Source organism: Phaseolus vulgaris, chromosome 5 (genome assembly GCF_000499845.2).
Source record: "Phaseolus vulgaris cultivar G19833 chromosome 5, P. vulgaris v2.0, whole genome shotgun sequence".
Classification (NCBI taxonomy): Eukaryota; Viridiplantae; Streptophyta; class Magnoliopsida; order Fabales; family Fabaceae; genus Phaseolus; species Phaseolus vulgaris.
This window is the reverse complement of record NC_023755.2, coordinates 4433550-4575889: the sequence shown is the minus strand read 5'-3', so window position 1 is coordinate 4575889 and position 142340 is coordinate 4433550. Positions and strand designations below refer to the sequence as shown.

General features: G+C 31.7%; 15 protein-coding genes across 25 annotated transcripts; 4 read left to right on the top strand and 11 right to left on the bottom strand.

The window, feature by feature from the left end:
* The first annotated feature begins 13403 nt into the window (after nt 1-13403).
* LOC137834946 (uncharacterized) lies at nt 13404-20145 on the top strand. 3 transcript variants are annotated; one of them, XM_068643203.1, is made up of 22 exons: nt 13404-14075; nt 14441-14633; nt 15072-15151; nt 15449-15535; nt 15624-15674; nt 15769-15886; nt 16191-16247; nt 16360-16424; nt 16630-16713; nt 16798-16848; nt 16931-16993; nt 17195-17241; nt 17398-17467; nt 17590-17652; nt 17818-17907; nt 18004-18042; nt 18160-18387; nt 18477-18562; nt 18730-18778; nt 18863-18943; nt 19023-19116; nt 19528-20145. In XM_068643203.1, the coding sequence occupies exons 2-22, from the start codon at nt 14516-14518 to the stop codon at nt 19713-19715; spliced, it is 1809 nt and encodes a 602-aa protein (XP_068499304.1). In that variant the 5' UTR covers nt 13404-14075; nt 14441-14515; the 3' UTR covers nt 19716-20145. The 3 variants fall into 3 exon arrangements, with proteins under 3 accessions (XP_068499304.1, XP_068499305.1, XP_068499306.1); XM_068643204.1 differs by having other exon boundaries at nt 13603-13816; XM_068643205.1 differs by lacking the exon at nt 13404-14075 and adding an exon at nt 14098-14303.
* A 4071-nt stretch (nt 20146-24216) lies between these two features.
* LOC137834945 (ABC transporter D family member 2, chloroplastic-like) lies at nt 24217-35323 on the bottom strand. Its single transcript, XM_068643202.1, has 10 exons — nt 34774-35323; nt 34285-34519; nt 33732-33799; nt 32820-33146; nt 32527-32691; nt 31875-32103; nt 31155-31393; nt 30749-31064; nt 29514-29782; nt 24217-24526 (listed from the first exon to the last, which is right to left on the bottom strand). The coding sequence occupies exons 1-10, from the start codon at nt 35002-35004 to the stop codon at nt 24341-24343; spliced, it is 2265 nt and encodes a 754-aa protein (XP_068499303.1). The 5' UTR covers nt 35005-35323; the 3' UTR covers nt 24217-24340.
* A 5004-nt stretch (nt 35324-40327) lies between these two features.
* On the bottom strand, nt 40328-46219 carry LOC137834944 (ABC transporter D family member 2, chloroplastic-like). Of its 7 annotated transcripts, none has more exons than XM_068643196.1 (10): nt 46042-46219; nt 45317-45553; nt 45085-45147; nt 44354-44680; nt 44081-44245; nt 43445-43673; nt 42766-43004; nt 42342-42645; nt 41169-41437; nt 40328-40699 (listed from the first exon to the last, which is right to left on the bottom strand). In XM_068643196.1, the coding sequence occupies exons 1-10, from the start codon at nt 46144-46146 to the stop codon at nt 40514-40516; spliced, it is 2124 nt and encodes a 707-aa protein (XP_068499297.1). In that variant the 5' UTR covers nt 46147-46219; the 3' UTR covers nt 40328-40513. The 7 variants fall into 7 exon arrangements, with proteins under 7 accessions (XP_068499297.1, XP_068499296.1, XP_068499301.1 ...); XM_068643195.1 differs by having other exon boundaries at nt 45085-45152; nt 45322-45553; nt 46042-46218; XM_068643200.1 differs by having other exon boundaries at nt 44318-44680; nt 45085-45166; nt 45322-45553; nt 46042-46195.
* A 4601-nt stretch (nt 46220-50820) lies between these two features.
* Nucleotides 50821-51536, bottom strand: LOC137836157 (uncharacterized). The gene is made up of 2 exons (XM_068645013.1): nt 51126-51536; nt 50821-51036 (listed from the first exon to the last, which is right to left on the bottom strand). The coding sequence occupies exons 1-2, from the start codon at nt 51534-51536 to the stop codon at nt 50821-50823; spliced, it is 627 nt and encodes a 208-aa protein (XP_068501114.1).
* Nucleotides 51537-61558: 10022 nt separating this feature from the next.
* Nucleotides 61559-62031, bottom strand: LOC137834943 (uncharacterized). The gene has a single exon (XM_068643194.1). It carries the CDS (start codon nt 61966-61968, stop codon nt 61732-61734), a length of 237 nt encoding a protein of 78 aa, XP_068499295.1. The 5' UTR covers nt 61969-62031; the 3' UTR covers nt 61559-61731.
* Nucleotides 62032-63410: 1379 nt separating this feature from the next.
* LOC137834942 (uncharacterized) lies at nt 63411-69546 on the bottom strand. Its single transcript, XM_068643193.1, has 5 exons — nt 69241-69546; nt 68947-69081; nt 68778-68815; nt 68427-68493; nt 63411-63986 (listed from the first exon to the last, which is right to left on the bottom strand). Exons 1-5 carry the CDS (start codon nt 69433-69435, stop codon nt 63600-63602), a joined length of 822 nt encoding a protein of 273 aa, XP_068499294.1. The 5' UTR covers nt 69436-69546; the 3' UTR covers nt 63411-63599.
* Nucleotides 69547-73078: 3532 nt separating this feature from the next.
* Nucleotides 73079-78577, bottom strand: LOC137834941 (uncharacterized). Its single transcript, XM_068643191.1, has 8 exons — nt 78232-78577; nt 78050-78145; nt 76479-76589; nt 76091-76400; nt 75590-75680; nt 74928-75261; nt 74281-74429; nt 73079-74087 (listed from the first exon to the last, which is right to left on the bottom strand). Exons 1-8 carry the CDS (start codon nt 78475-78477, stop codon nt 73574-73576), a joined length of 1851 nt encoding a protein of 616 aa, XP_068499292.1. The 5' UTR covers nt 78478-78577; the 3' UTR covers nt 73079-73573.
* A 5468-nt stretch (nt 78578-84045) lies between these two features.
* LOC137834940 (isocitrate dehydrogenase [NADP]-like) lies at nt 84046-89058 on the top strand. The gene is made up of 15 exons (XM_068643190.1): nt 84046-84272; nt 84867-84910; nt 84981-85090; nt 86037-86074; nt 86196-86273; nt 86366-86419; nt 86519-86620; nt 86807-86898; nt 87021-87124; nt 87252-87320; nt 87394-87509; nt 87631-87665; nt 87792-87934; nt 88522-88644; nt 88745-89058. The coding sequence occupies exons 1-15, from the start codon at nt 84224-84226 to the stop codon at nt 88836-88838; spliced, it is 1251 nt and encodes a 416-aa protein (XP_068499291.1). The 5' UTR covers nt 84046-84223; the 3' UTR covers nt 88839-89058.
* A 195-nt stretch (nt 89059-89253) lies between these two features.
* LOC137834939 (serine/threonine-protein kinase RHS3-like) lies at nt 89254-93045 on the bottom strand. Its single transcript, XM_068643189.1, has 4 exons — nt 92712-93045; nt 92134-92212; nt 90827-91623; nt 89254-90420 (listed from the first exon to the last, which is right to left on the bottom strand). The coding sequence occupies exons 2-4, from the start codon at nt 92152-92154 to the stop codon at nt 89544-89546; spliced, it is 1695 nt and encodes a 564-aa protein (XP_068499290.1). The 5' UTR covers nt 92155-92212; nt 92712-93045; the 3' UTR covers nt 89254-89543.
* A 2374-nt stretch (nt 93046-95419) lies between these two features.
* LOC137834937 (mediator of RNA polymerase II transcription subunit 22b-like) lies at nt 95420-98151 on the bottom strand. Its single transcript, XM_068643186.1, has 3 exons — nt 97869-98151; nt 96282-96347; nt 95420-95920 (listed from the first exon to the last, which is right to left on the bottom strand). Exons 1-3 carry the CDS (start codon nt 98037-98039, stop codon nt 95681-95683), a joined length of 477 nt encoding a protein of 158 aa, XP_068499287.1. The 5' UTR covers nt 98040-98151; the 3' UTR covers nt 95420-95680.
* Nucleotides 98152-100423: 2272 nt separating this feature from the next.
* LOC137834936 (peroxynitrite isomerase Rv2717c) lies at nt 100424-103277 on the top strand. 2 transcript variants are annotated; one of them, XM_068643184.1, is made up of 4 exons: nt 100424-100739; nt 101269-101409; nt 102073-102141; nt 102894-103277. In XM_068643184.1, the coding sequence occupies exons 1-4, from the start codon at nt 100563-100565 to the stop codon at nt 103011-103013; spliced, it is 507 nt and encodes a 168-aa protein (XP_068499285.1). In that variant the 5' UTR covers nt 100424-100562; the 3' UTR covers nt 103014-103277. The 2 variants fall into 2 exon arrangements, with proteins under 2 accessions (XP_068499285.1, XP_068499286.1); XM_068643185.1 differs by having other exon boundaries at nt 100440-100739; nt 102954-103277.
* Nucleotides 103278-104382: 1105 nt separating this feature from the next.
* On the bottom strand, nt 104383-108712 carry LOC137834938 (ATP-citrate synthase alpha chain protein 2-like). Of its 2 annotated transcripts, none has more exons than XM_068643187.1 (13): nt 108421-108712; nt 108157-108292; nt 107078-107254; nt 106798-106959; nt 106611-106691; nt 106376-106427; nt 106139-106253; nt 105916-105997; nt 105557-105652; nt 105353-105454; nt 105066-105182; nt 104859-104975; nt 104383-104746 (listed from the first exon to the last, which is right to left on the bottom strand). In XM_068643187.1, exons 2-13 carry the CDS (start codon nt 108253-108255, stop codon nt 104675-104677), a joined length of 1272 nt encoding a protein of 423 aa, XP_068499288.1. In that variant the 5' UTR covers nt 108256-108292; nt 108421-108712; the 3' UTR covers nt 104383-104674. The 2 variants fall into 2 exon arrangements, with proteins under 2 accessions (XP_068499288.1, XP_068499289.1); XM_068643188.1 differs by having other exon boundaries at nt 108387-108546.
* Nucleotides 108713-112853: 4141 nt separating this feature from the next.
* LOC137834935 (small ribosomal subunit protein uS2-like) lies at nt 112854-115615 on the bottom strand. Its single transcript, XM_068643183.1, has 5 exons — nt 115300-115615; nt 114250-114512; nt 113903-114100; nt 113528-113744; nt 112854-113167 (listed from the first exon to the last, which is right to left on the bottom strand). The coding sequence occupies exons 1-5, from the start codon at nt 115451-115453 to the stop codon at nt 113058-113060; spliced, it is 942 nt and encodes a 313-aa protein (XP_068499284.1). The 5' UTR covers nt 115454-115615; the 3' UTR covers nt 112854-113057.
* Nucleotides 115616-124044: 8429 nt separating this feature from the next.
* Nucleotides 124045-130424, top strand: LOC137834934 (GPI mannosyltransferase 1). Its single transcript, XM_068643182.1, has 7 exons — nt 124045-124219; nt 124676-124948; nt 125788-125970; nt 127013-127545; nt 127717-128027; nt 128832-129555; nt 130232-130424. Exons 2-6 carry the CDS (start codon nt 124678-124680, stop codon nt 128986-128988), a joined length of 1455 nt encoding a protein of 484 aa, XP_068499283.1. The 5' UTR covers nt 124045-124219; nt 124676-124677; the 3' UTR covers nt 128989-129555; nt 130232-130424.
* A 2086-nt stretch (nt 130425-132510) lies between these two features.
* LOC137834933 (beta-hexosaminidase 2-like) lies at nt 132511-136076 on the bottom strand. The gene is made up of 2 exons (XM_068643181.1): nt 135219-136076; nt 132511-133652 (listed from the first exon to the last, which is right to left on the bottom strand). Exons 1-2 carry the CDS (start codon nt 136027-136029, stop codon nt 132706-132708), a joined length of 1758 nt encoding a protein of 585 aa, XP_068499282.1. The 5' UTR covers nt 136030-136076; the 3' UTR covers nt 132511-132705.
* Between the last annotated feature and the right edge of the window lie 6264 nt (nt 136077-142340).

Sequence of the window (142340 nt, the reverse complement as noted above, 5' to 3'; positions counted from 1 at the left end):
TGCATAAGCATAAAAAAAAATAATAAAAAAGACAACAAAGCTTCATTGTTTCTCTCACTCATATCTCATCCTACATTTCCACCAAGTTTATAAGACATCAAAGCATTGACTAAGCATACTCATATATAAGTTTGGATTACATTACACAAGTTCACTCCCAACTTATAAGTAGAAACTAACCTATCTAGCTATGAAAGTACAAATGAAGTTTATTGCAATAGACAATATTGCATAGCACCAACATAACTCAAAAAGCCACACTTTTCTATAGTATTTATCATGTTCATAATTATTATTGTGATAATAACACTAAAAAAAATCATTAAATATCAACTAATTTAGAGAAAAAATAATTAATTATTAATAATAGAAATTATTTTAGATACCAATAATTTTTTAGTTTATAAAATAGTATTTAACTTAGTCAAAATATAATGAGTAATTATTGTTTGTCTCTAAATTAGTTGATATTTAATAAATTTCTGGTAGTGTAACAACAACAACATAAAATTGCAGAATTCATACACAACAGAGGGAAAGAAAAGAAATAAGAATGGTTTGGTGTGCTTAGGCAATGCACTTAGCGCAAAGGCTGAACGGATAGATTTATTAATGAGGAATAATGCACAATAACTCAATTTGCACTATTGTTTGCTACAATTTGGATCAGTCTTTTGATTGTTTTTATTTTGTTTTGTCCTGAGGATTTAGGCTTCATACAGTTAGTGCATATGATAATATATATTGAGTAGTTTACTTTTCTGTTTCTTGTGCTTATTTTGTTGAAAGACTTAGACGAAAAAGCCTAAAGTTCAACAGGTGAAATGTTTCTACAAAAACGTTGCCTGAATTTTATGTAAGGGTTGAAATATCCATAAAACGTTCCATTTTATTTATTTAATTCTTTGCTTATAGAACAACGATGACATAAAATGATAGTACTAAATGGTGGTGATAGCGACACTAGCAATAATAAAAGTATTCATCATTCTTGTAATAATACATTAATGATGATAATGACCATGAAAAAAATATTTAGTAAAATAATGGTGACTATTATAACAAAAATGACGAGATAATAAATGATAATAACAATCTTAGTAACGATAATGTAATTTCAATAATAGAAATGATGATTATTATTATAACAAACATGGTAGTGATGGTAATATTAGTAAGGAGAATGTGATGAAGATTTTTATAACAAAGGTCTAATGATAATGTAAAAATATATGTGAGAATAACAAAAGATGATGATAATAATAAATGTTGTAATTTATATGAGGCGACCAAAGAGGAGGAGGAGAGTTCAAAGTCTTATAATGTTATCTTTTGTATTACAAAGTGAACTTTAAGCCTAACTCAACCTCATAAAATTGGCTTATAGGGTTGAGGTTTGCACCCACTTAAATACAATGAAATGTCTTCATCTCTAGTCGATGTGGGATCTCCAACACACCTCCCTCAACGTCGAGAGTGACAGCTCGTGCGTGGGATAACATATTATGGGTGGTCCGATAACGACCCTATAGCGGATGGCCTGATAAGCCTAACAAACACTCGCTAGGATAGGCTCGAAATTACTCTAAGACCATATTACAAAGTGGACTTTAAGTCTAACTCAACCCCATAAAACCGGCTCATAGGGTTGAGGTTTGCACCCACTTAAATACAATGAAATGTCATCATCTTTAGTCGACGTGAGATCTCCAACATTCTACTCTTAAAGAATAAAAATAATACTCTACACTAGCAAAATAATACTACAATGGCTACCCATTCCCTTAATCTTTATAACTTAAGATAATAGAGAGTACATTATATTAAAAATAATACGTATAATGACAAAAAGGGTTAAATTAATATTAATAACAAGTGAAATAGATAATTTATCAGCAGTAATTAAAGTTAAAATAAAACTTTTACAAGTAAAACAAGAAGCATGATAATAATTTATGGAACCCAAAAGTGATTAAAAGTTGATGTTAGAAGAATGGAGTATTGATGAGAGATGATGATAAGCCTTCACCTCAAAGACTTGTTTCACCAAGTCATTATTGTGAAGAAACATGTATTGTTGTGAGGGTCGTAGACAAAGACTACATATTGCAACTACTTAAGTCACATTCAACCATGTTCTTCATTTTACTTACACAAAGATTAAGACATTGTATTCAGACATATATATGGATTCAACTAGAATGTGTTTCTTCAAATCTGATTCACACTTTTTAAATCATTATATTTGACTCCAATGTAACATAGCTTTATCTGTATCCATCCATCCATAAAATCACAATTTTATTATTTAAAAAAAGATAAGAATATTTAAAGGATATTCCAATTCTATTATAAAATAGTTACTTTCAATACAAAAAAAAATCACCTTCATCATAAACTTACAATATTCAACTCAGTCCATAAATAAACTTTATCAAAATATATAGAGTGCATAAATCCAAAACAATTACCCAGAGATAAAAGCCTATATAAAATAACATTATATTTATCAATTGGTATTTTCATATATTTATCTGCACCTCTATACCTTGCAATACCTTTCAAAAACTTTTTTTGTATTATTTGATCAAATTGAAATCCCTATTATTATTTATGCTGCTGTGTTCCTTATTGGAATATTATACTGTATAGTTCTACAAATATTATACTGTATATCAAAGTCACAATAAATTATTGTAATATTAAAAAAGTAGTAACCATTTTTTTAAATAATGACTCATTACATGTAGTGTTATTGTTAGAGTGATATTAAACTGCCCTAATTTTATTCTTAAGATTCCAATATTTATATATTACATTAAATATTTTATTGATTCAATTTAACTCAGTTAAATTATTACAGATATCAACATAAAAAATTACCAAATTTTAATAATATTTCAAATTCAAAACTATTTTATTCTAAAACAATTTCCTACCTACCAATTCATTTAACAGTTTCCTAATTGATTTCACAGATGTGGCGGCAGAAAATTGATTTGACTTAGAGTGTTAGTTTTACGCAGAAAAATTTCATCATGTCATGAAAGTTACAAAATTTGGCGTGCATTTAAATTAATTGTGGAAATAGATTCAATAGTTAATTATAAATATAAAGTATTGATCTGATTAAGCTTTATTATGTCAAATAAAAATTAATTTTAGAATACATTGTATTTTAGATAATATAAGAGAATCGTTCTTGACATAAAATTACGAAAATGGATACGAAATTATCTATTATAATGTATTTCATATTTAAATTGATTAATGGTTAAGATTAAAGTTAAAAACAAAAGTCAGCTAATATGCTAACTTTTAATTATAAATTTGATTTGTTTATCACGCAAGGTCATTTCTTTATGAAAACTATTGTTTTGGTGGTGACCTTTATCCACATCACAATAAACACTTTTTTTATATATGAATTAGAATAACTATAAAATGCTCTAAATCATTTTATGTTTTTACTATTTACAGAATTTTTAACTATAATTCAAAATATTAACTACAATAAATAATAACATGATATATTTTTTTTTATCAAATCTTAATCTTAATCTATAATATCAATTCAAAAGTATGTTTGTGGGGAGGTGAAGAACAAAAGTTGATTTAATAATAACATAGTATGGTGTAGAGGCAAAGGAAACAAAATTGACTTATGGGGTGATAGGTGGTTAAAGAGATATTTTTAAGGTTACATAATATGAAAAAAAATATCCAATTAATGGGTAGGAGATTAGTGGTAGTGGAGGTTGTATTGGAGAAGAGGGAGATTTAAGCGGGAGAAAGGTATGGAGACACAACTTATGATCGATATAAATAGGTTAACCTTACTCAAAAATAAGAAAGATGAGTGATTATGGAGGGATGACCATTCACAATCATACATTGTCAAATTTGCACACACAAAACTATGCATACAATGCAATGACTAGGCTGATTTATGTTTTGATGAGTTTTGAAAAACTAAAACTTTACCTTAGATCCAATTTTTTTCTTGGCGGGTAATGGTAGGAAGAGTAACCACTTATGATAATTTACAAAAAAAGGTGAGAATTGGAAAATGGTCTATGTGTTTTGTGTGGAACAAAGGAAGAAAATATTAACCACTTATATTTTGCTTGTAGTGTGACTACCAAGGTGTGGCAGATGTGTGATTTATGGTTAGGAAGGTCCTCTGCCAATCATAACAGATCTGATATAAACTTTAATCAATTTGACCTCTTTGGGTTGACCAGTAAGTGTAACAAAGTCTAGAAATTTATGTAGATTGCTATTGTTTAGGGGATTTGGACACATAAAAACAAGGTTATTTTCAAGAGTGCAAGGGTTGATGTGTATGAAGTATTTATGTTACATAGGTTAAAATATGGGTTTAGATTCATAATAAGTATTTTAAATTTTTTTGTCCTATTCTGATTGGTGTATCCACCCAATTGGATGTTTGTAGTCATTAAAATGAAACCAATACAGAGAAGGGAACGAAATGCAAGCATGTTATGCAATTTTAATGGATTACTTACTAGTATTAACTATCATTATACTATAATGGTATACTTTGCTCTTGACTTTAAGCAGGATAATAAGTTTCTCCTAGAGTCCTTTCTTTTGGTCTCTATTGCGGTTGTGTTTTGGTGACACAACTTTGGTCTTTAATATGCCTTACAAATTAAAATTATAGAAATTTAAAAAAAAAATGTTGAAAAGTGTGTAAAATAGAGACATATCTTGACTTTGATATTAAATGGATTTCAAAAATATGTTTTGATAAATTGAATTTCATTTATGAGTATGGTTTACTTCAACGAAAATAATTTGCACATACTTATAAAATATTTGAAAATATGTTTATAGTGAAACTTTGGAATATAAGGTTTAGATAATTATGAAAATTAAAAGATTATGTTTTAGTGATACCCATGATGATTATTGTTGATTATGATATTCAAAATATTTCAAGAAGAACTTACAACACTTAAATATGCGTAAGAAGATCAAATAAAAAATTTCTTCTTCAAGTGTCTAATGACAAAATGATTAAGTGCAAAACAAGATTTGTGCAGTCCCAAAGAGTTGTTTTGTACAAGCTTCAATGTTCAATTATCTCTGAATATGGAAAGAGTTCAAACCTTGTGATATTATTTGGTTAAGACGCACAAAGTTCAATGTTTTGTGGATCTTTGTTCTTTTAAAGTTATTTTGTTTTGTTTTGCATTTTTTTCTTTAAGTTTTTTTAACTTCTTTGATGTGCTTGCTTGATTATTTATTACACAAACACATGAACATAATACATTGCTTCCCGATGATGTGCATAAACCTTGATATTCTTCTTAATGTTTATATAACTTATAATTTTTGTCATCATCAAAAAGCGAAGATTTTTAAAACACTAGATGGTGGTCTAGTCACCTCTAGACGGTCTAAGACCCCACTAGACGACTTTATGTATCTAAGTAGTTTATGAGATTTTGATGATAACACACATTATATGATATGAAGTCACTACTAACGAAGTATTTCATGTGCAAAAGTAAGGAAGCATAGTAATAGTTATTACTATGTTGGTGTTCAACATATTAAATTGTCTTATTGTCTTTAACGTGTTAGACGATCTATCATGCTAAACCTATCGACAGCTACTAATTTCAAATTATTGTGATTTCCATGACTTTAATGATTATTAAGTTATAATTAACTACATATTAATCTTATTAAATGATTTTGGAATCAAATATTTACTTCAAAAATTAAAATATATAAGTTTGAAAAGAATTTGAATATTAATGTTCAAAAAAAGTTCTCATAAATAAGTTTTTCAATTATGTGATTATGATTAATGTGCTTTTATTACAATATATTTCGAATATATTTTATCTATTTTAATAAAAAAAATTAAAGCTCAAGACGTAGAAAATCAATAAAATCATAAGTTTTTTTTAAGTGTCTACTATAATAAAGATGAAGATATGATTTTACGAAGATGCTGAAATAAATTTGAAGATCAACGATCATCTTTAAAAGCCTATATAAAAGAATAAAGAAAAATGTTAAAGATATAATAGAAATACAAGCCACATACAACATTTGTTCATAAAAGATTCATTGTTTCTATCTATAAGTAAAGCATCTAGTATATTGGATAGTGAGAAAAACTTTGTAATTCTTCACTATGTGAAGTCTTACTCTTGTAAGCTTTAATGTGCTCTCTTTAAGAGTGTTTCTTTGTTATCTTGAGTGGTCTTTATCTCAATGGGAGATTGAGACGGATAAAACCAGAAGTGGTTGGTGTACTCGTTTGTAACCTAGAGAGTTGGCGTACTTGTGTTAACCTAGAGAGGTTAGTGTACTCGTGGTAAATAATTGTTTTATTTAGTGAAACCTTTTAAGTTGTCTGCTTAAGGAAGAACTAGATGTAGTTTTGGGAATGAACCAATATAAATATTTATTCTGCTATTTGTTTTATTTGAGGTACACAGTCTAGTCAAGCTTTAGAGAATGTTGTTGAACATAGTGATCCAACATGAGTGAGATTGTTTATAGTAAAAAATATATGTACTTTTGAAAAATATGTAAAAGAAATAAAAATAGATATATAAGATTTTCATAATTGTTTATAGGAGAAAAAATAAAAACAAATAGAAATTATTTCATAAACTAAAATTAGTTTATTCATAAACTAAAAAACACCTATATGAAAGTATTTCTACAAGTTAACTTATGTATGAAATTATTTTTTAACTCAGGAAGGAATTTATTTAATTTTTTCTTCTCATTTTTTCACAAAAATATTTATAGAGAAATTATTCAAACAAACTCAGTCAATTTTAAAAGTTCTTAGTAATGACATCGCTTCTTAAAAAAGGTCACATACATTTATTTTATATATAAACCATTTTCTCTTGTTGAATTTTATTGGATAAGGCACTTGAAGCAAAAATTTGAATTCAAATTTTGTGGATGGAAAGAAAGTGATTGGGAGGAGAAATTAATAATCATTGAACCATGTGATACTCCAATTCAATGCCATGATATCAAAATATTATATACACATATATATATATATAATATTATATATACTATTATATATAGAATATTATATATTATATTATATATATAATAGTATATATTATATTATATATATATACACACACAATGTTATCTTTCCTTGTCACTCTCACATGAAGGAAATGCAATTTCTTATGGAAATTTGGTATAGCTCGAGCACATTAAGTCAATAATGAGTGTTGACATGTTTATTATTTTTTTTTTATCAAACAAATACTGCATTTACTATTATATATGTTTCTGATGTACCAATATAATATTTATTTATTTCAAAATCTTAAAAGCATCCCTCGAAATAGTTGGTACCATTTAGAGATCATATTTATATTTTTGCACATGTTAAGAGAACATATATGAATTATGAATGCACATGTTGAGAGAGATCACAACATTTTTTCTTTCTTTTTTTTTATATAATTTAACATTATACAACAGATATAAATAAAGGAAGAAAAGATAATGTAAAGTACACATTTTATATCGTTCAAAGTTTTTATCTTGGTTGTAATTTTATGTCAATGTTAACTTATCTATTTCGTATTTTCTTAAAAAAAATTTAATACTTAAAGATCATTTTCATGGCAAAAGTTATTATATATTATATATTAAAGTCACATCGTTCTTAATTTTTTACTTTTATTTTATTACAAGAGGCTTTATAGTACTTACATTTTAATAATTTTTTTATTTAATCATTGATAGAAATATATGTTTTTAAGATAAATTGATAGAAAAAGATGTTCTTAAGACAATTTTTTTATAATCCAGTGTGTTAATTAAATTCATAATCTTATATTTTATATCATGTCATCACACTTTAATACTAATTATAATATAAGATTTTATGACACTCACCATTTGCAATGGAAATGGTCTATCTAGAAGTCTATTGATGATAAGACTATATGATATTTTTTAAAATATATTATTTATAAATATTAAATGGGTGAGGTTGTATGAAACTTTATGATGCTCAAACAGTCATATTAAAATTTTGTCTCTTCATAGGCATATAGATAGAATCCAATTAAACTATGTGAATGACATACGTTGAATAGCAGCGTAAAGTTTTTACACAATCTTCTTACGTAAGATCACATGAGAAGATTTAGTCTACAAAATAATTAAAAAAAACATAAGGTGTGTTTTTACCATTTTCCTTAAGTTTTTAAGGAGAGTGAATAGCACAAATATACTTTAACTAAAAAACTTAGAAAAATTTAGGTTAGTAATATCAAAATTCATCAACCCCATTTATTAAAAATTCTTAATTAGTAATAATTTCTGTAATTCCTAGCGAGTATTTGTTGGACTTATCGTGTCACCCGCTATCGGACCACCCATAATATATAGTCTCACGCACGAGTTGACAGTCTCGGCGTGAGGGGTGTGTTGGAGATCTCACATCGACTAGATATTAGAGCATTTTATTGTATATAAGTGGGTGCAAACCTCAACCTCATGAGCCGATTTTATAGGGTTGAGTTAGACTTAAAGTCCACTTTGTAATATTTTAAGGTTAAATATATTTTTTCGTCCATAGACTATAGTGCGAAATTGATTTTCGTCCTTAGTCCAAATTTTATACTTTCTGGGTACTTATATTAAGGAAACTACATTGGAATGAGTTTACTGTTATTCTTTTTTTACGTAACAAACAAATTTTCAGCACTCTTTTAATATTATATAACATTCATATTCATATCAACGATGAGTCAACATTAAATATTTTAATATTTGTTTGTCACGTAAAAGAATTTGACAATTACTCATCCTAATAGTTTTTTTTCCATACAAATACTAGAAAGTCTAAAGTTTGTATTAGGAAAAAAATCAATTTCGTGTGAAACTACATTAATTAAAAACATACTTAACCCTAATTTTTATTATTTAGAAAATTTGAATGTGAAATGAAGCATGAGAGGGTTAGGGTTAGTGGAAAGTATTTAAGTATAAAATGTAGATTTTGGTGAGAGTAATATAAGAATGAATTAAATTTGATTTGGGTGAGTTTTGGGTGCAACGATGAGTTGATATAAAATAGTAAAAAAGAAGGGAAATGGCATGCAGAGTCACATGTGAGTGAGAAGCAGAACACAAGAAAATGCAGCAGGTGCATGTGGATTGTGTTTGTTGTTTTGTTGTGTGTTATGTTATTATAAGAAAAACAAACAAAAGAACATAGAGGTGTGCAGGTCCAATGAAGACAAAAATGGTCCTTGGGATTCACCAACTTGCTTCCATTTTTTACTACATTTCTTTATGTTTATGCCTTTTACCCTTAACTTCCTTTCTTGGACCATTTCATTTCATAACTTCCAATTTTCCAACTGAAACTATGCTGCATGTGAGTGACATCAAACCTATCTTAACAAGGACACATTTCATTTCACTTCATTCAAATAAATACTCATCTGCTTCTTGCACTATTCATCTATTCCAAACTATGTTAATATATTCTATTTAGTTCATTTTGATTTTTGATTTTTAATTATTTGTAACTTTCTTTACTTTTCAGTTTTATTATTCCTACTTTTTTTCTGCTTTAAACATGAATGATATTATCTAGAAAAAGAGAAAAAGAGAAAATTGGAAATTTGTTTCTATAAATTAATGTTTCTCACTCTAGTATTTCTTCAACTAATACAAAGAAAATGTTTTGTTATATATAAGTTTCTTTTCTTTAATATGTAAAAAGATTTTACTTTTTTATTTTATTTTAATGACTTTCAAAATCAAATTGTTGATATAGTATTTAGCTTGGTAAGCCTTAAGTTAGAGTTTAGTGGAATTAACACAATCGATCAGAAAGAAAGATTTCACACAAAAATGATAATTTAAAATTTCAACAATTTTATGGATAAAGTTTGTTAGATATTTTGTGCCAATAATTTTTTTTTTCTCACCAAGTGAAAGAAAAAGAAAAATCTAATTCAGAAGACTCTCTAACGAATGCATATGCATATAACTTTATTTTTGCAAACAGAAAGTCTTGTGACCTTCAATTCACTATACAATTTTTTTTATTGTTTCAAGGTTTATTGTCCAGAGTAAAAAGATATTTAAAAAAAATTAAAAAAGAAAGTTAATATTATATACTATAGTTTCATCTTATATCTACTTAAATGAAAATTTTCAATAAATTCTCTCACGTAAATATTTTATACATTTTTTTCAACAAAGAGTAAACAAATTAAATTAAAAAAAAACACTTTAGGAGTGTTTCAACCCTTATACAAGTATCTACAACCTCTCCATCATGTTTTTAAATTTATAAACATTACAAACTATAACAAAAAAACATAATATTTTATACATGAGACTAAATATTTTTGTAAGTGATTTCGAACTTAAATAGGTTGAAATAACATCGTTAGGGTTAATTACTGTATTTGAAGTATTGTTCGTTTTGAAACTTAAAATTCCGTTACAATTTTATTTTTAAAAGACGTCTCAAGAAGTTGAGAAGGAAAGAAAATGTGTGTAAAATGTCACTAACCTCGATCATACTCTGTTATTAGACGTACCGAAACACTAACCATAAAAAATAAAAAATATGAAATGAGTTAATGTAAAAGTTAGTAAATAATTGTATATAGCTTTGGGTTGAAGAAAAGATATGTGTGAGAGATTGTAAGTAAGATATGGATTTGTTAATAAGGAGAAGGGAAAGTGATAAAGATTTGTTTAACTTAATGTATGAAAGATAAAGAAAGGGGAGGTGATAGATGTAACCTAAGTTGGGGATAATGTAAAATAAGCAAAGGAGATGAAGGTAATATAAGGAAAGTAGGGTCTACAATGTAACCAACCACAGGGGATGATGGTCTTTCGTTTTCAAGGTTGGCATTAACATCAAATACCCTCATGCTCCTGTGCCCCCAACTTCTTTCTCTTTCTATACCCTATCATTTAGAAACTAGTATCTTTCACACCCTAACACAACATCTCTCATACTTAAAAAATAATTAATTATTATATTAAATAAATTAAATACTATTTTATAGACTAATAAAATTATTAATAATAATTTATAAACTGGTTTTTAAATTGATATTTAATTAATCATCAAGATTTTAACTACCAACTACTTTGGATTCTATAATGGATTTTAGCTATCAACTACTCTACTCTAGGGTAGTTAAAACCTTGGTAACTAACTAGATACCAATTTAGAAACTACCCTAGAACCTTGGTAACTAACTAGATACCAATTTAGAAACTAGTTTGTAATTTTTTTTTTAATAATAAAAGCTATTTTATAAATTAATATTTTTTAGTCTATACCATAATTTGATAGCTAACTAGTTAGATATCAATTTAAAAACTAATTTAAATTTTTTTACTAATAATAGAAACTACTTTATATACCAATAATTTTGTAATGAATAAAATAATATTTAATCTAATTAATGTAATTACTAATTATTGTTTGTATATATAAAGTGAGTTTTTATTTTACAATCATCTAATAAAAATGAAAAAATATATATTTGAATCTTTGATCGATTTGAAGGGAATGAAGAACTCTCCCCTCTAAAAGCTACCAACAATTAACCAAGAAAAATCACTCTTACCATGGTGAATTTTTTTTGTGATAGACATAGCTAAGAACAAAAAAAAATATGAATAAAAAAAGGTTGTGAGGGTTGATTATTTAGGGTGGCAAGTGTTGGTCTATGATAGGTCCATGGTTGAAAACTGTGATTTTGTCTGGTGTGAATGAATGAATGAGCATGGAATGGAGGAACAACACCTTTTTATCTTTGATTCTACGGTTTGAGATTGGTTTTGTGGAAGAAACCAATGAAAAGTTTCTCCGTGAAAAGAGGTGGAAGAAGAATCTGATTATGCAAATCCCAACGTTGTTTCAAAAACTTTATTCACAATTTAACGGTGCTCTTTGCATTCTCCCATTACTCAAACTTTCCTTAGAATATACCCTTTTATCAATGGAATAATCATGCAAACTATTTTTTCTTTTCAATGCTTTCAATTTTATTCATAATTCATTTCAACCAAACCATGATAATAATTATAGTAAAAATTAATAAATTTCTTTTTAAATTCCATATATGGAATGGAACATGCCAAATGATACTTTGTTTTGTTCATGAGCACAATCACACACACGTGGCACTAAGATTTATTCTCTTTTTGCCATGCGAATGGTCAAAAATGCAATGCGGAATGTAAGAAGGATCAACATCGAGAATGAATAAATGAGTGTGAAAATGATTTTCATTCTTCAGAAAATCACCACTCATGCTCCCTCACTGTGCCATTAAGGATTCTAAAAACCATAAATTAATCATTCAAATAGTTTTTTGAGTGTGTTTCAGAGAAACATCGTATCTCACATTATTTTTAGAAATTTTGTCTTCATCATTTTTCATTAAATCTCCTTTTGAATTCAGAAATTTTACTTGAATTGAGGTACATTAATTATTTAGGTAAAATTACCCATTTAAGAAATTAGTTTCATTTTTCATTTCACTCCTTACATATACTACTTTAAAAAAAATTATTTATTTTTCATTGCCTTAGAATGATAATGATAAGTATAGACTAAAAGAAGTTAAATGGTATTTGCAAGAAGTAAAATATATGGGTCAAAACAAATAATAAATGAATAATTAAATGTAATTAAGAAAATAATAAAAATTACATCAAATTCTTTAACTGTTATAAATTAGTTAAAATATCCTATACATGACACTAATCACGGTATAATAAGATATAAAACTCTTTAGTTCATTACTTAAGAATATATAAATAATTAAAACAATTTTATAACTTAATTTTCAATAATTTTTTATAAATTTGTTAGTGGGATATTTTAAATATATGTACCCTTTTTTGTATTAACTTGTGTCTTCAAATATGTATGATAATTAAAATACAATTATAACTTAATAACAAATATTTTAAAAATATATGTAACTAAAACAATTCTTTTAAAGACAATCATTTAGAATTTTCCCAACTTTAATGAATTAGATTTTATTTTTTCATCTCATATTTAACCGAATAAACGGAAATAGTCAAAACCCATTACTAAGCTGTCTAATTGCCACCTCCATGTTTAAAAAATATATTTATTACTGCACTAATGGGAGTTAGGTTAGGGATAAAGAATAGGAGTTAGGTTAAAAGAAAGTAATTAATTCTGAAAAGGGTATTTAGTATTTTTTTGTAAAATACTCAAAAGTTAAAAAATTTCTGAATAATATGGGTATTTTAATTTTAATTATAATTAACAATTTGTATCTCTTTTGGTGAAGTGCAGTGACCAAGTCCAAGAAATAATAGGTACGGTCTCCCTGACACAAATTTTTCTCCGAATCATCGCAACTAACTACCACCCTGTTCCTAATTCATGGTTGATTATTGATTGCGTCAAAAACAAAATGAAAGATCCCTCATTTTTTATATATTTTATTTTATTTACCTAATCCATTTACCAACCAATAAAGGAGGAGTAAATTTTCAATTTTTATATTTATATTTTTGTTTTTGTTTTTTTCCTTCGGGGCATGGATTTTGCTTCTTTTTAAAGTTGGAAGGTGAAGCCATCTTCCATGTTCACCCGCCGCCTGTAACAAGAGCAGCAAGAACAGGAGACATAGAGAGAGAGAAAGATAGAGGGAGAGAGAGAGTGAGAGAGAGAGAGAGAAGAGGGTACATTTTGATGCTTGTTAACCGTAGAGGCAGCCCAAAAAGCATCTTCTTCATCTTGATCAAAGTGCACACCTTATACCCTTTGTTTTTCCTCCCATTTTGTGTCACACACATAATTAGACACATAACTATCCTAACAACACAATCCCTCCAACTATTGTCCCATTTGTGGGTTGATTGAGCCGTTTTTAGAGGCAGCAAGAGGGTGTTTCCCTCTCTTTGTTGGGGGGCTATAAAGAGAAAGGCTTTGGGGCCAAAAGGGGGTTGGTTCCCAGAAAAGCAGTGAAAGGAAGAACCTTGTAAACCCCGTCATTGTGAACAAGGTTCCTCATTATTCTCTCCCTTGTGGGGTTCTTCAAAGTTCCCACCTTTTTCTATTTTTTCCCATTTTCCTTTGCTTATGATATCTATGTATCTAGTAGTAATGTCATATTGCCTATCTAGCTATCTTATCCGAACCACCCCACTTACTAGAAACCGCCACCCTTGCATTGTTTCTTTCTTGTACTGTTGTTGTCATCATTCTTAGTTTTATCAGAGGGCTAAAAGGGGTTAGTGGTTCTCAGTATAAGTAGTGGTGGTTGTACTTGAGTAGTGATATTATTGGAACTACAGTTGTATGTGTCTGTGTTTATGGTCCTAGGTTGTGTTTTGGTGGTTGTTGTCTTCTCATAGTGCTCATTTTCAGGGGTTTGTTCTGGCTTTGTGCATTGGACAAGCAGCAGAGAACTAGTTTCACTGACCAACTTAAAGGGTGGGAAAAATGAAGTATGTGTTGGTGACTGGTGGTGTTGTGAGTGGACTTGGGAAAGGAGTCACTGCCAGCAGTATTGGCCTGATCCTCAAAGCATGTGGTCTTAGAGTTACCTCTATCAAGATTGGTATTTTTCTTGTTCTTATTCTCCTTTGGATTGAAGGCTCTCTACCCTTCTTCCTAATTCAGGAAGAGAATGCAGTTTGTGTTTTTTGCTATCAATAGATTTGATTGGCTTGCTGAATGACCAACTTGTCTGGTTCCTTGGACTACTTGAGGTTCTATTTGAATGAAAACGGTTTTGTTGAAGAAAAAGGGGTTTATGGTTTTTGGTTTACAAAGTGACTGGTTTGACGTTTTTCTTCTCTTGTTTTGGAGGACAAGTGATTCTCCTGCATTGTGTTTCTTTCTCCTCAGTGTTTTCTTTTGTATTTGTAAATAAAGTAAATTCAATTTTGTGCAGTGTTTCTCTTCCCTCCTGTAAATAATTAAAACCATGTTATCATGTTATATAAGGTAATGAACATTTTTTTTAATTTTGTTTTGATTTTTCCATCATTTGCAGATCCCTACTTGAACACTGATGCGGGAACAATGTCTCCTTTCGAGCATGGGGAGGTTTTTGTCTTAGATGACGGTGGAGAGGTAAATAAATGAAAAGTTTCTATCACGAGATGACACTCATTAGATTTTTTTTTCCCTTCGAAATTCATTCGAAGGTTGAGATTGTATGTTACTCTTTTGCTTGTCACATGGCACAAGCTATTGTTTGAATCTACTCATCCTGTTTTCCCCTGCTATTTTCTTTTTCTCATTTTACTTCATAAGTGCAGCTACAACTTTCTGAGTCGTAGTTCGTACTAAAAAGAGGCTAGCTGGAATTTGTTTTCCTCTGAAGTTTTAGATTGCCATTTTTATTCTTTCCTTTTTTGTTTGTGGAAGGTTGACCTTGATCTTGGAAACTATGAGCGATTTTTAGACATCAAATTAACTCGAGACAATAATATCACTACTGGGAAAATTTATCAGGTGAGTTCAGTGCCTTTAAATGGTTTCTTCTTCACTTTTTAACAGATGTGCCTGATGTTTCTTATTGTTTTGTTTTGGATGTTTATAGTCTGTTATTGAGAAGGAGAGAAGAGGAGATTATCTTGGAAAGACAGTACAGGTATGTTTAATATCTGATGCTTCCTCTTTGAAGCTATTTGTAATTGTTGTTGGTGCCTTGGTTTTTCATTTTTCTTTTTTTGCTTTATTTTTAGGTAGTTCCACACATAACAGATGCTATCCAAGAATGGATAGAACGTGTGGCAAAGATACCAGTTGACGGCAAAGAAGGGCCAGCTGATGTTTGTGTCATTGAATTGGGTGGAACTATAGGTAAATAATAGTCAGAGAAAACTTTTAATCAATATCAAGATAGAACTTTTTCAATATTATATTTCTATATCCATTTCAATTTTTTCCATATTTAATTCTAAAGATCATGGGTTAGGTAGAAGTTGACAACTAAAAATTGAAAATGACTTTTAGCAAACGGTGAGAGAAAATAATATTCATATTATCCGTACTGTGAAAACACTAGAGCTATATTCTAAAACAACCACCAAGCTTCTTTTCACTTGGTGGTGGGATCAGCTATATTTTAAAGCAATTAATTTAAAATGACTTTTCTTTCATGCAGGGGATATTGAGTCCATGCCTTTTATTGAAGCACTTGGCCAGTTTTCATACCGTGTAGGTAATGCTTTGTCATGCTTCAAACCTCATATTCTATTGATTCATATGTCTCAATTTGATTATTGGCATGCTTCAGGAATCAGTCTTGCTAATTTTTATCTCTTTTTTTGTAGGCCCTGGCAACTTCTGTTTGGTTCATGTCAGCTTGGTTCCTATTCTCCATGTTGTTGGTGAACCGGTATGGTGTTTAACATGTTGGCAGTGGAACATTTTTAATGCCTTTTTTATTAGAAATAAATGTAAAATAAAACATATTCAAGTAATGAGTGTAAAATTGAAATTGAGTTTCAATTTGTTGGTGCTAAATAAGTTGAATGAAATTTTGTTGTTGAAACATTCAAGTGATATGATCAACACTTATTTTGATTTTTTCTAACCTGTAGAAAACAAAGCCAACTCAGCACAGTGTTCGTCAACTTAGAGGATTAGGTTTGACCCCTAATCTTCTTGCTTGTCGAAGTTCGAAGGTGTGTTTCTCTTCTCGTTATTTTTTATTCTTTGGTCCATGTAATAATGATTAAAAAATTCTGTTTGTATTGTCCTCTTTCCAGGAACTTGATGATAATGTCAAGGCAAAACTTGCTCAATTTTGTCATGTGCCGGTAATAAGATAACCATGACAACTTGAACTTTTCTTTCACAATATCCTTGCATATATTCTTAAACAAACTTTTGCACTTGCAGCTGTCAAACATACTTACTCTCCATGATGTTCCAAACATTTGGCATATTCCTCTGCTATTGAAAGTAAGTAATTCTAGTCTTCTTGAAACTCTTCTCTGTGACTGTTTTCCAGGACTGCTGGAAACTTTTTTATGAAGTTTAATTTGTTAATTTCATGGTTTTGATGGTTTTTTGTTAAATTTGAATTTTATACTTTTGCATTTAAGTGGTTTAAGTTCATACAAGATCCTAAACTTTTTCCTTTGAATTTATCTTCACAAATAGGACCAGAAGGCACATGAGGCGATCCTGAAAGCATTAAACCTGCTAGGGTTGGTTTTACAAACTCATTCTTTTTTGGTGTTAACCCCCTCCAATTCCCCCCCATAAATATTCCTAGTCCATTATGGTTTTCTGAAAATGTCGTTATGTAGTAGCTGTTAGTTAAAGTGTTTGTGTCTTGCAACTAATTCCTTTATCATTTGCAGTGTTGCTGCAGAGCCTAATTTGAAGGAGTGGACTGCAAGGACAAAAATTTATGACAGATGTGATGAAACTGTGAGTGTCGGACTTCTCAAATATGTATCATCTAAAGAAATAAAAATAACATATGCTTAGATATTGATTTATCTGAATAGTGGCCAATGTTGAGCTTACAACCATTATTACGCTCCTCACAGGTTAGAATTGCAATGGTGGGAAAATACACTGGCCTTTCAGATGCATATCTTTCTGTTCTGAAGGTAACATACTCCTAAATTAGTAACTGAACCCTCGTATTTAATACATAATAGTTTCCTCCTTTTGATTCTCTGCAACTTCTTTTTTTATTCAATATGCATACTGAAAAATCTTGTTAAACTGAACCCTGGTATACCATAAGCCAATGTACTTGTTATTTTGTGAAGGCACTTTTACATGCTTCTGTTGCTCGAAACCGAAAACTTAGCGTGGACTGGGTTCCGGCTGGGGATCTTGAAGAAGTCACTTATAAAGAGGTGATTACTGATCTTTCTGCTGCACTATGCATGTTAGTTGACCTTTTGGTTTTGCCTTATGCCACCCTCTGATGATTAATTAATATACTACTGCAGGATCCTGAGGCATACAAAGCTGCTTGGAATCTCTTAAAGGTATTCCTACTATTTAGACTGAACATATTTCTTCCATTTTCAGATCTTAATAATGATATATATGTTTAAATCGCTTATAATGACATTATTTTTTCTGTAAATGGACTTCTTTTGCAGGGCGCTGATGGTGTTCTAGTTCCTGGAGGTTTTGGTGATAGAGGAGTGCAAGGGAAAATTCTTGCTGCTAAGTATGCTCGAGAACATAATGTTCCATTTCTGGGCATTTGCTTGGGGATGCAAATTGCTGTCATTGAGTATGCACGATCTGTTCTTGGTCTGCATGATGCCACTAGCACAGAATTTAATCCTGAAACCAAGACCCCTTGTGTCATATTTATGCCAGAAGTATGTTCTCTTATATCTATTTTCTGCATATGTTGATAATATCGTTCCTTTTGAAAACCCATTTAATATGGTTTGTATTTTATGGATAGGGCTCAAAGACTCATATGGGGGCAACTATGCGACTTGGTTCAAGAAGAACCTACTTTGAAGTTGCTGACAGCAAATCTGCAAAATTGTGAGAATTTAGAATCAAACTGAATGTGCTTTTTGTACTTGGGCATTTATTTTATTGAAAATTTTAGCACACATGTTGTAAAAATATCATTTCAAAATGCTAACTTCTGGATCTCAATTATATAGCTATTGCATGCATGTGATTCTGTAATTTGGAATTCTTTATAGGTATGGCAATGTAAGCTTTATTGATGAGCGACATCGACATAGATACGAGGTAAATTGTGTTTGTAAGGGGAAACTTTCTTTATGGCTAAAGAGGCAATCATAGGCACTTAAAAATGATTATTATGCTGTACAGGTTAATCCTGACATGGTATCACAGCTAGAGACTGCTGGTCTATCTTTTGTTGGCAAAGATGAAACTGGGAGGCGCATGGAAGTGAGTCTTTATAGTTGAAATTGTGTGGATATTAAAATTTCTGCAAAATTAGTAATTGTAATTATCTGCATGAGTACAGATAGTTGAATTGCCTAGCCATCCTTTTTATATTGGCGTTCAGTTTCACCCTGAGTTCAAGTCCAGACCAGGAAAACCTTCTGCACTCTTCTCAGGTACTTTGCTTTCTTTAGTCATTTCCCATCTTTTTTCAGTTCAAATTTACAAATTGATGTAATGAGCTATTGATTTTGCCTTTTCAAATCTGTCATTGGGATGAGAATCCTGTTGGTTTTTTTAACATGTCTGTTATTGATGTACGCTTATGAGGGTTGAACTGTACTTGGATTTTACTACATTGGTTGAGATTTTTTCCATCATCAGAATGAATCAAATTTTTGTTTGTATGTTTAACTTGGATAGTTGAAAACTTGTAATTTTTCACGCCAAGTATCATATTTGGAATCTATGTGGAAGTGTAAATACCCTTGTTCCCATCATATATTACTTAACTCTAGTTGGCTTAGAGCAACAGTTACATTCTTTATATAAGACTAAACGATGTTGCTGTCTCATTGACAAAACAGGATTAATAGCAGCAGCAAGTGAACCAAGGTGGAAGGTGTCAAATGGTTATTCCAAGTTAACTGCGTGGAATAGACACTCACCAAAACTGAAAGCACACCAAAATGTAAAGGGCTTCAAAGCATCCAATGGTTCCTTGAATGGTGTATATACCAATGGCAATGGTGTGTATGTGGATGGTAGTTGTTAGTCCTCATATAAGTGTTTGGTGCATGCTAATAATCGTGGTATAACTAAAATATCCAAGGGCATTCTTTCTTGTCCTCGGTGGCTTGTACAGTTAGTGAGTGGATAGGTCTTTTAGTTAGGGACTTGTCTTAAGCATGAAGCAATTTTTGAGTCTAACAGCTTTTGTATTTCCTAGTGCGGTTGTGCTATTATGTTGTGGCAGTTGCAGCCACCATTGCTTTCACCCATTGGTCAGATATTGGCCCAAACTTCAGTTACTCAAGCCAAATATTTGGGCTTTGGTGGCTTTTAAGTGCTGTTAGGATTTTTCATCTTAGTATACAGGCTGAAGGTGTAAGATTATTTTCGACTGAGTGTTTTCTTTTCTGAGTGGCCATTAATGTAAACCCTATGTTATGATAAACATTGAAGTTGAATTTTGTTTGGTGTAATTTATTTGATCCTTTTTATTTTGAGAAATGTTATTTATGCAACAATTCACAACATATTATATAATTAAGAGAGACAGTCACAGAGAAATGAGATGAACTAAATGATGCGATAAGACAGAAAGTATTGTATAAAGTTCTGTATGTATGAGTAAAGCAACTTCAGTTTCTTGAATATAAATCAATAGATGAAGAAGTTCTAGACGATTGATGAAGTTGAGTAGTGCAAGCTTAATGTTTCCCTGCAAGACCACTAAAAATAAAAGAAAATGAAGAACTGTTTAGTTAAAGTTTTTCATGAAAATAAATATACAATGCCTCCAATTTATTTCATAAGCTAAAGTCATGTTACATATTTTAACTTTTGAAGAAGTTTCTGTAGAAATAAAACTCTGCAAGTTTATTTTAATATATAAGAGAAATTATATGTTTTAATGTTGGAGATTCCACGTCGACTAGAGATAAGGACATTTCATTGTATTTAAGTGGGTGCAAACCTCAATCTCATGAGCCGGTTTTATGGGGTTGAGTTAGGCTTAAAGTTCACTTCGTAATATGGTATCAGAGTCATTTCAAGCTTATCCTAACGAGTGTTTGTTAGGCTTAACGTGTCACTCACTATCGGATCGTTATCGGACCACCCATAATATGTTATTCCACGCACTTTTGACGTGAGAGATGTGTTGGAGATCCCACATCGACTAGAGATAAGAACATTTCATTGTATTTAAGTGGGTGCAAACCTCAACCTCATGAGCTGATTTTATGGGGTTGAGTTAGGCTTAAAATCGACTTTGTAATATTTACTTTCTCTCAGAAGTAATGAGAATAAAAGATTATCTAGTTTATGTTATACAATCATTTCCATTGTATCACTATATCTGCATTTTTGGAATTCAAACATGATAAATGAAAAAAAAATAGCAACTTTTATGAGGTAATGTGTAATTTAAGGTTACAGTGGGCTTATAAATGGAGGATTGAAGGTGCTGCACAGTTTTATGTGCAAAAAATGATAAAATAAAATGACCCTTTTTGGAATCACACTGCAAAACATATGAATTATAACATCTTTTTGTCTGCATAATTGGCAAATCAGGATGATACTATCTAGGAAACCAGGTCCATTCATGCTGCTGATAGATTGCACAATTTCCAAAAACTGTTTTCTTCTGAAGGCATTGGACCCATCCGGGTACCTACATCACTAGGTTTCTAACATCAGCCACTAGTACTACTGTTCTGAACGTCAAAAAGTGCTGTGCTGAGAGATTCTGAACAAATAAAGAAAGTATCACCATGACCATCATGAATAATGTAAAATTGTCATACGTTGAACATAGACTGATGCAGATCCTTGTTGGATCATTTGACTGTCATGTGATAATTGGCAGAAAGCAGAATGCCATGTTATTAGTTTTCTTATTTGAAAAACAATTCTCTGATCATATTTCATCATGTGAATGTGTAAGTGAGTAGGACAAAAATTAAAATTATTTTGAGAATCTGGTATCAGACTTTACAATTACAATCCTTCATTCACATGATTTTGTAGAAGCAAAGCAACAAATTTGAACATATGGGTGTCATACTTTTGAATAAAATATTTATTCTTTGGAGTAATTTTTTTATTGTTTAGAGAAAAAGTTCTACTGAACATTGATCAAATAGATTTAGTTTGCCACTGTACGATGGATTCTTAAAAGTGGGATAACTTATTTTATTGCAGTAATTATTGTTTCTCTTATTTTGTACTCCATGTCTTTTGACCTTTATGTAAAACTAAATCAATGGATTTTCCTTTCTAATTAATTATTCAAAAAGAAACTTTACCTTTCTTAACTTTTTTAGTTCATGATTATATATCTTCAACCAACATTATACATATTTTTTTAATAAAACAAAATTATACGTGTAGAAAGATATGCAAGAAATTGTTTCTATCCATTAATTTTCAATTCTTAATGGTAGATTCAAACCCTTTAATTTGCTGAAAGATGGAGAAGAAAAATACACTGAAAATTAAGACTACTCTTTTTCAAAAATTAGACCCAATTGCTTAATAATACCAGTTAAACACACATTTATTAACAAAAGATCAAAAACTATTTTTTTTCACCCTAGTTCACCATAAAATTGTAAAACTCTATTACATAAACTACACTAAACACACTATTCATTAAAAATACAATATTCAGTAAAAATACAAATAATTTACCTGAAATCAAAATACATGAAGAATGTCAAGTCATCTAAATGATTACACCTAAATCAAATTTAACACAAATGATTAATTCTTGATCAACCCAAAATATTCTTCAAGATGGCTAAAGAAAGCTTTAAGAACTCAGGTTTCCAAACTCATAATTATAACTCTCGAAAAAGTTCTTGTTTACAAAATTTCACAAAATTTTGTTTAGTTACAAATTGTTTTCAAATAGAGAGTTATATAGAAATATGTGTCAGGTTTAGCAGACTATAATTTCAAAATAATGTTAAATTCACTTATTATTGAAATACACATATTGAATCATAGTTTCAACTCGTTAAAGCAAAAGCCTTATTAGAATATAAGTAATTTTAATCTTTTTGAAAAATAATTAAACATATTGAAAACACTCAAACAGAGTTGTAACAGGTTTCAAGTTATTTTAACAAATCAACTTGAAAATTCAACTCGTTGAAGTACTTGGTGCAATTCAAAAGTACCTAAATCTAGAACATTTTAATAGATTTAATTACCATTTTAACTAATTAAAACAAACTTTTTTTATCAGGTTAGGGTCAAATACTTCTCTTCAATAACTCAAAAGATTACTTTAATTATCAAGAAGAAACAATACAAATAACTTGACACACAAAACACAAAATCTTCATTTCTTTTGGAGGGTTGAATTCATTAAATTTACTCTATACTGCCTTTTTCTTATTTGACTACATATATGCTAGTTAAAAAATTTATAGTGCTTACTACTCCTTCTAATTGGTTGCATTATTGCTTTCACAGGTCTTACTTGATCCATTAATTCAAGCCATGTCTGATTGTTTAATTACAAACTTTTTATTTCCTTTTTAAGTACCTTATCAGTTTTCAATTAGGTGCTCACATGTTGAAATTATATCGTTTTTACTGTTTGGATTTTACTAATGTTTATTAGATGGATTTGTCTTCAACAAAAGGGTTCCATATGATGACATGATCAGTGAAGCTTGATCTGTCGTGTGAGAGACAGATAATCGTTGATGCAATGATTGAAGTGAGTGTGGAAGCCAAATTCACAGTAAACACTGAAAACAAACATTAAACCTTTCTGAAAAATCTATTCAATAATAATAAATATTGTGGAGTGTATAAGGGAGCTATTAGCTAAACTAGTGTAAAACTAAGAAAACTTACCAACAACTAGATAAGAATTCTAAAAGTATCATCATCTTACATTAAGCAATGCAAATATAAGTTAAATAATATTACAAACATTACTTTTAATATGCTAAGGTCGTGCTATAAAATTCTTAAGTCACTTGATTCTCTTTCTTGAGTTTTCTTAGGAGTAACTTAGTTTTGGAACATATTTGTCTAAAATGTTTCTGGAAACTACAATTCAGAAACTTTTCAATACATTCTGAATAATATATCTAAGAAAGTTTAAGAATTTTAAAACATAAATTTTTTTCCAATGTAAAATAAACAATTGTGGAAGTGCCAAAATTAGTTGGCTTACATTGCCCTTGTTTTCCTCTTTAAGCATATCTTCTATAACACCCTATGGAAAGTAGTGCCCAACTTGCAACATTCCTTGCATCTTCAACCTCATAAGTTCATCATTTGAACCTACCATTAATAACTGCTTCTTCAACCTCTTAGAATGTGATAGCTTCTTCAACCTTTTAGAATGTGATATTTAGCTTCTTTTAAGGTTATTTCCACTCATGGCTATTGCAGACGTCTAGGTCTTACCATACACTCTTTAGAGTGATGCAGTACTTGGTCATAGTTTCTCTTCCTTGCTTGATTTCTCCAATTTACAAGTTCACCATATGGAGTTTTTGGTATATGTAACTAATCAGAATATCTACAGTAGTGAAACTAAATCAATTATATAATAGAATAGAATCTACATCTTAACATCATATACATCAAAATTATTGTCCAATGCAATTGAACCATGTATTTCTTGAGATGGTAAGCACTGCAAGCTCATAGATTTGTAAATTTTAAAGAGGACTCGGGTCTAGTAGGTTCAATACACCAATTTAGCTGTTCATTGTCAGAATCAAATGTGGATATGCGTAAGATCATGTCGTGGTAATCATACAAGGATGACCGGTGGCCAATGCTGACATATGTTATGTTTGCTGCTTTAATCTTTTGGTACAAATGAACCTGCAAGCCAAAGCATAGCAAAATGAACTTCAGCACAACATCAACATGGTAAAAGTGGTTATACATGAACACTATTATTTTACAAACACTTTAGCAACATCGATTATTTCTCCCAGTCTTTCTAGCACATGATATCATATATCATGATTCATACCTACACTTCTGTCCCTGTAGAATAGCAGAGTTGTCAATGCAACATTTTCCACATAATAATGAAAATGATGAAAACAATATATTCTTCTGGATCCCTTGACAATGTAACTCTAGTATGTTTATTGAATTTTATATAAAAACAACTTTTCAGCCAAAAGTTTCTCTCGGCAGCATTTTGACCATGCTTTTCTTCTAAATATGGCATAACCTAATCCAGACATGTATAGAGCCAGTTATATTAGTGTCGCAAATTATATCTAAAAAGCTGAATAACAATGTTTCGAAGGGGTTAGTTCATACAGCAGTACTTTCCAAAAAATTTGATGAATCACCATTTGACAATAGCTGCAATTTTTTTCCTGAGTAATTTCTTATGTGTTTTAGCTCAATTTCAATTAAGAGCTAGTAACAAGTAATTTCTTATGCGTTTTAGGCCAGTTTTTATTAAGAGCTACTAACTAGTAATTATATAGTATGATGTCTAGATCTTAAAATCATAATCGTCTTATGAAGAATGCAGCAGACCATTTACTGGATGTATCTAGTAGAGTTAAGACTAGAAGGCTGTCTGTCGTCTAGTTGGTTAATGCGTGTATGCCGTTATCATCTAGCATGTCTTAACTACTAGACGATAATTGTCTTAACTGTTTTTTAATGGTTTTGTTCTCCCTAATTCTATGTATAGAAAGAAACTCTTTTAAACTCGTTGTATGATATGTGTTTTCTGAGTATAGAATATTCTATAATTCAATTCATTTTGAACTTGTGTTGTAAGAATATCTTTGGATTATGGAGATCAAGATTTTAAGTTATCTTGATACAACAAGGGGAGGCGAACATGTCAAAATCTTTGTCTCTAAACGAGAAGAATGACATGATCAACAAATCCAAAAGTACCATAATTTTGTTTCTTGGAGATAAGGCAATTAGGGAAGTCCAACAAAGCTAGAAGTTTCATAATTCTATGTCTTGGAGATAGAGCACATAGTGAAGTCGCAAAGGAGTGGATTGTGGTACCAACGTGGATGAAACTTGAGTCATTGTATATGATGAAATCTTTGACACACAAAATTTGTTTGAAGCAACGATTGTATTCCTTTGATGACAGAATCAAGAATGATGGTAGAGCAACTAAAAAAATTTAACTAAACTCTAGATGATCTTGAAAACATTAAAGTGAAACTCGAAGAGGAAGATAAGTAGACTGCTTCTTAATGCTTTGCCCAAGATGTTTGAGCATTACAAGGACGCTTTGTTGTTCGTGAAAAAACAGACCATTACTCTTGAGGAGGTTTAGATCTCAATTCAGACTAAGGAGCTTCAGAAGCTTTAAGAGTGTAAGGCAGATGATGGTGGATTGGGTTTGAGTGTCTCAAATTTAAAGGACAAGAAAAGAAGGGAAGCGAGACGAAAGAAATCAAAATATTCATCAAATGATACAGTCAGATTGAAGATTTTTGACAACCAGGATATGTCGTTGCAAGATGCGAGATATGTTCCAGAACTTGAGAATCTTTTGTCAATTAGTATGTTTGATGTAGTGGGTTTAACAATCAAGATTGAACATGATACTATAAAGATTTTAAAGGGAGTTTTTATAGTTGTTAGTCTTTACATTCTAGATGCCTTAATAGTGATTGCACATGCGTCTCTGGCTAGTCAAACGAAATTGTGACATCTAAGAATGGGGCATGTAAATGAAAGAGGTTTGATGGAGTTATGTAAGCAAAATCTACTAGGAGGTGATAATATGAGGAGTTGGAGTTTTGTGATCAGTGCATTCTGGGAATGTCTCAGGCTGAAGTTTTAGATTGATAGGCATGTGTATGGTAGACTATTTGAGTATGCTCATGCACACCTTTGAGGTCGAACACAAGGTCAAACTCGTGGTGAATGGTCTTACTTCCCCATTATCATAGATGATTACTAAATGAGGGTGTGAATTTAAGGAGTGACACATCATGATCGAGAATCAGCAGATGACCAAACTTAAAGTGTTGAGTAATGACAATGGATTGAAGTTTGTACTAGACCAGCTTAATGAGTTTTGCATGAAAGAAGGAATAAGGAGGCATAAGATAGTTGTTGGTACACTTCAACAAAATGGTCTTCCTAAAAGGATGAATAGAACCATTTTGGAGTGGGTAAAGTGTATGCTATTGGGAGATAGATTGGCTAATTCCTTCTGAGGTGAAGCTACAAATACTGTTGTATATTTGAGAAACAGTTGTCCATTATCTGCTCTAAATTTAAGACTCCTATGGAGGTGTGGATTGGAAAGCCAACAAATTAGGTGTTTGCTGCATTGACATTTGCACATGTCAAGAGGAATAAATTGGAAGTACAAACAAAGAAGTATATTTTCATTGGATATGTTGAAGGAGTGAAGGGATATAAGTTTGTGGAGGTTGAAACCTGGGAAGCTAAATGCTTCATAAAATGACTATTATGTGTAAATATTTGGATAAAAACAAGGAGAAAACTCAAGTTGAGGTGAAGTCTCCAAGTTTTGGATTGAATTGTCTGGTGGGTTTGACAATGAAGCATCAGACGATGAGGATTAACCTTCTACTTCTCACTCGGAAAGGCCAAGACATGCAAACTTGATAGAGAGAAGAAGATGGTCAAACCCACACAACGGTTTGGGTCGCTAATCTCATTTGCTATGCATTTAGTGCAGTTGAAGAGATAGAAGGTTTAGAACATAGAAACATCAAAGAGGCACAAGAGAGCGTAAAAGGTTAGCAGTGGCAGTGTGCCATGGAAGAGGAGCTTAAATCTTTGAAGAGTACATGGATGCTTATAGGCCTACCTAGAAATTAGAAGGTGGTTGGATGCAAGTAGATATTCAAGAAAAAGGAAGGAAGACCAAGTGTGGAGGAATAAGAATCGAAGGCGAGACTAGTAAGAGAAGGCTTTACACAAGTGTAGGGAATACACTATAATGATTTTTTCTCAGCGGTGGTAAAACATTGTTCTATAAGGATTTTGATGTCAATTATTAACCAGTACAATCTGGTGTTAGGACAATTGGATGTTAAAACAATTTATTTTAATGGAAACTTGGAGGACACCATCAATATACAACAACACTAAGGGGTTCGCTGAAGATCGAGGAAAGGTGTTTCCCTTGTAGAAATCACTATATGACTTGAAACAAAGTCCAAGACAGGGTTTGAGAGGTGAAATTATGTTAGATGCATCTACATCTTGAAAAGAGAAGGAAAGAGTATGTTGTTTTTGCTCTTGTATGTATCCTTATAGCCTGCCACTATAAAATGAGAGAAAATGACTCAAAGAAAGATTAAGTTTAGAGTTTGAGATGGAAGATATTGATCCTGCAATGTGAATACTTGGGATGGACATACAAAGGGATCATACAATTGGGGTGTTATGTCTATCTTAATGCAATTATTTGAGAAAGGTTGTTGAGAGGTTTAAGGTGCATAAATCTAAACATGTAACCTTTAGGTCATCACACAAAGCTCTTGATTACCTAAGCTCCCAACTCTTAAGAAGATAAGAGGGAGATGAAGATTATTCCATACTATAATGGAGTAAGAAGCATCATGTACAAGATGATGCATAACAGACCAGATCTAGCGCATGTTGTTAGTGTGGTTAATAATTTCATGACAGATCTTGAATGTGCTTATTGGGAGGTTGTGAAATGGGTGCTGAAATACTTGAATGGAAGGTATCTCTGGTATGGTGTATTAATGGTCTACTAATCATAGAGAAGCTATTGAAGGGTTTGCAAATGTAAACTATGCAGGGAATGTGGATACTAAAAAGTCTATTTCTGGGTATGTTTTCACACTATTTGGGATTGGAATATGTTGGAAACAAGTTTATAGTCAATGGTGGCTTTACTTACTTCCTAGGCAGAATGTATCGTGTTGGCAAATGGGGTAAAGGAGGCTTTATCGTTGAAGGAGATGATAGAGGAGTTAGAAATTGTGTAGGAATGTATGACTATCCATTACGATAGTCGAAGTGTCCTACATCTAGTTGATCATCAAATATACCATGAAAGAACCAAATACATTGATGTTAAATTGTACTTTGTTAGAGACATCGTTAAGTCAAGGGAGGTCAAAATTATGAAGTTAGCTTCAATGAAAATCTTGCCCGTGTTGGAGTTGCTCGAACCTAAATTCAAACGTTGCTTTGAGCTAACTTATTTTTTGTTAGAGGATAAAGATAATGAAGTAGGAGCTCGTCCATGATTTGGAGTCAAGGAGGAAAATTGTATTGTCTCGACTCTAAAATCATGATTGTCTTATGAGAAACCCAAAAGACTGTCTATTTGATGCTTTTAGTAGAGTTAAGACTAAATGGTTTTTTGTTGCCTAGTTGGTTAATGGGTGTTTATCGTCTAGCATGTCTAATAGCTAGATTGTCTACCTCTTGTAAATTCCTAGACAATAGTTGTCTTAACTATTTTTCAATAGTTCTTCTACTGTCCCTAGTTCTATATATAGAGTCATGTTAAACTCTTTTAAGCACGTTGTATGATATGATATGTGTTCTTTGTATATATAATCTTCTATAATTTAGTTTCTTTTCTGTATTATTTGAACCCAACACATAGGAACAATCATGTCTATGCATGAGTGAGAATGCTGACTATGGTGCATAGGGGTATGAAAATGAAAAGTTTTACATTTTTCTTCTTGAGGGGGAAGAGCATCATTTGTATGTATGTATATGAAGTCAAATGTCCATATTATATGAAATATAATAAACATGTAATACAGGGAAGTATGCTCAATTTATTGAATAAGAAAACCTTCCATATCATACTTCAAGTAAACTTGGAATCCAACATTACCTCATTGGCTTCATCAAGTGCACTCGTAGATTCATCGAGTAAAGCCAATTGAGGCTTTGAAAGCAAAAGACGAGCAAATGCAAGGCGTTGCTGCTCTCCCAACGAAAGAACACTAGACCATTCATGTGTTGAATCCAAACTGAAACGAGCCAATAAATATCCAAGGCGGACATCCTCCAAGACCTTTATCAGCTCCTCTGTTGTAGGCTTCGTAGGCCTATCATTTGCATCCTTTGAGTTTGGCAAGTTTGTCAAGAAAGGAAGTGCATCTGTAGACCAATATTTAACATTCAATGAACAAAGCTTACACAATTTCCAGCAAGACTACTAATAAAATAACATCAGTATAAATTAGGAAGGACTTTTCTATTTAATCAGATTAGATAATAGTATTATTATCTGATTAACTCAGCTCTTCAATGCAGTTAGTTTGGAAAAAAATACTCCTGAGAAAAAAAGATGAACTATAATTTCACAAATGGAACTTGTTGCAACCTATAAGTTCATGCTCAGAATTGATCATTTTTATTGTGTTTTTTTACTTGATTATAAAGTCTGGATTCTATTCAAAAGGGTAAACACATACATAACATAAGTAGATGGACCTGGGTTGATCCTAATGAAAAAAGGGATTAATTTTCTGGAGAACAACCAAGATCAACTGTCTTACTAACAGCTAACATGGAATTAAAAGGGATGATGTTTGCAAGATTCTGGACAGCTACAGCTCCCTTTAGTGAGGCTAATGAAAGTTCAGTTTCAAGAGATGTTTCTTTGATAGGCTTGCTTAACTGTTAGATCAACTTTTGGGCATGCAGACTTTACAAAAGATATATCAATAACTATCTTGTCTAAAAGTCAATCGGTTACATATTCAAAAGAACATAGTTAATAATACCTCATGCTAAAAATCATATAATTTCCATATTGCCTATATGTAAATTATCTTTTAAATTAAGCCTTCCTTTTATAAAGCTTACACCAATAAACTACAAGAGTAATTCTGGCATTCCTGCAGGAAAAATATTTCTTCATCATTTCAAAACCACATATGTTAGGCCCACAACAACTACGGTAGTATTGTTTGTCTGAAGTATCCTGAATTGCAATAGAGTAAATGAGATGTAGACACTAAGAGCACGAAAAAGGACATTTGTCCTTAATACTAAGAAATACTTGAGTTTGAATAAGAACCAAAAACAATACATTTAGGTGTGGGAGGAAGAAAGTCATACCTGTTGCTTTTGTACTATCTGACATAGGAACTGCATCATTGGCCCAAGTTGGATAAAGTAATTGTTGACGAAGAGTACCCAAAACCATATACGGTCTTTGAGGAAGGAAAAAGATTCCAGACTTTCTGCTTATGGATTTTCCATGTGCTACATACGTGTCATGAGCATTGTTTGGAGTATTCACATCTGAAAAAAGGGATTGCTCTGGATATTCTTCACCTTTTACATAGTATGTGATCTTTCCAGTTCCAGTTTTCCAGAGACCAGCCATAGCTCTTAATAAAGAAGTCTTGCCACTTCCACTTGGTCCCATTACCTGTTAAATTGATTATATTAAAAGTGCATTTGTATATCCCTACAACCGTTTGGCCAGAATTGCAATCAGCGGGCTCAGCGGATGTCTTACCAGTAAATTATCCTTTTCCTTGATCGTCAATGACAAGTCTCTAATAAGTGTAGATTCACTTGGTGTCTTCAGAATCAAATCTTCTACCTCCAGTAATGTGCCACATTTTTCTGGTGGAGTGGAGCCATTAGATTCCAAAACAGATGAACTCCTAAAATCTTTGTATGTAATTTGTATGTCTTCCAACGTATCAGTAAGAGAGTTGGAGCTGCTTCTGTCCAAAACATCATCGAATTCACCTGCATAAGCAATACAATATATACTAGTTGGTAGTGTTCATTACATACAAAGGAACAGAGCTAGCCTGTCAGGCATACACATAAATGAGTAAAAGAGAGCTTCAGATGCATAAATAAAACAACAGATGGAACAGATAAATCCCAAAAAGAAAGTAAAGTATATCTACTTGCAAAATGAGCTGCAGCACAAAAAAGGATGAGAGGGAGAGAGAAAGTAAAAATGAAGGGTGCAAAGTAACAGAGACAAGGGCATTGGTTGATTCACAAATAAAATCTTTAATACATTGTAATACTCTCTTTTTTCTTTTCTGGGATTTTTTATTTGTGTTTATTCAAACATAACCATAAATTCTATCAAAATGGCTCTCCCTTTTTTCTGAAGAGTAAAATTTCATAGCTCATTCACTTATGCTCATATCCTTCATGATATTTGCATATTCTAAAATGTAACAGGAAAGACAAGGGGAAAAAGATGCTGTACCTAACCGATTAATAACCGCAGAAAAAGCACTTATAGCTTGAAACTGATACACAATGAGAGAAAAGTCACCAAGGATGTGATTAAAAGCAGAAACTGACTGATTGATGACACCAAACTCAATTTTTCCTGAGAAATACATGGGGGCAACAACAGCTGCAGGAAGGACTTGAATAACATAGCGGTAGCCATTGGTGAAGAACTCCAGATTTCTAGAAGCAATCAACAATTTCTGTACAGAAATAAAAGTAACGTCATTCATCACTAAGGTATGACAAGTTAGAGGATAAAACTGCATTCAAAACTTAATAAAGAAAAATAAGTGATGCTGCAACAAGGTTAAGTTGGTATTTAATAGAGTTTCCTAATTCCCAAAATCTGGTCTGCTCATATGGTTATAGCTTTCAAATGATTCTGTCAGCTACCTATATACTGAAGCCAAGATAATTATAGGGATCTAGTTTTTCAAATCAAGAAAAATAACACATACAGAGAAGCATTCTTTACATTAAATGCTGATTATGTTATGTTGAGAGTGAGAAATATATGCAACATAACTTAGAAATTCATTGGCCCGAACATAGACATTGATAGCATAATGTACAAAAATAGTTTTAAAAGTAAAAATGGTAAATATAAAGAATAAATATCTCACAGTCAGATTTTCGAAAGCGCTTTTAAAGCGCTGCAGAAGAAGTTGCATTTCACTTTCTTCACCACTATAGAATGCAATTGATTCAGCATTTTCCCGGACTCGGACAAGTCCATACCGAAAGTCTGCTTCCTTTTTCTCTTGCAAGAAATTTAAATTCACCAGTCCCTGACATTAACACAACTCCTAGTTAATAAAAGGGGAACCATCTTAAAGGCCATTCACTTATTAGGGGGATAGATGGTAATTTCCCTGAAAATTTAATCTATCACTAAAAATATACAAAACTTCATTACCCTTCCAAGGAAAACACTGATAGCTGTCCCACCAATTGAGTATACGAGAAGAACAACAAAAAGTGGAGGATAGATTCCAAACAAGATGTTACTAAATGAGATTAAGTCTACAGCAGCATTAAAGAGTGTCAGGGAGAAAGCAAGGGATGTCCCAGTGAAAGAACTTAGATCATCGACAATTCGCTGGTCTGGATTATCAATGATTGACTGTGATTGAATTTTATAGAAAGTCTGATTATTCAGATAGCGATCCATGTAATAGCTCGTCATCCAAGATCTCCATCTCAAAGAAAGAGTTTCTCTTGCATAATCTCTCAATACAAAAAACTGCAATGTGATGACAATCATGGTTAGAAATATGTACAGAATATTGGAAAAATGGGATGACAAACAAAATACAATACAGAAGACATGCATAAATCTTGTTCCCATTCACAAGAGAAACAGAAGGACATGGAATGTCAAGGTAACTGTGGATTTAGTAAAACCTTATCAAAATTGTTATAAAATAATAGTGTCATTTATTTCCCTTAATTTTCCTCTTTATTTGAGCTAAAATATTCATGTACGCTTTACTATATCCAGAAACACATTCATTTCAATAACAAATACAGACTCGGAAGAAATGACACAGATTAAGAAAGGAAACTACTTCTAAAAGAATCAAAGAAGGAAAACTACTTATGTGTATTGTCCAAGTTGTCATATGACAAATAAAAACATGAAAGGTGCAACTTTCAAAACCACGTCTAGGCAATCCATATTCCATGCAATGCGTGAGTTGGTTTTCTTATTCATTCTAGTTTCTTTCCATTTAAGATGGATCAGACAGACGACAATGTATACATCAGTCTAAGAATTAAAGCAAAGTATAGCAGAGCTATACCTAAGAAAGTGCAGCATTGTGCTCACCGGGATTCCTCCAGCAAAGGCACCCAAGTAGTAAAGTAATTGCTTCGAGAATTGCTCTTGATCCTTGTCTTACATTAATAAACATAAAAACGTTCAGTTCCTTGTTGACACTTCATACAGCAGTAAACAGATAACTAAACAAAAAACAGCAGAAAATCTCACACACAAGCAAATACCACATGCCCAAATAGATGGTAAATGGAAGATAAACAAAGGTAGCTGAGTCCATATATAGACATTGTTAAATATTTGCTTAATGTACTTCACTTAATTGCATGTGACTCCATATTTCTGTTTAAGTTTCCTATATGTTTTCCAATAGTCCGTTATTGACACTTCTACTTTTACTTGAGGAGCGCGTATCTTAGTCACTAATAATTATATCACTAAATTTGTTAGTTTGTTTTGGTCTTTCAATTATTATAAATGTAAATGTTATTGATTAATAAAATATCATATTCATTGCTTTCAGTTCAAAATATTCCAATGTATTATGTTTCTCCTTCTTCTCTGTCTTATTTTTCTGCCATACTTCCAGCACACATGAACTTACTAGCAAGTGCATTGAAGAAGTCTCTCCCCAAGAAACTGAAGCCAACACTGATTCCAGTAGTAGCCAAAGTGAGAGCAAAAACACCAGCAAGCTGCAACCTAGCTGGCACTTTGTCATCTGAAGTCCAGTAAGGAGCTGCCACCTTCCAGAACCTCCTGAAAAGTGTCTGCAGATCAGGACTCTCACCCTGTGCAGCAACGACAACATCATTCTCTTTTTCCTCTTGCTTGTATTCCTGCACTTCCAACACAATTTTCAAACTTTTCAACACTATTCGTCGACCAAAACCCTTTACAAAATCCAAAGATGAGATAACGGTAACACATTCTTTCTACCTACTAATGGTTAAAATATATAGAAATTACAATATCACCATTTAGACCCATTTAATATTTTCTAACTTCCAATAAATTTCAACCTATGATACAGAAATAATCAAAACAGTGTACTGTTTATCCAAAGAAAAAAGTAACAACAAAACAAGTATACCTTATCAGGATCAGGTGGCAATGGAGCCTGTGCTGCAGAAGAAGAAGAGGAACACTTGCCCCAATTCCTCCTCATGTAAGGCACCCCCCTGCAAATGGGCAATTGAGAAAATGGGGTAAACACACCAAAACCAACATGGAGTTGAACATTATGATTTGATAATGGAGGCTTGGACTTATAGGTAGAGGAAAAGGTGAAAAGGGGGCATGCTTGTTGAGCCAGCAAGATCATTTTTTTCCTTTCTGGGTATTCTTAATTTGGCCCAAAACAATTATATGTGCATAATCAATGCTTGGTCTCCATGTTTATTCTTGAAATCCAATAGTTACACGACATTCTGGGATTCCATGGCTTCTTAAAATGAAGTAGCTTACTAATTTGTCGTGTTGGTATGTCACAGTATATAGGATTTTGTTCTCTTTGTTACGATGATTGAAGAGAAAAATTTGGAGCCGCATAGATTATTACTATTATGGGGAATTATCCGTACGGTAGGATTTCTTGTGATGCACATGTTGCCACGCACAGAACGAGGAATGGGGGCAGCAATAAAGCCATAGAGAAAAATTTGCAGACAAATTAAGGTTTTTACTTCCTCCACCCCATTATCATTAACCACATCTCTTATTATCGAAAAATACTAAATTACCCTTCTTTACTGCACTATGTCACCTCGGATTTATCATTTACATTCTATAAAATTTGTTCTAAAATTTTATTTCAAAAATCCGTTCTCAAACTCATTTAGGCAAATGTTTCCTACACCCAATATTTTTAACCTGCACCCAACATATTTTTTTAATTTCCAAAAATGCCCTTAATTTTGGAAATAAAAATCCGAAATTGAAAATAATATATTCTGAAAAAATAAATCTGGAAGTGATTATTGAGTTTCAGAAATAAAAATCCAGAAACAAAAATTAAAATTCTATTTCGAACAAAAAAATCCAGAATTGAAAAATAATACATTTCGGAAAAAAATCCAGAAAAGAAATTATTGTGTTTTGAAAATGAAAATCCAGAAACAAAAATGAAAAATCCATTCTGGATAAAAAAATTCGTAATATAAAATTTCGTTCTGGAAAAAAAAATCCAGAACACATATTTCGGAAAAAAAATTTAAGGACAGTTTCGTCTTTTCTGCTGAAATCGGGTGCAGTGATATGGTGCAGGAAGCAATTGTCACTCATTTAGTGTATTCTGAAAAACTTGTTTAAGAAAATTTATTTTAAAAGGTCTTGTATATATTTTAGAAAGTTTGTTCCCAAAATTATGTTCTAGAAAGCTCGTTCAAAATAGAAAAAGTAGTATGAAAAGCAAAAAGACATAAACAACTTATCCATGTATATATGCACATTCTAACTTGCAGGAAAAACAACCACATGAAGAAAATGACTTTAATTACTAAGATTTCTTTAAGGATTTCCTCACCCATCACCACATCTCTTTTTCTAGCTATACACATTTTTTCTAGAAAATAATACCACCCTATGTTTCTTTATAATCCTTCCACGCTACAACCGGTCTAGTTAACTTATTTTCAATCAAACATCGAAATTGTGAAAATAGAAAAAAAAAACATAAGAAAAGATGATTGAATAGTGTTTTAATTATTTTTAAATATTTTGTGAATATTGTCTGATTATGAGTATTTATATTATGATTTTGTTTGCTCAATATGTCACTTAATGACGTTTGCGTCTCATGAACTACAACAAACGCAGATTTATGATTTGACTTATTGTCCTGAACAAAATGTTTTCAAAGCACATTCTCACAATAGTTATCCTTCCCAAGTTAGTATGTATAGTAATTAAAGTACAATATACAAAGATAATAGAAAGATAAAATGCAAAAGGTATTTTTTATACTAGTTTGTCTGACCACATAGACTACGTCCAGTTCTCAAACAAATCATGAAGTTTTACTGGACGAACTATTGTTACGAAGTACATAGTGAGTATTTTTTATACTCGTAGTCGCTCTTAACCAGCCAACTCCTAGCTTAATTGAGTATTCCTTATGCTCATGGTCACTTATAAGTATTCTTTGAACAACAATCACTCCTGACTAATAAAACAAGTATTTTTTTCTCAAACAACTACTTTTGGCTAAGATGTATAAGTTGTGTAAAGTTGATCATGTTGAAGCTTGCTAAAAAAAGTTAATCATTTAAAGATCTATATAAAATTTAATCACTCTCTCTCTTTCTCTTAGTTCTCTGATTGAACACAAACAGTGTTCTATTATGAAGCTTTCTTTGGATGGGCACAAAAAATTAACCAGTGTTTCAACATGTTAGTGCCAAACTGTCCTTGTTGCTTTTTTAGTCATTCTTCTCGTCCTCCGTAACAGTGATGTTTTTGGTTCGAAGGTGTTTTGTTGTTTCTATTTTTGAAGTTTTCTTGTCTTTGAATAATTTTTCTTTAAGTTTTTCTTGTTGTTTTGAAAACATTAATTGTAATAATTTTTTTAAAATAAATAAAGGATTTATTTACAATAAATACTTGATTCCACTTGTGCATATATTGATAAATACTCTGATAATGTTGTATGATTGTTTATTTGACTTATAGTTTTAGTTTTAGTTAGACAAACTAATACCCATCAGACGATCTCATATGATCATTTATATGTTTTGATGATAACAAATACTAAAAGGTGTATTATGATATGACAAAGTTTACTCATGTGTAGAACAAGTTAGACAAAAAACAATAAGAGTAAAAGAGCAAGAATCTATAGATGATACAACAAGATAAAAGTTATTAGATGAAATAATGATACACATTCATCTAGTCTTCAAGTTCATTCTTTAAATGAATAAGATATTCAAATAGAAGATTAAAAGAAAATAGTGTTGTGCATGTAAAAACATCACATAAGACGAAGCTCTCGTATAACAAAGGATGTATCAGACGAAGCTCGTAGAAACAACACATCAGATGAAGGATCAAATGATGTAGTTAAGAATAATTAAATAAGACAATATTAGTGTTGATAACTCTTTAAAATAAAATATCAAATGAAACCCCTTGGACAACACAAATTAGATGCACAAGTTCACAAGCATAAGATTGGAACTTACTTATCAGACAATATAAGCATTGTCCAAGTGTTAGACGAAACACGACAACAGAGAAGTTTCCATATTTGATCTTTATATTCTTAGAATATTTTATAACACCGTGTGTACGTTTTCCAAATCTTATTTGACATTTCTAAATTATAGAAAACATTATTTTCAAATAAGATTATTGGATTAAATGTTTTAGAAAGGATTTAAATAAATAGTACGTGACTATGAAGCTTTCGAAAAATAGAATTAAATTATTTGTATATAAAATATTTTTCGATATATAATTAATGGGCTAATATCCATATTAAAAGTAATTATGCTTCAAACTTTCTAAAGCTTTTGAACGAAGAATTAACTGTGAAATATCTGAAAACAAATATTGAAAGATATTTTTCAGTGACATCCATGATTTAAATTGTAAATTATATTGTTCATTGATACTTGATTTGTTCCTATGAACTATCAAAGGGAGTTCAAGACGTGCATAAAGTCGAAAGTAAAGTTTCTCGGTGTCTGATAGGAGAATAATGAAGCTGACAAATGAGATTTGCATCAATCAAGAGTCAAGCAACATCGAGAGAATTTGAACAAAGGAATACACAAAGTGAAGTTCTTTGAAGAAGATTCAAGAGAAGAAATCACATACCTGAAGTTTCCCAATTCAGCGTCTAACACATAAGAGAAGATGAATAAGCATCTAACACACAAGAGAAGATGAATAGTGCATAATTGGATATATCCAAGTTCAGAGACAATCAAGAACAGAGTTCATATAAATGAAGAAAGTATTTGAAATTCAAATACAACTTAAAGACATGAAGATCATACAGAAGCAAACATTTCCATATTGAGCATCTAACACGTAGAAATGATGAATAGAACCAAAAATAAAATATCCAAAGAAAAAAGTAATTCAAGCCTCAATGTTCACATTAAATACGATTAAAGAAATATTTTGAAATGTTTTATAAGATTTGAAAAGCACAAATTACACAAGAACAAAAGTTTCCATATACAACGTCTAACACATTAAAGATGAAGGACAACATGGCAGATTGAGCAAATATTGAAGTTATGAAGATTCAAGTGCCAACATTCATATTTGAGGAAGATAAAAAAATGTTTTTGAAAAGCCTTAATGCAAAGATCATTTATAGCAACAATTTCTATATTGAGCGTCCAACTACTACATGAAGATTTGAAGAAATCCTAAAGTTGCAACGTGTGAAAAACACAACAATGTGTAAAGAAAAACAGTGTAAAGTTGTGTTTAGAATTGTGCTTAAAAAATTTTATTTACTAATAGAGAGCAACATGTTAGAATTGGATCATTGTAAATCATTCACTGAAGTATACATAGTGAGCCTTGTTTTCTCATTATATTGAGAAGTCTTTGATCTCGGGGGGATTATAACTGTGTACTTAGGGAGATTAGAATAGTTGGTGAACCTGTAGAGATTGAAAGTATTGTGTGTACTTCATTGTATTTATAAGATGTTTAGAACATTTAATACTATATTTTTTGTACGTTTTACAGAAGACAATCTTAAATAATAGTGAAATTATTCTTATGTAATAAAGAAATAGTATATGATATTTTTATTAACCAAGTTTGTAGGTTTAGTTATGAAGGTTTAATCCTTATCATTATCCTTCAAGACAAATTTTTTTATTATGTACTTTCAACACATCTATATATAATATTATTATGGACTCTCAATTATATTTATTTTGGTCTATGTACAAAATATTTTCCTCACTTGGAGATATGTAACATTAATTATGTAATGTTGGGTTTAAAGACATAAATAAGAATATTTATTCTTTGTCAATACTTTAAACAACTCTTTTAAAATTATTACATTTTTAAAAACAGTTGTCTATTACAAACGGCATTCACCTAGACCACGACTCATAAACAAGTTGCCTAAACTTTTAAGTCCCGATTTTTATGTCCAATTTTATGTGGTTGCCTAATGCACTATTTGTTGTAGTGGTGTTTTTAAAATCAAACAAATAAAAATTAAAACTACAAAATCACATGATATAAAAAATTGTCTCTCTCTAAAATACCTTTTGTGTTTCATCAATAAGTTAAATATTTTGGAACAAGTTAATTCTTGAAAACAGTTACATTCACGTTATATCTTTCTAACTCATGGCATCATTCATTGTTTAATTTTCACACTTAGAACTGGTGTCTTGGTGTAATAGATCTCCACTCTTACTACTTTTGTGATAGATTTTAAACAAAATTATATTCTTGAATGTGCTACATATTACTTGGTGTGTATGTAACTATGTTGAATTTTCAAGAACAGTGAAACAATCCATTTTAGACTAATTGTATTGAACTGTGTAAATCAAGAAGAATCCAACCAGTTTAAAAATTGTGTTCTTGTTTCTATCTTTAATCTTACCCTGCGCAAGTGCAACCGAAATGGCACGACCAAGCTTGAACTTGTTCTAAAGTAATGAAATTAAATCAATAACATTTTTAATAGATCATATTAGAAAATGGAGTGATTCTAACATGCTGTAGCAGGGGAAAATCTATAGATTAGCATCATATATGTCAAAATTATTGCTCAAAGAAATTGAACCATGTGTCTCTTCAGATGGTAAGTAGCACATTGCAAGAAATTCTGAAGCCCCATGCAATCAGAGATTTGTAAATTTTAGATAGGAATTAGGCCTAGTAGCTCCAATGCACCAATTTAGTTGTTCATCGTTAGAATCATATGTAGATATGCGTAAGATCCTGTTGTGGTAATCATACAAGGATGACCGGTGGCCAACACTGACATATGTTATGTTTGCTGCTGCAATCTTTTGATACAAATGAACCTGTAAGCAAAAGCCAGCACTTGCACATCTTAACCAATAATTTTGGAGGAGTCAAAACAATACACTCAAAATTTGTATATATTATCATTGTCACTGATACAACAAAATGGATGCCTAAATTAACATAAATCACACATTTATACTAGAAAGAATTTCCGTACAAAAATATAAGAACACTTAAATTAGTTAAGAGTATAAGAACTTAAAAGAAGACAAGATATAACTATTCAAATTCTTATACTGCAAACATTGTCTGCATATGCACAAATTTTTCTTTTTGCAGGGAAAAGAGTAAAAGCTCATGTATCAGAAATAATATGTCACTGTCAAGTGAGGCAAGAGTGAGAATGTGGTAAAAGCTCCTGCTTTTTTCTTTTTTTACTTGAGGGGTATGTATTTTTCTATTTAGGCATATGTTTCGAATCAAATATCCATAGATTATTATATGTACTTAGGAATTCAACAGTACCTCATTGGCCTCATCAAGTGCACTTGTAGCTTCATCTAGTAAAGCCAATTGAGGCTTTGAAAGCAAAAGACGGGCAAATGCAAGACGTTGCTGTTCTCCCAAAGAAAGGACACTAGACCATTCAAGTGTGGAATCTAAACTGAAACGAGCCAATAAATCTCCAAGGCGCACATCCTCTAATACCTTTATCAGTTCATCTGTTGTTGGCTTCATAGGCTTATCAATTGTGTTATCAGAGTTTGTCAAGTTTGACAAGAAAGGAAGCACATCTGCATAACAATTTTTAACACTCAATCAGCAAAGCTTAAACAATTTCAGCCAAACTACTAAACAATAACAGGGATTTTTCTATTTAATCACATTAAATAAAAGTGTCTATTTTCAGCATCATCTGATCAAATCAGCTCATTCATAACAACGTGGTAACAATTGTTATGCAGATAGAACCTGTTGCACCTTACAAATCAATGCTCAAAATTGATAATTTTGATTGTATTTGTTCACTTGATTATAAAGTCAGGACTCTACATGAAAGGAAAACACATACATAAGAACTCTGTAACCTGGGTTGATGATCCTAAAAAAAAGGGATTAATTTTTCAGATCACAACCAAGATCAAACTGTCTGACTAACAGCTAACATTCAACTAAAAACGTTTTCAAGATTCTAGACTGCTACAGATTCATTTCACTGAGGGCAATGAAAATTCATTTTTCAAGAGTTGTTTCTTTAATAGGATGAAGATTCAAAAGCTGTTGGTTAGGCTTGCTTATTATATTATCTTCTGAAGGCAGAGTCTGCAAAAAAATATATCAATTATTCTAAAAGTCTCTTTAGAGTTGCAAGCTTAAAGAACTTTAGTAATAATACTTATGTGTAACAATCAAATAATATCATATTTCCTATTAAATTAATCATTTCTTTTATAAATCATGTCAGGCTGCTACAAAAAACTACAAGGGCGTTTTTAGTATTCCTGCTGAAGAAATAAATCAACATTTGAGCATTATCTCTGTTAGACTCACAACTCCAAAAATTACAATTGAGCCCATGACACGAGACAGATAGAGAACAATAAAAGACTTCCATTTTTAATTAAAAAAATGAGTTTGCATAAGAAATAAAAGTAAAATATTTAAGCATGGGGGGAAAAGAAACTAGAAATCACATACTTGTTTGTTTATCTGACATAGGAACTACATCATCGACCCAAGTTGGATAAAGTAATTGTTGACGAAGAGTACCCAAAACCATATATGGTCTTTGTGGAAGGAAAAAAATTCTGCTTACGGATTTTCCATCTGCTTCATATGTGTCAGGAGCATTATTTACTGGAGCATTCACATCTAAACAAATGAGTTGTTCAGGATATTCTCCACCTTTTACATAGTATGTAATCTTTCCAGTTCCAGTTTTCCACAGACCAGCCAAAGCCCTTAAGAGAGAAGTCTTACCACTTCCACTTGGTCCAATAACCTGTTCATTTGGCTATATTAAGAAGAGCATTTGTATAATCCTATGGTCTTGTGAACATAAAATTACAAACCTAACTTCTTAATATGTTGTCGGTAAGTGAGGGGCCAATGGATGTCTTACCAGTAAATTATCTTTTTCCTTGATCATCAGTGACAAGTCTCTAACAAGTGTAGATGCATTTGGTGTATTCAGAGTCAAATCTTCTATCTCTAGTAATGTTGCGTATTTTTCTAGTGGAGTGGATCCATTAGATTCCAATGCAGATGAACTTCTAAAATATTTGTATATAATTTGTATGTCTTCCAAAGTATCAGAGGGAGAGTTAGAGCTGCTTCTGTCCAAAACATCATCAAACTCACCTGCGCATGCAATGCAATGCATATTAGTCAGTAGCTCATTACATTAAAAGCAACAAAGCTAGCCTGCCAAGCATATATAAGACAACAGGTGGGACAGATAAATATCACAGACTGGAGAGTATAACTACTTGCAATATGAACTGCAGTGCAGAAAATGTTGAAAGAGAGAAAAAAGAAAGGAAAGAGGGAAGGCGGAAAGTAACATGAATAAGTTAAGGTTGGTTAACTTACAAAATAACATCTTTAAAACATTGTAATACCTTCTTTTTTTCTTTGGGACCTATTATTTGTGTTTATGCCAACATAAGCACAGATTATCAAAATGGATCCCCTTTTTTTGTACAGAGTATAATTCATAACTCAGTCACTCATGCTCATTATCTTTCACAGATTAGCACATATTAAAAACTGATAGGAATGATAAGGGAAAAATATTGTACCTAACCGATTAATAACAGCAGAAAAAGCACTTATAGATTGAAACTGGTATACAACAAGAGAAAAGTCGGCAAGGATATGATTAAAAGCAGAACGTGACTGATTGATGACACCAAAGCCGATTTTTCCTGAGAAATACATGGGGGCAACAACAGCAGCAGGAAGAACTTGAATTATATAGCGGTAGCCACTGGTGAAGAACTCCAGATTTCTAGAAGCCATCAACAATTGCTGTAAAAAATAATAAGTAACACCATGCATCATTATGTTATGACAAGGTAGAGGATAAAACTGCATTACATAACTCAATAAAGAAAACCAAAGTGATGCTGCAACAAGGTTAGATTGGTATTTGATGAAGTTTCTTAATTCACAAATCTAGTCAGTGAACATGGCTATATAGCTTTCAAATATGTTCAAGTTAATAAATATATAAATCTAGTTTTTCAATCAAGAAAAAGAAAACAGACAGAGCAGCATTTAAAGGCTGCTCACTTTATGTTGATTATACAAATCTAGCAGTATATGCAGTAAAACTCAAGAAATCAATTAACTTGAACATAGATACTGGCAATATAATGTACAAAATTAGTTTTCAAAGTGAAAAAAAAGGTAAGCACAAAGAAGAAATATCTCACAGTCAGATTTTCATAAGCGCTTTTGAAGCGCTGCAGAAGAAGTTGCATTTCGCTTTCTTCACCACTATAGAAAGCAATTGATTCAGCATTTTCCCGTACACGTACAAGCCCATAACGAAAGTCTGCTTCCTTTTTCTCTTGCAGGAAATTTAAATTCACCAGTCCCTAATATTTTCACAACTTCCCAGTTAGTAAAAAGGGAACTTTTTGTTATTAGGGAGACAGGTGGTAGTTTACCATCACAATTTGAACTATCAAAGAAATAGTCATTACCCTTCCAAGTAAAACACTGATAGTTGTCCCACCTATCGAGTATACAAGAAGAAGAACAAAAAGTGGAGGATAGATTCCATACAAGATATTACTGAATGAGATTAAGTCTACAGCAGCATTAAAGAGTGTTAGAGAGAAAGCAAGGGATGTTCTAGTGAAAGAACTTATATCATCAACAATTCGCTGGTCTGGATTATCAATAATTGACTGTGACTGAATTTTATAGAAAGTTTGATTCTTCAGATAGCGATCCATGTAATAGCTTGTCATCCAAGACCTCCATCTCAAGGAAAGAGTTTCTTTTGCATAATCTCTCAATACAAAAAACTGCAATGTAGTGATGAGCAAGGTTAGAAACATGTTCAGAAGATTTGAAAATGGTTATGACAAAGCAACAAGAATCGGGCATGTGATTTTATTAAATTCAAAAGTTCATTCATTTCAATATCAATTAATGATTAAGAAGAAAAGCTGCAACACAATTAAGAAAGGAAACTACTTCCAAAAGGATCAAAAGAGGAATACAATTCTGATGTCTATTGTCTAAGTCCTCATATGACAGATAAAGCCCAAAACATGAAAAGGTGTAACTTCCAAATTCACATCTAGTCCTCATTTTCACTCTTTTCTTTCCAACTAAGACACTAGATCAGATGACATTACACATTGCTCTAAGAACTAAAGCAAAGTATAGCAGAGATATACCTAAGAAAGTGCAGCAATGTGCTCACCGGGATTCCTCCAGCAAAGCCAACCAAGTAGTACAGTAGTTGCTTCGTGAATTGCTCTTGATCCTTGTCTTGCATTAATAAACTTAAAACAGTTCAGTTTCTTGTTGCCACTACATACTAAAGTAAAAAGTAAAACAAAATCTCAAATTCAAATACAAGCAAACATTATATGACCAGATAGATGGTAAATGGAAGATAAACAAAATCAGCTACGTCCACATATAGACATGACCTTACTGGCAAGTGCATTGAAGAAGTCTCTCCCCAAGAAATTGAAGCCAACACTGATTCCAGTAGTAACCAAAGTGAGAGCAAAAACGCCAGCAAGCTGCAACCTTGCTTGCACCTTGTCATCTGAATTCCAGTAAGGAGCTGCCACCTTCCAGAACCTCCTAAAAAGTGTCTGCAGATCAGGACTCCGACCCTGTGCAGCAACTACACTACTCTCTTCCCCCACTTCCCTATTTCCCTGCACTTTCAACACAATTTTCAAACTATTCATCAACCAAACCCTTCACAAAATTTATGTGTATCACGTCACCATGTAGTATATATTGATTCTCTTGGATACAACACCCATGCTTTTAGAAAGATTACTAAAATCCAATTAAGCTTCAAGACATATAATGTATGCATGTAAAAAATATAGAAGCAGGGAAGCATTGTCTATTGATGAAACAAAATGAAAATTGTCCCGATGATTTCAACAAAGAATGAGATTCATAGTACAATTCTTATTTATAAATAATAAAAAGTAATTTATCATAACAATGGTTTATAATTTTGCTTGTTTTCTGAAATCTCCAGGAAACATGTTCTTAATTTAGATTTACAAAAAAAAAGGACTGAGTCCAGAAAAAAAAATTGCAGAATTACAATTATAGTGCCGGACATGTATCAAATAAAAAAAAAACACATTTTGTGCATCGTAGGTAACAACGAACAACACGAGCAAACCTTATCTGGGTCGGGTGGCAATGGAGTCTGTGTTGCAGCAGATGAAGAGGGACACCTGCTCAAGTTCCTCCTCCTCCTGTAAGGCCTTCCTTTGGACATGGGCATTGTGGTCAAGTGGCAAAATTGGAGTGAGCACACTAAAACCAACTTTAAGTTACATGGCCATGCAATGGAGGGTTTGACTTATAGGCAGAGGTAAGGGTGTTTCTTCTAGCACCCTACATTTTTCTTCTATACCATTATATTTTTCGAAATATCCAAATTATCCTTGAAAGTTTTGTATGGCTCTCGAATAGGGAGTGTTTAGCGTGTAAAAGGTGTTTCTGAAATATGAATCCAGATGGCAAAAAAAATCTTTCAATAATACCTTTTCTAGAACACATCTTTTTACTTTTGAAATTATTAAAGTACAAGATACCAGAGTTATAATTATTGAAGAATTTTAATATTAATTGAGAATTTATTGAAAAAAATTTCTAACTATCAGTTGTTTTTCTTTAGTTATCAATTTCTCTTTGATTATCAGTTATTGTTTCTCTTAATAGAGATAAATAACCTTTATTTTATATTTAATAATTTTTTTTAGTAGAAGTAAATAACTTTTATTTTATATTTAATTATTGATTTTTTTCTCTTTTTAGTTAAACCTAGAATAAATGTACTACTTGTGGCTCAATTCCTTAACTACCACAATTTACACTTTTATTTCCCTATCTAACATCCTTTTGTTTTTATTTTCCTATTTAGCATCCTTTTGTTTTTATTTCCCTATCTAATACCATTTTATTTTTTATTTTTCTATCTAGCACCATTTTAAAAATAAATAAAAAAGAATATATTAATTTTTTTTATAATTTTAATTTTGAATATATTAAAAAATAAGTATTTTTAATGTTTAAAATAGTTAGAAATATAATTAATGAATAAATAAATGAATTTTTATAAAATAAAAATAAAAAAGTAATAACTTAAAAATGTTTAGTTTAAATTTTTTTTAAGAATGAAGAAAATAAAAGATTAAACTCTATAACAACATAAAAGTTGAATCTATAAACATAAATTAATATTTATTTTTATTATTATTGATAATGTAATCATGTTAATTTCAAGTAAAAAATACAAGACATAATTATAAAAAAATTAAAATCAATTAGTATTAATTAATATTGAACGCACAAGTAATATTGAAGTGTATATCTACCTAAATGCAAAATCCCAAAAAAAACTAATGCAATTGTTACACTTAATGCTTAAAAATAAAAAAATAAAAAAAAAATGTAAAAATTAATAAATATAGAAAATAAAAAGAACAACATTGCAACAGATATTTCATGTTACTAAAGACTATTTGATGGAACTAAAAAATGAAGAATATTGACCTGCATACACTGGTCAAATATTATGCCCAAGTCCTGACATGAAAATAATTTCAAAGGGGAGACCTAAGTCAAGTTGAATAAGGACTGATATAAACATAAGAGAACAACATGATCGAACAAAAAAATGTTCATATTGTCAAACACCAGGACACACAAAAAGAACATGTTCCAACATTATTGGATTGTGCAATTCTCGTCATTAATTATGTTATGTTTCATTTCGCACAAACTATTTAATGTACCATTGAAGAAAATATTAAATCAATGATCATCTTTCACTTATTTTTCTTTTTATGATCAACATCTACTTATTTAATATCATTTTATATCTCTTATTTTTATCTTGTTTAGATTTTTATTTATTTTTATATCTTGTATATTTATCTTATTTTGTTTTGTCTTTATTTTATATCTTATATATGTTTAGTTATTATTTTTTTCTGCCATTATTTTTTATTTTATTTTATTATTGTTGTTTTTATTTTCTATACTTATTTATTTTTGTATTTTTTCTTCTCATTTTTAAGCATTAGTGTAACATTTGCATTAGTTTTTTTTTAGAATTTTACATTTAGGATAGAGATTCCAATATTATTTATGTGTCCACTATTAATTAATACTAACTATACTAACTGAATTTGATTTTTTTATAATTATGTCCTGTATTTTTTATAATTATATCCTGTATTTTTTACTTAAAATTAACATGATTACATCATGAATAATAATAAAAATAAATACTAATTTATGTTTATAGATTTAATTTTTATGTTGTTGTAAAGTTTAATTTCTTATTTTCTTTATTCTTAAAAAAAATATTTTTAAATTAAATATTTTTTATTTTTGTTTTTTAAAAACTCATTTATTTATTCGTTAATTATATTTTTAACTATTTTAAACATTAAAAATACTTATTTTTTTAATACATTTAAAATTAAAATTATAAAAAAATTATAATTTATTATTTATTTATTTATTTTTGAAATGGTGTTAGATAAGGAAATAAAAAATAAAAGAGTGCTAGATAGAAAAATAAAAACAAAAGAATGTTAGATATAAAAATAAAAACAAAAAATGTTAGTTAGAGAAATAAAAGTGTAAATAGTGCTAGATAGGAAATTTAGCTCCTACTTGTATATAATATATATTCTCTCTCCGGTAAATCCAAAATTTATAAATTTCTACTACTTGTATATAATATATATTCTTTCTCTGGTAAATCCAAAATTTATAAATTTCATAATAGGAGTGGTAAATCCGGAATTTAAAAAATTGTTCTGGTATTTCGAAATGGTTATCGACTGTCATTTCAAAAAAGAGGTTATGGATTGTCTTTTTCAGAATAGAATATAATATGCATGTAATTCCTTCGTTCTGAAATATAATTCCTTCCCCATCTCATTTCGGAATCATTATTTCCACAAATGGATTACCAATTCTAAAATAAAATAAAAAATAGACTTACCTTCTTCTATGAACCATGCTTCCAAAAACATCCAACTACCCCTCGTCGGAAAAATCTCACCATCGATTCTTGCTCTCATCAGTGTTCCTGAAAATGCAGAGAAGAAATGGGGATGATATGCACTAGCTTTGGAATTTTTAAAAACTCCAAGGTTAATTTTGTAAATTCACATGAATGAACACTCCATAGGAAAAGGTGAAAAGAGGGTGCACTAACTTTGTACTCTATTCCCCATGTAGCTTAAAGTTAGTTTTAATTTCTTTGCCTAAGAGGATAAAATATTGAGTCATTTATTTTGTGAATATATATATGAAATGAGTTTGCATGTCAAAAGACAACTTCTAATGAGTAATCTTATGTTGGGCTATATATTGAATAGATACTTCAAATAATATACTTTTTTATTTTGTGAATTATTATCAATTTTTATTTTTTATTGGTTTTCTTTAGTTGACATATATATAGTATGCAGTTATGACATGAAAATTCAGAATGATTGAGAACATAAACGATAAAAAAATATATACAGAAGTTTCAGGTCAGAATAACATGTGTGAAAGTGTGTGGAGAATCCTAAACCAAGTGCTTGGAAATTATCTTCATGAATTTTTTTCCTCCACAAGTCCCTCTATCAACTTAGCTTTCCTTTTTATTTGTTGATGACTTAAGTAGATATATCCAAAATTTAACCTAGAAGAAAAAAAAATAAACTTAAAATTTATAAAGTAAATGAACAAGTTAAAAAAATTCAGAAAATGTTCGTGAAAAAACTTTACTGAAGGGTTAGTACTTAATCATAAAATTCCACTGAAAGCTTTTTTATCACAAAAATTTTGTATTTTTTTTTAAGGATGTGTTTGGATTAGAGGGTATGGGGAGTGGAAAATTGAGGGTGAGTGGGAGTGGAAGTGTGAAGAAAATTGAGATTGTTTGGATTGGGGTATGTTAGAGTGGATGTGTGAGGAAAGTTTATTGAAATTTGTGAGTGATGTGATAGTTGTAAGAATATTATAAATTATTTTGAATAGTAAAGTTTGTAAGATTACAATTTTACTCTTTATATAAAAAAAGAATAAATAATGATTAATCCTATTTCATATTTTAGTTAATTATAATTTTAAATTAAAGTATAATTTTATTATTTAATATTTTATTAATTAAAAATTATTTTTTATTTAAGTTAATTTAAAGCTATAACTATGTTAGTGTATCCTTGAGTGGTCCAGCTACCATCAATTCTACACCCTTTTCGTACCTCGTCAATCATTGCATTGAGCAAAATTAGGTCCATCTCCGCCGTTCACTTGGTGAACTCTCGATAAGAACCTGATGAATTTGAAGCCACATTTTTTCCACGATCCATCTAATTAACTTAAATAAAGTTAGGATGGCAAACATTGAAAAATGGTAGAAAATATATTATTTCATGAAATTAATTGTTTACATAATCTTGCCACATTTCGTTTGCTAATATCACACCCTATCCTGTAATCATGTTCACGAGCATGGGTGGTGCTTGGTTGGACATCTTGTTCTTACAATTTATTATCTACTTCTTCAAGCAAAAACTCATCATTGTCGATCCCACGTAGAAAGTTATGCACAATACAACAAGCTAAAACAATTTTTGTCATAGTATCCACTCAGTCCCACTGGCTATAATTGGAAAACGTTTTTTAAGCACCCCAAAGGTTCTCTCAATTACGTTCCTAAGTGATGAATGTCGATGATTAAACAACTCTTTTGCATTTTGTGGCCCTCTTCGCGAATATTCTTTCAAATGGTATCTCACCCCGCGATAAGGTGTTATTATATTTCGTTTTAATATAAAACCTGCATCACCAAGATATTATTTTCCTACAAAGATTGTGGAAAGTTGGGTTAGTATATATTAGTACAACCTTTTAATTCTTCTGCACACCCAATCCCCTATAACTAACCTTCTGGAATAACCAAAGGATCGCCTCGTACCAAAGCATCTTTCAATATCCTTGAATCGGAGGCAATTCCTTCCCAACCGGCTAAGACATATGTGAACTTCATGTCAAAGTCACAGGCTGCAAATATGTTTTGGGTTGGCCAATCTTTTCTCCCTCGAAAACGAGGCGCATCAGCACGTACATGACTCCCATCTATGGCCCCTAAATAATCCTAATGTAAACAAAAATTCATAACTTTAATTAACCACAAACTAAAGAAGACATTACACATAATTTCAAGTAATGTTATTATCAACAAACCTTAAAGTAGGGGAAAAATCGACTGTTGTTAAGGATGTGTGGTTCTACAACCGTTCCATTTGGTTGAATTAAGAATTCCCCCTCCAACCTTAAAATTGCACTCAAAACATTATGAAAGTGACAGGAAACTGTTTCTCCAGACCGATGGAAAAAGAATGACACACTTCGATTCTTCACATTATGCCCAATAATGTGCAGAAATTTCACTACTTGTTCTTCCACGGTTGATCGATATGCATCTTTAACAAGTCCAGTTCCCCGTATTCGTTCACATAATTTAATGAAAGCTTTCGTTCTCATGCGAATAATGTGACGAGATTGTTCAGTGTGAACCAAGTACTCCATCAATTCTTGTCTGCGGCGCTCTTTTTGTGGTTGGGAATCACTGATACAGTTGCTTGTAGTAGGCATTGTGCGTAACAATTTCAATCCAAAAGCAATCATACAAAGAATCATGACTGATGCACCTTGATTATTTTTTTTTATTTGTTCCTCGATTTATGAAATTAAATTCATGTTCGCCGCAACAAGATCGTCATAAATTGCAACTGTTTCCTCAAAGTGTATCATCTCTGTCTCGTCATAATTTCTTTCCGAATTCATACCGAACGCGGTTATCGAAGTACACCAATACAGTTACCCTAAAACGTACTTTTAATTAATTTTAATAAAAAAATTAATAAAAGTTACTATATCATTCAATAACATAATTTAATCAAACAACAAATAAATATAAACAAATAAAATAAAATAAAAACCTAAAATTTCTATTTCTACTTCTAAAATATTCATTTTAAATACATAAATTTATTTTCTAATAATTTATGTACAATCTAAAATAATATAAACTACAGATTATCAAATTTTATTTGGATTCTGTAAAAATATTATTTACAAATAAAATATTATTTCTTATAAACAATTTAATTTTTAAACACTAATAACTATCTACAATTATTATTACAAATTCAAATTTCTTATGTAAATTTTTTCTGACTTTTTAAATTACTATACCTTTTTTTAATATTTAATTCTAACACCAATAATTTATGTGAAATACAAATTAAAAAAAATTAAGTGAAAATCATATTTCTACTCTAAATTTTTACTGTTTCTTTTAATTACTACAAGATTTTTATAATGTTTTTAATTATAACATTAATATATTATGTTTAATTTACAAAAATAAAAACCCTATAAAAATATTTTTAAAATTTTGAATTCCATTCTGTCAAAATAAATTTTTTTAAATCTGTTTCATAAACAATTTATTTTTAAATAAATAATTACTTTCTACTTTTATAATTAAAATATCAATTAAAAATAGCACTCCTAAAATATCAATTACTTTTTAAAAAATCTACAAATTACAAATTTCTATTTTCACTTGTAAAAAATATTCATTTTAAATATATTTATTTTTTCTTATAAACAATTAAATCTTATAAAAAAAATTAAAAAAACATCTTTTTTAATCTTTTCAAGTGACAACATTAATAATTTTTGTCCAATCTAAAAAAATATTAATATTCATTTAAAATAAATAAATCTATTTTTTTATAAATAATTAAATATTAAAAAAAAATTAACTTTGTATATTTATTATTATAAATATAAACAATATTTATCGAAACTTTTTCAGTTTTCTTTAATCACAACAACATTTTTTATTTAATTTAATTATAACATTAATAATTTATGTTTAATATAATAAAAAACCTAAACTTTACAAATTTCTGTTTCCATTCTATAAATCATTCATTTCATACAAATAAATATTTTTTTTAAATGTTAAAAAATAATAACTATCTAAAAAATTAAAATAATAAATCAAATAAAAAATTAATTTAATTAATTAAACTTCTTAACATATTTAATTAACTATCTACTAACTTCTTAACATAATTAATCAAGCTAAAGGCTAAACAACCAACATTAATTTACTAACGCCTTAACATAATAAACTAAAATAAATTATAAACAAATTATATTAAAAACTATAATTATTCAAACATAAATATAAAACAGAAATTAAAAAAAAAATAACTTTACATAAAAAATTTAAAAATCTGAAGATAAACACTCAAGAACAGCAATAGGGATGACTTATAGATGAAAAACACACCTGAAAACAACATAAAACAAATTAAAAAACATTTCTATTTCACAAATTTTAGAACATAATTAATTATCCCATCACTTGTATACACAGGATAATCGATTATCAACGTATAATCGATTATGTTAGTAGGCAAAAAACAAACATAATCGATTATGACAATACATAATCAATTAAGATCCCTTTTACACATTTCAGATAATCGATTATGGGTCGAAATTTTTACAGATAATCGGTTACTGACTTAACTTAATCGATTATTTCACCTGTGTTATTTGAGCCATAATCGATTAAGCAACATTCAAACACATAAACTCACCTCAGATCAACCCAGAAATGAATCCAGATGAAGCCAGAGATGAACCCATAGATGAACACAACACTTTGAGATGAACAATCTATACGTAACTCAAGCCCCTACCACACACTATGACTTACGAATCTCTCCAATTACACACTCTATGGCTTCAGTTTCTTTGCTTATCTGTGAATGGAGGAACCAGCTTCATCGTTTTATAAAGAAACCGGGTTCCACACCTACCTCACCCACTTCATTGATGACCTTTCAAACTTTCACATGGTCAAACGATTCCTGAACCAAGTCAGGAATCTGATGCTTTCATGTGACATGCATGCAGGGCCACTGTTCTCCTTGATTCCAGGACAAAAACAAGGACAAGATTGTAAGTTCGTGTGGATGACTTGGCACTTACTATCCAGAGTGCACCTCTTCGTCTGAAAGGAGAAGCACAATTCACTTACCTTTCATTTTCCTTCCACTCTCATCCGCAACAATGCATGGATGCAAACGGGGTGGTATTGTGACTTCCGTCGTCGACATGAATGCAAACGGGGTGGTATTGTGACTTCCGTCGACGACAACAGTACCACAATCCCGACCCTGAAAGCAAACAAGCCCTAAAAGATAAAAAGAGTGCATCACTTTTTTTCGTTTGAACTTTTCCCTTTATTTTGTCTTTTAGACTACTACATTTTGTTATTCCATAATATGGTGCAAATTGGTTAGTTTCTTGTACACAGAAAATGGTGAATATTCATGCAGTATTTTATGAGTAATTATGTTCTTACAACAAGGACCAAGAACACTAAAATTAGGTTGACAAGATTAACTCTTATACAAATCTTCCGAACTTTGGGCTGGACTCTCTCGGTCTCTTCTCACATTGGGTGCTCTAGACTTCTCCTCAAGGTAGATGCTCTCGGCTTCTCTTTCGGCTAAGTGCTCTCGGCTTCTCCTTCGGCTAAGAGCTCTCGGCTTCTCCTTCAGCTAGGTGCTCTCGGCTTCTCCTTCACCTAGGTGCTCTCGGCTTCTCCTTCACCTAGGTGCTCTCGGCTTTTCCTTCAGCTAGGTGATCTCGGCTTCTTCTCGGGTTGGGCTCTCGGCTTCTTCTCCTCACAGGTGGGTGTGTGTACCTGCAAGGCGCTCCGATGCCAAAGTCAGATATAGTTTTTTGCTTATCAGATCAATTGAAATTCTCCTTACCTTTTGAGTTGAACCTCTATTTATAAGGCTCTCTTATTGGGCTTAAGAGTTACTTAGGTCTTTTCTTTTTGCACCTAACATTTTGAGAACACACACCTGTATATTTGGGCCCATCTTATGGGCTTTGCTATAATCACTAATTTAATTTTACGCACAACCTTTCGGTTGGTCGAGACTTTCGGTTGACCTTTCGGCCGCACAACCCCTAGGTCGGTCGAGACTTTCAGTTGACCTTTCGGCGTCAGAGCCTCCCGGTCGGTCGAGACTTTCAGTTGACCTTTCGGCGTCGAGACTTTCGGTTGACCTTTCGGCTGTACAACCTTTCGGTCGGTCGAGACTTTCAGTTGACCTTTCGGCCTAGACAGTACACTAGCCCCCCAGGCATGAGGATTTGAAAAAGATGTTATGCCTAATGAAAAGGACAAATTTTGTATTTAATACCTTCCGTATCAAAGTATTGCCTTGTTTCGTGTACTTTTCTTGATTATGTCGATTAACATGACGAGTTATAATTGTGATATCGTAACGCTTCGGTTGGAAGGGTTTTTTGTTTTTATTGATTCAGAAAGATTGAACCGAATACTCTCAAAAGGTATAATGTCTTCTTCAAGCTGTTTCGATTTCTGATGAATTTACAGAATTCTTGGACATGAGTAACGAGGCTATCAGGAAAGTAATTGAGATGAATCGAGCAAATTTGGAGAGCGGTCGGCCGGCACTCGCGATGATAATAGAGCGAGCGGGCGTTCGGCCAATACTTGTAATGTCATCGAGCAAGTTTGGTGGGCGGTCGGCCGGCACTTGCGATGATAATCGAGTAAGCGGGCGTTCAGCTAATACTTGCAATGTCATCGAGCAAGTTAGTAGTGATGAGTTCAAGTGAAGAAGCTATAGATCTTGAAGCTGAATAAAGAGTTGGTTGAATCCAGCAAGAGTCTTGAATAACATAATTTTTTCTTTGTTTGAAGATGTGTTTACCTTTCTCCTTTCGGTCAACCTTTCGGCCTATAACATTGAAAAATGATAACAATTGTTTGGAGCCGTTTACCTTTCGAGCGAGCGTAGTGAGCGGCCGGCCATTACTTGCGATCATAATCAAACGAGCGTAGTGAGCGGCCGGCCTTTACTTGGGATGACAATCGAGCAAATTTGGTAAGTGGTCGGCCAATAATGAGATTCAACGTTTGAAAGGAAACTTCGCTGAAGCTGATAATAATCTTCGTTTAGAATCTGTGATAAACCAGTTGAATTCAAGGGTTACTCGAGCTGAGGGTTATGTTGTTCAGCAACACAAGTTGGGTTTTGTAAAACCTCTCCAGCAAGCCGAGTATTTTTGCAAGATTCCATTGGATGCTGGAAATTTCGACATGGGCAAAGATTTTTATAATGACGAACTGATGCCCATCAGTGAAATTCCTTATGATGAAGATGAAGATGAAGATGGTGGCACTGATGATGTTAGACGTGTCGGCGCCGAATAGCTTGTTTTAGTTGATTTGTAAGAACTCCCAAGTAAAGTTCCAGGGTGGCACTGAGGATGTAACATGTTTTGTCCCAGCCACTTGATGGTTATTTTGGATGTATAACATTAAGTTATATATAATATTCTATTTACTTTACACGTATCCCAATTATTTGCTAGTGAATAATCTTTATTTATCACAAATGTGCATGAAAGATAAAGTGAAGATGTGATTGTCCACTTTCAATTTTTGAGTTTGAACCGAAACTAATTGTCTATGAACTTTCTAATTTTTGAGTTAGAGACCAATTTTGACTATTTTTATAGGCTTGAACTTTTGGACTTGATACTGATACGCCAATGTTTATTTAGACTTCTCGGTTTTGTCTTGAGACCTCTCGGTTTTGCATTAGAACCTTTCGGTTTTTCGATAAAACCTCTCGGTTTTTGTTTTATGTCATGCAAAAAATGAGACCTCTCGGTTTTTGTATTAGAACCTTTCGGTTTTTTATAAAACCTTTCAGTTTTGTATTGGAACCTTTCGGTTTTTTATAAGACCTTTCGGTTTTTATTGGAACCTTTTGGTTTTTTATAAAACCTTTCGGTTTTGTATTGGAACCTTTCGGCTTTTTTATAAAACCTCTCGGTTTTTGTTTTCTGCCATGCAAAAAATGAGACCTCTCGGTTTTTGTATTAAAACCTTTCGGTTTTTATAAGACCTTTCGGTTTTGTATTGGAACCTTTCGGTTTTTTATAAAACCTCTCGGTTTTTGTTTTCTGCCATGCAAAAAATGAGACCTCTCGGTTTTTGTATTAAAACCTTTCGGTTTTTTATAAGACCTTTCGGTTTTGTATTGGAACCTTTCGGTTTTTTATAAAACCTTTCGGTTTTGTATTGGAACCTTTCGGTTTTTTTATAAAACCTCTCGGTTTTTGTTTTCTGCCATGCAAAAAATGAGACCTCTCGGTTTTTGTATTAAAACCTTTCGGTTTTTATAAGACCTTTCGGTTTTGTATTGGAACCTTTCGGTTTTTTATAAAACCTCTCGGTTTTTGTTTTCTGCCATGCAAAAAATGAGACCTCTCGGTTTTTGTATTAAAACCTTTCGGTTTTTTATAAGACCTTTCGGTTTTGTATTGGAACCTTTCGGTTTTTGTTTTCTGCCATGCAAAAAATGAGACCTCTCGGTTTTTGTATTAAAACCTTTCGGTTTTTTATAAGACCTTTCGGTTTTGTATTGGAACCTTTCGGTTTTTGTTTTCTGCCATGCAAAAAATGAGACCTCTCGGTTTTTGTATTAAAACCTTTCGGTTTTTTATAAGACCTTTCGGTTTTGTATTGGAACCTTTCGGTTTTTTGATAAGAGCTCTCGGATTTCTATTGGAACCTTTCGATTTTTTGAAACACACTCGAGAGAGGGATTTCACCTGGAGTGAAAGCATCTTGATCCGAGAGGCTTGAAGATCGAGACACACTCTCGGGAGGGATTTCACCTGGAGTGAAAACATCCTGGACCGAGAGGTTTGAAGTACGAGATACACTCTCGGGAGGGATTTCACTTGAAGTGAAAGCATCCAGGACCGAGAGGTTTGAAGAACGAGATACACTCTCGAGAGGGATTTCACCTGGAGTGAAAACATCCTGGACCGAGAGGTTTGAAGTACGAGATACACTCTCGGGAGGGATTTCACTTGAAGTGAAAGCATCCAGGACCGAGAGGTTTGAAGTATGCGAAGCATTGATGGATTTAACAATTTGACTCTTCATATGAATAACTTCTTCATTAAGTGTTTCAATCTTGAATAAGACTCTCTTTATACATGAAAAATCATCCTTGACCGAAAGGTTTTACATACAAGGATGAGTGTTTAACTGCCTTGGACTTTGTCTGCTCCTTATCCCTCCATCTCTATCAAAGCGTTTCGACTGCCCAACTTGAATCAATTCTTCAATTCTATCTTTCAAAGCTACATTCTTCGTGTATGACGACCATGATTCTTGTGGTATCTTTCAATTCCATCTCTATCAAAGAGTAGTGAGCGGCCGGTACTTGCGATGATAATCGAGCAAGTTTGGTGAGCGTTCGGCCGGCACTTGCGATGTTAATCAAGCAAGCGGGCAATCGTTCGGCCAACACTTGCGATGTTACTCAAGCAAGTTTGGTGAGTGTTCGGCCGGCACTTGCGATGTTAATCGAGCAAGCGGGCAATCATTCGGCCAACACTTGCGATGTTACTCAAACAAGTTTTGTGAGTGTTCGGCCGGCACTTGCGATGTTAATCGAGCAAGCGGGCAATCGTTCGGCCAACACTTGCGATGTTACTCAAACAAGTTTTGTGAGCGTTCGGCCGGCACTTGAGATGTTAATCGAGCAAGCGGGCAATCGTTCGGCCAATACTTGCGATGTTACTCAAGCAAGTTTGGTGAGTGTTCGGCCGGCACTTGCGATGTTAATCGAGCAAGCGGGCAATCATTCGGCCAATACTTGCGATGTTACTCAAGCAAGTTTGGTGAGCGTTCGGCCGGCACTTGCGATGTTAATCGAGCAAGCGGGCAATCGTTCGACCAACACTTGCGATGTTACTCAAGCAAGTTTTGTGAGCGTTCGGCCGGCACTTGAGATGTTAATCGAGCAAGCGGGCAATCATTCGGCCAATACTTGCGATGTTACTCAAGCAAGTTTGGTGAGTGTTCGGCCGGCACTTGCGATGTTAATCGAGCAAGCGGGCAATCATTCGGCCAATACTTGCGATGTTACTCAAGCAAGTTTGGTGAGCGTTCGGCCGGCACTTGCGATGTTAATCGAGCAAGCGGGCAATCATTCGGCCAATACTTGCGATGTTACTCAAGCAAGTTTGGTGAGCGTTCGGCCGACACTTGCGATGTTAATCGAGCAAGCGGACAATCATTCGGCCAATACTTGCGATGTTACTCAAGCAAGTTTGGTGAGCGTTCGGCCGGCACTTGCGATGTTAATCGAGCAAGCGGACAATCATTGGGCCAATACTTGCGATGTTAATCAAGCAAGTTTGGTGAGCGTTCGGCCGGCACTTGCGATGTTAATCGAGCAAGCGAGCAATCATTGGGCCAATACTTGCGATGTTTCTCAAGCAAGTTTGGTGAGCGTTCGGCCGGCACTTGCGATGTTAATCGAGCAAGCGGGCAATCATTGGGCCAATACTTGCGATGTTAATCAAGCAAGTTTGGTGAGCGTTCGGCCGGCACTTGCGATGTTAATCGAGCAAGCGAGCAATCATTGGGCCAATACTTGCGATGTTTCTCAAGCAAGTTTGGTGAGCGCTCGGCCGGCACTTGTGATGTTAATCGAGCAAGCGTAGTGAGCGGCCGGCCATTACTTGCGATGATAATCGTCAAGATTGGTTGCCGGTTTTTTGCAAAGACTGTCGGCAAATGGTCTCGGTTTCAGTGCTCTAATCATATGATGCATTGTGACTTTCGGACTGAGATTGCGGATACTTAGTGCTACCTTTCCAAAGCACTGCATAAATGTTCTTAGGGATTCTCCCTTTTCTTACCTTATATTCACTAAGGCAATTGATGTCAGATGATGTGGTCGGCTTGTAGCAAAATGAGCTACAAACTTTTTTACTAAAGTGTTGAAACAATCAATGGATAACGGTGGCAACCGAGTATGCCAACTCAGCCCCTCCCTTCAAAGTTGTTGGGAATACTCGGCACAAAATGGCATCATTCCACGTATACAAACTTATCTACGTTGTGTATACTGCAATGTGTTAATCAGGATCTGTACCTCCATCATATTTCTCCATGGTAAAATTCTTCCCATTTTTCGGGCAGTGAGGTTTCTATAACGGCTTCAAAAAATGGATGCCTCCTGATAAATATTCCTACAAAGATACCAGAAGTCTCTGGTATTCTCTCCCTTGTAGTTTCAAATCTTTTCTCATTATGTACCCTTTGGTGGACATGTGTTCTTGGTTGAACAGTTTCAAATAATGTGTTTAAATTCGTCTCTTCATTCAACTTCCTTTTCATGTACGCATTCTCCGCCCTTAGCATACTTAACTTTTCTTCATTGCTTCTCTTTAGTGTTTCGAACTCTCTTTGTAACTGCATGAGCATAGCCATTGATATGGAATTTTGATTATCTCTCTGCTCCCCAGATTGCTCTCCACCTTGTTCTTCTCATTTGATTCATCTTGTCTTCAACCTTTTTCAGCTACTTCTCGGCCCCACGGTGGGCGCCAAAATGTTCTTACAACAAGGACCAAGAACACTAAAATTAGGTTGACAAGATTAACTCTTATACAAATCTTCCGAACTTTGGGCTGGACTCTCTCGGTCTCTTCTCACATTGGGTGCTCTAGACTTCTCCTCAAGGTAGATGCTCTCGGCTTCTCTTTCGGCTAAGTGCTCTCGGCTTCTCCTTCGGCTAAGAGCTCTCGGCTTCTCCTTCACCTAGGTGCTCTCGGCTTCTCCTTCACCTAGGTGCTCTCGGCTTCTCCTTCACCTAGGTGCTCTCGGCTTTTCCTTCAGCTAGGTGATCTCGGCTTCTTCTCGGGTTGGGCTCTCGGCTTCTTCTCCTCACAGGTGGGTGTGTGTACCTGCAAGGCGCTCCGATGCCAAAGTCAGATATAGTTTTTTGCTTATCAGATCAATTGAAATTCTCCTTACCTTTTGAGTTGAACCTCTATTTATAAGGCTCTCTTATTGGGCTTAAGAGTTACTTAGGTTTTTTCTTTTTGCACCTAACATTTTGAGAACACACACCTGTATATTTGGGCCCATCTTATGGGCTTTGCTATAATCACTAATTTAATTTTACGCACAACCTTTCGGTTGGTCGAGACTTTCGGTTGACCTTTCGGTCGCACAACCTCTAGGTCGGTCGAGACTTTCAGTTGACCTTTCGGCGTCAGAGCCTCCCGGTCGAGACTTTCGGTTGACCTTTCGGCTGTACAACCTTTCGGTCGGTCGAGACTTTCAGTTGAACTGGCCTAGAAAGTACAAATTATAAATTAACTTTAACCCTTGGAATAAATAAATACTTAGTATTCATCAAGGATAAATTATAAATTTGAATCCAGTTCTAGTTAACATCCATAACTTGCAACAATCAGTCAATTCTGTAAATCTGTTTCATGAATATATATTAACATAAATAATATAGATTAATTCACAACTGTTAGCAATCAAATAAAGAAAAGAAACATGTACCAAAACTAAATGAAGATATGAAGATGAAGATGAAATATCACAGTAAAATTTACTCCATTGATTGATTGATCTTGCTCAAGTGTCAAGACAAAACAATAAAGTCATAAAAAGAAGAAGGATGGAATATATGAAAGTTGAAACAAGTATATATAAAAAACCTCTTCTTCCTTTTTATTCCATAGAACACAAAGTACAAGCATGACAAGGAAGACTCAAATCAGTTCCATACACAAACACTCACACCCAAAACAAAGATTTTGAAGCAGAACCATTATCACAAGACACTATATATAGCCTTTGGTTTTGTGCATAGTTTATGATTTAGCCTGTGCCTGTAACTCCAAGGTCTTGCTTGTCTTCATCTTTACCAGCACCAAAGACAGGACCACCTTTTCCAGCAGGATCACTGACCTTCTCCTGCAACTTTTCGACCTGAATGCAACCTTGATCCTCCCTTGAACGCAGGTCAGTCTTTGTCCTGTTCTCTCCTCCTTCTATTGACTCATATGTTGTTGCTGTCTTTGACTCTTTTGGTTGTGCTCCTTGTGCCCCAGACATCTTCCTATATGCTAATATCTCTATATGATTACACTCTTTTGATCTTTTCTATGCTTATTTTCTGCTTCATATACATATATATATATATAGACACACACAGATAACGAGAAGATATGGATAATGTAACTGTCTACCAAAATCAACCCACGTAGCATGCAAACATGCCATGAAGCTACACGTGTGTTAACCTTGTACCAAATGCATGGTACTTTCACTCTTGTTGTCTGCCACGTTTTCTGGCTTTTTAGTACCTAGAAAGTATTATGTTAAAAAATAAAAGAAATTAAAATATAATGGAAAAAAACAAACTAAGCTACCTAGCTGAGACTCTGACACTGATATGGATACGAAGATACGTAAAATTTCTAAAATGTAGGATATGGGAACACAAATCTATATATTATATAATTATAAATTATATAAATTGATAATAAAGATTTATGTGCACAAATATGTTCGAGATTATATTTTGGAGCAGAAAAATGTTTTTCATGACTGATTCACAACGATTTATTTATTATTTTTATAATCATAACAATTTATACAATAAAGTTTAAAATTTTAATAAAATTAATGTATTTTTTATTTTTAAAATTGTGTTAGAACCGTCCTAGAATTGTCATAAATTTAACACATACTTTTTTAATTAGACGTTTCACGGATATGTGTCCTACATGTGTCATACGAGTGTCAGTATCCGATACGAATATCGAACACCGATACACCATTTTAGAGGAATGTTTGAGCTTTGTTAAGATACTTTAAACTTCCAAACATAGATTACAAAAATAGTTATCCACATTTTACATAATGTAATTTTTTAAATAATTATTCTGCATAATTAATTTTTTTATTACAACTTACGCTTAATATAATAAATGATAAATTTAATTATCTTATTTTTATATAATAAAAAATCATATAAAATAAATATATATATATATATTATTTATAAAAAGGTCATATACTTTTATTTATAAAAAAGTTATAAGACGACATATTGAAAAATACAGATATAGATACAACAACATCTGAATTTGCACTAGTAACTAGAGTTAAAACATTTTTTAAATCCAAGATAAATATCTATGTAATAAAATTAAAATAATGAATAAATAACTTAAACTGAAATTAAAAAATGGAAACACAAACAAATGTTAAAGTTTGGAAATGATAAAAACAAACAAAAACGAGTAGGTATAACTTAAAACTTATTTAAATTCATAACTAATAAGTTTTAAAATTTATTATGGATAACCAATTATTAGTAATAGTAAATTTTACTTATAATTAAGATAAATATAAATATCTTTTCTTCCATTAGACAAACCTGAGTGTTTCAAAATTGAAATAGATTCATTTGAGCTTCATTTTTATCAAACAGATTTTATTTTAAAAATTATATTTGAAATAAGAAGAAAAATCTCCTATTCATCCCAACAAATCAAATCCCTTTTGAAAGGGTATTCTATCTTTATCAATGTCATGTTCTCTCTGAACATATCCCAATTTGGAATATTTTCCTGAAAGATAAAGATAAACTAACCTGGTACCAACTTGGTTTCTTTTGATTAGTATAATAATATATTTGAGGTAAGATATATTATGAAATCATTCATCAAAAAAGAATTTTACATGATATTATTATACACAACCAAAGCCACCAAAAAACCAAGTAAAGCACCAGCTATGACTTCAATCTCCGTATGGCCAATAGATTCTTTTAATGGGGGTATGCCATCAACAGCCAATTTTGAGATTCCTTCTTCTTCTTCTTCTGTTTGACTTATTTTGCTTCCTGATTTGACCAATAGACCTCCATTTGCTTGTTGTGGTTCCAAAGTGGCTTCTTGGGACAAAAGAGACTTCTCAAAGTCTTCTATCTTTAGTTGCTTTGATAGTCCTGATTGAGAGTTGATTAAACTATCTCCATCTTTGGAATGTAAAGAGTTGGCTTGCATTTGGAGAAGTAATTTGTTCAACACTCTAGCATGAGTACCTACTTCTCTTCTTACACCCTGAAAATCACAAGCCAAATTCCCATTTGTTAGCTATATAAGGTCATAATCATAACAAAAACAAGTTAAAGGGACAAATAAAAAAAAAAGCTGAAAGTTTTTCTTGGGCCCACTTTAAGAAAATAAAACAAGAGTACGGTACGAAGAACACATTTTCTATCACTCACCCCTATTGGTTGAAATTCACATAAATACCTATTACCAGGAAGTGGGTTTAAACTTAATTCATTCTTACAAAATCTGCTTGTTAGATGAGAATTGCCTTTGATGAGAATTGTCTTCATTTATATTCTGTAAATTTTTTATCTTTAATCGATGTAAGATTTCTAACACAATCTTTCATATGAGATATTGACATCTCATGTGTAGGACTAGATATTGGTAGTTGGTCCGATAATATCTTATAGTGAATGACACGATATACTCAATAAACTTTGTTAGGACAAACTCAAATATCGTGAATTTAAGTCTAATTTCGAAAAAACTAACTTGTAAGTTGAAGATTGTCTCCTATTTATATACTGTAAAATTAATCTTATCTGACGTAGGATCTTTAACACTTAATAGAAAACACATGAGTTTCCGATACTGGAAAAAATTGTATCAGAGTGCTAGAGATTGTGTTACTATAGTATATCACTTTTTTACTTGGAAAAGAAAGCATTTACTATGTCAGACATAAAAAAATATAGTTATTTTCTTTCCTTCTAATAAAACCCTTTTACTTTTGACTCCCTAAAATTAAACTAAGGTTGATATTAACAAATTGTAAAATGAAAAAAGGTTTTACTGAAAAATATTAACACATACTGGTCAGTTTTTCACCTGAGACAGATATTTATCTTATACAAATGTTCGTTCTGGTGAGCCTAAGCAACTCGCATTTCAGCTAACTTTTGTCATAGTGAGGACAATTATGGGAGAGATGAAAAAACTAAGACTTACAAACTTTGAGAAGAAATAAGTACATTATGGATAATGCAATGACGAAGACAAGGTGTGGCCACGTATTTTAAGTGCAAACAGGCAATTTTTCCTTGTGTGAAGTGTGTGCATGTTTGGTTGAGATTATTTTGAGGGAACTTCTTTTTCAAACAAATCTAAAAAATGTAGGCAAAATTGAAAAATTATTTCCTCAAAATAGGATGAATCAAGCATGCAGTAAGTATAAGCCACGTGACTAGAATATATGATCAATATAGACTAGTTCAGGCTTGGTGTAGGATATCTATCTTATCATTTGGCATCTGAAACAATAAACTAAAAATACATTTAACAAGTTTCCTTAGGTTGAGGCTGATAATAATCTCCTAGTCATTTTTTCTCCCAATTGCAAGCATCCTTTTTCTATTTTCCTTATACATTCGTTAAATTCCTTCTCATTCTGCAGGTTACAAGGTTAATGAAGTGCCCAGTTCAAAGTGGAGCCGATATGAATAAGAACAAAAGAAGTATCCGCTGCAATCTAACTTAAGTATGAAACAAACCAAATTAAGAAAATATTTTAGATGCCATCAAAGTAAGGGACTAGCATAGTCCAACTAAACATTTTACCATGTTCCTTGCAATGTGACACACAGCAAATCCATTGGGATTGGGCTAGTAGTAAGGGATTTGAGTAGTTTGCATCAAAGTTTCAGACTTCATTGCTACCAATGTATAAAAAATATTTAGTAAGCCCTCTGTATAATTCTTCAACAGACTATCAGTAGTACCACTGGGTGTGAATTTACAATGTAAATACTGAAACAAAAACAAAAAAGGGTATTGAAGAGAGAGACACTGCACTCTACCTTTCTCTTTACCATCCTCTTGCCTTTTCTGCTTTACAGCCCTCTCCTCTTTTAATAATCTACACAGTTAAACCACCCCTCCTAAATACCCTTTTACTATATTGGCAATCTGTTACATCAGTCCTTCCTTCCTTAGATTTTGAATTGCTTCTGCGGATTGATACATTAAATGGATTGGATCCTCTATGGCCCTTCCACATAGTTATTTATTACTTTTGGGAGAGAGACAGGAAAGAAAAATGACCAAATCTATCTATTTAATCATCTTCCTAATCCAAGAAATGAACCCCAAGTAACAAGCAGCCTTGAAAGTTGAAACACATTATGTTTTAACCTTTGAGCAATGTTTAATAGCAATCTAAAGTTCGAAATAAAAAGAAAGATTGAAAATCAATAGAGCATGGTGATGTGTACATGGATAGGAACATGACGAGGGATGAAGAACACTAGAGACTACATTGTGGATTAGGCGTTGTGTAATTTTGTATTGGACCTTTGATGAACTTTTTGTATTTATTTCTATGTTTTTGGACCTTGATGGACTTTTTGTATCGGACGTTTGAACATTAATTGCTATTAAAATTACTAGATAACTTGTTGGATGTATTTGTTGACTTTTGTAATTTGTTTTGACTAATTTGTATATGAAGCTCTATGATTTCTAAGAGAAATTCTCTGTAGGATTTTGTGAAGATATTTTGATTCTTATCTTTGAACTACTAATTCAGATTGCATGTTGCTTTTGGTATGCATAATATTGTTTTAGGTGTTCCACAATGTGTTGATTATAGAAAGTATGAAACAAAAAGGGTTGTTTGACAGAATTTTTATCTTTCATTTGAAAATGATATAATTGCTTATATTTTGCATTAAATTTACTTAGTTATGAAATATGAGATTAATCTTCTGATTTTGGTGTCGTTTGATGTTTTCTATAGGTTCATATTTGATCCCGAAGGAAAATCTAAAAGCAATAAGAAATTTTCTTTTCAAGGTATTCAAATCTCATATAGATAAATTTTCTTGTATTATTTTAGACTACTTCAAATTTGAGCCATTCAATCTAAGTAATAAAGAGTCAAGTACGATGTAGAATTCTCTCGAAGCAGAAGAGTGTGATGAGTGCACAAATAGGAACATGATGAAGGGTTAAGAAGGAGGGGTTACATTGTAGATTAGGAATTGTGTAATTTTGTATTGGGTCTTTGATGAGCCTTTTGTAATTGTTTCTATTATTTTGTAATTAGAAACTCTCTTTGGACATTAATGGCTATTAGGATTTTAAATAGCTTGTTGGGTGAACCAAATTACTTGAATGAACCTAGTATCTTTGGTCCATAGCATTGGTATTTGTTGAATTTTGTAATTAGTTTCGACTAATTTGTGTGTGAAGCTTTATACTTTTGGAGAAAAATTCTCCCAAGGTTTTTATGAAAATACTTTAATTTCTTATCTTTGAATTTCAAATTTAGAATGGCGAATCTTCCTCAACTTGTCAATCAATCTCTTGATTTTTTTGTCTTCTACATCTTCTATTTTCTTCTGCATTTTCTATTTTTTGGGACTTTTGTAGATAGAATGCCAAAATCCTAAGCTATGATTAGGCACTTATCACATGGCATGATACAGTGGAGCATGAGTTAGTCTCAGATTTCCATCGACCGCCACAACATAAAGATGCCTCCTTGCATCCTTGGCTTGACCAACAAGAACTGTCTTCAAAGAAAGGTAGTCTTGTTTTATTTTTGTATAAGCCTAATTTGAGTCAGTAACTTCGAGATGCAACAAGTTTCCTCCCCTGACACAGGGGTTACCACTTCCTTGTTCTATTGCAAATCCTAATAGCGACTCTTTTTTATTTCAACAACTATTCAGAAATGTAAAGTTTCTCTAACTCCAGTTTTATTAACCATATATGTAAGATTCTCAGCGCAGAATCAAACTACTGTTTTACTAAATCAGTTATCAACAAAAGAAAAAGAAGAAGATTTCAAGCCTAAATGTAAATGCATAGATTATCAGTGCTGGTAAGCAGCTGTTATATATACATTGCTTGTTCAGCAATTAGATCATCTTATAATATCTTTTACATTTGGGTATATATTGGAATTAGAGTTCAACTTTTGTGACCACTCCTCAAAATCTTCATTGGTCACAAAGAATTTTCTGTTCTAGGTTTCAGCTGCACATCAGCTTATGCCAATTGCTTTCCCAACATACGTAGTTCTAGAAGCAACACATCCCACATAAAACAACAAATCATAAGAAAAATACGGAATTAAATCTGTTCATGTGTAGTGTTTACCAATACCACCATGGTAAGAATTCCACAAATAGTTTTATCATTCATTAGAGATTACATTACATTAATCACATAACAACAATACCCAATATCTTACAAGATCTTAATTTAATCCGGCTTAAGACTTGTCAAATAAGTTTGAAATAAATAGCCCATGGACCACCACGGTGTTGGTAAAATAAACCACACAAATTGTGGCTTTTTTCTAAGCGAAGTTGAAATGTTACACAGTTAAAAGAACATAACAAAAGACATTCACGTGATCCAATACAAATACATAAAGGAAAGTAAATAATTCTAAATAAAGACTAGATAGAAAGCACCATATTTGATAGAAGATCATACCTGAGCATCATACATAATGAGACCAGCATACACAACAGCAAGCCCAAAAATAGGATCAGAGAAGCCTCTGCATTTGCAAATTATAAAATTACAGATATCAGACGAACACATACATAAAAACGTATAAATCAAGTGAAATTCTTGGTTATGGTGAGAAATAAAACCTATGAATGCTATCCATACAATTATAAATGGATGATCAAGATTAAAAATGTTTTAGTGAGCACACGACCATTAAAAAAGTCATGTGCGTTTACCTTTTAGTCTTGACCATTCAAATATAATCCAATAGTATATATTTATTATTCTTATGAACCAAACACCAAGATGGCAACCGAATGAATATCTTACCTCTCAAGGCCAAATAATGTTGCACAAGCCACTGTTGCCTATGCCAGGAAAATACAAACAACTTGGTGAGATACTGAGATTGAAAATGAAACCCCACTGGGTGAAAAATCAACAATTCAAATGCCATCATCAAAATAGGATTAACTGATTAAGGGTTGCAAAGCCATACAGAAGAGTGTGAAGATGGGAACCCTCCAGCTTGAACAATTACCCTGATATCAAACTCTTTGCCATAAAGAAAAACAGAAGTGAACAGCTTAGAAAGCTGACCAATCGCCAAAGAAACACCAGCTGCAATCAGAACCTTGGAAGAAGAAGAACAAAGAAAGAGAAAATAAGAGCCAGATCAGCACATAGAACGCAAAACACGAAGTGGTTTTGCTGGAAAAGAAAGAAAAAATCAAAATTTGAAAGGAACCAAGAATTTGTGAGACATCTAAACTTTGAACTTTGAAATGGGTACCTTGTTATGAGCAATTTGAACGATGTCATCAAGGAAACCAGGGCCAAGAGAAGAAATTCTGAAGGTGGAAGTTTTGGGCTTTCTAGGAAAAGAGAGATGGTGAAGAAATGGGTTCCTTTGTTTCAGTGATGGGGTGAAGAGAGAAAAAGTGTGAGAGGGAGGAATAGCACAGAACATGGAATGCTGCAGCAACATTATGTATCTTATGGGTATCTATCTATCTTGTTCTGCACTTCCAACCATGAAACATGTTCTATTCTGATATATGTGTCAAAAAAACAACAGAAATTCTGTAATAGAAGATTTAAATTTTCTTTTCTAACAATTATGTTTTTCTCTTCTGAAATTTGCAGTGAATTTGGTTTTTCTCTCCAAATTGTTTAAAAATCAATATTTTTATTTTTTAAATTAAAAAAAATTACACACTATACTTAAGAAATTAAAATGATTTATTAATATTGTTTTTAGATCTAAATGGTCAAATTGAGTAATTATATTTTTCAAATTTGAAGAAGTATTTTTAAAAATATGAAAAAATAAAATTAAAATTATCATAAACTTCGTATTCTAAAAACATAAATATATCAATCATTTATCTTCACATTGATTTTGTATAAGTTTAACTTTTCGGTGTTTACTATTTTATTGCAAATTTGTATGTAATTTTATTTTGCTTTTAAGATTTAATATTTTAATATATTAAATAGTATAAATAATACACGTTTCTTAAACCAATAGCACAAAGTAGAACCTATAACGTCTTAAAAGATATATTAATAAAACTTTCAATAAAAATGATTAACTAATTTTTCTAATAAAAGTTAATTATCGACATGTCTGATAACATTTCATAATTTACATGTATTGCATGCAGACAAAAGTTTTGACATATTAATAGTATTTTTTTAATTATTAAGATCAAAACTAAAATTAAAATAAATTATAGAGGATGAAAATAGCTTTTACTTGGGAAAAATAGAAATAAAAGTAATGACACTGAATATTGAATATTTTAAAAAAAAATAAAAATACCTTTTATCTTTGCCAAGATTTAAACTTATCTATTAAAATGTATTGATTGTAATAATTATTAGATAGTTTATCACTATTTGTTAATTTAATCGTGCACTCTTCATTTTCCGTTCTACCTTTTTTTTTAAGTTTGTAATGCTTTTCAAATAAGTTCTAAACCCGTGCTAATGCACGATTTTTTTTAAATTATTCATTTTTATATTTATACTTAGTTTTTAAAATTGTGTATTAAAATACATTATCAATTTTAAAATATTTAGTATTGTATAAAATATTATTACATTTGAATTAAAGAGAATGATAAATTAAATTTTAATTTTAAAATATTAAAAAATTTAAAAAATAAATATATATATTTGATGTTTAGTGAATTTTTTTAAACTACTTGAATGACAATTTTTTTAATTCTAAACATATTTATTTATACAATGAAATATATATCACATTTTTTATATTTTAATAGTATAAATATAGTCAAAAGCTTTATTTATTACAAAAAAATATTCTTATCAATTTTGAATAAAATTTATAATGCGTTTGTCTTTATTAATTGAACACTAATTTAGTGTGCCTTGTACTTCATAACAAAACTATATATATGTACATGAAACAAAAGGTACAAATATGTTAGAAACAAGACAAGATGAATGACTGAGGAAACAAAGTGTCTTTTTGAGAGGGGTAAAGGACCAGAGAAGAGTGGAGTGCTTTTATTCTGGGACCAAACTTAGGTAATAAATATATTGTGGAATCAAACTCCAAATCACACTGATATTAATGTTAATTCACAACCTTCTTTTTATTGCTCCCATGTGGCTATTGCTGAATGACTCTAGAGAAGACACAAACCAAGAAAGTTGTCCACTACACCAGCAATCAAACAAAACCATGGTCAAAAAATAAGTCATACTTCAAAGTTGATTTATTGTCCTTTTTAGACACTTAGATTCTCAATTAGGTGTACAGATTTTTCCAATTTGGTGAGCAATTTCCCATTTGTAACTAGTGTCTCAAAAACATTATAGAAGAAAAAAAAAGCAAAATATTTTATTATCTTTGTTAACAATTACATTTATAATATTTGCAGTAAGTGTCTCCTAATTACTTATTACTTATTATGAGTACTTACTTAGAAATATTTATTCAACAATTGAATCAGGAAAAAATAAAGAGTCTTATGCAGTTACATGCATTTATGTGTAGTTACAAAAACACAATAATTAACACTTTTTCTTGATTTTTTGAACTGCAAACTCCAATTTTCTGATTCAAACTTGTTAGCCAGAAGTGATTTGGTAAACAAATCTGTAACCTTTGTTTTTCATCCTCGCTTAATCTTCATTCAATACTTTTGGATTTGATGCGGATCCTAAAAGACTTTTGTCAAAGTCTACACTGATAAAGATAATTTCTTTCTTTTCCACTCTATTTACCCTAGTTTCTTTTCCCTTTCCACTCAAATCATTTCATGTCATAAAACACATCAAAATCACTAGCTTATTTAAACTTGGATCATCAACTACATCAGCTAGAAGACAAACAGTTCCAGTTTATTTTGGGATTGTTTCTTCCTGCACCTCCATATATTCTTCTCTCACAACCATAAATTTTCATATTTCTAAAAATGTGCTTCTTTAATATTCCAAATTATATAATCCATAAATATTTTTTCAAATTCATAATTAACTTTCGAATTATGTAATTTAAAAGCATCTTTTCATATACATGATTAGTTTCTGGATTCATAATCTGGAAGTATTTTTTAATATGAGATTAACTTCCAGAAAATATAATCCAAAAAAAATTCCAAATGCATGTCCGAAATAATCTGGAAGTCACCCTCAAATTCAGACTTTTAGATTATATAATCCAAAATACCATTTTTTTTTTAAATATATTATGGATTACATCTGTAAACTATTTATGAATCCAAGATTAATTTTCATATTATGTAATCCAGAATATAGGGGTGACACGTAAAAAAGTATTTCAATGTTTTGAATGGAATGTCAGAAGAACGGGAGGTGTAGGCAGAAACGGTCTTATTTTGGTTATCCATGTTTTATTTTGTTCAACCCATAAAACATGATACAAACACTTTTTCAAGAGTAGATATTAGATTGAATGGCAACTATAATGCAGCAACACTGAAAAAAGTGCTGAAAATACACAGCCATTTGCTTGCTTGATGGGTTCCTAGTAAGACTAAATGAATGACCAGGAATGTGGGGCCGATTAGTAGAAATGCATGTCAATGATGTGAATGGCAAGAACACCAAGATAATAAATGAGAACCCACCCAGCTTGATTGAAAAAAATTCAAGTATAGTTTCACCACAGAAATTTTGAACAGTGATCAAGTAACATTGGCAACTTCTAATGATTGAACAGTGGTGCTAGTTTCAAACAATTTAACCAAGTGACAATGTATTCAAGCAGTTTTATGCTGCAGTGGCATACCTTTGAGGGTGACCAACGAGTTAAACATGCTATAACGGAAATATTATAAGGCATGTGGCATTGATTTCTATATATACAAGAATGGAAGAAGAATGAAATACACAAGTTATTTATATAAACATAAAAAACTTCAAAAAAGATTTTATTTAACCAGTTTTTACAACTTTTTTCCCTTGTCATTTCAGATAAGTAATAATCATGTCACATTTTGCCACATCTCTATGATTTATTTTTAATAATTAAAAATTATGAGCAGTATATATAAAAAATTAGAATTAAGGATAAAAACTGTACATGGACTAAAATATCGGAATCAAACAGTGTAGTTAAACTAAAAGTAACAGGATTGAAGCAAATGAGGAAAATTGGTGGTTAATCCTCCACTGAACTGTGTATTCTCATTCTCTAACTCAGGTGTATGTGTACATGATCATCACCAATTAAATACTAACAAAAATATTGAAACCCACAATATATTTTTATTGTAATTAATACTATATAAAAAAATTACAAAGGAAAATAGAGCCTCCACTCGATCACAATAGGGTAGACTGATGGTTTTTCAGGAAATACATTGTAAGTTCCAATGATAGCATGAAACTTAGTTTTTGGCCAGTGAAGGGGGAAAAGGAATATTCAACGTGATATCAAACCCTGGTTAGCTGCTGCTACATTTAGTGATGAATATTGAATAGTGATTATCAGCCGCAAATGAAACACTAAAAAATTATTCCAAAATCTTCTCATCAATGAGGGGAACCAATAAATAGCAGCATGCCCATAACAGAATGCAATGGATCAGACCTACATTATACAATGGTTCCTCAGTCTCTAAAACTCCTCATGCCATAGGTTTATCAGTACCTGCCAATTTTCTTCTCTGCTGATGCTCTGCAACTTTATAATCTACCACTTCACGGAACAAGCTTGGATCGAGCACACAATTCTCACTTCCATATACAGCAGCTTGGACACTTGCCATCAGTTTGGCTATTTCTCTTCCAGAAAATCCCTCAGTTTTAGCCGCAGCTTCCTTTACAATATCATCAGTCAATCCTTTAATTTCTATTTGTTGCGGCTTTCCTTTGAACAAATCTTTAACAAAACCAGATTTTCCTGATCCAGCTTGGGCTATGTACTTATCTAGATAAAGCTTAAGAAGTTTGAAGCGCTCCCCTTCCCCGGGCAAGGGAAATTCTAGAACCTCATCAATTCGGTCTGCAACAGCCGAATCAAGATCACCGGGACGATTTGTAGCAAGAGCAAGGACTATGTCCTTGGACTGGTCACCAGTTCGGAAGAGAAGGGCATTTAAAGCACTTCTTTGTGCTTCACTCATATAAGTCTTGTTCCGCCTGTAAAATTCATCAAATGCAATGAATCCATTTCAAACAATTTTCTCAAAAAGAATGTTGTCAGATTCATTTTTAACAAACAAACGTGATCCTGAGCAAGCAGCATCTAGCTGTTATTTTATCATCTTATGTTGTCATGAGCAAAGAGAACAAAAAGAAAATAAATGAAAAACGTGGAAGAAGTATTGCTTACTCGCACAGAAATGCATCAGCTTCATCAATGAAAAGCAATAAACCCTTATTTGATTTCTTAGCCCAATCAAACAACTGGTGTATCTTTGTTACAGCCTGTGATCCCAGTGGAGCAACGTCTCCTCCAGTCATTAATGCATAATCTAATCCCTGCATTAAATTGAAAACCCAATTTCAATAAAATAAAAACTTATCTGAAAGGTATAGATTGTGTTAAAAAATAAAATAAAATTGATAAGCATAAAGAGTCAACTGATGAGAATAAAGTTTATTGTTTCATAAAACATGCTATAACAAGAAACATGGCACTCAATATATATTTGAACCACTGAATTTAGTTAGTATGGGAGCATAAATTTGTAGATCTGTTAAAACATACTTTGGGATTTATTAATTGTAGGCCCTAAATAGCCAGAAGAAATTATTAAACAGACCAAAATCGTAAAATTGTATGGATAGTTTGCTGTATGCTGATGTATTCTCACCAATTAATACAGAATAATAACATACAATGAAATTTACCCCATTAAAAGGAAAAAACCAAAGTTTGAACAATACACCTACTTATTTTAACCAAGAAGAACGTAAATTGTATGAAATACTTGAAAATTAGAATAAGTAGATCAACAGATTAGTGAAGAATCATACAGATTTACGAGCCAACTCCCTTGCAGCCATTGTCTTTCCCGTTCCAGGAGGACCATAAAAAAGCATGTTTCTGAATGGTGCTTGATGTGCTTTTGTATTTGCAGTTGCAGATGACAGCTGTTCAATTCTTTTCTGAAGAGAAGGATGCAAAATCACATCACCAAAACCATTTCCAGTTTTAGAAGCAGATCCTGAATCATTACGTCGAGATAGGGAGCTCATGGCACGAGAAAACATGCCAGACCAGGGGTATTTCCCTCTGGAGGACTCTCGAATCAATGATGGTTGACCCAATATTCTATCAATATACCCCCAAATTACTCGTGCACCTTCCCTGGGTTAGACCAAAACAATTGATGTGAATATAAAACTGCACAACCCATGCACTGACAGCATCTGATGTGCATAATACCAAAGGTCCAGTATGAACAAAACTATGCAACCCTAGAATGCAAATAATACCAAAGTGACATGGAATAAGAAATGTACAATGTAGAAAGGGGGAAAACATGGCTCTTCAAGTTCAATATTCCCAGAAGTGAGTATTGCTGGGAAAATAGTACATGGTATATAGCTCATTACTACATTGCCCCTCAGTCCTCAATTTTAAATCAAAGGCATGATAAAAATAATATAATCAATAGCCAATAATTGCTAGTTACCTCGTAGTATAGACCCCTGCTGCCAGAGCAGTCACTCCACCAACTGCAACAACCAACTTATTTTGATCCGTTAGAATGGCTCGTATACCCCCTGCAACATATGGATAGAGTTTTTTTAACTCAGGTCGGTATGGAATGCAATTTGCCAAACCCAGTAAGGCAATGATACTGATGGAGTTCATCAATATTATGCTAAAATACATCAGATGCTGAAGAAAAAAGTGAATGAAAAGAGCATCCCTCAAATTACAATATTTTCATTAATAATGGAATTTATAGGCTATGGTTCACTGTGCAAACCCAATTATGAAGGTAAAATAAGATAAAATAACATGTTACCCGACAAATTAATGTTGAAGGGCTTTTTTCAAAATCAGTAGGGTATGTATGGAATGATTCACTCCATACACTAAAAACCATAAACACATATGTAATGACAATTGCTACTTATCAGACTGTCAATACAAGCCTTTGAATTTTGTGAATCTGGTAGAAATGTACCTCCAATATGCTCAAAAGTGGTATTTATGGCAGCAACCCATTTTTCTCGTTCAGCATTAGCACGGTCAACCAGCATTCGCCTGTTAACATCTTCTGCCAGCTTTGCTTCATGTGCTCTGCCTTCTGCTTCTGCCATAGCTCTTACTCTGATTGTTTCACGTTCAATCTCAGCCTTCTCTCTTTCTGTTTGCCTTCTTTGTGCTTGGATTTGTTCCTCTGTTGCACGTCGAGCTTGCTCCTGTCTGATTGATGATTCTTCTTGCATTTTTACAAGTTCTTGGTTCCTGCCCCTCTGGTATTCATTTTCTGCCTGTCAAGAAAAAAATGCAACATTGAGAAATGCTCAATAAATGGCAACAGAAATCCTGAGTTCCAAAAGGTTTAACACCTGCATCCTCTTCCTCGCCAACTCATCCTCATATTTGGCCATTTGAGATTTTGTTTGTGCCTGATGCTGAGCCAGCTTTTTTTGCTCATCATATATAATTTTTTGTCTTTCCTGCAAGATGAACCAACTGATATATCAGAAATAAATTGCAAGACACAACATCCTGGAGTACAATGAAAGAGAACTTTGATTGCATGAATTTCGTCCTGCAATAGCTAAAACTTACCAAGCAAGCAAAATGGACTATAAACAACAGAGATTTAAAATATTCAAATATTGACAATCCCAAGCAAAATGGACAGATATGGACTGTGAATTTTAAGCGTGTAGTGACTTTTCTGAATCTTCAGGAATAGTTAGGATTTCTGTGATGACAGAGATAGAAAAAAAAATGTTCCTATATGATTCTTATCGTCTTTTGAAAACAAGACAAGCACACAAAGGATATTTCTCCTTTCACACTGGAATATATCCAGTTTTGTAACATAAAAAGAAATAAGCGCCCTCTACTTCTATAACAGAAGTCCTATTTATAAGATGTTGGGGAACCATTTTCTCTTATAAACTAACATCCACCCATAACCCCTGAAACAGACACTAGCTCAAAACAGATATCCTGACTAACAGGCCAAAAGATATTTCTCCTTTCAAACTGCAATCTGTCCAAACATAATTTTGGAAGAAATAATGGAAGCTGGAGTCCATTTTGGCCACGGTACTAGAAAATGGAATCCTAAAATGTCACCTTATATATCTACAATACAAAGCATAAGTGTATTCATATTACAAATCTTATTAGAACTGCTTGGTTATTATCAGAAGATTGTGATTTAGTTTTCCATGCAGAAAATGGGGGAAAAACAAATCTTAATTATTAGTACAAAAGAAAGGTTGATTCAGTAGCGTGGGCTGCATTAAGAGATCAGTTTCATCATGTTAATAAAAAATGGCTCAGCGGTATGTTAGCCAATTGGTATATATACTACCAAAACCCTGGTATACTACAAGAATACGACTTCAAAAGTTCAGGGACTTGAGAATGTAGCTAACAAAGAAATAGACCTCTACTTCTATAACAGAAGTCCTGTTTATAACAGGTTGGGGAACCATCTGTTATAAACTAACATCCACCTATAACCCTTAAACAGACACCGACGCAAAACAGAAATCCTAACCAACAGGCCAAAATATAGAATAGGTTTAAATCCTATTTTTCTTCCCTTCTCCTATACATTTTCAAAAGGGTTTTAACTCTAATCAGTGGTTTCTGATATAAAACTTTTTGGAGTGGTTCAATGACGGTGCCTTTCAAGGATTCATGTAATGTCTTTGGCATTGCACCTGCCAATTGCACAATTTTCACTTCAATCTTATCCGAAATGCAATTTTCAAACCGTTCCTCCATTTCTCTCAGGAATGTGACAGATGATAGCAGCTGTTACAGTCCCTCGAGTAATAGGCATTCCAGGAACTCCAATGAGCTCGCAGAACACACTTGAGAGTAAAATAAAAACATAACAAAATTCAACACTCGCCAGTGCACTAAAACGAAGAGAATCATACTAACTTACAGTCTCATGCAGCGCTTTCATCTGCCTAAACTCAGCAACCTTCGCAGCAAGCTCAGCTTGTTTTGTCTCCTCTTGTTTTTTGATAGTTTCAAAGACCTGTACTATAAGAGCCAGGTTAAGACGACAGAGAAGAGGAATGGTGGGGTTGAATGGAAAGGGGCAAATGAGCATAAAGCTGAAACCTTTTTGCCGTGGGGTGAAGTGGAAATTTCCTTGAGAGCCTTAACCCCTCTCTCCAGAGCCTCAGGATCAAACCCAGCAGAAGTGGTCCTCGGATGATCGTTTCGCACCTTTGGCGGCGCCGGAGAAGGTTGATTCTCAGAAGGATTCGGCGGTGAAATCCCATCTGCGTAAGCGTTGCTCGGATTCAGTAATGCAGCACTTGCAGCGGCGGCGGCTATGGCCGATGCGTAGGTTTTGAAAGCCATTGAAGGAATGAAGAAGAAAGAAGAAACCCGCTGCGTAGGGTTTAAGGGTCGCCGTGTAGGTTTAAGGAAACAACTTTTCGAACCTTACCACACTCATTTTAATAATATATCTTCTTAAAAATTATAATTTAAATATTATTCTACATTACATCAAATTAATGTTTATTTATAAAATAGGAATTATATTTAAAAATATACTGTAATTAAAATTTATTGTAATTTTTAAATATGTAAATTTAAATGGGAGAATTATCCCGGTCTCACCACTAATAATCCTTCCTTGGAACTGAGGATTTTTAGTGTCAAATTTTTTACTAATAGGAAATTAATTATTCACGAAATACGAAACAAAACATTGGTTCATATTTTCTTTCTATGAGAGTATTTGAATGGAAAGTGCATGTATAATGGATTTGGAGGAGAATTATAATTGATTACATAAATTATCATTTTATTTATAATTAACTTTTTTTAGGTTAATATTTAAAATAATAAAATATTTTTTTATATTTGAAATAAAATAATTATTTAATTTAAATTTTATTTTAATTCCAATTTGTACTTTTTATCAAATTATTTTTAATTATCATAGAAAAAATTATATTACATCAATCAAATTATTCACAAATTTTCTCAGTACTTTCTTTTTTCTTTCCCTTAATCCAGAAAATCCCACTTTTTATTTTATTTCTTTCTTTTTCTACTCCTCATATTCACTTTCTAATCTAAACAAAACCTTGTTTCATATTTTCTTTACATAAAAAAGAGTATTTGAATGGAAAGTGCATCTATAAGGGAGTATTTGAATGGAAAGTGCATCTATAAGGGATTTGGAGGAAATTAGAATTGATTACATAAATTATCATTTTATTTATAATTAATTTTTTTAGGTTAATATTTAAAATATATATATATATTTATATTTGAAATAAATAAAAAATATTTGATTTAAATTTTATTTTAATTCTAACTTCTACTTTTTTATCAAATTAATTTATAAATATAATCGAAAAAATGATATTACATCACTTAAATTATTCACAAACTTTCTTTCTATTTTTCATTTTTTTTCCTTAATCCAAACAACCTCACTTTTCACTCTATTTCTTTCCTTTTCTACTTCCTAAAATTCACTTTCTAATCCAAACACACCTTTAAAATTTTCATGGTCGAAAGAGGACAAGTTTTTCACCAACGTGACCTTTAAAAGTTGTTTTGAGATCTCAAGTCAAAGTTGATCTTGAAATCACTCCTAGTATATATGGAAAGAAATTTATGGACTAAAGTATGAAGGATGTGTTAAAAGCTTCAACAAAGTGCAATATTTTAAAATTTGTTAGAATATTTCTTTTACTTCAATTAAGTTTTTCATGCTAGAAGACTGAAACTTGAAAAGAGACTGTCAACCTTCATTATTGCTTGGCAAATTACATCAAGGGAGTAATCATGCTATGTTGTATGAAGAGGATTTAGTTTTAATGTACTACATCCAAATTAGGATTAAGGTTAATTGGATCTATGTAATCAAATATCTCATGCTCAAATCCAAAAGATTATCAACTTACAAGTTTCCCTATGTTGAGTTAGTCTATAAGTTTCTTATTCATTTTGGACGAGGAGTTGTTAGAATTGATTAAAAGCACAAATTAAATCATCAATGTCACGCTTCATAAAATGTATTTTTATCAAAGTGGGTGATCATTGGGTGTACAAAGATGATGAAAATGGAATTGTGGCACCAAAAACTGACAATGTTGATGAAGTTGGACCTAGCATTAATGGAACCAATCAATACACTAACCCAATGCCAATAAAATAATTTCTTAAATTCCACATGTTGATCGTGGTATTCCATATTTGAGAAGATGTTGCTCACAAGGATTGATACCATGGTCACTGATCTATGTTGAATGAAGAGGATCTAGTTTTAATATATTGCATCCAAAATAGGATTAAGGTTAACTAAATATATGTCATCAAAGATCACATGCTCAAATCCAAAAGACTATCATATTACAAGTTCCCCTATGATGTGTTAGTCTCTAAGTTTTTTATTCATTTTGGAGTTTATCTTGAGGGGGAGTTGTATAAGATCATTAAAAGCACAAATGAAATCACCTATGTCACACTTCATAAAATGAGTTTTATCAAAGTGGATGATCACTGGGTGTGGAAAGATGATGAAGATGGAATTGCTACACTAGAAACTGACAATGGTGATGAAGTTGGACCTAGCAACACTGGAACCAATCAAGACATTAAACCAATGACAATATGATGATTCCTTACATTCCACCTATTGATCATGGTATTCCATATTTGAGAAGTTGTTGTTGACAAGGATTAACACCATGACCACCATAAAAAAAAATCACTATAAGTTTTGTGCTATATAGATTATCATATGAGAGTAGTTCAAGACATGATTGATGAACTTTAGTTTGACAAGGACAATTGGGATTTGCATTTCATTTTTTATGTTGTTTTTATTTCCTAAAATCTTCATGGTTTGTAATCGTTAAATTGCATTTTGTGTTTTCTATCTTATTTGATGATACTATATTTGATGAATCCACTTCTAAAGACAATAGAAACTTTAAGTATTGAAAAGTTAGTTTTGTAGAGTGTGTATGTGTGTTGCACTTTTTTTATGTCTTTCCTTTGGGTGATTAGGTTGATCTTCATAAATATTTAAGAAAGATGATTTATTTTTGTTGTTAAAACTTTTTGTGGTTAGAGGATAATTCTAACTTGTTAAAAGGTAGTTTAATCCATTAAAATGTTTTTATCTAAAATCCTAAAAGACTATAGTGAATATTTTAATCTCTTACAACAAGTTTTTTTTTTCAACAATGTTACAACAAGTTTTTAATATATTGAAATTTCCATTGTTTTCATAAGAGTCTTTATTAGTCTATTTTAACATATTGAAATAGTGATTTAATCCATTATTTTCACTAGTAAGTGAAATCAACAGATTAAAACGTGTTTTCAAACTATTAAAACTAGTTGAATAAATTCTATATAACTCTCATTTATAGATTTTTTTTAGTGTGTTTTGAAATTTGAGTTTTTGAAAACATGTTACATTCTGAGAGAGTTATCCAGTTGAATTATAAAGTGTTTTCTTTGAGATTTCTTGTGATGTTCTTGAGATCAATCTCTTCGATTAAGATGTGTTTTCACCTGAGTTTTTCAGATTAAGCTTGGTCTTATTGTATTAAGGTGATATTGTTCTTTTGTTTAGTTTTTTTTGTGGTGTTTGATATTAACTAGATATGATTTCCAATTGTAATTTTGTAATAGGGTGTTACAGGGGTCAAATAACGCTCTTGTATGGTTCAAGAAAAGTGTTATTTGTGGGTCTTGTTCTTATAAACAATTGTTATAATGTTTAACTTATCTTGTTTAGCTGAGTGACTAAATGTAACTCTTGTTTAAGAGTGGACCGGTATAAAAGTTACTCTGTAATCTTCTTTCCCCCTTCCTCTTTATTTATAAGTCTTAGTGTAAATTATTCTTGTTGTAATTGAGTTTTTTGATTTGTTAATTTTTGTATTTTAATAAACTAATTCATTAAGTGACTCATTATAATTTTGCTTAAGTCTTTGAAAAAGTTTTCAAAGTTCAATCACCCCCTTTTGAAATCGTCTTATTTTTCTAACACTTCTTTTGTGTCTTCCTTGCATTCGATGAGCTTCAACTAGACCATTGCATTTAATGCACCTTATGCATATTTAAATTCTCTTATTCTTTATGTAACCTCCTTGTTGACTAACCATGTATGTTTCCCTCGGTAGTAGAGTCTTTTATACCCTAACATGGTAAAAGTGCACACCATCAATGATAAGTAATTGAGCCAAAAATTTGAAAGCAGTTATATCAGGAAAGTTGTTAGACCTTGCAACTTTACCTCATGTCTTAAGAAACATTTGAACGTTGATATTTGGCGTGAGTCTTCTCGAGAGCAGATGTAAAAGATAATATCTGACTATTAAACTTAAGCTTCATGAATATTTTTTGATCTTATGTTGGCTTAAAATATTCATTTAGTGTATCATCTCATGCTCTCTTCTTTATCAAACATTTTAGTTGTTTTTTTATAAATGCTTATTAGACAAAGTGGAAGGTTTGCTTCTCCAATGGACAAACATTGTTGTTGATCAACAATTACTTAAACGATGCGCTAGTATGATTTGATCTTCGCTTTAATAAACTCAATTTTATATTTTGTTGATTTAAACACTAAATCAAAATGGTAGGATGTTGAACTTTTACATTAACAAAATTATTTAGTGTTTTTAATTTTTTTTGTGTGAAATTATGTATTTTTGTAATTTGTTTGTGTAAAACACATGTATAAATCCTTATATTTATTTTATGTACGTAAATATTGAATACGTAGTTATGTGAATATTTATTTCTTTTACTTCTAAAAGTAATGATGGTAATAGTGAGTTTGTTACATTCTTAATCAGTTTTTATTATCTAAAGAACTATTCATAATTCAAAACTAAGACCATTAATGAAATTCTTAATCCAAAACACAAGGTTGTGTCTCCTAATTATTTCTTAATGAAGTTAATGAACCTAAATTTTGATAATTAATAAGAGATTTATTTATCATAATTTGATTTATTAATCTTTCAAATTTTATTAACTATATTATTTTTTTATTTACTAATCTTGATATATTATTACTAATTTTAATTATTACAAGTTTTATTAAAAATATTCTGATAATTTTTGGGTTTAGATTTTAGCACAATAACTTTATTCTGATAATTTTGGGATTATATTTTGTAATTCTTTTATCATGAAACTATATTTAGATGGCGTACATTAATTATATGACATCATAATTTTTATCTATTATATAGTGTGTAGATAACAATGTTCAATAAATATCGATTTTCATAAAACCAATATATCTTTTTTTTAATAACTTGCTGAATAATTTTTATATAAGTTCATTAACATTATGTGTCATGTAATTATAACAAAATAAATATTTTTTTATTTACATAATGATATAGAAAGTAGTTTCAAAATTTTAGAACGTTAGATAGCACATTGTGTTATTTTACATGTTAATCTTATAAAAGAAATTTATTTGTTAACGATTTTAATGTTAATTGGATAAAAAATAATTATGCTGTTATATTTTTAAATTAAACAACTTAATTGAATATTAATTAATAATAAAATTGAAATTAATTAAGCTTTTAGTTAATATAAATCTTTGATAATAGAATAAACAGTTGATTTATTCAATATTGATATATCTATTTTTGGTATAATAAAAAGAATTGTAATTTTAATGAATTCTATTATTAATGTTTCTTCACACATATTAATTTGGTAATTATTACTTGTTTATTAAAAAAATATGTTAATATACTTTATTTAATGTTATTTTTTTTCTTTTTCTTCAAACTAACATATATGATAATTACTAAATATTAAATATATATTTAATAACCTTAATCATTAGTAAAATTGAAATAAAATTATAAAATTAAATTTTTTGTCTTGTAATTAATTCAGAATATGTTATTTTTGTCGGAAGTGGATGAAGTGGGGAAGGTACAAAGCAACCATGATGTCTTTGTCTAGTAGCAACTAATCACATGATCACATAGTCACAAACACAACCCAATTCTCCCTTTCAGTGTGTGCGAGAGAGTTTGAATTTTGTTGATCCTCTCTGAGTTCCCACTTTCACCTCAACCAAACTAACAGCAAAATGGGGTTTCAGAAGATAAGAGTTGACAACCCCATCGTCGAAATGGATGGTATTCTACGCATCACTTTATGCATCTCTCACACTTATCTCTTTATTGTGTGTGTGTGATATTTCTGCTTTCGATTCTGGCGAATGTTAATAATAGTGTGTGAGTGCTTAGTTCTCTATCAGGGTGAGAAAGTTGTCTTTTTTAATCATTTTTTTTCATCTGGGCTGTCAATTACAGTCACCCTTTTTCATTTTCTGTTATGCCTCAAGCGATTTTGGGACCTGAGATCATATGGGGGTCTCCTACTTTCTTAAATTTGATGCCTTTTCTTGGTTGAAACGTTTAATTAGGCAAAACTAACTATTGAAATAACATGAAAAACTTGTCTAGAACCAGATGAAAAGTTATAGCAAGTTGTGAAATTGAAGCACAATTATGATAGAAAATTTTATACTTCATAATAATTTAAAATATTTGAATGAAGTGTTTCTATTCATATGATTTAATCATTATTGGAGATTCAGTTAAATTGGGGGTCTCATCCTCATAGAATTTGTCTTCGGAATCATATGATTTTTCCATAGATGCTTAAAATTTTATTGACTTTCAGTGTCTCAATCTGAATAATCAGTCTTTCGTTTTCTTCGCATGTAGGGGATGAAATGACCCGAGTGATTTGGAAAATGATAAAAGATAAGGTAATTTTATCTTTTTGAGTTATCTTTGGGAATCAAGCTATCCTTACTTTTACATTTTTTACTTTTGCAGCTTATTCTTCCTTATTTGGAGCTGAATATTAAGTATTTTGACCTTGGCCTTCCTCATCGGGATGCCACTGCTGATAGAGTTACCATTGAAAGTGCTGAAGCTACACTCAAGTGTGTGTTCACTCTTGATATTATTTATAATTTTAGTCTTTGTTATCTGCCTCTTTTGTTTCTTCCATGATTATTATTGAGATAAAACTTGCAATTGCAATAGTGTTAAAAGGAAAATATACACCTGTCTTTTTTGTTCTAGTGCCAAAAATCGGATTCGGTGCGTACTCATGCTAACTCTTCATTCATTTAGATTTGATTAAGCTATTTCATTAATCTAGAAATTTTAGTTAGATCTTTTATTAGCCAAAATTGTGATCAAATTCTGAATAGTGTATATGAATGTTTTGCTCAAGTGGTTGAAATGTTGTTTTTCACTCTCTTATGCTTCTATTCTCAGCAGAGGGTAACTGAACTTAGGTTTCAGTGCCACCAAGCTGTTGGTGGGTTCAACATTCAATCATCTCACTATAAGCTTAAAATTGGTCTTACCTACCTATAGCCCTTTGACTTGCTGATATAGTTGTGTCCCCTGGGTAATTCCACTTTAGAGATTCCTTGTTATACAATTCTGGAAATTGGGGCTGTGTGGAGATTCCTTCAGACATGTTTGATGGTATAAAAGGGTGCAATGCTCTGTCCCTGTGGCAGTAGTGTATCCTAAACTGCCTTTATAATTTGATGAAAAAATATGATTTAAATGGAGACAAGGACTAAATATTCAATATGCTCAATTCTGTAAATACGATACTGTTGAATAAGTTAGGTTAGAATGGAAACAAATAATTCTTGTAGTATAGTAAGAGGATATAGTTCTTTGGTGTATTTGGTTTATGTTTACATATTATCAACTCAAATAAACAAATGTAATTTATGTTTTGATTTGATCATTTTTTGAATTCTGTGGAATAGAGTAGCTTTCCTTTCTGTTGTTTGTTAATTATTGGAGAAACTTGTTTTACACACTGAGGCCTCCTGACATGCCAGGGAAATTTTTTCATTGCAGGTATAATGTAGCTATCAAATGTGCTACTATAACTCCAGGTATTCACAGTTTTTCTAAGATGGAATGGTGCATATTTTTCCACGTCATGACTTATGGTTGTGTAGTAACGTGATATGCATGATAAATGAAATTCACATGCAAAGGTTTTCTTTGTCATAGATGAAACTCGTGTCAAGGAGTTTAACTTAAATCAAATGTGGAGAAGTCCAAATGGGACGATCCGGAACATTTTAAATGGTAACTAAACTTTCTAATGGTTGTTATATCCTTGCTTTGTTTTCTGAATTTTAGCTGACATCCAGGGAACATTCAATGTTTATGTTCTACAGGTACAGTTTTTAGAGAGCCAATTATCTGTAAAAACATCCCTCGTCTTGTTTCAGGTTCATAAAATGCTAAAGATCCTTTCATATTTGAAATTTTGAATTTTACTTTATGATTGCAACTTAGCAAGTGTTAATTACTTTCTGTCTATTGTCTAGGCTGGACAAAGCCAATATGCATTGGAAGGCATGCTTTTGGAGACCAATATCGGGCAACAGATACAGTTATAAAAGGACCAGGAAAGCTAAAATTGGTGTTTGGTAAATTCACTCCCCAGTCAACTTTTTTTTCATGGCTCAAGTAGTTTGAAGATACAATCTTGATGAAGTTGCAAAGTTCCTCAATGAAAACTGAGACTTTGATTGCTTTCAATTCCTAATAGATAAAAGAGTTAGAGAGGCCTATAAAATTAAAGAATCTTATGGTGTCCAGTTGTGTGTTTACAGCTCCCAGTGGAGGTGAAGGAACTAAAGAGCTAGAGGTCTACAACTTTACTGGCGCTGGAGGCATAGCTTTATCCATGTATAATACTGATGAGGTTTTTATTTGGATGATATTTTCTTCTTCTTCTTCTTCTTCTTCTTCTTTTATTATTCTTCTCAAATAATTTATTACTGCTTGGATGATAATAATTTTATGTTGTATTTGATCTGGAAACAGTCCATTCGAGCTTTTGCTGAGGCCTCAATGAACTTTGCTTACCAGAAGAAATGGCCTCTGTATCTTAGCACTAAAAATACCATTTTAAAGAAATATGATGGAAGGTATGCTGGTATATTTTTGGATCATCTTTCTTTGTATTTAATTTCTCTTCTGTTAAAGTGAGATGCTATTGCAGTAGTTATTAATCAAACCCTCAAGCACCTTTTGAACTTTTTTCTTTTGTTAAAGATTCAAGGACATTTTCCAGGAAGTTTTTGAGGCTCAATGGAGCCACAGGTTCAAAGCTGCAGGCATATGGTTAGTTGAATTGCTAATCAGCATAATCGAAACCTTTATAATATAACTACTAATTCATGTTCTTAATTCTTAGGTATGAACACCGTCTTATAGATGATATGGTTGCTTATGCTCTTAAAAGTGATGGAGGTTATGTATGGGCCTGCAAGAATTATGATGGTGATGTGCAGAGTGATTTCTTAGCTCAAGGTGAGATATCTATATGCCCATGACTTTCACTTAGCTTTTTAGTTATTCATTGTTCTGTTGCTTCTGTTGATGGATGGGACAAAGTTTCTTGAAATTCATAACAATAATTTCCATTGAACAGGATTTGGTTCTCTTGGCTTGATGACTTCAGTGCTGGTATTGCTTTTCTAACCTTTTGTACCATTTCTCTTTTCTCTTCAAGCATAATGTATTTCCTTCGGACCTTCTTTTTGCCACATGGCATCTCTAGCATGATGTTCAAGAAGCTAAATTTGGCAACAGGTTTGCCCAGATGGGAAAACCATTGAAGCAGAGGCAGCCCATGGCACTGTAACACGTCATTATCGGGTGCATCAGGAAGGTGGTGAAACCAGCACAAACAGTATTGCTTCAATTTTTGCCTGGTCACGAGGTCTTGCACACAGGTAAGGATTGCAATGGAAACTAGTCTGATTAGTTATTCTTTATGCCTGAATCTGTAGAAGTTGATCGTTTTCCATTTGATTTCATATTACTGAAGTAAGGCTGAGTGGTTTAAGAGGCCCTTGTTTGGTGGTTGTTATAAGGAAAAATGTTTTTTTAGCAAAAAAGCTTGTCTAAAATTATTTACAATTATTAGATAAGGCTTTTTGAAACGAAAGCAAAAGTTTCTAGTGCTTTTTTTTTTTACGAGTTAGGGGTCTATTTGATTAACTTTCTACATAAACACTTATAGGAGAAGAAAATGAAAGAAAATTGAAATAAATTTCCCCATAAAAAAATTAAACAAATTTCTCTATAATCTGATATAGATTTCTATAAAGATGTTCTTATGTTCTTTTCTTACTAGTAGAGTATCTAAAGTTAATTTTACTAGTGAGCATAAACAAAAAATTGTATCTTCTTGAAAGGAAAAAACTAAATAAAGATATCATGAGCATTTTCTTTTAAAAGCTTATCATCATACACATTTTAAAACTACAAAAAAATGTGTTTTTTCTCAGCTTATTCAAATGCACGCTAACTTTTACAGGGCAAAGCTGGATGGAAATGCTAGACTGTTGGAGTTTACGGAGAAACTGGAAGCAGCTTGCATTGGAACAGTTGAATTGGGAAAGATGACAAAGGATCTTGCGCTTCTTGTTCATGGGCCTAAGTAGTTTCTGGCATTTGAATTGTTGTTTCTAAATGCTAGCTATTGCTTTCACTTTTAATGCATGACAAATTAAAACTTGGCCTTTTTTTCTAATCTGTAGGGTTTCTAGATCCAAGTATTTGAATACGGAAGAGTTCATTGATGCTGTAGCTGAGGAGCTGCGAACAAGATTATCTTCACAATCGAAGCTGTAAAGTTCAAGATGAATGTGTCCATTATATGTTCTTCATTTCCTTAATTTTTCTTTCTCTTTCTTGAAGGAGGGAATTCTATTGCTTCTCAGTTAAACATTTTAGAGTGTATGACATTCTGAAAACTGAATTTTGTAAACAGTACTGCTACTTTGGAAGTCCTTATGACAATATTGAAGACAGTAATAAAACAACATAGGGAAAAATAACTTTCTCGAATGAATTTACACGCCTTGTGTTTTACAATGTATATTTCTCAGAAATGTCTTCAATTTTCTATAGGGAAAGGAGGTGGAGGTGACAGTTTGTAGAGTGTATTCCAGTCAAACTGCATTTTTAACCAAATATATGACTTTACTAAAAATACTCCAAATCTATGTAAGATCACCAAAATCACATTTTGCTTGAGCCATCAGAATTCTACATTGAAGAACTCATGTCACGTACCACAAACATCTTTTCATTGTCAAAACATATTCTGAACACTGAATTTTGCAAACAGTGCTACTTTGGAAGTCCTTACAACAATATTAAAGACATTTTCAAAAAAATGGGGGAAAAAGAATGTTTTTGGACAAATTTACATTCTTTTTTACATTGTATGTTTCTCATAGAAGTCTTCAATTTTCTTTTGGGGAAGAGAGGTGACACTTTGTACAATATATTCTTGTCAAAGAAGTGTATTATATCCATATAGGAATTTTACTGCTAAAAATACTCAAAATCTATGTAAGAATCATTAGCATTAGTGCTGTTTTTATCATTAGCAATATCTGCCATCTTCTTGTCCACTGGGGGTGCTGACTCTTTGCTAGCATACTTGGAGAAGTCTATAGCATCTGGTATGTGAGGAGGTGTGGCACTTCTAACTAGAGCCCAGTTCATTCCCTCAAAAAATGGGTGTTGTTTTATCTCTGTAGCTCCTCTTTTATATGCAATTCTTTTCTGAGGCTCTTTCACCAGCAATCCCCTAATAAGGTCACGAGCCACTGCACTGACCTGGGGAGTTTCTGGGAACCTAAGTGGTTGTCCAACAACATTAAAAAGTGTGGCTTTATACCCTGCACCCTTGAAAGGGGTTGCTCCATGCAACAGCTCATACAAGAAGATCCCAAAAGTCCACCAATCTACTGCACTACCATGACCCTCTCCTTTGATTATCTCTGGAGCAAGATACTCATGTGTTCCTACAAATGACATTGATCTCACATTGGTGGGTTCTGCCATCAGTTCAGGAAGGCGTGCTCCGCCAACCAATAGGCCAAAATCTGACTTTGCCTTGCGGTTTTTCTTTGAAGGCAAAATGCGCGGAAAAAAACTTGATGCTTGAGTAGTGCTTGACACTGCTTGGTCATCACTTAGTACGCCACTGGAGTCATTGTTGCCACCACTATTGTTGCTTGCATGAGCAGATGAAGACTTAACTAGTGTAGGACTGACGGAGCAGCGAAGGGATAAGTCAAAATCTGAGAGCATGATGTGCCCTTCATCTCTCACTAGAAGATTTTCTGGTTTTAAGTCTCTGTATACAATGCCCAGCATGTGCAGGTACTCCAGAGCTAGCAAAACCTCTGAAGCATAAAACCTATCACAAGATTTTTAAGCATATAAGTACTGAAATTGATCTACAGACTGAAATCAGATGGTTAACACAAGTCCCTGTTAATGGCAAAATGATTTAAACAGGAAATACTAATGAGTCCCCAGCCTTGGATAAGGTAATGAAAGAATAAATAAATAATTATTTTTTTTTATAAAATAAAATTAATTTATACTTAAGTTAAAAATAAAAATTAAGAGTAATCACAAGAGTTTATATTAATTAACTCATCAATGAGAGAGAATTTAAAATTAATTTCCATTTTTCATCTTTTTTTTTCTTCTAAAACTGTTAAGAAGAACCTTGTACAAGATACTGCTATATTGTTTATCAATTGCATACAAGTTTTTCAGTATGAATTATGATCAGAACACAGTGAGCTTTAACTAACCTGGCAGCTTCTTCAGGGAAACACTTGTTAGGTTGCTTCTGTCGAAGAGAATGAAGATCACCTCCACTACAAAACTCCATCACCAGACAGTAAAACTTGTCAGTTTCAAAGTAAGAATACAAAGTTGGGAGAAAGGGGTGGTCAAGGAGTCCAAGAATCTCCCTTTCTGTCTGCGCCCTCAGAAGCTTATTTCTGCTTATGAGGGCTGCCTTGTCCATTACTTTCATGGCAAAGTAGGTCCTGGTCCCTTTGAGATCCACAAGGTACACACTCCCAATGTCTCCATAACCAATGCGCTTGAGAAGCCTGAAGTGGCTGAGATTGAGAGGGCCACACCTTGAAACCATGTTGATAGCTTCCCACCTCACATCACCCCCAGTGTGTGGCCTAATGGGTGCACTTGTGCTCTCTAAGCTGTCACTGCGAGAACTAGCACCACTCCCAGGGGTCTTTGCATGTGGGGTTGATACAGACATTGTCTTTGAATGATGGTGATCAGGGTTTGAACTAGGCTTCTTTGTTGTCCTTGGACTTTGGTGTTGGTTGAAGTCAGAAATGTTCCTGTTTGGTGGGATTAGCCTCTGGGGCCTTGATCTACCTTCCAACTTTGCATTATCAGGTTTTGAAACATGGTCTAAGTGTCCAGTTTCACTTCCTGAATTGTGGACAGTTTTTGCTGTAAAGGTCTCTTTTTCTGTTTGGTTCACATTATTGGGATGAGTTGGTGAGTTCTTTCCTGAATTTGCACAACTGCTATGAGCACTAGGGTGTGCCTCTTCTGACACATTGTAGCTCATCTGTGTTTATGGATGAACCAGAAGTTTTGGTCAATTCTCACTCAGTTTTGTCATGCTTTTTTTTCTCCAAAAATGGATGCTTTCAATGCCATAAATAGGGTCAAAGATTCATTTTGTTCTTTGATATTATATTTCACATGAGAGACTTTTCCGGAGAGAAAAATAGAAAAAAATAAATTATAATTAATTTATACATACACTAATTTATAGAAGTTCTTGTGCCTTTAAATGTTTCTATTTATTTTATGCCCAAGTTACTTTTATTTTTTAAATATTTTATTTTATTTTTTCTTCTTACTTTTTACTCCCTTCAAGTTTTTACACATGTTAGTGCATACCCATTGTATAAATTTAGAAAACTGTGATCACAATTGGGATAAAAATACTCCAAAAAAGGACCTTTCTGAAGAAGTATTGAAATGTTTGTGGCCAAGATCATTTTTAAGACCTTGGATCCACTGATTGCATTTTGTAGGCAATTATGAGAATGTATAAAGCTGAAACTCTTACCTCAGGTGGTAAATCAGGCATCTTCACAGGATTTGATCTTATCAATAGGCAACGCAATAACAACCTTCAAGAGGAACTCCTGAAAAAGAGAAAGAGAAATAAGAAGACTCATGCAAATTAGTTATATATTGAAGATTAACAAATCTAAATGACATGAAAATTCAAACAAAACTACATCAAATGTAAGAAACTAGTTGTTGGTCTTTCCATAAACAAAAGGTACTCAATTCCTTGTGAAACCATGTAACCACTCAAATAATTGTGTTTGTGAGAGAATATGCATATAAGTTAATAGGGAAGTTGTTGAACATGCACGATGCCATAGTCAAAAGAATAAAGAACCAAAAACTAAATTCATGGCATCCACGTAATGGAATGTGATGCAGATCACAGGACATGGTGACCATTCTGAAAGTCAGAAATGAAGAATAATAATATTTTTTAGTGATCAGAAACCAAATCATTACACATCAGAAGGCACATGAACAACCAAATTTGGCACATACATTGAAGATTGATTTGACATGAAGAGAGAGACAGGATTATCCATGAGAAAAGAGATTTGAGGGAAATAAAACCTGAAAGTCAGAAATTACATAACTCCCCTGGTTATCTAAGAGCTACAACAACAAGAACAAAGTGAAGAAAGTTTCATATGCATTGACAAATGAATAATATAACAGTTTTGATCCCTTTGCAGAAGAAGAGAGAAAAATGATTGGGAGAAAAGGGGAAGGTTGTTGGTTTAGACAGGAAATGACATGAGGGTGTTGAAAATGAGGTAGTTCTTGATTGGACCACCACCCATCATCAAAAACACTGGGATATCTTGAGAGGAAATTGTGGAACTAAGGTAGAAGATAGCAATATAACCACAATTAGGAAAAAACCAACATTTATATATAGAAAAATGGCAAATCAAAAGTATATGAAAATCAATGTGATTATGGAAAAGAATGGATAGGCGTCATATTCTCTGTCAAATGGAAATGCTCCCTCTCTGCCCACTCTTACACTGTCCACAAATTCACATCAACACATATAATATAAGGTTATGTTGTTACAAAATAAAAGGAATAATTTTCTGTTTTTTAAATCTTTCTATGTGTTTTTGCATGATAAATTTTGAATATTCTAAAGATATGAAATGTATATACTTTGATTTTTTTTATAAATTAGAAAGATATAGCATTACTGTTATTACTTTAATTAGTATATATAACATTATTCATATTTGAGCAAATATGTTGTGCTGGTTAATGTTATAAGTTTACTTATATCAATCTATTGAAAGACAAACAAGCCAATTTCTTTTAGCACTTTCAAATTTTCTTAATATTTTTATCAGATTTGATAGAGTTGAAATTATTCTTGTGTTAGAAACATAACAAAGTGTTATCTATTTTAAAGTGTATAAAAAATACATTTCAGATTTTATAATCTCTAACCATATTAAAAAAATATATCTAAAATATATTAAAACAAAAAATTAGAATCCATAAAATTATACTGGTTATAATTATATTAATTAATATAATGTATTTTAATGAATTAAATTTTATAAAAGTCACTTGCATTTCTTTATTTTTTAGATTGTACAAAAAAATAGTATATTTTTAGAATTTTGTAAATTATTTAGACTACAATGTATTGTTATTATTTTAGATATAAAATCAATTTGTTCTTCTATATAGTTTTAAAATAATTAAGTAAAAAAAAAAAGTGCGCATCTATGCAAAAAATATTTATCTCATACTTTAAATATATATATATATATATATATTAATATTTTGAGCAATATTATGTATGAGAAAATTAGAAAACAATGGTCACAAATTTCAATGAATCAATCATATAAAGTAAACTTATAAAATTAGGAGAATTGTGTATATAAGTTTCACATTAACTCGTGCTTCGAGAAAAAAAATTGTGTCCTCCTATCAAATTATATGTATGAATGAATTTATTTTAATTTCAGGTTAATTTTTTATAAGCCTGACCTGATTAAAATTAGTAAATGTTGATTAAATTTTTTATGTTAAAAAATAAATGATAACAAAAATAAATTAATCTAAAGAATATGATGATAGGGGGATTTATAATAGTAATAAAATCCTCTACCATGAATTTATTCTAAAAAATACATTAATAATAGATAAATGAGGATAACATTAACAGTTCTAAATGTCTTAACTATTGAGAATAACAACACATTTAGAAGTAGGAAATCATTCAATAGCAATGATAATAACAAAAAATGAAACTTGTTTATTTTAAATGTTATTGTACTTTAAATAAAATAATCACTAATTTCTTAAAACCAATCAATATATACATTATTTTTCTGATAAAATATTATTAAATTAATTATAGTTTAAAATAATTTACCTTAATTTAAAATTAATTTATTTTAAATATTTATACTTATATTGAATGGTTTTATAATAATAGATTTGTATTGTATAGATGGATATATTAAAATTAGTCTATGTTGATTAAAGTTAATTAATATTAAAAAAAAGTTAAATATAATTTTCCTCCTCACACTATAACATGTATTGAATTTGAGATTTCACTTCATTAATTTAATAAAAATAATTATAATGGACATCAATCTGCAACAAAAATAACAATAATTTTTAAAAAAATAACAATCTTTAAAAATACTAATAATTATCTTTATTTAGAATTAATTATTAGACATTAATTTACAATCAGAACAACAACAAATTTTAAAAAAATCTTACAATCTTTCAAAAATACTAACACATATTTCACACAGATGCATTTCACATACATGCAGAACAACTTATTTCAATATGAAAAACTTATTTCAATCTAAAATGTGGAGTTTCTAATATATAAATATTAAAACACAAAGTTTAGATAACTATATAAGGAAAAATCAAATGATTAAATCATCAAACTTGTCACCTAGTGCTTATCAAATTTGTTTAAAACCATATTGGGATACAACTTAATTATATAGAATACAACTTAAATTATAAAGGACATGATCACAGCTTATCCATTTTCGTTTTTTTCTTAAATTTAAAGTTTTAATATTTTAAAAACCTAAAAGACAAAAATAGCAACACACTATATCTTCTATAATTACCATTATATCCTCTATAGTTATTCTTCCTTTCTCTCTCTCTCTCCATTTACTTTGCCTTTAAAGTTTGATATGATAGAAATATCAATGTTTATATCTATATATACAATTTTTTATCATCATATTTTTAACATACAGTTTCTTTAATTTCAATAAAGAAAAGTTATCATATTTCCATCCTAAATGATTTCATATGACAGAAACATGTTACAACAACCACATCATCTGAGATTCCTTGATCATATGAAGTGAAAAATGATTTTGACCCTTTGCTAGTTCTAGTATGCTAATTACATCCATACATTCACTCAAAATGAGTGCTGCTATTTGCTTCCATGTTCTCAGTAAAGAAAGAACAGACTTGAAACCAAAATTAAGAAACTACTATACTGAATAAAGCATGATACGCATACTGCATTTAGAGATTCTTAACTATGGTTGCAGGTTTTGCATGGTCTTCTGTGCAGAAGAAGTATAATGAGATTCAAGTTCTTTTAGGTTAGCAGCCGCTTCCTCCCCAACTCTGGATAAAGCATGATCTGTTTTTTCGGCCAGCTGATTAAATTCAATCCTTCTTTGTTCTACATGATCATTAAGAGAGGCAAATCCTGAAAATATTGCAGTCTGCTTTAGCTCTGATACTAACTTCAACAGAGAATCAGCTGCCTGAACCTGTGTGATAAATCAATATAAAAAATAAGCCGAAAAAAAAGAAAAGATTTCAATGACTCCAAAACCTTGTCAACTTAACCATACTTAACAAATCTCAGAACAGAACAATGAAAGAAGTAATTTAATAAGGTGAAAAACAAAAACACAAATTATAATTCAATTAACTATGCATTATATATAATAAGAGAGCTAACTGCACCGTGTAATATTTCCAGTGTTCCCAGACACAATCTATCACAAGCAAACTTCTCTCCACAGTAATCCTTAAAATTTTGATGTATGAAATTCAAGTTAAAAAAAAAAATTCTTTACAACCATGCTTGTTCAAAAGCACAAGAATGAACAGAAAAAGCACTCTCACCATCCTAGCAGAATGCATCTCCATCATAAAAGCTTCCTGTGAGTTTCTAACTGGTGGATCATTTACCTGCAAGATTGCATTGTTAAGTACAAATAACAGGAACAAACTTAAAATTATGCTCATAATTTTAGTAAGTTAACATATTGAAGACATTCCTGATTGTTTACCCTGGGATTAGAACCAGGTTTAGGTCAGCTTAAAAACTAAATCATCCATAATCCAAGTAACCCCATGTATGCACAGGGTTGTTGGCACACACCAGTGCGTTAGGAAAGAGTGGATGAATAGTGACTATTAAAGAAAAAAAAAGATCATCTTTGCCAACATCTAAAGGAGAAAATGTAAACAAGCAACTAGTCAATTGGTAGAGACCAGCTCACCATGTTCATGGAATCATAAAATTACAGTCCGGTTATCTTTTTCTTGAAATTGTAATTGAAACATACACAATTTCCTATCCCAAAGGTAAACCAACTTAGAATAAATTTGTTACTGTCTTATCAATATATCATGTTTATCTTATAACTAAACTCCATCCCAACCTCCTAAAAGCCTCCTACTTGGGCTATGGTATGCACAAAAAAAGAATAAAATCATAATAGATCCTCAAGTAATGACATCACCCAAGTTATTTTAAGAGTGTTTTTTAACAGGAGACTCTTCCATAATGAAGTTTTGGTCTCCTTTGGTCATTCCTTAAGTGCAACTTCCCATTATTTCAGCCTCTAAATGAATAAGAATATGTCCGGATAGGCGTTTGAGACAGCCAAACTGGCAATGAGGGTACCAAATGCAATTTACCCTAAAAGGAAAATATTAATATTTGATTGTCTCAAACCAAACTTGTCTTGCTCATAACTACACCCTAGAAGCAACACAACACATCTTCGAGTTGAGAAAGTTTTGCAACAAACTCAATTTCAACATACAAGTTTCTAAACATAAATCACTTTACTTCAAAATCATTTTCAACCAAAGTCGATTTTGTGAAACTAAAATCATCAAAAATTGACACCCTAAATGTTTACCCGAATTCACATTCACATAACGGTGACCAAACCTATCAAACAATCTCTCACCATAATTGGTTTTGAAACAAAAATTCAAACGATTTCTTACCTTAAATTGCATGCCATTAGACAAACAGCTTCACTCATCCTCAATGTCACCCATCACTCTTTCCTTCATTTCTAACCAAGGTTATTAAGAAAATCTGCAACCTTTCTAGGTGTTTCTACTCTCTACAACAGTAAACTACTGCAATTTTAATGACATTGTGATTCTCATGGGCAACCTTAATATCAAGTAACACAAGGAATCTATACAATCAATTTAAAACCTTTATGCTTATCATCTATGCTATTGATCCATATGCCAAGGTGTAACACACAATTAAAATCTCAGACTTATCCTACACATAACTTTTTAAAAAGAAAAACTAAAAATTTGTTTTTTCCATAGTTAACATGAATTAAATTCTTTGGATGAATTCAACATCTTGTTAGCGTGAATTGAACATCTTGTTTGGAAAAACTTCTTAGAAGAGCTTTTAGACAGTAAAATAAGTAGGAAAAAAAAAACAAATACCCTTGCAACATTGACGAGGTGGCTAAAGTTATCAACGATATTGGCAATATCACCTTCGACTCTTTGCAACAAAGTCTTCTGCTTCTGCGCTGCGGCTGAGGCTGCTGCCGCAGTGGGTCCGCTTCCGGCACCGGCGCCACCTCCTAACCCCGCTCCTCCACCTTTGTTCATTCTCTTTCAATTGGTATTTAGTTCTGAGTGTGGCAAAAATGCCTGAGATTTGGGAAGTTGGAAAACCCTCCAACTGTGTCTGATGCTTCTCACTCACTACAAGGTCACAAACTAACTAGGGTTAAGATTTTTTTATTGCAATTTCTTTTAGATTGTCTATTAATTTAATATTTTTAAATTTTTAGTTTTTTAAATAGGGATTTTTAAATAGATATTATAAGATTTAATAAGTGTATTGTATTCTATGAAGTTCCGACACTCCTCCTAAATGACGTGTTATATTGGACACCGATACTCGTATTGTATACGTGAAGTGTCAAATTCAAAAAGTATTTGTTAGATTTCTAATAATTTTAGAACGGTTATAACACAATTTTAAAAAGGAAAAATACATTAATTTTTTCAAAATTCAAACTTTATTGTATAAATTGTTATTATGATCATAAAAATAAGAAACAAATTCTTGTGAACTAGTCATGAAAAACATCTTTTTGTTCCAAAAAGTAATTTGAAACATACTTGTGCACATAAATCTTTATTGTCAATTTATATAATTCATAATTATATAATATATAGATCTGTGTCCCCGTATTCTACATGTTAAAAATTTTACTTATCTCCGTATCCATGTCCGTGTCGTATCAATGTCCGTGAGTATCTGTGCTATATAGATCGTATCTAAAGACTTAAAAATAAAATTGAGAGTGCATTGAGATATCGTGGCAAAATGTAAAATCTAAACCATCGAATAAACATGTATAATTTTGTAGATGATTGTAAATTTATACAATTAAATAAATTATTTTATTATTTTATATAATTTATCATAACTTCAATTTATGAAATAATTTTATTATTATTGGTTAATTTAAAAAAAATAAATTTAGTATACGAAATTTATAATTTTATATAGTTATTATATAATAATTTTAAATTTAGTATATAACTATGTAACTTATATATGATGTACAATTTATAATTATATAAATTTATAATATATTTTAAATTATATAGTAAACTAAAATTAGTTTTTATTTATAGTTGTCTAAGATATGTTGTATTCAATATTTTTTTTCTTACATATATGAAAAAATAAAGAAGGTTTTAATTATATATTCAAAAAAATTCACAAATCTATGGCCAATCAACAATAACAAGCAAATTACAGATTTGTAAGTCTTTTAAGAAGGAGAAATTATTATTCACAACTATTATAGAGTCGCGCTGATATATAACGAATTAGTAAGTGTTGGTAAGTATATAACGAATTATGTAATACAATTTGATAAGTCAAGGACAATTTTATCATTTTTTTAGAAAAAATAAAAATTAGATAAATAAAATTAATTTTTTTAATTGAAATAGAAAGGTTTTCGTGATTTTATCCTAAACTAACGAGAATGTTTAAGTTTTTTTTTTTAAAAAAACAAGCTAATTTAGGATTCAATTTTTTCATAAAATTCGGAGGTTGATTTTTGTTTCATTTGTTTGATTGGATTTTGGTTTTGATATTTAGAATTTTGGCATCTCCGATTGAGTGTCATTAATTTTTTATTTCGTGACACATCACAAAATCGGATATCAATGACACCCAATCACAACCAAACGAAATCGTAATCAAAACTCAATCAAACTAATCAAACGAAAATAAACCTCTTTTGAAGTCCTAAATCACACCGCAAACAACACTCTAAATTACACAAAAAAATTCGAATTCAAGTCGCCATCTTCCAAAACCTAAGAACAACTTTTCAGAATGGAATGGAAAAAAAAACAAATAGAACCACTAATTAGAATTATATTTCGAATTTGTTCACCGCAACATATGGACCCACCCACAGTATAATAAAAAAATCATTTTACATGCCACATCATTGGTTGTAAACTTGGCGCAGCCACGTGACCGTTGTCTGTGTATTGTTACCGAAAATCGAAATAATTACTTGACAACTATCATAGATTTACGCCAATATACAACGAATTACGTGATACTATTTGATGACATGGTTAAGGGACAATTTTGTCATTTCTTGGAAAAACTAGGAATTAGGTAAAGGAATATGGTTTTTTTATTTAAAACAGAAAAAAAAACTTCGTGGTTTCGTTATAAACACAGCAAGAAGGTTTAAATTTTTTCGTGTGTGCGAAAAGAAGAACAAAGTAATTTAGGATTCAATTTCTTCATAAAAATAGTAAGAAATATATAATTATTTGTAGACACAAATTAAATTTGAAGATTTAAATACTTATAAGTAATTAATTTTATTTTAAAAAATGTGTATAATATTTATGATAAAATTTTAACTTATTATTTTATAAAATAAAATAATATATATTATAGATTTAGTTTAATTACTTCCGAATTGCAAATTTGCAATTACCAAGTTTAGAACAGCTATCATCGTCTTCGTAAACACAGAACAAAATAACACACAAGTCAAATCACAACAATAAATCCAAATGGCCTCATGTTGGTTTCCAGAATAATAGGTTCATATACACATTTTCCAAAGAAAAACAAAAATGGATGCTAGAGAGGAGTCTCCGGCGCCGGCAACATCACCGCCCGTGATACACCCGGCGGTGGTACCACTCTCCTTCCTTCTGGGCACTTGGAGGGGCCAAGGAGAAGGAGGCTTCCCCACTATAAATTCCTTCTCCTATGGCGAAGAGCTTATCTTCTCCCATTCCCCCAACAAGGTTTTCCTGCCTCTTTCTCCATAAACACTATCTGGGTCTCTTGAAGTTCTCTTTTTTCTTACTGGGTTGTTTTTCCTTTTTAAGAATTTCATTTTGATACACCATAGTTTACATGGTCAATCAATTCAAAATTCTTCCACCACTCAAAGTAAATCAACTGGTACGAGGTTTTTTCAGTTTATCCAGTTGTCTTAGTTCAGATCCTGAATATGCAGGAAGAATTTCGCCCTTTATATCTGACTAGTAAGATTGTTTATTGTAAAATACAATGGTGACTCTAGCAAAGAAAATATAAAGGTTATCCAAAACATGATGTTTAAAGTGATTATTACAGAAAAGTAATTAACTTTTAATTATATGGCAATAACTATTGGATTACATTATTTGTGTTTTTCAATTACATTTTTTTTAACCGTTTATGATGATATGTGTTGAGGACTTCAGTTTAACTCATCTTGTCTCTCTTTTTTGTGTGTGGTTGTGCACTGATTTTGTTTATTTGGTTTGGTTGTGTTTGAAATGGGTGTAGCCTGTGATAGGGTACACTCAGAAGACATGGAAACTCAGCTCTGGAGAGCCTATGCACGGTGAGAGTGGATACTGGCGTCCTAAACCTGATGGCACCATTGAAGTTGTGATTGCCCAAAGCAATGGTCTTGTGGAAGTTCAGGTACTATTTTTCAGTTTGATTTGGTTTTTGTCACGGATACTCTGTTTGACCAATTGGTTTCATACTGGTGTCTGTATAGTCTGTATGCTTTAGGAATGATGGGTTTAGAAGCTCCATGGACTCTTAATTTGCATAACTTCAGTTTAAATTTTGAATAAAAAAGTTAGTGACTTGATTAATTTTTGCTAAATTATTACCCTTTGGATCAACCTAAATCCTTGAATTTATTTGTTACTTGTCAAACTATAACAAGCACATGTTTATTATTTTGTATTTTGCTCCAAATAAACTCTATGGCAAAACAGTCCACTTCTTCTGCTACATTTTTAGTCCCAATTTTCCTAACATTGCATTCAATCCATTGTAGCCAGCTGCTTGCAAGAGTGATATTGCAATTGCATAAAGTTCTTTCTATGTGCATTGATGCACAAGTAAAGCAATGCGTTATCTATATACTGTTTATGTTGTCATGCTGAGATATTCTTCCGAATATATGCCTGGTTTATAGTTTTTTTCCTTTATTTAATTGTTTAAACATAAAAGATCTTGATCATTAAATTGCTTCTAGGTCCACGAGGTTAGTTATTTTCCTGCTTTTCATTTTTTATTCCCTTCTGCTGCCTTTCTCTGCTATTAACGTGGCATTTGATTTTGTGCTTCCAGAAAGGGATATACAGCTTTGAAGAGAATGTGATACAACTTCAGAGTGAAATGGTGGGGAATGCTTCTAAGGTAATCTAAATTAGTATTTCCCAACTGCAATAATACTAATGTTGATCTCTCATGCTTATGTTTGCATTGTTCATCACATACATTACATTCTAGCAATGATTGAATAGCTTCTTTTATGTTACATGTAAAAAACAACCATTTTAGTGGGGCTTCTTCTGATATTATGAATGTGTCAAAAAAATTGTATTGGGAATGTTTCTAAAGAATTTTTTTTACATCATCTATGAGGATTATGCTTTTTATGTGATGAACAAGGATTGACTTATAACATGGAATATAGTTCAAATGGAAAATTAAAAAGAACAAAAATAAATAAATTAAAAATTAGTAGTTGTCAAGGGCTTGGGCCCGATTTTAGAATGAGGGAAAATTACTCACTTAGTTAAAGAGAACATAAAAGAAAAAATGTTAAGGAAATTTCTCATACTTATTTAGAACAAAAGAAAAATCTTATTTATAGCTATGGCCTCAACAACATTAGGTCCAATCCTAAAAAAGTAAAATAAAACAATAGAATATGAACTTGCAAGTAGAGTGCAGGGGCCTCAATAGATATATGTTTCATCCAAAAATGCTTATGCTTATGCATAATGTGTAATATGTTTGACAAAATGAATAAAAAACAAATAAAATTATTCAAAATTCATGCTTAAACAATGCATTATGCTATTAACCCCAACTAAAACAACATTTAATAGTGGACTAAAATGTTTCTCATCACTATCTAAAATACTTCATTCCACTCTACCCAGGTTAAAGAGATAAGAAGATGTTTTCAGCTGGTTGATGGGGTTCTTTGTTATGATGTTCAGATGGCTACCAACACAGTAACTCTTCAACCACACTTGAAAGCAACACTGAAGAAGCTCTAAAGCAGTCACCACATCTAGTTGTTTGCAGAGGGATGCACATTAGCATTGTAAAACCACCAAATCTTTTTTTAACAACAATTTAGACTACCCTGGTAATTCTCTGTTAATTAGAAAAATGAGCTCTTTCACTACCTGCACACATGGTGTTCAAAACTCTTGTACACAAGATTTGCAAGACCTAAAGTTTGAAGAATCTGACATCACTTAATTTTATTGGATGTACATCATAATTTATGCTTGATTTTAATCTCTTTTTTGAAGCTATTGTCATGCTTAAATTAATAACATGTTATCCTCAAATTGAAACTATATTTCTGATTTAAACTCTACTGAATTTGATGAACCAGCAGCAAAAGGAATTGCTCATTCTAACCCCCAAACTTCTGTAGGTTTTTCTAAACTTTTTAGTTTAGTTCAAATGGTGTGCAACCATCAGCATTAAATTTATAGTTCTCTATATCACTCGGGAATCTACATGCATGATAATAGATATAAGTTATATTTGGGCAATTTATTTGCTTGAGAGAAAAATAAATGAAATAACTTTTTTCATAAGTTAAAATTAGTTTATACATGAGTTAAAAGCAAAAGTTTTGAAAAATTGTAGAAAATAATTTTTATAAACTAGTCAGATACATAAGCTAATTTTATTAGTGTTAGAATTTTGGAGAAACTTATGCACAAAGAATTTTTAGAAGAGTAAAATATAAAAGGAATGAAATTTTTTCATGAGTTAAAATTAGTTTATACATAAACTAATTTGTTTAAAAATTATATGGTTTCTCTAAATTCAATTTTTTTTTCTTTTAGAAATTTTCAAAATATGTTCTTAACAAGCTGTTATGTTATATGATTTAAATTGCACTAAACATTTCCTTGTGTAAGGAATGTTTAGGTCATAAGATATACCAGCTAGAGAAGTAGTACCCATCCACTGAGTGTGGGGACACATGTGGTAGACTAAAAACAAACTACTCCAAATTAATGTTTATCATGTTTGAAATTTCTTTTACACATTTTTAGTTTTGATTCTTTTAAAGCTTTGTTATAAGGAGTTGGTGGGTATATTGTCAACCACTGTTCTTCTGAAATAACTCAAGCATGCATTTTTCTTTCTTCAAAAGAATTTGAATAAGCTTTTATACTGATGGTAAAACACAAAAAGTAGAATGACAAATTTCAACATCATCCACATTGGAAATTGTTTAACTATTTTTCATGAGTTTCTTTATTGATAAAATATTATTCTAATATGTTATATATGAGTTTGAATTACTTAAAAATTGAAGAGGGACTTGCATTTTACTCATAATTGCATATATGTAAACAAGCTTGCTGAGATTCAAGCGGAAATTGAAGTTAGCAAAAGTGGAAAGAAAACCAATTTAGTTAATGAAAGTAAATCTGGAGAACCATGACATAACATAAAACAATTACACCTGTACCATTTCATGGTGTCACTAATGTACTATCAGAATTCTAGAAGATACAAAACACTCTTGCCCACTTTATTAGATGACTAATTTATAACGGCCTACACTCTTAACTCACCAAAGTAATCATTTCTTAAAGTTGGACAGAGAACTAGGAATCAACAATCTCTTCAAACCAGCCATGACAATACTTGTAAAAGAAGTTCATACAGGCCTAAGAATGGATAATTAAGCAGCAGCAGTGATGTAATGGATTGCCTGTTTGCATATACCAGTCATTGTTGCTTCAGGTCCATAAACCTGCAAAGATACCAAAATATAGATAAGAAAAATTCCCTTTATGAAAAACTATAAGCAACAGTTCAGATGGTTTCTCAATGCAATTAATAAAGGAATCATTTAGTTATATAACCTCAATGGGAATGCCAATCTCCTCTCCAAGGGCCCTCATTTTTGCTAAACCACTCTGGTAGTTGGGACCTCCCCTCCTCACATAGATGTGCATCTTTGCGTCTTTTAGCTTTTGTTCCTGGTTTGTAATAGGCCAGCAATCAATTAACTCTACCGTGAGCAAATTAATATATCATGAGAAAAGCTTCATGATGATATATGTCCTCACCTTCTCCTTCAGAGCACGGATTATGCCGCTGAATGTAGCAGCAACATCAGTAAAGTTAGCTATTCCACCACCTATCACAAGAGCTCGCTTTTGGTCATCAGGATTTGAAGTTGCACACTGCAAAGAGATTTCCGTAGAGAGAAACAATCACTGTATCATGTTACAAAGTAGCATCCATTTGATAAACCATTTTCACACACTCCAAACAAGGAATGGATGATCATGTATCCTATTCATAAATCGATGATAAATATACATCAATAATGTTTGAGATAAGAATTGATTACATCAATCACAACCCTGGCATACTGCAGGACCTCATCTTCCTTGGGTGCACCACTATATTCTGCATAGTTTCCTAGCTCAGGAGCATAACCAAGATCACCTACCTGTTTTAATAAATTAGTATGTAAGAAAGAAGTCTTTTGCTTAATGTTACATTATAATATAGATTAGCATTGAATTTAACATTTAAAGTAATAGAAACACACCGTATCAGCATAGATGACACTAGCACCTCCCCCAGCTACCATTGTCCAAATTCGGCCCTTCGGGTTTAGTACTGTGAATTTTAAAGATGCACTTGTCTGGGAGCAGAAAATAAACAAACAACATAAAATTGTAAAGAAAAATAATTTGTAGTTCCATGAATTCATCACTGCTAGAAGTCATAATACTATGATAAAAGATTAGTACAAGGAGTTCAATTGACCTAAAGATCTGATGACCATGTGTTAATAGTTAACAGTACTTGCTAGGGAGAAAAAAGATTATGAACTGAAGCTTATGGACAAGGCTATGAATGAATTGATTCTGATTGAAGATACAGAAGAAAAGTTCATATGTTCACCTTTTCATCTAATCCATGAATGAAGGCCTCTGTACTACTCATTACCCTTCCAAATGGCAATGGAAATTCGATGTTTCCCCATCTGTAAATAATAATAACATGCATGATTCACTTTTTTTTTACTATGAAACATTATTCAATTATACAAGATGAATTAGACTCCAGAGATATGATATTCATCCTATAAATAACAGTCGATATTCTTTAGAGGAAAGAAACTTACTTCTTGAAGTTCTTGAAAGCAGCAGTGTCATCAAGCTCGCCTCTCATGTCCAGAGGATACGGCTTTCCATTGACCAAAGTGAAAGGATTCATCTCCAAGAAAGTGAAATCCAGGTCTAAGAGAAGACAAATAAAATAGGAAATGAACATGTTTAAAACTGTAACTTTAAATACAACCACAATTAAGTTTTCTTCATAAGCACATCTAATGTTAGTAAAAGCATATTTTGTAATATACCTTTGAATAGAGTGTAAATCACCCTGAGGAATTCCTCAATTTCTCCCCTGATCTGTAAGCATGAATGAAGTACTTATAAATAATTGAAACAAATTTCTTATCAAAAGAAAAATTGAAACAAAATGTCCAGCAACAAAATAGCATGTGATATTCAATCCCATGGTCCTACTGAATAACCAAAAAAGTAAGAAAGTTATCTTCTTAAAAAACTAACAAATTACTAAGATTAACACACCTCCAAGGGAAGGGTTGCAACAAGTGGAGCGATACTCTCAGATGTAAGAGACAGTCCTGTTGGCATAAATACAGTCTTGACCTGAAATATGAACAAAACACTTTGTAGATTATGGGAATTTCAAGGAAGGTGTGAGAAGAATTTACTTCAAGTAATTTATATGTAAGGTAAAAATGACTGTTGGTACCTTATCCCAGTTCTCCTCAATTTCAATTCCTCCACATTCAGAAAAGCTTATACTGTTCCCTAGTCTCTCCGAGACAATGTTAAGATAAAACTCCTCATTGTGTGGGATAAAAGGTTCAACAATGAAAGTTGTTATGGGCCCTTTGCATCCACTTATCTCAGCCTAGATCATCAAGAAAGATATGAACAAACAATTAAAGAGATAGAATGTTCAAAGAAAAGGTGATTAAGAAAAGGGAAAATAAACTAAGGTTTGGGAGGACAGAAGGCAAAAAGAACACCTCTTTGCCTAGAAGCTCTTTCACAAAAGAAGAAACTTCTGCCAAATCCAAATTCAAGGCAACCAAACCACTTTTGCCACGCTTTCCAAATAGCATGTCGGGTTTCACAACCAATTTTGAAGATAAAAGCCAGGGTTCCTTCTCTGGTAGTTCACTGAAATCAGTGGATTCTGTAACCTGAGGAACAGAACACAACAAATTTATTATTCATGTTTAATATGCATTGCACTGACTGACTATTAAAATACAAATTTCTTTTCCACAAATCAGTTATACATCTTATAGTCTTACTCAGCTTAAAACAGTGATTAAATTCTCAGATTGAAGACACACCATATCAACAGGATTAACAAATTTTAGTTGACAAGGGTTCAGATTAGACCTATTCAGGTATAAACTTATACAAATAATTTGCAAAAGGCATATCATGAGGTAATACCAATCATACTCTATCCTGTTTAAATTTACTCATCTCAAGAAACAAATGTAATACAATAATGACATTGTTTACAATGAGTTACTGTAAGATTTGAAGATTCTAATCAGATTAATGCAGTACAATGAGGTGACCATAGGCAAAGTAAGACTAGTTGGAAGTTCAATCTCGTGAGGCATGCACCAGATTTACCAGCTATCAGTATCTAAGACATAACTCAGTAGGTGTTTGAGATACTACAGTGGCTTCAAATAAACTTAATCTTTGATTTCAATGTGATTATAACCCATCAGAACTTTTAAGGTATAAGATTCACAGCCAAGCCACCATAAACTATTTCAGAAATTGACTTCTTTATTATAAATTATAATACACATGGAGAGTGAAGCTTTCACTCTCTCAACTTCTATGTCTAAGTTAAATTTCAATAGTTTTCTAAATAAATTATCAATAATTAAAAATAACCCTATATATCAATTTAAATTTTACACTATAAATTCGAAACATAATTTATATATATTCAGAAGTGTTCATTCATTGCTATTTTTAATATTATAAAAATAAATATCCATAATGTACAATGTAAGGACTAAAATACTAGTTCAAATTAAAAAAAAAAAAACACCCATAAGATAATGCTTACTTGTGCAGACTTGATGGGCAAGTCTTGGCCAGATATTCTTTTAAAGTGCTCCTTCAACAACCTCTTGGAGTCATATTCTCTTATCTTCTTGCGTGCCATTGCATAACAAACTCACCGCCAAAACCAAATGTCTCCCCTTCAACATAAAACAAGAAAAACCCAGATAAAATCAGCTTAAGGGTCCTTAGAATTCCAATCAAAATCAAATTTTTGGTGCAAAAGAATCACACAGAAAAAATAAACACGAGAAACTGAAGAGCATACTGAAGTGGGTGAAGAGAAAGAAAGGGGATGCAGGTGCCTTTAGAGAGAGAGAAGGATCAATGGAAAAGAAGGTTGGAGAATGGTAGATCCAGTAAAGGGTGAAAAGTTTTGTGGTAGTGTGATGTTGGTGGCTTCATGTTATATATATGACACAAGCTTTGGAGAAAGAACAAAGGAATCATAAAAAAACAAGTACCATGAAAATTCATTTTAACATTGAATCATTTATTTATTTACTATTAAATCAAGAACTCGTGCATCTCACTGTACGAATGGGGGCAAGTATGAAATTAGAACAACACTTGAGTTTTTTAAATTTATTTAGAAAAAAAATTGATTTGTTTTATTTTTTTTTCTCAAATATATTATTAATAAATCAAGAAGTACAATATTATTCATTTTTTTACAAAATTCTACTATGAAATTAGATGAAAATCATATGATTAAAAAAAATCACTTTGGGTTACATGGAGAATGTGCATCTCTCATTGTATTTTCAAATAATTTGTCACGTTTGTTAACTCGTGGATCGCATGGGATGAATGGGCCATGTGAAAAAACTATATTTTATTTCCCATTTTAATTAAAAGAATAAATGGCTATTAAAACTTGATAACAATGATTATTTAAAAAGAAAAAAAGTTAGTTACAACAGTGATTTTCTTACCGTGTAGTGCTAATAAGAATCAAAGTTGTCAGAATTTTTTTTTTAACCAAACTTGAGTTTAAATGCATTTTGTGTAATTACTTACAAATTCCTAGAAAGAATTCCATTTTTGTGGGTGAAAATTTTGCTCAAGAAAAATTCTATCAAGATTTTAGTTTAGATCTTGTGGTTAATTATATTATATATTTTTTTCTAAGTTAGACATTATTATGGAGTTTAAAAAGTTAAAATGAATCTAATAATATTAAGTTCTGTTTGAGAGGAAATTTTCTACAATAGAAAAAAAAAATTCTTATAAGAAAAAATAGTTTATGTATGAGATAAAAAAAATATTTTGAGAAGATTTCGCGGCTAGTGGTAAATGGTCTACGGATCAAACACGTTGTTTTTATGTTTGATTTCAAAAGTTGAAAATCCTTAGTAACTTGGCGAGTTTAAATTTATTTAGTTGTTGGATGCTTATATAAGATATTTTTGAAATTGTTGTCGTTACGGTTGAAAAAGGTGATAAGCAAAGTTATTGATGTTAGACCATCGACTTTTCTTGAAGGGAGGGGTTTGTTGGATAGTGTACTAGTGGCTAATGAAGTTGCGTTTTCTTTAAAGTTAATTATGAGAAGACCTATGACTCTGTCAGTTGGGAGTTTATATTATATATGTTAGAAAGGGTTGGTTTTTGTGACAAATGGATTCATTGGATTAAGTGTTGCTTAGAATCATCTTCAGTGTCAGTGCTTATGAATGGTAGTCCAATTAAGGAGTTTTTTCCTAAGAAGGGGCCTTATCAAGGTGACCCGTTAGCTCATTTTTCGAAAGTGAAGGATGGCAGTTGAGAAAAACTTGATTGATAGCTTGGAGATTCGAAGGAAGAAAGTGAAGGTAAACATGTTACAGTATGTTGATGATACCTTATTCTTTTCCGAAGCTAACACTAAAAGCGTATTTAATATCAAGGCAACTTCGAACTATTTTGAACTTTGTTCTGTGCTTAAGGTGAATTTTTGAAAAGCAGGATTGGCGGACTAGGGATTAACCAATTAATGCTCCAACATTTTGCGACAATTCTTAATTGCGACATGATGGTAACCCCTTTTGTTTACTTTGGGTATGTTGGTAGGGGGTGCCATAAGAGAGGTGCGTTCTGGGGTGGAGTGATTGAAAGGCTGGAGGCTAGACTGTGCAGTTGGAAAGATAGGTTCCTTTCCTTGGCTAGGAGGATCTGTTTGATTAAGTTTGTACTCTCTTCTATTATGTTATTCTATCTATCTCTATTCAAAATGCCCTTCGTGGTGGCAAACGAGATAGTGAGGATTCAAAGGAATTTCCTATAGGGGTGGGGTTCTGACGGGAGAAAGATCGTTGGGTTTCTTGGAGTAAGTTTTGTGAGCCACACGAGGTTGGTGGTCTCTGAATATTAGACTTAAGGGTATTTAACACGACATTATTAGGAAAATGGATTTATCAGACAGTTTGTGGAAGGAAGTTCCTGAATCCAAATATAGAGGCTGGAGAAGCCTGTGAGAGGGCGTGAAAAATAGTAAGATCTCTCTCTGGTGGAAAGATTTTAAGGAGGGATGGGAAGGAATTTTGAAGATGCTTTCAAGTGGAAGACTGACAATGGAGAGGAAATTTCCTTCTGCGAGGATAGTTGGGCGGGTTGTGGGGCTTTAAAGAATGTCTATTCGAGGGGTTTCTCCCTGAGCTCTTTCAAAGCTCCTAAGGTGACCGAGCTTGAGGTATGGGCTAATGGTGTTTGGAAGTGTCAACTAGTTTGGAGAAGAAGTTTTTTTGAATGGGAAAAACATATGGTGAGTCATTTTTTCCAAGTATTTCAAGGGTTGAGTTTTGACTTAGAAGAGGTGGATAGTTAAGTTCCGAAAGATGGAGAGTTCTTCATGTCTATTTTTCTAGTTCATCATCTCTATTTTTTTTTATCTTTTGTCTCTAATATAACATTTGATAAAGAAACAAAATAGTATGAAATATTTATTATTCTCATTTCTCTTTACGAGTAGTAAGACAGCACACGTCAGCCTCGTTTTAGTCTTAAAAAATATATTAAAACATACTTAACAATATAAATATTTAATTAATTCATAGATTAAATTATTATCTTTATATATTGAATTATTTTATTATAATTACTATTTGAAACGTTAATATATCTATATCCTTTAAATAAAATACTAAAAATATGAATATTTTTGTTCCTGCTAGGGAGATGGGACCTAGAGAACTATTGAAGTCTTCTTCTCCTTCCTTCGGTCGGTCAGGTGACTGGGTAGTGAACTGGGGTTCTCCGTCCTCCTGCTTCTCCTTCGGCCCTCGGCCTCGGCTGAACACCGGATGGTGGGGGTACCTGCGAAGGCACTCCGACGCTCAAGTCAGTAAAGCGGGTGGTCAGCTCTCAGAGTGATAAATGACATACCTTACTCCTTGGGATGCGTACTATTTATATTATTCTAGTGGGCCTACCTTGTTGGGCCCATTTATCGAGGTGGACACCTCTTAGGTTTGCATTACCTAATTCTTAATGATAGATTAACTTCACTGATCTTGGTTTGAGCGTTAACTGTAATAGGGGTCGGCCATCGACCAAATCATCATGGCATGGGTCGGCCATCGGCCAAATCATCATGGCATGGGTCGGCCATGTTCCAGTGGTTTCGGTCGTCTCGGCCAAGTCTTCTAAGGTCTCGGCCTCTCGGCCAAGTCTTCTAACGTCTCGGCCTCTCGGCCAAGTCTTCTCAGGTCTTGGCCGTCTCGGCCAAGCCTTCCAAGGTCTCGGCCCTCTCGGCCAAGCCTTCCAAGGTCTCGGCCTCTCGGCCAAGCCTTCCAAGGTCTCGACCTCTCGGCCAAGTCTTCTCAGGTCTCGGCCTCTCGGCCAAGTCTTCTAAGGTCTCGACCTCTCGGCCATACCGGTACAATTTTAAATTACTTTTATTTCAATTTTTAGTTAAAAATATAAATCAAGTTAGAGAAAACGAATTAAAGTAAAGTAATAGATTAAAATATCAATGTAAACCCATTAAATTGCGCCAACCTATCATAGTTTTACTATTGTAATATATAAAAAAAAAAATTCTATAGATATTTTTAGAAAAAATTAAAAATTAAAAAGAAAATTAATTTCTCTAAAAGTCAAAATTATATTTTATGTATAATGTAAACATATACAATAAATAGAGTTTTTTTTATAAGTATTACAACATTCAATGTTTATACTATCTTTTTCCAAAATTCATTGAAAGTTTATTTCAAATAAATTATTAATATAAATTTTTATATTAACTTAAATTTATTTTATTTCTTCAATACATGGATATAATGTGTTTTAAAAATACAAAAATATAAATAATCTAATCTGATATTCTAATATTTTTTTCTAAATAAAATATGACATAAATTACTATATCAACAAAATTTATTAAGTTACACCTATTACAACACCTCCAATAAGTTTTTTATTTCTTATATTTTACCAAAATTATAAAATAAATCATTATAAATTAACAAATGATTTTTTTATTTATGAACTCAAATAAGTGAAATATTTTGTAAGCCTAGTTAAGAACTCAGGTCCTAAATAGAGACACTGAATTCTTACAAAAATGGTGGGTTGAAAAATAAAAAAATAAATGATATATTAGTGGGAGGCATTCAAATACTAAATTCTTATGATAAGAAATTCCATCAAATACATGCAACATAACAAGTTAAATTAACTATTTTCAGCTCTAGTTAATTTTATACTGATAATGCAAGATTTATAGCAAACGGTATATAATTCCATTATGAAAAAAATAATTATTGAATTTAAACGATAAAGTTTCCTACAATATGTCAATAAACAAAATTTTACTGAGAAGCAAATTATGTTTCTTTTGTAAGATAATCTCGGAAGGGAAAATTCTGAGCCGAGGGGAAGAAAAACTATGGTTTTAACACCATGGTATCAAAATCTCTTGTCTTAGTCCCAGCCAGTAGCAGGAACAGTTTGAGCTGGAGGCACGGCGCCTTGTGGAGCCCGTGCGGCAGCGGGAACCGGTGCAGCAACAGACTCACCCCAATCTCCTGCAGCTGTAAAAAGAACATTAGTCAAACATATTGTGATTACATAAATTTCAAAACTATGTCCCATCATCTTATCACTGCAGAGTCAAAGATTCTCTTGTCCTTTTGCAGCAGGAGAAGAGGAAATGTTGCATCATAGCAAAGTCAGAGATCAATACCATTTTTGCATACAATTTATAAAAGAAGGGTAGACGCAGATTGCATTATCTCAAATTCAAAATCCAGACATTGATTTTAGGCCAATAAACAAGCTAAATGACCAAGCTGAACTTATTCATCCTCAATCAACGCAGATAAAATTTAGTATAACATCATCATCATAATAAAGCAAGGATCCAAAATAAATTCAATAATTCATTATCGTACCAGCTGTTTCTGGGGTCCAGTTAGTAGGAACTGCTGGGATTGGTTGTGGAGCTTCTTCAGTCCAGGCTTGGTCAAGTGCACCAGGCCATTGTCTGTTGGCAGGGAAGCTGCTAATGCCAGCATCATTGAAGTCAATGGCAAAATCTTGGGCAGGTGCTGCTTCATCTTCCTCTTGTTGCTTAGCTTCTTCAGGTTCTCTATAGAAGAATAAATCCACCTGCATAAGAAAAATTGAGATAATTGGTTACTAATCCAGGAAACCCCCCAAATAAAACTTATTTCTTACAAGAGTACACATATCTACGAACGGACTAAAACTTCTATAGAGCTATGGAACAGCCACCATTCTATTCAGAAAAGCAACAGGTATTTTACCATTACATCCCACTTGTGACCAGGACGAATAGTACCCCGCATCTGCAGCACCATCCGAGCTAAAAGCCAAAAAAGGCAACCAATGCTATGCTTCCCCTTATTATTGGCCGGAATCCCAACATCAACGTACCGCATTGGAGAATCAGTGTCACAAAAGGCAATAGTGGGAATATTGCCAAGAGCACCTTCCTTAATAGGCTGCACAGAGATCAATAACATAAGGGAAATTGTGGCAGATTACGCACAGTATAGCAATATCAATGTCAATTACTATCAGATATTCAAAACATCCTCAATATGCCCGCAATACTCTACTCTGGTTCTAACTTCTACAAGAGGTAAATAACCTGATGATCTGTTCTTGGATCAGTCAAAACTAGAAGACGAGGCTCATTGTAGGATGTCTGCATCTGATTGGTGAATGTTCCAGGAGTGTGCCTTCCTGCAATTGCATGAGCCCCGGTGTACTGAGCAAACTTAAGAACTGCCCTCTGACCATAAGGCCTGGCGGACTGAACAATGATATCCTGTGGATTCTCAATGGCAACAATAATCCTAGCAGCTTGATGGAGCTTCTCCCATGTTTTGCCAAGGTTAATTATGTATATACCTGAAAAACCATAACCCCAAAAATCAACAAAAACTCCAAATGATCTTATTTCAGTAGCAAGAGAAAAACTTTATAACGGTGCTAGAAAAAGGAAACCATCAGAAAAATTAAATTCAAATCAGCAAATTAAATTAGACCTTACAGCTTAATAACACCTTACACAAATATCAGGGTCATGCACAGCTCACATCCAATCCAATTACTTAAAAACAAGAGTCAAACTAATGCCTTGTTTGGATAGACTAGTTTGTAAACACATAGTGGAGAACAAAATACGAAGTCAAAATGAATTGTGTTTCTCCCATAATATAAAATCAAATTATACACCTCAACTATTGGAAAAGTAAAAGAAAGAGCTTCTATAAAAGTTAAGCACATTAGTTGAATTTAACTTTTGGAGAAACTCAATTCTAACATTCTTGTTTTCTTCCTTCGTAAATACTTAAGGAGAAATTTACTCAATGACCTAAATCATACACACCAAAGGAAACATATTTCATAATTGAATATTAAAAGACCATACAATTATCAAAAGGCATAAAATCACTGACCTTTCAGAAAGTTCTCAAAGGTATCTAGAATTCTACATTTTAGTGATTATGCATAACTACATGAATTTAATTGGAACACGATGATTATGTATCAAACTGAAACCTAGTTATATTACACAGACATATTATGTTATATAAAAAAAACAAAGAATACGTAAATGGTCAATGTTAAAAAAAATGGATGAATGAATCAAAGAATAAAAATAAAAAGGAGAATTTGAGAATTGAAAAGTGACCGTCGGTGCGGCGCTTGAAGACGTAGCGTTCCATTTGGAAGTCGCAGTTTTTCGTGCCGAGGTGAACGTCGGCGGCGAGCATCATCTGGATGTCCGTCTCCTTCTGAGAGAGCTGGCGCAAAGGAGCGGCGGCGGAGGAGTCGGCAGCGGCCATGGCTGCGCGAGTGAGAGAGGCGGAGTTGGTGGTGTTGATGTGCTCTCAGAGGATTTTGAGTAATTAGGGTTTCTGAATGTTCTCCTATATTATTGAAATGGATTAGGGAAAGAGAACAATAAACACAAAAACCCTAATAATAGCAAATGACGCTGATACCCTTTCCTTATTTTCGAAATCATTCGAGATTTTATAATGTAGAAATCTCTTCTGAATTATGTAACATAAAATTAAAAAATATTTTATGCTAAATAATTCTAAAATATATATTTTGAACTGTGTAATTTAAAATAATTTTTGAATTTCACAGTCTAAAGATTTAAAATATTTACTTTCCATCATAAATAAATATTTGAATATACAATCTCTCTAGGATTATTTGGCATTGATAAAAAGATTATTTACAACAACCCATTTAAAGAAATTAATTTGAAAAAACATAACTATAATACTTTTATTGTAGAAATAAAATTAGTGTAAGGTTAACGCAGTGATAATATCTTTTATGAAAATAAAATTTAGAAATAAAATAAATATTAATAATCTATTTTCAAGAAAGGTAGTACTGGTCAACTTCAACCCAAATAAGTATCTATATCTATAAGATAAGAAAAATATATATATTCTAAACAATGGTTATTATTTGAAATATAAATTTTATATTATAATTTTGCTTTTATAGTAGTGATAAATATATTTTTGTTAAGTATAATATAAGGCTTCCTTATTTATTGGTATCTTTCTGTTACCTTTGCGATTTTATTTTATTTATTGCCTATTTTTTAAGTTCATATAAAAAAAAAACTTAATCTTCTAGTTAAAGGTAATTATTCTTTTTCACAGAATAGAAATAACTACCACTAATGATAAAGATGTATTATGTAACTATTGAAATATAATATTTAGTTAATTATTAACTATTACTTAAATACAAGAACACGCATGGTTATTTATTTTTTTGGAAGATGATGTTAAAGTGAAAATTGAAACAAAGATTAAAATTTTCTAAATGGTAAAGTTGTTATGATGATTTGCCACCCTATTTTAAAAACACTAGTCCCAACATATAAAATTTAATACTGTTATAAGCTATAGTATAAATCTAATAGAGTTTTAGTATAAATTTAATAGAGTTTATTAAACATATTTGTGCTCAAATATAGTTACATTTAATTAAACATACCTAAATGTCCAACAAAAACTTATAAAATATATCTTGTAGCAAACTAATTTAGATATTTATTTCAACATACATCTTTTCTTGTATCAAATACAATCATAATAAAAATAAATTAAAATATATAAAAAAATTAGTAAATTAAAATTAAATCAATCTATTACTGAATATATTGTCATATGATAATTATCTTCGTACATTATAAAATTATAACGAATCTAAGGACAATTAAACAATAGATATAGACAATAATATACAAACGTCTCCTATACTAGAAGACTTGTATTATTAAGTATGTGTATCCTCGAGTATTTCATTTAGTCTATATAATACAACAACTTCATATTATACACTAATATAATTAAATCATATCATTTAAATTCATAAATATTTCAATCATCATTGTTACTTAACAATATTTATTACTTACACATATACATAATATTACCAAAATCAATAACTTATGAATACATTTTAATTTCATTTATACATATTATCATCATAAGTTTGTCGGTCAAGCATTAATATCTTGCTTTAGTGAGAAATAATAAACAAAAAAGGTTAATGTCTTGTTAGGATTTTCGCTTGAGCTAAAAAAATTTCACATCAGCTAAAATATTGATGAAAAGAAATTAACTTGTCAGAAATTTCACTTAAACGAAAATCATGCTGAAAAAAAAAGGATATGGCCTCCTTCTCATTCCCGCTTTAGTGAAAATCATGCAAAAAAGAAGAACTTGTCTTGCTCATATTTTCGCTTAAGCGAAAATTAGACAAAGCCCAAACATGCAAAAGAGCACAAAACATGTCCAAAGTTTACCAAAGTAATTTTCTACCAATTCAACATTTTTCACAAGTTTAAACCAACAATAAGCATTACTGTAATAAAGCATTCAAAACTTAGAACATTTATATAACTTAATATGATCATTCCTACCTGAAATTTACATCAACAACTTCCATTCAAGCATTCATTTCATTTTGTCATACATAACAAATATAATTGTTTCTATTTCAAGTGCACCCTTTTATCAAAATATATTTCAAGCCATAACTAAATACTACATCTAAACATCTTTATTCTTTTGATAAACTCCAAATCCAAATACTACCCAGTGTCCAAAATAACTCAAATAATAGATTCATATTATTTTTTATTTAATTGATTATCTTGATTGGTGGGGAAAGAGACCTAAAAATGAAGATAAAAGTGGTACAAAAAGCAAAGCATAACAACAAGTTGAATTAGCACGCAGAAGAGGAGGAATGTTTCATGTTAATGTTACACAAATTGGCGTAGTGAAAACCATAAGCACACCCTTCTCATATGCAATCAAGAGTATTCTTGTTGGACTAACCACTAAATAATAACTAGTATTAGGGAAATGTTGAATACTCATAAAGCAAACTCGAATCAGAAGATGATGGGTAAGTGTAACACTATTTGATGGATAATTAACACTAAAATGTCTAATAATATGAGAAGTAATTTAAAGAGTATGTATGAGTTACGTGGTATTCAACATTATTTTGTATGGACAAAGCACTTTTACAACCAAAGAAAGGGATATTGTGCTTGATGGGGATCTAAACTTGCAAATGTTCTCAATGTTCCCATGTTGAATTGCAACCTCGTATCATCTCACAACTATTGGATAAATCCATTTGCATTTTCAAGTTCGGTAGCAAAATATGTGTTATGCTAGAATGAACTTCAATGCTGAGTAGAACGAGTGTATGGAAGAATGAGCTCTATTTTTTCATGGAATTTGGGGTGTAAGATTTTTTATAGTTGATAACCATGCAAATATTTAACATAGGGACATCCTTCGTGGAAAATCACACACTTAGTTTTTGGCGTTGGTGGAAATAAAAATTGTGAATCTTTCAATAAGGTCTGTAATGTGTCTTAAAGCTAAGAAAACTAGGGAAATGAGTATTAACACCCTATGAAGCTCGGCTACAACAGAATGGTGTCGTTTCCGCTTTTCCGATACACCTCCAACGCGGACACGTGACAGATGCGTGCACGATGCGTTGTCAGACACATCTTTTTGGGCCAGACACGATCCCGTTTCTGGACACGTCGGAGAGGACGCGGTCCACTCCTTGGACACGTCAAAGAGGACGCGATCCACTCTTTAAACACCTCTTCCACACAAAATGTCAAACAAAAACACAATATCTCAAACAAAATCACAAAATTTCAAACAAAATCTCAAACGAATAAGTTAAATAAAAAATTATACAAGAATCTTAAGAAAATCCATTTTAATTTAGAGAAAGAAAAGAAGAAATTAGGAACAAATATTATATTTTTTCCTTTAAAGGATTCATAATTTGAAAAATACACTCTATAAATCATATAAAAATTACAAAAATAAAGAACAAAATAGTTACTCCACTAAAATCTGTGTTGGAACGTGGCGTAACACTATGGTGTGGTGTGGTGAGGATTGTTGAACGTAGAAGAAAAAGAAAAAAAAAAGGAAGAAGAAGTAGAAAGAATAGGACCTTCATATAAGTAAGTAACCGCGTGTTCTTAGTTTTATTATTATCACTTGCACTGCCCAATGTTTCCCTTCGCACTCCCAGTGTTCCAATGTTAAAGTTTTTTTCTCTGACATTAAATCCATACATGCCATTGTCACAGAGGAACGTATGCTTTTTCTTTTGTAATAAAGTACCAACTTTATTTTTCATATAATTTACATACAATACAATGTCAATTTGAATTTAAATTTTTTTATTGAATTTTTAATATTTTCAAATAATTTACATATAATTTATTATATAATTATATTTATTAGGATTATTTTTTATTCAATATTTAAATGAGCATGGTAATTCTGAATAAAGATACAGTACCTTTGAATTTAATTTTTTTATTTAAATTTTAATATTTTCAAATAATTTAAATATAATTTATTATATAATTATATAATTGTAATTCTAAATAAAGATATAGTAACTTTGAATTTATTTATTTTTTAATATTTTCAAATAATTTAAATATAAATTATTATATAATTATATAATATTATGTATTCTTATATAATTTAAATATTTTTAGTTAATGGATTATCTTGATTGGTGGGGAAAGAGACCTAAAAATGAAGATAAAAGTGGAAAGTGGTAAAAAAGCAAAGCAAAGCAACAAGTTCAATTAGCACGCAAAAGAGGAGAAATGTTTCATGTTAATGTTACACAAATTGGCACAGTGGAAACCATAAGCACATTCTTCTCATACGCAATCAAAAGTATTATTGTTGGACTAACCACTAAATAATTATTAGTATTAAGGAAATGTTGAATACTCATAAAGCAAACTCGGATCAGAAGATGATGGGTAAGTGTAGCACTATTTGATGGATAATTAACACTAAAATGTCCAATCATATGAGAAGAAATTTGAAGAGTATGTATCAGTTACATGGTATTCAACATTATTTTGTATGGACAAAACACTTTTACAACCAAAGAAATGGATATTGTGTTTGATGGGGATCTAAAACTTGCAAATGTTCTCAATGTTCCCATGTTGAATTGCAACCTCGTATCATCTCACAACTATTGGATAAATCCATTTGCATTTTCAAGCTCGGTAACAAAATTTGTGTTATGCTAGAATGCACTTCAATGCTGAGTAGAACGAATGTATGTAAGAATGAGCTTTATTTTTCATAGAATTTGGGGTGTAAGATTTTTTATAGTTGATGGTGTGAACCATGCAAATATTTAACATAGGGACATCCTTCGTGGAAAATCACACACTTAGTTTTTGGTGTTGGTGGAAATAAAAATTGTGAATCTTTCAATAAGGCTTGTAATGTGTTTTAAAGCTCTAAGAAAACAAGGAAAATGAGTATTAACACCTCTCTAGGTTACACCTTCTTAACCTTCCTTTTAAATTAAGAACGCTCTAAAGAAACAAAGAACACTGTCAAAGAGAGTACAAAGTGTTGATCAAGAGTGATCAAGAGCTTTGAAGAATCCAAATCCAATGTGTTTGATGAAAGACTGATGTTGTTACTCTGTGTGGGTGGGATCTGGGTAGAATAAAGTGTGATACACTCTTTTGTTGAATCTAAAACTGATGTGAATTGATTTTTTCTAAATTAAATGTTTTTCCAACTAAGTGAAAAACAACCTGTTGTTTTGTCGAATCAATCGGTTGTTTTGCTCTTAAAGGTTTTGAAAAAGGTTGAAAGTTGTTTGAGTTGGTTGACTTAACTGTCAAACCAAATCAATCGGTTGTTTCGTGTTTTCAACCCCATTGTTTCTTTGAAAATCCTAACAGAATTCAGTTTTGAATGGTAAATTTGTCTTAAATGATTTCTAACTGAATACACTCATTCATTAAATGTTTTGACCAATCTTTGGAAAATATAAATAGTTAGTTATATGTTTTTGGAGGGTAAGAAACAGTTTTGAGAAATTCAGTTTAACATATTTGACCTCAATTTTCCAAGATTCACATCAAGCTTTGGATTTTCAAGTGAAAGTGAAATAGGATTGCAATTGTATTATTTTCAGTTGAACTTTGATCAGGTGTAATCCTTTCTCAATCTTTTGTATTTTCAAGGAGTGTTGTGTGTTCTTGAGGTGTTCAAGATCAATACTTTTGGTGTGGTTTGCCAAAGGTAGTGTGTTTCTTGAGGGGTTCAAGGTCACTACTTTGGTGTGCGATGTTTTGTAATCCGATTTGATTGCTTAGTGGATTACCCAGTGGTTTCAGGGAACTGGATGTAGCTCTTGTTGTAAGAGTGAACCAGTATAAACTGCTTGTGTGCATTTCTCTTTCTCTGAACTCCTTTAAGTTCTGTTTTTAAGTTGTTTAAGTTTTAACTAGTATAAACAACCGATTGATTCGAAAAAACAATCGATTGTTTTTCTGTGTTTCACTTTAAAACAAATTGTGTTCTTGGCTAACTTGATTCCTTTTCTGGATTTCTTCACAAAGTTTCATTAAACCTTTAAAATTTTTCGAAAATCTTTTGTAAACAATTCACTCCCCTCTTGTTTAAAGCCATATATTCTAACACAAAGAAATCTTACATGGGTATAACTTCACAAAGTGAAGAATTACAATGGTTTGGCACAAATCCAAGCTTTTGGTTTTGAGTGTCTAACATGAAAAAGAAGCAGATATGAAGATAATGTAATATACAAACTTAACCAATTCAAGTACCCAAGGACAAAGTAAGGAGATTGAAGGTGGAGAACAAAAGTAAGGCAAGCCAAGCAACAAAAAGATATGCTAGTAATTTTGCTAAAGATACTCAGAGTTGTAGTGAACGTCTAATCTAGCCATTAGAGCATTTAGTCTTTTAGGTTGAGTGCTAAACCATTGTAATTCTTCACTTTGTGAATTTATACCATGTAAGATTTCTTTGTACTCTCTTTGATAGTGTTCTTTGTTTCTTTAGAGCGTTTTTAATTTAAAAGGAAGGTTAAGAAGGTGTAACCTAGAGGTGTTAATACTCATTTCCCTAGTTTTCTTAGCTTTAAGACATATTTCAAGCCTTATTGAAAGATTCACAATTTTTATTTCCACCAACACCAAAAACTAAGTGTGTGATTTTCGATGAAGGATGTCCCTATGTTAAATATTTGCATTGTTCACACCATCAACGATAAAGCATCTTACACCCTAAATTCCATGAAAAAATAAAGCTCATTCTTCCATACACTCCTTCCACTCAGCATTGAAGTGTAGTCTAGCATAACACATATTTTGTTACCGAACTAGAAAATGTAAATGAATTTATCCAATAGTTGTGAGATGATATGATGTTGCAATTCAACATGGGAACATTTGCAAGTTTTAGATCCTCATCAAGCACAATATCCCTTTCTTTGGTTGTAAAAGTGCATTGTCCATACAAAATAATGTTGAATACCACGTAACTCATACATACTCTTCAAATTTATTCTCATATGGTTAGACATTTTAGTGTTAATTATCCATCAAATGGTGCTACACTTATCCATCATCTTCTGATTCGAGTTTGCTTTATGAGTATTCAACATTTCCCTAATTCTAGTCATTATTTAGTGGTTAGTCCAACAAGAATACTCTTGATTGCATATGAGAATGGTGTGCTTATGGTTTCCATTACGCCAATCTGTGTAACATTAACATGAAACATTCTTCCTCTTCTGTCTGCTAATTCAACTTGTTGTTCTACTTTGATTTTTGTACCACTTTTATCTTCATTTTTAGGTCTCTTTCCCCACCAATCAAGATAATCAATTAACTAAAAAATAATATGAATGTAGTATTTGAGTTATTTATAATCAAAAGAATAAAGATGTTTAGATGAATGTAGTATTTAGTTATGGCTTGAAATTTATTTTGATAGTAGAGTGCACTTGAAATAGAAACAATTAGATTTGCTATGTATGACAAAATGAAATGAATGTTTGAATGGAAGTTGCTGATGTAAATTTGAGGTAAGAATGATCATATTAAGTTATATTAATGTTCTAAGTTTTGAATGCTTTATTAGAGTGATGTTTATTGTTGGTTTAAACTTGTGAAAAATGTTGAATTGGTAGAAAATTACTTTGGCAAACTTTGGATATGTTTTATGCTCTTTTGCATGTTTGGATTTTGTCTAATTTTCGCTTAAGTGAAAATATGAGCAAGACAAGTTCCTCTTTTTCTGCATGATTTTCACCAAAGCGGGAATGAAAATGAGGTCAATTCCTTTTTTTCTGCATGATTTTTCGTTTAAGTGAAATTTCTGACAAGTTAATTTTTTTTTCTTTTCATCAAGATTTTTAGCTGATGTGAATTTTTTTTTAGCTCAAGTGAAAATCCTAACAAGACATTAACCTTTTTGTGTATTATTTCTTACTAAAATAAGATATTAGTGCTTGATCGACAAACTTATGATGATAATATGTATAAATAAAGTTAAAATGTATTCATAAGTTATTGACTTTGGTAATGTTATCTTGATGATGCTCGTCGCCGACGTTCAACTCGACACGAAAAATTGTTACTTCCAAATGGAACGCTACGTCTTCAAGCGTCGCACTGACGGTCACTTTCCAATTCTCAATTTCTCCTTTTTATTTTTATGGTGCAAGAGATGAATGTTTATTTTCTTTACTAATTTATTCATTAAAAATAAAAATTGAAAAAATTTATATTTTTTTTTTATAAATTAATTTATAACCATATGAATTTAATTTATGAAAGTATTAATTTAGTTTTTATTTTTCATTTTTTTCTTAAAAACCTTTAAGACAAACTGTAAAAGCACTCAAATTCGATTATCAATAAATTAATTGTAATTCATGGAAAAAATTATTTATTTTAAAAGTTCTTTGTAAAATACTGTCCAATAATAATTGAACTTAATAATTTTTTAGCTTTTAACTTTTCCAACCAAAAGCACATTTCACATGTACTTTGGTTGCAAATTTTGGTTTAGTTCTGTGAAGCAATTTTTTTGATTTTGTTTCCGGGTCAAGCTATCCGTTGAACCGAACCGATCAGATCAACAGTGTTCTTCGTCATCTCAGGTTTTGAGTCCTATTCTCGCTGAAGCTACTGGTTCTGTTTTCAAACACCATTTGTGAGTAATTTTGCGTTTTCTCCTTTATATTTTTATGGCTTGGATCTTAGATTGTATCAATGATGAATAATAAGATGTTTTTGTTCTGTTTCATACGAGTAGTAACTGACTTCGTTTTGCCCTTTCAGTTGTATACAATTCTTAGTTATACAATAGCCGTTTCTTGGGGTACTCGTCAGATTGCAATTGAAGTTTTCATTTCATGTTCTTATATTTTGCATTGTTGTTGGTAGTTTAATCTGACCATTGCAAGGTTATTTATATTTATTGACACTTTCTTTAAAAAAAACTAATGAAGTTTAATTTATAGATAACATCGAAAATGTCTTATTGAGAGAGTGGGGAGGACGAGAGAGACTTGTTATCTAAGTAGTGTATTCTTATCATATTCTAGTAATGCTTTATTGAGGTAATTGTGGTTCTTTTTCTGATGTTTGTTTTGTTGTTAACTTTCAGCAATGGCGTCCTTAGATATTCGTTCACTGCTTGTATTCTCAGCCATTTTTCGAGTTATTTTGATTGTGTATGGAGAGTGGCAAGATGCTCATATGGAGGTTAGATACACTGATGTTGATTACCTTGTCTTTTCGGATGCTGCTGCTTTAATGGCTGTGGGTGACTCCCCCTATAAGAGAACCACTTATCGCTATTCCCCCTTGCTTGCTTTTCTTCTCATTCCAAATTCATATATTCATCGCTCCTGGGGAAAGTTCCTTTTCTCAGCTTCAGGTATGGTCAGACTTTTGAATCTGCTAAACTGTTTTTCAGTTACCTAGTTCAAGCAAGATTATTGAACTATATGTGGCAGTAATTTTGCATATTTTAGATATACAAATTTGGCTCCTTAAGAATGGGGGGTACACTTTAGGGACAAAAGCGCAGACTAGAGTGGGTATACTGTTAATTGAAAAATCAACAAAGTGAACTTCAACAACTTTATGATTTGTTATATTATATGTCTATGAATGTTATCACAGTCTCAGACATTGGTTTTCCAATCAACAGTCACAAATTTGCAGTTTTGTCTAGCCTATTGACAGGGTAGCAAATTGTCTTCCTTCCCTGGCCCAAGGAGTATGCTTCAATATGCAGACAAATGGGTAATGACGTTCAAGTGAGTTGGATGGGGAACACATACAATAAAGGGTTTAAAGTATTGAATGTAATGGCTTACTATTAGTCAACATTAAGCCTGGTGACTGACCCATGGTTGGAGGGCAGGAAAATAAGACAAGTATTGTTACTGGATAAAGTATGATCAATTGAGTTAAGGCTTCAAACAAAGTCACTCCCAAAGTCGGAGATAACTTGCCCAGAGGCATTCGTTTGGACCGCAACCAATGTAGCCTTATGTAGTCAAAGAGAAAAAAGTTATTTCCAACAAAACCAAAATAATGGGAAAGTCTAAAAAAATTGTGTTAGACTTGGGACATTTAGAAATTTCCATTATTTGTGAATTTAAGTGACCATTCCACTTGCATTATTTCAAATCAATATGCTGTTACATTATGAATATGCTGAATATTCCAGTCATTACTCCTAACCCAATGTCATCTTATAAAATGCAGATATACTTGTGGGATATTTCATATATTATATTCTAAAGCTACGGAAGGTTCCAGAAAATATGTGCAACTATTCTGTCATGGCATGGCTCTTTAATCCATTTACCTTCACCATTGGAACACGTGGGAACTGTGAGCCTATTGTTTGTGCCTTGATATTGTGGATCGTGATCTGTCTTTTGAAAGGTATGGTTCTGCATCTGTATTAGCTTAAATTGATGTAGTTGGACTGTTTAGTTTGTCATCTTTTAATCTGTAACACTCCTTAAGTTCTAAGAGCTATACTAGTTTAGATGATTAACTGGTGGCCTTCTCCGCAACATAAAGAAGAAAGAACTTTTAATAATAAATTTTACAATCTTTATTGAAGTGTACAATAGATAATCTATCCAAAATAGTTTTCCATCTTCCCATTTTTCCAAACTCTGTCCACTGAAAAGAAAAATCTTTTCATTTCATTCTTTGCTCATTAGTTTTATCTTCTACCAAATATTCTAAAAGCTAAAAAAACTAGAGATTCTTTGGTACACTGTTTTTAGCAACTAGTTGCTAACTTTTAGCAGAAAATCAAGCCATAGAAGGAGAATGCTATCAGCCATGTTGTGGCGGCAAGCTGTAAATCCGCCACTAGTTTCTGCCATGGTGCTGCATAAAGAATTTTCAATAACAATGGCAAAATCACATCACAATCGAATTGTCGTGTTCGGCCTGCTTAACTCTTAAGTAGAAAAAATTGAATCCTGATTATCAACTCTAGCTTTTGATCTAGTGGTAAACACTCGATCCAACAATTGGTATCATAGACAAGGTCATGAGTTTGATTCCCAAATGAAAAATGCTGAGGAGGAGATTGTTGCAAGTGACATCAATTGTTCTGTGGTGTAGTAGGCAAGGTGTGCCAAGTCATTATCGAATTGTGGCACTTGGATTGCTATGCTCTTAAGTAGAAAGAGTTGCACTCTAACTATTAGCTATAGTTTTTGGCCCAGTGGTAAGCATTCAATCCAATATGTAGTATGCTAAGTTTCACTATGGTTTCACTATGATGTATATTTTATACTTACTATGGTAGTATGCTAAGTTTTAGAGCTACATAGCTTAAAATCTCTGGCTCTATCATTGTTGGTTGATACAACAATGAAACCTTTTTTCGTAAAAGGTATAAGCATTAGATATTTGCCTATCTCTTGGTGCTTTGATGGTATGCCTTTTTCCCTCTGGTTTGCAGGTAACGTGTTACAGTCAGCATTTTGGTATGGACTTGTTGTCCATTTCAGGATTTATCCTATAATTTACTCTATTCCTATAATCCTGGTTCTTGATCCGAACTTCTTCCCATCTGATCAGAAACCTGTCTTAAGGAACTGGAGTGCTGTTAAGGGAGAGAGACCCAAAGCTAGGAGTGGCTGGCATAATTTACACTATCTATTTAAAAGCATATTCACGTGGAACAGGCTGATATTTGGACTTGTCTCAGGATTGGTTTTCCTCTTTTGTACTGGTCTTTTCTACTGTTTATACGAGTGGGAATTCCTACATGAGGCTATGTTGTACCATCTTACTAGAACTGATCCAAGACATAACTTCTCCATCTATTTCTATCACATATATCTTCATTATGGGCATGACACTTCAGTGGTGGAAAAGCTTATCTCCTTTTTGCCCCAATTTTTGGTTCAGCTGGTTCTTATCTTCTGTTTTGCACAAGATTTGCCATTTTGCATATTTGTGCAGACCGTGGCCTTTGTGGCATTCAATAAGGTTTGTCAAGTTACATTTAATTAAAGTCCTGCATGTAGACTTTAGCGAATCAGATTGTTTATTTTCAAGCATGGTCATATCTGTAGTTGGAGGCTTGGAGGCCTTTTGTTAATGGCCTCTTTAGCATGTTTCCTTATATTATAGCGTAGCTGATATCTGTATATTTTGCAGGTGATTACAGCCCAGTATTTTGTTTGGTTCTTTTGCTTGTTGCCCCTAATACTTCCTTGGAGTAAAATGAAACTTAGATGGGATGGGTTATCTTGCATTCTTTTGTGGATTGGGGCTCAGACCCATTGGTTGATGTGGGGTTACCTGCTTGAGTTCAAGGGTAAAAATGTCTTCTTACAGCTTTGGGCAGCAAGCTTACTGTTTCTAGCAGCCAACATATACATCCTCGTCATGATTATTCGTAACCATAAATATGCTTCAGTTTTCAAAGCTTTAGAATATGCTAACTCCAAGAAGGCAGCTAAGCTTGAGTGAGTGACCTTGACACTGTAAATGATTTCAATTTTTATACTTGTGCTTGTTACATGTTGCCCTCTTCTGTTTTTGGAAGTTAACAATGCAAGTTCATGACTGCACTAGAAGTTGAGAACCAACAATCATGTCAAAAATTGTGGATTATTATATTTTAAACGTGAACAAATTGGTGAATCAATGCATTCTTGTTTTGATAACCCAGTAGTTTTTTTCTCGAAGCGTAATCTTAATCAATGAATATATATTTATCACTGTCAGCTGTATGTTCTTGATCTGAACTTGTAGAATTGACCTCAAGATCTTTTGGGAAACTCTCCTTTTTTCCCTTCGCTGTATTTGAAAACATGTCAGTTACAAATTTGTGTTTAATCAAGGGTAAAAATTCCTGTCAAGTAACCCCTGAACCTGAACGAGTTTTAAGGGACAAAACTTGTTCACTGGTTTTGTCCCTAAATGTAGATGGTAGGGCCAGTTTGTCTGACTCTGCAGTCAAGGAGAAAGAGTAATTTATTTTATGAAGGAAAGGAAAATTGTAGCTTACCCAATACCCATCATTGCTTGAAATAAAAAATATATCTTCTCATCAATTTAGACTTGAAAGTTTGAGCAAACTTATTCCCTCATATTTCTATGCACTATTCCCACCATAAAAGGTGATAGTAGTTTTTTATAGTTTAATCGTGTAATATACATTATTAATGTATTCCGCTATTGTATAAAAGCTATAATCATCAACAAAATCAATTTCCACTCCACTGTTACATAAAACATCAGAACATCCCTAATGGTTAAATTGACAGGATTGTTGGAAATAGAGCAGTTGCTGAATATATTATTAGTTCTAGAATAACAGAGATACAGATTTTAAGAGTAAAGAAGCTAATAGGAAGCATGGCAAAAACATGCATATCAAACCCCTTCAGGCTTCAATTTCATACTGCTGCGACATTTTCTTGATTACTGGACTATGTAATACAAGGTGAAATTTTACCCAAACAATAATGCTAGACGAGAATTGTCATGAAATGAAGATAAAAAAGAGGATGGTATCTGAGGTATGCCATGTGAGATATGGTGTACCTAAACAACATCAAGTCATTGCTCTTTGGATTTATTATTGCTTTAAAGGGTAGCTGAGATTCGTCAACTACAACCTGTAATAAAGGTGAGGGATGTTCTCATTTGGGAATTTGTGTACTGGTCCGTAGCGTTGTCAAGCTCAGGCAAAGCTCTTAGTTGAAACGAGACCACACATTGATATGAAGCCACACAGAAAACATTAGTGGCCAAACTTCAGGGCTCGTTCTACAAATATTCCACCAGCCTTCTGATGCTGCAGATTGTGTATGGCAGAATGTGGTGAGGTTACAAACAAGGGACTTGTTGGGAACCTGCTTCTATGAGCTTGTGGTTTTCTAATGTTGAAACCCTAGAGGCCTAAGGCATGGTTAGACTAAGGTTGTCCTGAGGCCATTGGAGCGAAGTCATATCAGACAAATGGCAATCACCTCCAATGCCAAAAAGGTACCATGATTCCTGCAGTTTCACATTTTTGGAACAACTGATCGGTATCAATATGTTTTTATTTTGTATGTTTTAGCAAATTGGTGTAAATGACCTTAGTAGTTCCTAATTTATATGGTCAGTTAACTATATATTAGCATAAACTAATGAGGGATGAGATTGATATGAATGCTTGTGATGAAATTTAGACAAATATGCTGATGGGTAACTTGAAGTATCGGAAATTTTTGTTTTTATTGGATGCATAATCTTGTTGCTTGAAAGATGGCTAGAAGTTCTTAAATATTAGCAGGCCTTAAAACTCGAACTATCTAGTGACAATGGAATTTCAGGCAATATATAATCCATACTGAGTATGAAATGTATCTCAAGTGTTTCTGTTGAATTGCTTGTTCATTGATCAAAATGACTAATTTAAATAGCATATTCAATTAAAATAACTACATCTATTCTAGCTAGATAGAAAAAGTTCAGGACTGCATTGTAATCAATTCTTATTATAGAGGAAGACAAGAAATCAACTAGATTTGTGTACTATCGGAAATGAGAGAAACCTGTACTAAGTTGTCAGTACGATTGGTCTTTTTTATTATTTATATTGTTTACGAACTTGCGTGTATTCTTTGATTAAGCAGTAATTGACTAATTTTTTTGGTTTCTTTATTTTTTTTTCTAGATGATGGAGAGGGAGATAGAACAGGAGGATACCACACGTAGCAATCAACCTCGTTATAGCAGGATAAATTATAGAGGGGTAGTCACTATTTTTAATTTTTTATATAGTTTATATCATGTATACTAAACACATTTATATTAACAATTATCTTAACAAACAATACAAATATATAATGTTTTCTATATAGGAATAACTAATCACTTTGTTTAAATCTGTTAAAATTTGTTAAGAGTTATAACAACCATACTTAATATAGATGCATTACACAATATGCAATAACTGCATGCTTTGACATATTTTTAGTGCAAAGTTTCTCCATACCTTATTCACAAACCCACGTGAACCCTTTTTTGCTTAAACAATACATAGTTGGATCCAAATACAATGTAAAAAAAATAATCTACTCATTTATCTTATAAAGAATTTTAGTAATACTAAAGTTTCTCAAAGATAAATTAGTGATTCTATTAATAATTTTCTCAATTCACTTATATTTTCTCTTAAATATTATGTTGATACATTTTTTAAGTCTTGTTAACATGATTTATTATTTAAGTTAAAAACCTTAAAAAATAAAAGAAGAGAAGTTATCACAAAGCATACATGTTGTTCCTAGCATGGTTTGAAAAGTAATATAAGTGTGATTTTAGTTAAATTAATCATTTATGTGGAATCTAGAAGTTTTGTTGGAGAGTATAAGTTGAAATTGAACTTGAGGGTGTTAGTTACAATAAATAAATTATGAATTACTTAAAAATGTATTCAAAGTCAGAATAAATGGTAATTGATTTTGGAAAAAGTTTACTTAAATATGGTATCATAGTTCACGTTACAACCAAAGTAAGCTTCATAAATATATTCATATTAAATTAAAAAAAAAGAAGTAAGATAAGACCATAAGTTTCAGGCATATTAAAAAAAAGAAATATATTTGTACTTCACATTTGGTTTAGTCTTGGAGTTGAAGTTGACGTGGATTTCTTTGGAGACAGACCTAGATTGTTATAACACTTCAAAACTTTTAGTGCTTAGTGCCGCTAAAATAATTTCAAAGACCAATTAGATAACACTCATATTTTAAGAACATCAATAATACTTGACTACTTTATTCTAATTCATGACTCTGTCAATTTGGGATCCAATTTACATAGTCATTGAAAAATTTCGAATTTAACTTTGGATATAATTTAATAAATTAATTCAATGAGTTTATATTTCATTTATATACTCTAGTTGAATCGATCTAATGGGTTGACAATGTGGTTAGGTAGTTTACACTTTCATTTTATGGGGATGATCCATATAAAGAAGATCTCATGTTCCATTCTCATTGTGTAAAAAAACTTGTTAGATGTTAAACAATTTGGCAATTTTTTTCCACCTCAATACCTTCAGCTATTTAAACTTTAAGTGGAAAAAGTCAGTTTTAATATTTTTAAATAACTAAAGCATAACCTTACTTTTTTAAATAATTTCAGCTACACGTCCACATCACCATACTTTCCTTCTAGCATCAGTGTTTGAGGGAACAATTCCATCATTTGAGCGTGTATGAGAGGGTTTGATGGGTCTTGGGCATCTTCCATCAGGATTAACAAGAACATTTGTTTTATTTGTCATTCTGGAGTGCGAAGATAATTTTTTTTTTTAGTTTTATACTTCATTTTTGCACGTGGTTTTTTTGGATTTTATGACTTATAAAAAAAATGAACGAAAACACAACCACCACCAATAAAAATACCACAAAACTTATCTCAACCATCAACGGTTATCATTAGCCACCACTAGCAATTACCACCACTTGAAAATAAAGAAAAAAACACTGAACTCTACACCATACTAAAATATTGTTGGAATTAAAAAAAAAGTATGGAGTTGCACGGAGAATTTGCAAACAAAATTTGATAGCTTTTGAAATTTCTCGATTTCTCTTCACTTATAATTTGTAAAGTATCCATGTATAATTGTTTTTCAATCCTTTAATATAATTGAGATGTGTATCTAGATTAATTTCAGCCATACATTTTTGAATTGAAACATATGCTCTGCCCAATTGATTTTAGTGATCAAACAAACAAACAATTATTCTTTCAATAAAGTTTAGGAGAAGGTTATCCATAATAGCCCCTACTTTTATTTTTAGGTTAAATTTAAAATTTGAATTGTACATATCATATGACATGAATTTATACATTAGAACAACGTTAAAGTAGTTTTACCTATAAAAATGGTTAAGAATAGAGATCTTTTAATGTAAGTTTATCAAACTGAAGTGTAAGTTTGTATCATAAGAGGACTCAAACAAAAACTATTGTTGAGTGCAAGGACTATTTCATGTAAGAACCAAAGTTTAGATTTTTTCATATAAAAAAGATATTAAGTGTAATGAGTATTTTCTTTGAATTGAGCCTTGTTTTCATCAGTATATTTTCAATTCATTCTTATTTTTATTTTGTGACAGTGGAAGAATGGAACTAGACTGAATGCTGTGTGTTACACATGCCAGGGTTCTTAACACACCAAAGTGGCTGAATGGGCTCTGCCCCTATTCCTCTGCTTACCATTCTGCTTCTCCATTCATTCAGTCTATCTGTGGCTTCTGCATATCTCTTCACACCCTTTTCATCCCTATTTCCTGACCACAGTGACTCAGCCATTGCAGAAGCTCTTGGCCAAACTCTTGCATCCAAAACAGTTGCATCAGATTGTTCTGACCACAGTGCCACCTCCCCACCCAAAACCAATTTTGCTTCTTCCTCATTCAGCCCATATGTTATGTCATAGTTGTATATGGTTTGCCATGTCTTGAAGGGTGCACACCAAGAGCCACCGTTGCCTGTGCTTCCATCTTGCTTGTCATAAGCACTATTGTTTCCAACATAGGTGCCATGTCCACAATCCAGATAATAGAAATCTGCAGATGACACAATGGTTCGGTATCCTGCAGAAACTATCTTCTTAGTGTGATTATGTCCTTTGAGCCATGTCTGCAAAATCACATGCTCCTTTGGTAGGATTGTGGATGGCACATGGACTGTTTCATCTAGCAAAACATCTTCCCAATAGATAACAGTGCGGTTGAGGGAAACAATGTAAGGGAGGGTGTTGTTGATATACTTCTCAAGAACTTGGTTGAGGGTTCCACCATTTGATAGATGTTTCTGAATTGTGGAGTCAGTTTTCCAGCAACCTGGTACAATCTCATCAGTACCTGAGTGGAAAAATGGTTCTGGAAACAATGTGGTTATGTCATGTATGACATTCTTTAGGACTTTGTAGGTCTTGGGGTTTAAGGGGTTCAAATGTCCTGTTCCTGGTTGTGAAGCTAGCCTGTCAGACCAATCACTTCCAGCTGGCCACCAGAACATGTTGGAACAAGTTACAATGTCAGGGTGGGCTAATGCCCAAGATGCTGTGTGCCCTGCAGATATGCAGTTCATATCAATCAGTAATTAGCATAATTCTCAAAACTTCTATCTTGTGAAGCTAAATTATGTAAAAGAGAAAAAGAAAATGTTTGGTTTTCAATCAACATGGTATCACTGCTAAAACAATGTTCTAAACTTGGTAATCATACAAAAAGGCCTAGTTATATTGACCTTATGGTTACATTATTTTTAAGTGAGGTTGTAACTGCGAAGAATTTGACATTCTAATGGTAAGCTGCACTTCAAAATCCTTTCTGCTCTGCCAATTCATACTTCAATTAATCACCAATCGCTTGCCAGAGAATTAGCATTGTTATGGTGAGTTGTATCCTCAGATCCTTCTTGCTTTGTTAATATACACTATATTTCAATCACTGTTCCTAGAAGCATAACATTGTAGTATAAGGAAAAGGAGTTTTGAAGTCTTCTTTAGTTTAATATAAGGTATTTTTATCCATACACACTTTTAGGAAAGAAAAAAATAAGAAGGAAAAATTAAATTAGGTTTTTAATAGGCTATAATTTGCATGCATTAATTAATTTTAACTTTTGGAGAAGCTGATTTCACTTTTCATTCTTATTTTACTTATCTAGAAGAACTTATGAAGACATTTCTCCAAACATCATAAAATGAGAAAAAGAAAATACTAACTCCTAAAGTAAAGTTCCTGCCTTATCAGCAATGAAGCTAAGGATCATAGAAGAAGGAGGAGTCTTTTAAGTAACCCAATAGTCATTATAGTGGGATCCCCATTCAGACATAAACTCTGCAAACTGGTTCAGACACATTAGTAACAAAAATTGCTCTGTTGTGCCGAATGAAGAGATTGATCTTCCTAAACTTGTAACATTTTTGGTTAAAAAGAAAGTGTCTTCCTAACCTTGAATGAGATGCATAAATTTTTGGTATCATCATTATACTGTTAAGGGTGTGTCTATCAACTCAACTGCTAATTGTTTGAAACTCTGACAGAGAGAAATATTTTCTCACTTTGCCAGTTGTTTTTACAAACACACAAGCATCATAAAGTAAAAGTCAGCATGAATTTGATAGAAACATGCATTTTAAGAAAAATGAAAAGAAGTAGAATGAATCCTCTCAGTGTTCAAACCTTGTGTCTATATCTCTGCTTCCACATACATGATTAGACATTAAAATGGTGCAGATATACAGACACAAAACTTGAAGATAACCTTTCAGATGCTAAAACATGACATGCCAAGAAAATGGTGCTGCAAGAAATTACAATTGATTAATTAGTCAACCAATTACTCACTATATACAAAAGTTTATTTAAAATAGTAACACCATCTAACCATACTCTTATGTATACATAGAGCAAAACTATATGAACAAGGAATTTGATTATCTAGCAACAATAACATACCATGTTACTCTAATTACTGTAATTTACCAAAAGCTGGTTTGATTCCTAGAAAAGACCAACATGGGGGGAGGAACAGCTAAGTAATCAGCCAATTAATCAATTCAGCACCGTTTTCAAGTTAGGAAATTTTTCTAAAGAAAAGCCTCCAAAGTAAAAGAAATTGTTTCTAACCAGGTGTGTCAATCTCAGGAATCACACGAACTCCATGATCAAGGCCAAACTCTACAAGTGTTTTCACATCCTGGGGTGTGTACACCATGTGAGGTGCATAAGCTCCCTTTTCAGCCAACCGAGGCTCTGAAGGCAGCACCAAAGGGAAAGATTCTGCGTCCGTGAGATGCAAGTGGAGCACGTTGAGCTTGTTCATGCTCATGGCTTCTACTGTCCTCAACAGGTCCTTCACGGGGTAGTAGTTCCTTGCAGTGTCCACCATGAGTCCACGATGAACAAACAGAGGAAAATCCCACACTTGCACTCCCACGGTAATCTGTGTAGGGTTACCCCATGCAAGCTGGGAGAAAGTCTCCAAACCTCGCATGGCACCCCACACAGTCTTTGCAGTGAGAGTGGCATGAGAAGGAAGGATGGAGAGAGTATAGGACTCGTTTACACCATTAACAAGTCCTGCATGAGGGTCCACCACTGTAATACTCAGGTTTTGCAGTGGTGGAAGGTCCTTGGAGATGCTCACTCCCAGAGGCACAAGAGGGTGGTGGTGTTCGGATTTGAGGAGGCTGTGGTAGTGACAGATGGCGGCAGAGAGGTGCTTGTTGTGGTGGATGGTGGTGGTGATGATGGTGAAGGAAGAAGAGAGGAGGGTGGTTTGGTATGGTGGGGACCATGTGAGGTTCCTTGGTTTGGGCCACACATTGATGCTGCTGGTTGATGCTTCTGCATTATTGTTCAACCTTAAGCATGAGAAAAGTAAAAGTAGTTGAAAGAATCTTAGAAGCAAGGTTGATTCTCCTTGCATCATCATCATGTTACTGTAATGTGATCCCTTTGAGTTTCAGGGAGTAGAATTTCTTATATAATAAAGATTTTATTTTACTTTTTTTTGTATAAAATATTTATTAAAATTTATGCACACATAATTTTGTGTAAGGATCATCTACAAAAAACCTATTTGTGTTGAAAGAGAAATGATAGATTTGTAAGATATAAAACTTAAAAAAAATATGATAAAGAGAAAATAAAGAAGGATATGATATAGATGTTTGTTCAAGAAGAGAATGTGAATTTTTACCTTATCTAATAATATAATGTTTTCAACTTACTTTAACTTTGTAACTAACTTATCCCTGAAAACTTTGCTGATAAAAAAAAAAACCTTATCCATTTTTTGGAATGTGTGCCTGGTTGGATTGGTCAATGGAAAAATTGGCATTAAGAGCAATTGATCTCACAAAAAATTATTTTACACTTTTAAATAATTTTAATAGTATAGTAATATATATTATGATTTTATATTAAAAATAAATTAATTTTTTTATCTTTTTGTGATGTCAAATGAGTGCATTTTGTTTTTTAGTATCACTCTTGATCCATTGGGAAGAAAGTTGCTAGAAACAAACAAATTTTATTGGAAAAATAAACGAATCTGAATCGTTTTATGTAAATATAATGTCTTATTATTATTATTATTTATTAGATTATTTTTCTGCTAGAATATAATGTTAAGAATTCTTTTGGAATTAAATTAAAAACTATTTTTATCATTAAACTATAATGTTCAAGAACTAATTTGTATATTTTATATATCGAGGAGTTGAATTTGATTTTTCGTCTTCTGAGTAATTAGATTAGTACCATTTTACATATTTAAGAATTAAAATTTCTTCAAATTTTACTTTTCCGATTTCAGTAAAAAAAAACTCCAGCTCTTTTAGTTTGGATATGTGAATTGATTATTCATTATGGAGTTTAATAATTAAATTTAACATACTTCCTAATCAAATTGTGAAAATTATATTTGCTTTAAAGTTAAGGATATGGGTATCACAAATTTATTGGAAATAGGATTATATTTCAGTATATACATTTAAGAACAACATATTTTAAGCTATAAGCATGTTTTATAATATACATTATTCCTCTGATCCTTTTACTTGCAAAACTAAATTAGTTTATATTTATAAATTATTAATTCAAATATGATAAGTGTAACACTCCAATATTTACTATCTAGTATGTTGTGAACCTAATAAGACATATAGTTTTTTTTTTTCACAAATATTACTTATACACATTTAAAACTTATATAATTAAAAAATATTTACAAAACGAAGAAAATATTTATGAATTTCTAGATGTTCCTATACCATTCCTTTACCAATAACGACATATTATAAGGTCTTTCAAAAAACCTTTCTCCATAATCCACTAGGTCATCATCACAAAATCCTTTTTTAGCTCATTATCAATATCAGAATCAACACCAATCATTTTCTCAACATCATTTCGGTCTCTTCTACGAACTGATATCGTCAGACTTGTGGGATCGTGACCCTAAGATTCAGTACCTCTTGCTTTAGTCATATTTGTCCACAACACCATGTCAATTTCAATTATTTACAAATAAGATAAGGGATAACATAATCATCAAGTTGAACTCATGCTAATATAATATAAAAAAGTGCTTTGAAATTATATAATCCGATATATAATATATATATATATATATATATATATAAACTAACTTTTGGATTACCTAATCCAAAACCCAATTAAAAAAAAAAAACCGCTTCCAGTTTACATAATCCAAAACTTATTTAAGAAAACAAAACTAACGAATTACATAAGACAAAACCTAATTAAAAACCAAACAATCAGTTTACGTAATCAAATTACCCTTAACTTGTATTAACATGGCAACAAAATAATAGCATAAAAGCCCTATTTGTTCCATATTTCATTACTCTTTGCTTGGTGTGTTGGCATTGAAATATTAATTTGTTGCTTATGTTCTTACTATCAAATGTTATGGGTTGGTTTTATATCTTTGAGCTAGCTTAGAGGTGTGGAAGGTTGAGTTTTTTTGGTGCAGGTTTTTTCTATAGTAGTGCAATGCATAAGAAGCTGCAGAGACTAAGTCTTGGGAATGGTTGTTGGTTAAGTGGGAAGCAGAGGCAAAAGAAGGAGCACCCTGATTGGCTTATTTGAGGAAGGATGGAGGAAATTATGGAGAAAGGAAGAAAGGATTTTATGAGGAGTGCTACTCTGCAGTGTTAGTTGTTGTTAGCAATAAGTATGGTGTAGTTTGGAGTATTAAGATTGGTGGAGGAGATGCTGATCAAGGTAGCAGTCAAATGTGCTTGGTAAGATAATTCTTACTGTGCAAATTTAGTGTTGTTTGTTTTGTTGTAGGAATCCAAAAGTTGTGATGTTTAATGGTTTAGCTAGATGGAAGTATTTAGTGACATTGGTTGGTGGTCTAGCGTTGATCAAGCTTTGTTGTAATTGTTATTTTGAGTTGGATAAATCTTGTTAGACGCCTAAGCAGGAAGTTATTTGTTTACTCTCTGTGGTGGTTAACAACATGATATTTATATAAAGGTTGAGACACCCCTTAAGTGTTTCATTTTAATTCATTTATTTTTTGTCGAATTTTTTTTTTTAACAAAATAACACTATCGAATTACATAATCTAGAAATTAATTAAAAAGAAAAATACCGGATTAAGTGTTCGGGTTTAAAATAGTTTTACCGAAATTTAAATTCAAATTCAAACACTTAAGTACAAATAAGAAAATTTTGAAAATTTGTGATGAATGAAGAGGAGTGTTGTTCCAGAATGAAGAGGGTACTGGTGGTGAATGCTTGGAGGTGATACTCGGAAGAGAGGGTTTGGAAGAGATTTTTGGAGGTGTGTGCGTCTACTGGGAGGCAAGGGTTTTACAAAGTGAAAACTGAGAAGATAGCTAAAGTATTTTTTTAATATTATTTATTGAAGGGTATAATGGTAAAATCATTTTAGTATGAGGTTAACTAAGAAGAAGAAGTAATGAAGATGCTGGAAGAAGGAGTACAAAATAAAGCCTTTTATGGTTAATTTCATTAAGCCCATTTCATCCATTCTCTTTAGATCCACACACCTATTTCTCTCATTCATGTTGTAGGCAGAGCAAAAACGTGGTCAAATTTTTAACTTATGCATGCAAGGATGATTGGTGAGCCATTCACGTGCATACACAAACTCTTCCAACCTTGTGTATATAATGTTATCCTCATATACAAAATTATGTAATACTTGGCTCATAACAATTGGACCATCTTGCTTCCTTATTGGTAATTGTTTCTTCCTGCACCTCAGGTTCTTCTGTCACCTCATACAAAATGTAAAAATACTTTTTTATTCTTCTTGTGTCACTCTCATGAGTAGCTTTCGGATTACGTAATCCAGACACGCGTTTGAAAAAAAACTTCCAGATGATATAATCTGGAAGCTAAAAATGACTCCCAGATTACATAATCCGAAAATTAATCATGCATATGAAAAAAAGATTCCAAATTATATATTCCGAAAGCTAGTTAAGAATTTTAAAAAAACCTTTCAGATTACATAATCCAAAATATTACATAGAAATATTTTTTAAAATACTAAAAATTTATGAAGGTGAGAAAAGAATATATAGAGGTGCAGGAAGAAACAGTCTCATGCATACGCGTGCACGCATAATCAGTATTTAGTTCGGAACGAAATTGATTAACTTAATCGATTAGATTCTAACTATAGTGAATTATGCATGAGTATAATAACAAAATTTTCTTAACATGCATTGGTGATACACCAAACGTGATTGGATCATATATTTCAATTTTAATCCATTTTCCTTCACCTATACAATGTTGAAAACAATTCAAATTGGAATGAAATTTTTCTTTCAAATTATTTCACAATAACCTTTGATTATGACTATAAAAAATCATAGTTCTTGGTCGCATCACATATCCATAATAATGATATTCATAATGGCAACATTTTTTTTTTGTGCTCTTTACACAAGAATTCGTATAATATTGATATTTTTAATACAATTTTTCTATGACTCAGACTGTTAAATTTTATATTATGTATGATCCCTACAACTAAAACGTCCAAATAATGTTTAAAGGTTTTCACCCAAATTACGAAAAATATTAATTCTTCTATTTTAAATGTAATTTAAATAAGTAATCTATGCTATATAGTATTCTCTCTTAAAAAAAATTTCAATGTATAATAGAAATGAGAATAAAAGTATAATTGAAAAAAAAAAAATATATGATCTGAAATTTTAAAAATGATAGATAAAAAATATATATCCCTCTTAAAATTTATTATTATGGCTTTGTTTCACAAAAACTAGTTAAACTAGTTGATTTAACTAATTATTATACCGTAAATATTTTATATAAGAAAAAAAGTTTATAAGTTAAGTGATGTAAGACCCAAAACTCACAGATTTATTTTCTTCTTTTTTTTCCAACTCACATTTTCTTTCTTTATTGGTCTCTCTTCATTCTTTGTACTTTTTCTCTCCATATCTCTTTTATTTCAAAATCTGATCATGTCATGTTGTAACTGAGGAGTCAGGATACATTTCTATCTGATCAGATTTTCAAACCGAGTAAGTTCATTTTTACTCTAAAGATCCCTTATTATTTGTTATTTTTTTTTATGTTAAATAAGATTTTAAATGTTGTGGATGCATTTTGAATGATATGATGAAAAATTTATGCAATTGAATTCATACATTTAGAATAATGTATGGACTGAAGTTTGTTTGTGTATTAAGTATTGATACCGTAACAAAGATCGCCGAGCTTCACTGATAATCTAAGTCTCATAGATTAAGAGATATGAGGAGGTGAGAAGCTGATGGGAGAGTTCAGGCAAACCATGACATATGAGATGCGCAACTTGGATTATAAAGTATAAGAAAAAATAACAAAATAAAATTAAATAAATTGTAAACACTTTTATTTTATTTTCAAAATAAGTTAAATTTAAGCATTTATACTTTTTGTATTACTCAAATTAACTTATAAATCAATCAAATAAATGTGCAGCTAAGTTGTTAACTGGCAGACACATTTTTATATAAAAAGAGAAGTAGCAATAAAGACTAATAAATATTTATTGTTTATGACATTAATATTGGACACAAATTTTGATAAATATCAACAATTTTCTCACATACTGACAAATTTGAATTAAGATGGTTAAATATAAAGTGTAACTGGGACGTCATAGATTAAATACAAGTAGTAGTAATTACGAATTTTGGGGAATAAGCAACCTTATTATTTTGTGTTATTACGAATTTTGTGCAAGAAGCAACCTTATTATTTTGTGTTATTACGAATTCCGCAGCAAAACTGTCACTAATTGGATGATTGTGCTGCGAAATTTCCCAAATCATGTCATTTTACGTGAGAACTTAAAATCAAATAGTTTAGTATTTTACTTTATAATATTAATGGTTAAAAAGAAAAAAAATCTAACCATTTTATAATGTGTGTGCACATTATATTTTCATTTATAATTTTTAAATTTTTTATATTGTAAGAATTGTTTTTAAGAAATAGACATATTTAATGTCTTAAAATTTTCAAAAGCATTCAATAATTTGTTTTTATGAAAAATAAGTTTTAATTTAATTTTTATGAATTTCATTGTATCACATCATTTTTATTTTTTTATTCTAATATAAGGGTTTTATAACCCAAATTTTCATTTAACATTTTTATTTTGTTTGGTTATATATATATATATATATATATAAATAAGATGAAAATAATGTTTTATTTTTTTATTTTTATAATCCAAATATTATTTTTTTTGTCATGTATACAGATGCTTTAATCTTATAACCCAATGTATGACTTTTTTTTTAATAATTAGATTCTTGAATTTTTTTTCTTCTGTTTATATATTATTTGAACATTTTAAGATCTCATTAATTAATCTTTAATTAATTTACACATGCATTTATTATTTCGAGATGGAAATGGAAAATAATAAATGTAAAATTCCACTAATATTTTATTATAATTATGATAATTTATTGTATTATGACGTGTAAAACAAAGGAGTAATAAAATATTTTGTTAAAAAGGTAATATTATTCCACCTTTATTATTCTTTCCATTTTCATTATTATTATTATGTAGAATATTAAATCATATTTATTATTTTTCCTGGTATATATCCACTCGTGGACTTTTTTTATCCTTTACATGGACTTTTAATATTTTTTTAGAATTTTAAATAAAAAGTAAATATATTTAATTTCTTACAAATTTGAAAAG

Coding starts and splice junctions, on each gene's coding strand:
- LOC137834946 (XM_068643203.1), top strand. CDS start 14,516: ATGAAGTATGTGTTGGTGACTGGTGGTGTTGTGAGTGGACTTGGGAAA. Junction 16,425..16,629: donor TCCATGTTGTTGGTGAACCG/GTATGGTGTTTA, acceptor TCTAACCTGTAG/AAAACAAAGCCAACTCAGCA. Junction 16,994..17,194: donor ATATTCCTCTGCTATTGAAA/GTAAGTAATTCT, acceptor CTTCACAAATAG/GACCAGAAGGCACATGAGGC.
- LOC137834945 (XM_068643202.1), bottom strand. CDS start 35,004: ATGATCTTGCTGGCTCAACAAGCATGCCCCCTTTTCACCTTTTCCTCT. Junction 34,520..34,773: donor TGCCACCTGATCCTGATAAG/GTATACTTGTTT, acceptor TTGGAAGTGCAG/GAATACAAGCAAGAGGAAAA. Junction 31,394..31,874: donor TGCGGTTATTAATCGGTTAG/GTACAGCATCTT, acceptor TTGCTTATGCAG/GTGAATTCGATGATGTTTTG.
- LOC137834944 (XM_068643196.1), bottom strand. CDS start 46,146: ATGCCCATGTCCAAAGGAAGGCCTTACAGGAGGAGGAGGAACTTGAGC. Junction 44,681..45,084: donor GCTTTGCTGGAGGAATCCCG/GTGAGCACATTG, acceptor ACTACATTGCAG/TTTTTTGTATTGAGAGATTA. Junction 40,700..41,168: donor CACTTGATGAGGCCAATGAG/GTACTGTTGAAT, acceptor TTTTGCTTACAG/GTTCATTTGTATCAAAAGAT.
- LOC137836157 (XM_068645013.1), bottom strand. CDS start 51,536: ATGCCTACTACAAGCAACTGTATCAGTGATTCCCAACCACAAAAAGAG. Junction 51,037..51,125: donor GATTTTTCCCCTACTTTAAG/GTTTGTTGATAA, acceptor TGTTTACATTAG/GATTATTTAGGGGCCATAGA.
- LOC137834943 (XM_068643194.1), bottom strand. CDS start 61,968: ATGTCTGGGGCACAAGGAGCACAACCAAAAGAGTCAAAGACAGCAACA.
- LOC137834942 (XM_068643193.1), bottom strand. CDS start 69,435: ATGTTGCTGCAGCATTCCATGTTCTGTGCTATTCCTCCCTCTCACACT. Junction 68,494..68,777: donor ACATTATTTGGCCTTGAGAG/GTAAGATATTCA, acceptor TTGCAAATGCAG/AGGCTTCTCTGATCCTATTT. Junction 63,987..68,426: donor TCATTATGTATGATGCTCAG/GTATGATCTTCT, acceptor TGTGATTTTCAG/GGTGTAAGAAGAGAAGTAGG.
- LOC137834941 (XM_068643191.1), bottom strand. CDS start 78,477: ATGGCTTTCAAAACCTACGCATCGGCCATAGCCGCCGCCGCTGCAAGT. Junction 78,146..78,231: donor CTTCACCCCACGGCAAAAAG/GTTTCAGCTTTA, acceptor CTTATAGTACAG/GTCTTTGAAACTATCAAAAA. Junction 75,262..75,589: donor GCAGGGGTCTATACTACGAG/GTAACTAGCAAT, acceptor GGTCTAACCCAG/GGAAGGTGCACGAGTAATTT.
- LOC137834940 (XM_068643190.1), top strand. CDS start 84,224: ATGGGGTTTCAGAAGATAAGAGTTGACAACCCCATCGTCGAAATGGAT. Junction 84,911..84,980: donor GGAAAATGATAAAAGATAAG/GTAATTTTATCT, acceptor TTACTTTTGCAG/CTTATTCTTCCTTATTTGGA. Junction 87,935..88,521: donor TCACGAGGTCTTGCACACAG/GTAAGGATTGCA, acceptor TAACTTTTACAG/GGCAAAGCTGGATGGAAATG.
- LOC137834939 (XM_068643189.1), bottom strand. CDS start 92,154: ATGCCTGATTTACCACCTGAG. Junction 91,624..92,133: donor TGCCTGATTTACCACCTGAG/GTAAGAGTTTCA, acceptor CCATAAACACAG/ATGAGCTACAATGTGTCAGA. Junction 90,421..90,826: donor TTCCCTGAAGAAGCTGCCAG/GTTAGTTAAAGC, acceptor ATCTTGTGATAG/GTTTTATGCTTCAGAGGTTT.
- LOC137834937 (XM_068643186.1), bottom strand. CDS start 98,039: ATGAACAAAGGTGGAGGAGCGGGGTTAGGAGGTGGCGCCGGTGCCGGA. Junction 96,348..97,868: donor ACCTCGTCAATGTTGCAAGG/GTATTTGTTTTT, acceptor GCAATCTTGCAG/GTAAATGATCCACCAGTTAG. Junction 95,921..96,281: donor AGATGCATTCTGCTAGGATG/GTGAGAGTGCTT, acceptor TTTATCACACAG/GTTCAGGCAGCTGATTCTCT.
- LOC137834936 (XM_068643184.1), top strand. CDS start 100,563: ATGGATGCTAGAGAGGAGTCTCCGGCGCCGGCAACATCACCGCCCGTG. Junction 100,740..101,268: donor TCTCCCATTCCCCCAACAAG/GTTTTCCTGCCT, acceptor AAATGGGTGTAG/CCTGTGATAGGGTACACTCA. Junction 101,410..102,072: donor ATGGTCTTGTGGAAGTTCAG/GTACTATTTTTC, acceptor TTGTGCTTCCAG/AAAGGGATATACAGCTTTGA.
- LOC137834938 (XM_068643187.1), bottom strand. CDS start 108,255: ATGGCACGCAAGAAGATAAGAGAATATGACTCCAAGAGGTTGTTGAAG. Junction 105,998..106,138: donor GCTTTCAAGAACTTCAAGAA/GTAAGTTTCTTT, acceptor TATTATTTACAG/ATGGGGAAACATCGAATTTC. Junction 105,455..105,556: donor GTGTCATCTATGCTGATACG/GTGTGTTTCTAT, acceptor TTATTAAAACAG/GTAGGTGATCTTGGTTATGC.
- LOC137834935 (XM_068643183.1), bottom strand. CDS start 115,453: ATGGCCGCTGCCGACTCCTCCGCCGCCGCTCCTTTGCGCCAGCTCTCT. Junction 114,101..114,249: donor ATCCAAGAACAGATCATCAG/GTTATTTACCTC, acceptor ATCTCTGTGCAG/CCTATTAAGGAAGGTGCTCT. Junction 113,745..113,902: donor GTCACAAGTGGGATGTAATG/GTAAAATACCTG, acceptor TTTCTTATGCAG/GTGGATTTATTCTTCTATAG.
- LOC137834934 (XM_068643182.1), top strand. CDS start 124,678: ATGGCGTCCTTAGATATTCGTTCACTGCTTGTATTCTCAGCCATTTTT. Junction 124,949..125,787: donor GTTCCTTTTCTCAGCTTCAG/GTATGGTCAGAC, acceptor TATAAAATGCAG/ATATACTTGTGGGATATTTC. Junction 127,546..127,716: donor CCTTTGTGGCATTCAATAAG/GTTTGTCAAGTT, acceptor TATATTTTGCAG/GTGATTACAGCCCAGTATTT.
- LOC137834933 (XM_068643181.1), bottom strand. CDS start 136,029: ATGATGATGATGCAAGGAGAATCAACCTTGCTTCTAAGATTCTTTCAA. Junction 133,653..135,218: donor TCCTGAGATTGACACACCTG/GTTAGAAACAAT, acceptor GCATATCTGCAG/GGCACACAGCATCTTGGGCA.